Source organism: Colias philodice, chromosome 9 (assembly GCF_061535455.1).
Source record: "Colias philodice isolate Cphi_HAF_F1 chromosome 9, ilColPhil1 Martin Lab GWU primary, whole genome shotgun sequence".
Lineage (NCBI taxonomy): Eukaryota > Metazoa > Arthropoda > Insecta > Lepidoptera > Pieridae > Colias > Colias philodice.
This window is the reverse complement of record NC_143094.1, coordinates 12328786-12456807: the sequence shown is the minus strand read 5'-3', so window position 1 is coordinate 12456807 and position 128022 is coordinate 12328786. Positions and strand designations below refer to the sequence as shown.

Below are 128022 nucleotides of genomic sequence, written 5' to 3'. Positions count from 1 at the left end.
ATAGAGCAGCCAGTAAAAACGAAAAAGCTCCTGTCTCAAGCACTTTGCAATTTTGTCTCTACATCTCATAAACATTACCTATACATTATTGTATTAATTGATGATTATAAATGAAAACCTATGTTACCTTAATTTACTTTTGTACATATTATAAAGATAATTTATCAGACTTCGGATGTTAATAATTCGTTCGCCTCTAGGTGTATTTGTAAATTTCCTTCACCAGCACTACCTACTTTATTTTTCAGTGGTATTTGATATTTTTTATGAAGTTTCCTAATATAAATCAAGCCAAGAAGAGTTCGATAATGATTAACAAGGTGGGCTAGCTAAATTGTAATCTATTATTTAACAAGGGTTCGGATAATAAGTTATGCACCGCTTCTTCATGCGTCTGTAGAGGCTGCCTAAATTAAACCTTTTAAATGGTATTAATTAACAGAGCGAGTGTAAGTAATTTTTAACCCAATAGCGGACAGGCAAGAGGCCCTTCTTATTGTTATTTTTATTGCGTAGGAACCTTACTTCCGCCACTCGTCCACAGGATGTGGTATCTCACCAATATCTTAATAATATGGCATATTTCTTAATGCCATATAAATAAGACATTTTATCGCAAAGCAAAGTATAAAAAACTAATATCGTAAAGTTACTAAAGTTCATCATTTGAAAATAAGACTTAATTTATGGTAATAAGGTATTGATTGTATTACATTTTGCATTGTGGTTGCCGACTTGTCGCCAAGTGGTATATTGTTTCCGCTAAAGTAATTGGAGGATAAAACAATAGCGCCATATGCCTATATTTGATACAAATTAAATTCATAGGTATGTATTACAATTGTATGCTAAATTCATCGGGCTTAGGACAAGTTTCAAAGCAAAATAGCAGTTAAGAACATGTAACAAGACGAGATAGAGCAAATGTTTCTAATAAATTAAAAAAAAAAATGAAAACTTATTCTATCTTTAAATTTTAAGTAATAAAACTGTTTTCATCTGATATTTTAAAAACATTTATTCAATTTACTATTGTTGTTTTATACATAAGTCTTGCACACAGTGGCTTTGGACGGTAACTACTGGACAGTGAAAGAAGCGCGATTTCAATAAACACAATAAAACTACACCGAGCTTTCATATTCAAAAAGCTTATGCGTTACGAACGTTTCACTACTGGAGCATACGTACACATCAGGGAAAAACTATTTGCAGCATTTATTCTTTAGAAAACATACTACAACAATGGCAATTCAAAATTGTTATCCTCGAAAAGTTGCAGCGAACTTGCAAAAACGTAAAGCACTAATAAATCAACCGCATTACTGTATTTAATATATGGGGGCTCTTAACTTGTACAATCCTCCATAACACAGGCTAAATGACCGTTCAATCACTCAGAATCCTGACTCTTGAGGCCACCTGTCCCTACTTCACAGCATTTTTACGCCAGTCTAACTCGTCCCACTATTTATAGGCAAAAATTCATTAAAACTGCCCTTATGGGTATCGAGGAATGTCAATTGCATATTGTTGAAATGATTAAAATGCTTGCTACTTCTTATGCTTTGTGTCTCGTATTAATGAATCAACAAAAGATTTTTAATGAACAATTATTGCACAAGGTATCTCGTTTATGACGTTTTGGATAAATCCTTGTTGGGGTTAATGGCCCATTCCAAGTTAAATATATGTTTTAATTTATTTTTGTAAGTAGTAAGTGCTCTACTATAAAGTTATAAACACATCCAACACCAAAAAAGCAAAGAATAAAAATACTATAAATGAGGCTATCTTATTATTTACGAATCCCGCTTTCCGATACCTACTTCACTTTCAATGTAGAGCACATGGAATATTTCGTATTTTCATACCTGAATATATGAATTTCAATTGAAAACTTTTTACAATAACATCTAGCATGGTCTATTCTCATATCGATTACTAGTGGTTGCCCCGGTTTCGCCCGTGGTACCTACATGTTTAAACTATCCTAACTCTCAGATTGGATCGAACTGCACATGTTGTGCGAATTTTATTATAATCGGTTAAGTTGTTTATGAGTCCATTGAGGAGAAACATTGTGACACGAGATTTATATATACATACTAGCGGTCCGCCCCGGCTTCACCCGTGGTACATGTTTACGTTTTCTCTACATAAGAACCATCCTCGTACTTCAAGGAATATAATAAAAAAAGAATTATCGAAATCGGTTCAGCCGTTCTTGAGTTATGCGCTTACCAACACATTTTGCGATTCATTTTTATATATAAGAAGATTAAGATATATTATATAATTATATTATATTAAACTTGTTATCTTGTAAACTTATTTATCCATTTGGTCAACCAAAACCCTAATTAAAGAACATCAATAGGTAATCATTACCACCCAATCTGCAAAGGAAGTGATACAGCTAAAATTCGCTGTTCTATGTTTATTTTTTCCACCGCCCCGTTACTGGGTGATTGTCCTCTGTTTGTTATCGTTGGTACGCGGGTTCGATTCCTGTTTGCATTCCATTTACGCTCGTAAACTTGGAACAATGGCGCTGTTGAACTAAACGCAATCAAGTATTTCCTCAATTTTATGTACAAAATTCTATTGTCTTAATAAATAAATCTTACCGATTTTATTGCGGTTCAAGTGTCGGTTAATGTCTGAATAATTTTATTTACGACACGTCCAGTTCCTTGAAGTAATGGTTCGACTTGTAGTCTCTGGATATTTGATTGAACTGTATATGTTATGTCGTTCTGTTTTATTCTGTTAGTGCTTTTCCACTAATAATGTTCGAGGGAATTGTATCTCGTGAGGATGTCTACCTGTGATGTGAAAATGTGAGGGGATTTCCACCAGAGCTGGGCTGAGTGCGCCAAGGTAAATGAAGCGATACTATTGGTTCTTTAAAATACATTCCTCACTACACATCCTCGCACATCTCTGGTGGAAACGTAGCTTTAGTATTGCAAATAATTCAAAACTCAAAACATATTGATATTTGAAACCCGATAAAAAAGCTCTTATTTCATCTTCAAATACTAACTTCTAGAAAAGTCAAGAACCTTTCATAAAATGCATTTTACTACAAACACATTAACAATCTTATCACGATCTATATACCGTGTTAGCATAGTCTTTGACCTCCGTATGTGCAATGTAGGCATTTTTTCATACGGTTCGAAACACGGGCAAACAATGGCATAGTGCTATTTCTCACAATCTTGTCACAATGTTCATCACAGTTAGTAACGGTACGTATTAACAAGCGATGATGATAGTCAGGCAATTTTAACTGAGTATGTACTAGTGTTTGAAAGCCGATTTAGAAAAACTCATGGCCGAGCCAAATATACTTGGGGAAATAAAATCACGACGCCTGCGTTGGCTCGGTCATGTAGAGCGAATGGGTGAGGAGCGAGGTCTGAAGAGAGCATACTTGGGTCGTCCGTCGGGCCGACGGCCAGTTGGTCGACCCAAGTATCGCCGGCGCGATCAAGTGGAGAGGGACCTGAGTAAGCTCCAAGCCATTGACAATTGGCAAGAGGCCGCTCAGGACCGGGGAAGGTGGAGAGTTCTCGTCTCGGAGGCCAAGACCCACTTCGGGGTTTCAGCGCCACAGGAGTAAGTAAGTAAGTATGTACTAGTGTTTGATATACCCTTATGTGAAAATTACGTAGGTGTTAATTTTCAGTGTAATTAGCTAAATTAAGTTGGCACTAAAATTGCTTTTCGATATTAAGAACTGTTAATTCGTGTTTGTTTATGAAAATTGAAAAGGTAGCCCATGGGATGAGACATGAAAACACATACACAAACTGGAACAATATTTATTCAAAAATATTTAAAAAAAGTAACACTTTTTGGTCATTTTAATACACAACCAACAATCAGGCACAACCACCCGTACCGAAATCAGTTACATACTATGTATAAAGAAGAGCCGGCAAGAAACTTTATCCATCTTTTTTCTAGACCCCTTTGCTTGATAAAACTAATTAAACCACGAATTTTACGTGTCGTCAAGATTAATGAAATAAATCAGTCTGATCCCAGTTTTGACATTTAAATGTACAAAGATAAAAATCCACGGATCGTCCGAGCAAAGGAACCGCTCTTGATAACCGGATATCCGCTATGATTCCAGGTATCGTTTAGACAATTTATAACCATAATTATACACAATTAAACAGGACATTTTAATTGTAATGGCTACTGAGGAGAATAAATTGTATGGATTCCAAACCTGAAATTACATTTGGGTAATACATTTTGGAGATGATCGTGCTTTGATCAGCCAATTTTTTGTTTTAAATAAACAATATTGTGATAAATAGCATGTGTATGGTATCACTCGTATTACTAAGCATTTAAATAATGAATTATAAAGAACATATTCAACTAAAATTAACGCAAAAAGTTACTTACATTTTTGTAATCTTTCTAAAAAGTTCAAAATCTATAGCATTTCCGCTGCTATGTTCTCTCCATATTAAAACGTATAACGCAATAATTTGAACGTAAAGAAGGGCATTATAACTGCATAGCTTGGGAAAACTAACTACAGTATATGAAGCCTATGTTTTGTGTCGTCCGTCCATATTATAGGCTCATGTCATCTGCATATGTAGTTATTACATGAAGTAGTTTGTGCTAATATTTACCCTACAATTTGTTTGCTAACAGAGCGTAACTTTCACATGATATTTCTGGATATATTTTAGTTAATATTACTTCTAAAATACAGATTGGACTATTTAAAAAATATTATGAAAATGTTTAGTGTTCACAGATTTTGAGTTACTGACTTGGTTTTCAAGGACATTTTTACCCACGTTAGGTAAGTACGTTACATAATGTAATGTAACTTACATTTCTTTAACTTTGTCACAAGACAACCATTTTTGATAATAATGTCTTACTTAAGTTTGATTTTCATAAGTAGCTTGATTAGAAATTTTGTATGTTTTCTAAATTAAAACAAACGATGTTTGAAAGTGGAAATGCGGAAAATACCTAATTTTCACAGAAACTTTGAGATTATGTGTGGGTTATAATCTCCTATTAATAATTTTAAAAATAGTACGGAGCATAGAAAATTAAAACACCGTTTTCAGGAATGTTTTTAAACACCGACAAATTCGCATCTTTAACACCTGCCGCCGAGTTTTCATGCATCTTTTCGAAAATTCCTTTAACAATTCTTTACACAAAGAAACGTGAGAATTCATTACAATACAAAGAACGTCAGATAATACGCGGCTAAGTGCAAATTATGGAAAATTATAAGCGTGTCATGATAAATTACAATATTGTTAAGTGAATATATTTCTTTTAGTTTGAACGAAATATAGAGCCATTATGAATGTGCTTTTATTTAAAATTTAGAGCTTCGTGTAAAGAAAAGTTTATTCTTAATCTCATAAGTATTTCTCGGTTTTTTCTGTGACGAAAATATAATAAAATATCTATTTTTGGTGTATTTTGAATGAAGATTTCAGTCTTATAATAAGTGGTTGGAAAGATGAAATACAATTTTGCTTATTATATTTTTATTAACATCTCTGCTACTTATACTTTCATTAGAAATTAAAACCTTTTCCATTTGTTTGTGGCGTCACATTTCTTTTGCAAATATTCCCATACTTTTCACATTGTGTTATAATTTCACTTCGCTAATGTTGTCCCATTGATTTCTTCAACATCATTGATACATCGAGATTCTAGGTAATATTCAGAGTTAATTTATCTGTAGAACTCACCTCAGACGAAGCCCGCATGCAAGAAAATGTTCCCTTAATTTAAAAGTTTTAGTATTTTTGAAGAGAAACTTCTTTAGGCGCGTTTAGAGTAAAATTTCAAAGTCGCGTAATGGCAATACTGTCACGTCATGGGGTACCTAAGGCAATGATTTTGGTATCTTTGAATCTTGCAAAAGAAGTTTCACTTCTAACACGTGTGCTCGGAACGCACGCTCTTTTTTAATTTATTATGTGGTTCGTCTGTTAGTAATTGGTAAGCGACAGCCACTGCTCATCAACCTTTGAAATGACCTCCCAAATGGATTGCCAGCTTTATCCATACTAATATTATAAATGCGAAAGTAACTCTGTCTGTCTGTCTGTTACTCAATCACGCCTAAACTACTGAACCAATTTTCATGAAATTTGGTATGGAGATATTTTGATACCCGAGAAAGGACATAGGCTACCTTTTATTGCGAAATATGTACCACGGGCGAAGCCGGGGCGGACCTCTAGTAGGATATATAGGATACAGAAGGCAGTAGGATAATTGATAGGAGGAATAAAGAAATGAACATTATAATTTCCTTTAAAATATTTCCTACTCATATTCTCAGTCGTGAATAAAATATACTATCGATTTATACTGAATTTATGAATATAGCTGGTACTCAAAAGCTTAACACGACTCAAAACTTTAATGAACAAAACATAAAAAATTTGGCCCAAGAAAAGTTTCTAACCCAAAAGGTGTAAACCAACTAAAAAATGTAAACTCATTCTACATAATACAATGTATTAGAAACAGTATACACGTATTACCATAAAAGTCATGTGTATTTTGTTTGCTCGCGCATACCACAGAGCTAGCGAAGCGCGACACTTTGTCTACTTAATTACTTAAGATTATATCTTTCGAAGAAATATGTATAATAAATGAGCGGCCTTGTTTGAACTTGAATAATTTTATTTCAAAGACATATAATAATAGACATATACATAATATAATAATAGACATATAATATACATATAACGATAATTTTATCTTTAAATAAAAAAGTGGTTTTTGTGAATGTTGCAGTGGATAGTTATTTTATGAGTGTTATGTTTTAACTTTTAATACAGCACATATTTTAAAGTATGATTATTATGAAAAATACACAATATCTAGATTTATCTCTACCTAACTATAACGTGACATTATAGTTTTTAGGCATCTGCACCAAAACAGATTTCCAACTGTGCGAGAAAAATTAGTTTTTGAGTGTGTTGAAACTTGAAATTAATTATTTTTGCAATACAAGAGCTTTTTAAACTGCTTTTCAGTTTTAGCTATAGAGACTTAAGAGGTATACACAAAGACATTTACCCTGGATATCTACCGTTATCACAAATAATATATATTCCAATTTATGACAAATTTGTTTCCAAATGAGGCTATTTTTCATAAGGTAATCACTTCTTTTAAAATCCGTATAGCATTAAATGTTAGCCATATAAGCCTCGCTAGCACTTAAAATTTTCCCACAATTCGGCTTAACGCTAACAAAATTGCGTTCTCATTATAAAAAAGCTGTCATAAATTAAAACAAACGAACAAAGACATTAAATATGCGATACAGGTTACTTTAAAAGGGCAGCTGAGACCGTTGTGCCGAAGTGTAGGCGCGTCTTTTGGTCGGACGATCAAATTGAATCGATTTAATGAAATATTTGTATATATTGTATGCCAATTAACATATATACGAGTCGATATTAATCCTAAGTTGTTAATGTGAAACTTTTGTGTAAGTTCAACAACCTTATTGGTTTTTAATGCTGGATTCATAAAAGTAATTAAGGCAAAGAACGGTACGTTTACTTTTGTGCATTTGGTACAAACACATAAAATTTTATTAATGTTTATTATCAAATAGGCACAATCGACTCTATACGCACAATTACTAAGTTTCAAGATTTTCGTGTACCTATAAATAATTTATACCTGCAATCTACATACAGAATAGGAATGCACCTATAAAGCTGGCTAAAACTAGTAGAGGTATTTATTATTTACATATAATTAGTTATAATAAACAGTGTTTGACCACGACTCTACTTTGTCTAAAAAGAGCAACTATATAGAGTTTCTTGCCGGTTCTCTAGTAGGTAGTCTATACTGCTTTCCGAATCGGTGGTAAATGTTAAAAATAATATTATGTAATGACGATTCAAAAGTGCTTCTAGAAGAAGTCTAATTGAAAAAATAAATGTTTGAGTTTGAGTCTGTCATAATCAATCTTATCTATATTAGAGTTAGTTAATTTAAAACTATTATTAAAAAAATTGTAACAAACAACAATTACTGTTGAAAGATCATATATTCCTATAGAATCCATAATGTAATTAGCGAGCTATTTTTTAAGTAACAATACAATTAGATGCAATAAATACAGTAGCGTATCGCGTGAAATAAATGATTGGAAAATTCGTTGTAACATTTCTCATTACTCTATAGTTGGACCAATGATGAACGCTTACAATGTATTGGTTGTGCATCAATTCTTCTACGACGATATGCACTTATTTTTTTTCAAATCCACAGATTAAATTTTACCGCGCTCTTGCGTGTTTCTGAAAATTTTGCATACCGACGAACATGATCGTGAGCGTTGGTTTCGTTTCCGTGATGTTTTCTGCGTCAATTAGATTGGTGAAGAAGCGTCTGGAAAATTACAGATTTTACAAGTTTAATTTTTTTTTAATTTTCTTGTAATACAAGAGAGAGGGAGATAAAGTATTTCTTCTTATATGAAATAGGTACTTTATTAAAATGTAGGTATCTAATGTTATTTGTCAAGTAATTTTATGGGAATTCATACTCTATGAAAAAAAAGTTACTTATTAAAATTACATATTATATATGGTAATATATTCCGAACACATTCAAGATGTTTTTTAATCCTGAAGTAACAAATCCTTGGAGAGCACATGATGCTGTGCGCCTGAATTCTCTCCGGCCAAATCCGATTCTTTGTCCCATATTGAATTTGGTAGTGTTTTAGAAGCAACATTTAATAAACAAAAATACAGTTAAAAATCTGTATGCAAGACGTGAATCATCCAATTTAATAACGTATTTTGATTAATATCCCTTTGTTCTGTCAACAAGTGAGATGTTTTATTTTGTTTTTTAAATATTTTTATTATTATGGTCACTTTTGGGTTTATTTACGAATGAAACTGCATTTTGCTACAAAATATATGACCCAGTATAGTATTACAGAAATATATTGTTATAATAACTATGTATTATGAAAGTCACAGATTTGAAAGTATCGTTATTTATGTACCTATTCAATACAAAACAGTTGAATCGATAAAGATATAATGATAATAATTGGTCATATTTATCGACCATTTAGTCGTTAGTAACAAGAGGTAATAGGTACAAATACCTAATAAAAGCGTTTCGAGCAAGGAGTCATAATTATTATTATTGTGCACTTGAAAATGTTTAAGAGGAACTAGTTTATGTTCATTAGTCATATCCTGTACTTGCACGCAAATCCTGGTGAACCGGTTTAGCTATTTTATGGAATTAGTATTTAACTAGCTAAGTACCTACAGGGAAGTCAGGAAAACCCGAGTATGAAATTATATCACGGGAATATAAATGTTTGATGGTTGCTGTTCATATAAGGTATATATTTGGTGTATATGAATTATTTGCTTTCCATGTATGACTTACAATTTATTGTTTTTTTTTGCAGCAGCACTCAGCAGCAACAACAGCAGCAGCTGTTCCCAAGATTTCTTTTGCAAGAATTAAATTACATTCTTTAAACTAGGTATATCTAGTTGAATAAATAAATGTTAAATGAGTTTGAAGGAATAATTTTTATTGAATGAAATTTGTACTACTGAAACACACACATACAATTTGTACCAAATTACATTTGTTACAATAACTAGCGACCCGCCCCGGCTTCGCACGGGTGCAATGCTGATACCTACTAAATACACTACAGAAAAACTGTGAACGTTGTATATAAAAACATAGCGGCCCGCTCCGGCTTCGCACGGGTATAAAATATATAGCCGGGCGGCCGGCCGGTACCGCCGCAAACGCTACGTCCCGCAATTTTTAAATCTGTAGGTAATATCTTCGAAAATATTCACTTAAATCTAAACGGTGTAAAGGGCCATATAGATCTTTATTAAATGAAAAATGTATTCGAGGTATTTAATATTAATTGTATGGTTGTATTGGTTAAAATCGCATCGAAAATTAGCCATTATATTTTGTCGTAAAAAGTAAATGAACAAAAAAAAAAGGTTATTGTGGGTTATCCATAATGAAGAATAAGAGAAAGACATGTGCCACCGCGGACTTTTCTGTAGACCTTTTCAATGTGTATGTGTACACATGTGTGTACTGTATAATACTTAGTACCTACATTATTTTGATAAAACTCGTAGGGTTCAGCCTGCGTTTGCAATGTAAGCGGAAAAAATGTAATTTTTTACGACATCACATTAGAAACCTCAAAAATAACAGTACTTCTCCACTATTTAATGGATGTTATTATACATATAAACCTTCCTCTTGAATCACTCTATCTATTAAAAAAAACCGCATCAAAATCCGTTGCGTAGTTTCAAAGATTTAAGCGTACAAAGGGACATAGGGATATAGGGACATAGGGACAGAGAAAGCGACTTTGTTTTATACTATGTAGTGATATAGGGCATTCCTCGTTGGGATCGTCAACCCACCGTCGCGTCGGCCATGATTGAAATGTTCAACGTATTTATGTTATTGGTGATGACAGTGACGTGTGGGTCCCTCATTGCCAAGAAGCTTATATCTAATACACTGGAGATTTCAGTATGAACATTTTCTTGTTACAAGTTAATGTTCATACTGAAATCTTCAGTGTATTAGATATAAGCTTCTTGCTCATTGCTAATGCTGTGAATATATAGGTGCTAAATATATTTTCTATATTACAGAATAGCACATGAAATGGTGAATAATCAAAAGAGGCTGTAAGAGCAGTGTGTTTTGGGCGGTTAATGTAAATTTTGGTAAATATTTTCGACTTAGGTTTTCGATAGGTATGTATTTTTAGACGGCATTCTGAAAAAGTTTCTTATTCTTAATACGTACCACATTTTTGACGTGATTCTTTTTGTGTTTGATAGGTAATTATTTGCCTCGTCAGTACTGTGGTCAGTACGGACTTCCAGTTGTTGTAGTAAAGATTAATAATTTTCATTTAAATGCCTTGATTATTCATCAACATTAGAGCTCCCAGTTCCCTCTAATAATTTTTGCTATATATATTTTTATAACACGAAAACATTACAAGCAATTCTATAACTTAATTTCTCTACCACACGCTCTACAACCCTAAAACAAAATGACGTCACAAGTCACAACCAATCACCCAGTTGTTCCTGTCAACATCACTATCGATATCTCGTGACAACATCCAGACACTCATTTATGTAAAGATGTATGTTGTTTTGAATGTTTTGAATGTTTCTCTACTTATAGCCTACTACAAATATACTGAAGTTAGGATATTTTAAATCTAAATTAAATGTAAAAATATGGTATGAGAAAGTTGTTTTGAAAATTAGTGGGTATTATTACTAACTAGCTTTGCCCCGCGGTTTTACCCGCAGTGCTGCACTCCTGTTGGTCTTAGCGTGACGATACTATAACCTCGATAAAATATGGGCTATCTTACACCGAAAGAACTTTTCAAATCGGACCAGTACCTTATTCCTGAGATTAGCGCGTTCAAACAAACAAACTCTTCAGCTTTATAATATTAGTATAGATTGAGATCTTCTCACATCATTTTTTTCCTGCCAAACAGTATCTTACACCCAGTATGAAAAATATCAACAAAAAAACAACTCAATCTCATTACAAGGCTCATCGCCTCTTCAGTAACGATCATGAAAATATTTTTACATAATTTCTAAATTAAATCTTAATTACTTCCCGGTAATGACTTGTTAATTTCACACTTCATTTGCTTAAAAACCACTAACTCATCAGCGTGGATAATGAAAATATCCCCTGGTTTCTAAATTGAAAGTTCCTAAATTACCTAAGTCGGTAGTGAAAGTGATAATTAAAATCAGTGTTTATGATTATTAACGCTATTTTAAGGGAACATTATATACTTTTTTTTTAATATTTAATATTTGAGCCTATCGCTTAGGCCTTTTTGTTTACTTCAGTCTGACTAAGAACGGGTTTGGTAGCAGGATTCTTTCGAAGACTTAAAAAAAAACATAATTCTATAGAGACATTCTAAAATCTAAAATCAATCGGATTTTGGTGTGTGTGTGTTTATGCATTTTATTCTAAAATGCATAAACACACACACGTTTGTCCAAAAACTTACGTTGAAATCTAAGAAAATTACCTTGAAATGAATTAATTTCTCATTGAACATTGTCTATAATTAATAAAATCATATCATACAATAATTACAACATGTTGAAACACAGCAATTATCACTTTTGTTTTCATCGTTTATATCAAGAAGCATTGCGTATAAATCAAACTATATTTTTTTCTCGATTACTCTGACAGTAATGATACATTCAACACTTATACATCAAGATATATTATCTGTAGACACGCGAAAAGACAAATTATTACACATTGCAGATTATATGAGATGTAATGGAGAGCAATATTGCACTAATTAGGGGAGATTGAGAGATTCATATTTTAATAGAGATCAAAGAATACAGAGAAAAGTTCATGTTGTTTAACTTTTACGAGTTTGAATATTGACAGAAATTTCCGTATTATAAAATCTAAAAACTAAAAAGGTAACGAAAACGAAAGAAGGCGAAACTTTTTCATTAAGTATTATAATTTGAATGTGATGAGATTAGGAAATAGTTTTGATCTTAGTTAATGTGTAAGACAAAATAAATAATAAATCACTATTTCTAAAGAAGAAAGGTATTTCCAAATTTACCACTACGTACAGACTGAAAGATGTTGCTAAAATAATAAGTTAGGTGCTTAAAATTTAATTTGAGTATATAAAATAAAAATTTGTATGTGAGAAGTATGTCGTCTGCTTCCAAAAAAGGGAAGCAATAGAGCTTCAATTGAATTCATGTTACATACATACAGATAATAAGCTCATAACTAGGGTTGTCAAAATATTTTATTAAGTCTAAAATATGTTATAACATCACCACTGCTCGAACGGTCAAGAAAAACATCGTGAGGAACCCATGTCGAAGGATCAAAAGTTCGTCGACATGTGACATCCGCCAACCCGCACTTGTCCGGAGGCCCGTGTCCCAGCAGTGGGAACATATACGGGCTGATGATGATGATAATGAAGTATTATTAAATTGATTTGATTATAGCTAAGAAAATACTAGATATCTTTAGAAACTGTTGTATTTTCAAAAGAGTAGCATTTCGAAGAATAGATCTTAGTTGTTATCTTCCATAACACGCTCAATAACATACAACAAATCCAGGCATTTCGAAAACATGTGAAATATTATCAATAAATTACTAAATATCTCAACTTTTTTATCATTTTGGAAGCAGTATCACATTCCAAAACAACCAACAAACAGTTCAATTTATACATGACCAAATACAGTTGTACAGGGTGTTCTAGGAATATAGTAAAACCGGTTATTGGCAGCCCTATCGGTAAGCACGTAGTGGCATTTTACTTCCTTACCGGGACACAGGAAGCGACGGAAAGCTCTGGCTGGTTTTAACAAACACTGGTATACAATATACAGTTATAGAATGTGTAACGTGATGGTATTTTGTGGCTTCCGAATCGTGTGCTTTGGGTTCTTTATTTTTGCAAAAGATGTAGGTACTTATAAATATATTAATATCATCTAAAATCCAAAAGAATTAAATGAGTGACGACGATAAGCTTGCATTAAACACCATTTATCTTCATAGTTCACAAATCACGGGCTACATCTATAGTTATTAGTTACCTATACAAAAGAATGTCATGTTAGTCTTACCACTTGTAACTCAAAAACAGCTGAACCACGCTGATGGGGCTCCATGATTTATGTTTTGAATTTTTCTCCGTTTGGATCAAGATAATAATTTTTGTCAATTTCCGAATTAATGTATAATTTGTAACTTATCGAAAAACTGTTTACTTTAAACTTTATCTGATATATGAATAAGCAATAATTGAAGCATAGGACAATTTTTATAAATTCTGCATTATACGGAAATCATTATATCAATGGTAGCCTCGCAGAACACATACAGAGCACAGATCCTACACGTCGTTAACAGATCTATAAAAATATCCCCAATACATAATTTTATGTGATTTTAACGACGCACACAGAGCGCTCCCTCACAAGCTGAGTCCGGAAGAACGCAACACATGTCGGGGGCAATTATTAGTGTAATTATACGGTTTTATGCCCGTTTTACAGTTTTCATGATACTCCGCACGATACGATTTATGGAATTTTAAAATGAACGTAAAATCTTGCGCAGTTCGCGCCCGTGTAATCTTAAATCTTTTTTAATTTTCCGTGTCATTTGGTGGTTAAATTTTGTCGTGTGCTGTTTTTAAATCATAATTTTTAATTTATGAAAAATATATGACATGTTTTGATTTCAAGCTGATACGTACATAAAAAAATAGTGATATGTTTATGTTGACGTCTTAAAAAAATGCTTACAAATACTCACAAATGCTATCAAATATTTTTATTCAACACACGTACAGAATTGTTTCATATTCATATTGTGAATACTATCAAGGAAATAAAACAAAGGGACTAAGAAAATTGTATTTGAAATAACTTAAATTTTTACTTAGTTACCTGCTCAATGACACGTAGATAGGTAGAGTCGCCATATCTGGAAATCTGAAATAAACATTAATTTCATATCAAATTGTAACATGTATAGGTATGTAGGTTTTATTTTCATGTAAATAAACCCAGAAATTAAAACACACGATTTAAATAATATTTAAGAAACAGTGATAAATAAGTAAGAGCGTCCAAACATACCTACAAAATTCATTTACTGCTTCTAATCTAAATGAAAAAAAATCCATATCTATCACGATTAGTTATGCGAGAGACAAATGACCAAAGTTTGAACTTAGACTTTGTACAGCAAAAGTACAGCCATCAGAAATACAATGACATTTTTCGATAACTGTAAAGTGATTATAATATTTTGTATATTTTCATTATCTATATATAACCCTGAGTTAATATAGTACCTACATGTATCTCAATGATATAACCAATGTAGGTATTTTTTTTAAACTGACTCGAAAAAATATTTTGAAGTAATTTTTATTCCGGAATTTATCATTAAATGATTTGAACATCATTTGTTATTATTATTTAAAACGATACATAAATTAGTGCAGTGGTAGACTTTCAACAAAAAAACAAAACACGAATTCCATACATAGGTATTAGGTACCCTAGTTTAAAAAGATTGGAGAGTTTAAAATGTCACGACATTTAAAAGCACTCAAAAGACATTTATATAGGGTGCGAAAAGGGAGGGTCTGGGAGGATCAGTATTCTTCCCAAGGGGATACGAAATCAATTGAATCCCTAACAAATTGTTCGCTCTGTGCACCCTGTGTGACTCATATTTTAGCTTTGCACAAGGTCAATTACGATAATGGAAACGGTTCCAACCCCATGTTTATGTAGATTAAAAACAAACTTAGAAAACATTCCTAAAATGTTATGTATTCAGTCAAAAGTCTTCCTACAAAATATTTAAGTAGTTAACTATTAGTTCTATAAACTTAGTAGGTAATGGATCACAAGAAAGGTCATTAATTTCCATCTTAAAAAGTATCATAAATCAAACCTTATTTTATAAATGCATACATTGGATACGCGTGTTTACTTGATATTCTATTGTATTGTACAACAAAAAAGTAAGTAATTAACTTTCAGAAGCTGGAGGAAAATAACAGAATCTCCATTCATTTTTAATAATAATAAGTTAGTGACTTACTGTACGTTGTACAATATATTATGTTAAATTAAATTGGAAAATAACACGAAAGGAGCAGTAATATTTTAAACATAATTAATATTATAACTCACATTCAATTTCGATATCAAACGTCATTCACTACACTTCATTCATGAACCACAGTCCACAGTTCAAAAAAAAGTTAAATGTCAATTTTCCCGCGGTTTTTTGACATTGAAATGTCGAAGCGCGAAACATTGGTATTCGAATTACGTCACACGCGCGCGCGTCTCGTCTCCCATATCCCTGGACAAATGCGGCTGCGCTATGCGTCTATTTTTATGGAACTTTGCATGGGGTAATTTGGGGTAACAAGTGAATTATCCGATCCGCGCATGCGTGGTGGTCCCGCTTGTAAGTACGCAAATAAGCGGGTGTCTTGTCTTGAAATATCTGTATTGCGTGGGGTAGAGAAATTGAGAAAGTCGTGCATTGTTGCACTTTGTGTTATTTTAAACCAATACAATATACATGTTCGCTAAATATATGTAGTTACATAGCGTACGTGCTTTTTATACAAAAGCTCAGTTTTAATTATCTTTGATTATTTTCTCAATGCGTATTACACACTAGTAATGAATTTGGAAACAACAATATGAATTAATTAAGTTATCAAATACTATTTTAATTTAAAAACATTTATTGTCTTCCAGCTTCTTTTTACATAATAGATAAAGCACAATAAACTCCATAAACTATCATCAAAAACACAAACAATAAAAGAAATAAAAAGTATACAATATATGCCACCATTAATATTCAAACAACGCCAGGTGATGTCTTTAGGCAACACCAGCCGCTCACCAGGGCTGGTCGCGCTCCGCTAAGCATGTATCCTGTGGTCGGTGTTGGGATTTTTCGATAAAAACCTTTAAGGTTAATGCCACCGATAATGATAATGTATTTATCGTATTATATTGCTCTATTTCAAATTTTAAGTTTATAATTTCCATCTGTTTATTAAAAGCTTTCATGAAAATACACTTTTTTCTTGTAGAGCAATAAGTGAACGAAATGCCACGCATATTATCAAAATTTTAATCATAATTGAAATCATATTTTATAATACAGTGTGTAATTTTTTAAAGGAAACTTTTGACTATAATTTCACTCCAATGCTAAATTACTTGCTGCTTCTGATTTTATACTATATTTACACATGACTATTGACTGTAAGTATCGTTAGATAGTACCTACAATTCCAAAAAAAACAAACAAATCTACCTAATCGAAGAGCAAGGTAGAGTAAAGACATGTGACTAACCCATATTATGCATATTAAATGTACCCTTATAAATATAACTTGCACTCTACTACACACTTTTATTCTGAATCCATAGCCTATCGTTTTAAAAAAAGGTAAAATGTCATTTTTCCCGCGATTTCTAACTACTAAGTGTGATGGGTTGTCTCTGCATAGAGCAATATACTGCTTTACGAGGTCATTACCATCACAAGTCACTTTTTCTGAAGTCGCGTGTCGTTCCCCTTATTGCACAAAGCTCATACAAACATAAATGCATCAAATTATGGTCAAAGGTAAATACCATTGACCTGGCACGCGCCAAGAAAAAGCTTTAACTTAGAATCTGGATAGCTGATTTCCTACGGGAACGATCAGTGCGTGTCGTCGTCGATGGCTGCGCTTCTGATCAATTGGCAATTAATGCCGGAGTTCCCCAAGGATCTGTCCTGTCTGCAACGCTGTTTCTGCTGCACATAAATGATATGCTTAAGCATAACATTTTTGGGTATGCAGATGACAGCACCGTTGTAGAAAGGTACTTATCTGATGCTACTGCAACAAAGGACAAAATTAAAATGGAAAGAGAGGCCATGGTCGAACGCGTGAATAGGACACTCAGAGAGGTCTCCGATTGGGGTGACTCCAATCTTGTCCAATTCAATGCCAATAAAACTCAGGCCTGCCTTTTCACTGCCAAAAAGTGTAGTTTTGAGCTGACGCCTTCTTTTCAGAATGTAGCGATTACAGTAGCTGACCACCTTGAGCTACTAGGAGTAACTCTCTCATCTGATCTTAACTTCGGTGCTTTCATCGAATCCAAGGCTCGAATGGCTGCCAAAAAACTTGGCATATTATCGAAGGTCAGGCAGTACTTCACACCAAAACAGCTTCTAAATATATATCAAGCACAAATTCGTTCGTGTGTGGAGTACTGCAGCCATTTATGGGCTGGAGCTGCAAAAACACATCTAGGAGCATTGGATTCGATTGAGAGACGTGCTGTAAGGATTATAGATGACCTGAATCTGACCAAGAGAAGACTGCTTAGTCTTGAACATAGACGTAAAGTCGCATGCCTATCAGTTTTTTACCGCTTGCACTTCGGGGAATGTGCAACGGAGCTGCATAATCTCATTCCACCCTCCCCTTTCCACCACAGAACATCTCGACGCGCGCTTGGCTTCCATCCCTTTGTAGTTGATGTACCTTTTTTGCGCACAAAACGGTTTCAGAACTCTTTTATAAACCGAAACAGCGAGGGACTGGAACGCCTTGCCCGCGTCTGTCTTTCCAGAAACCTATAATCCGGATCTGTTCAGGGTAAAAGTGAATAGGCTCTTTCTAGGCAGGCATGCTCATTCTTAGACTGCATCACTACTTACCATCAGGTAGGATGCAGTCAAATGCCTGGCTATTGTTAATAAAAAAAAAAAAAAAAAAAAAGAATGGAATAAAAACGGAATAATAGGGCTATATTAATTTTTTGTTTCGTGTTGTTGTAACAATATGGTGTAGCTTTTTTGCTGTTGTGAATTACCGAGTCGATTACTTATATGTATGTATACTTATTCAATAATAAGTGTACTTGTTTCCTATTATGAAACATACTACATATTCCTATTTTTTGTACGTACAAATTTTAATTATTTATAACAAACCTTAAGTAAATAAGGATAATCTCAATTCTATGAATAAAACTCATAGATATTATACAAATAAATTTTTATTCAATTGAAATAAATACATATTACAAAACTCAACAAGAACAAGTCTATAAATTATTCCATATGACATGCGTTAGGATTGCCTCTTGTACAATCTTTATCTTCACAGTAGCAATCTTTCGGTGGATCTGAAATAATTGATATAATTATAAATTATTCATAATCTAATTAAATGGAACTAGATACTTATTATCGAAGTATGATACTATCAGGAAAAATCCGTAGAATAACCGTTTTATATCTGCAATGTAAAATGTTTTATCATTAGACTAATAGCATAGACAAATATTATTTGTCCATGCTTATAGTTATTAGCTGATAGTTGTCTTCATGTTCGTATAACAAAGGCATACTAAATATATTAATTTTCATACTAATGAAAATTGACCTTATTGCTATTTTTTTCAGTATATTCGGGTTCTCAGCTCTACGTTGTCTACTAATAACTAACTGGTATATGTTTGAATGATAAAAAATAAAATAAAATATGAATTTTGCACTACCTAATAAAGACTAAGAAATAATTACCATTTAAGGGGAGGCTCCCTAACATAATTTCTGGCACTGAGAGACCGGTTAGACCGCTACGCGGTACTAGACGCTAACTTAGCCGTAATAAAGTTGAATATCGCGTAAGTCTCAATTCTCTTATTTCGTTTATAACTAAAGTAATAATTGATCTAGAGAAAAAATATCTTGGGATTGGATAGTAAACTATATTTTCTTACTTTTAACATTTATTTTAGACAAAGTCCAAGTAAATCTTTAAAACAATGTAATAATCCTTTAAAAAGGCATAATTATTGAATTAAAAAATGAATCGAGCGCAAATGTTACAATTACATAACTGTCTTGTACATGGAAAGAAAAAGACCCAATAAATCATATACTTAAGTTCCATTTTGATTGTATGTGTGACTGTTTCAGAATATTAATGCAAATTCACATAAAATTTAGGGAGCCTCCTCTTAAACGTGTATTATCACAACCTCCGTCGTCAGTAACTACTACATTTAATAGAAACTACCATTGTACCATACCTTCAGTCAAATCATCATTATAGTACAACAACAAATCCGGTATATGCAGATTCTCCGGCAGCGCTAAATCATTGAAGACCTCCCTTTCATCAGGTACACCATTTTGCTCCAGGGTCTTTTCATAGTTCAGCGGTCTATTCATATACCGCCAAGTGTAGGAGAGCATGTGTGAATTGTGAGGAAGGTACCGCATCATGATCTGGTAGATTGTCTCTTCGGAGCATACTTCGAGAGTCACTGATGTACCTGAATGTCATGGAGGCTGTATTATGTTTACATGTCTCTAGTGTGAGCAGTCGCAGTGGTTCTCTGCTTGCTGTTTCGTCAGTCTTGAAATCAGACGTGTCTGTTATACATGAAGGTACGACGAAAATGACGAACGAATAAACAAATTATGATAAATCTTTCGCATTAATTTCCCCTTTTCAGGTTCATACTAAGTTAATGGAAATTTATAAATGATTTGAAGAACTTTATTTGTTAATAATTATTCTCCTATTTCTTCGAAAGATCTTTGTAATTGTAAAAAATAGGTCGTCATTAATCTGTGCTTATTAAGAAATAATATTCTTTATAACTACCAGTCAAAGTATTCGTAATCCTAATAGGCCGAGTCTTTGCGGTGACCTTCCCAACCACGTTGCCCTCGTTCAACCACCAGGGGCAGCACGGCGGCCGCCACCTGGTGGACGGCACCACCGGCTGTCTATACCCTGGGCCGTGCACATGGTACGGGGTGCTCACACCCACGATAGGGTGTGTGTAGTGTACCCAGTCATCGCCCTTGAACCAGTGGCTGACATCCTTACCCGCGTAGGCTAGAACTGTTGTTGCGAGCTGCAAGAATTAAAATAATTACAGGATTATAGCATATTATAATCACAGGATTACATTCTTAATTTATTGAAATTTTATTCAAATACTTGTAACAACCATTACATGTGAGGCACCTGCTGATATAACGATACATCGATGCCATCCTATCCTACTAATATTATAAATGCAAAATGTTTGTTACTCTTTCACATAAATACTACTGAACCGATTACGATGAAATTATAATTAGCACACATATAGAGGGTAACTTGGATTAACACATAGGATAGGTTTTATCCCGGAAATCCCACGGGAACGGGAACTATGCGGGTTTTTCGTTGAAAACGCGGGCGAAGTCGCGAGCGGAAAGTTAGTGCTTTGATAACTACGAAATAAATCGTTGTATTTATCACAGCTTATTCATAATTGTGAATATTGAATTAACACTAGATACATATTTTAGTTATCTCATAGAGAAATAACAAGCGTTGAAATACTTATAGATTTACCCGTTTCGCATCACAGTAGAAGAAGCCGCGCTTTAAACAAGAGCAGTACTCCACACACTCCTGCCCACAGTACCAATTCTTCACAGCACAGGAGCAGGTCTTCGGGCACTTGCAGAGTTTCACCTGCTGCTGCAACCACTGCGTCAGGTCCCGAACTTTGCCGTTCAAGGATACCCAGCAATCTGTTGCCTTGTTATGGACCGAAACTTCTGCCGGTGTATACCATTCCTGCTTCGTGTAAATCATCCTGAAGTGTTTGGAATATGTCTACATAGTTTTAAAGGCTAATTGGTTATATTGTATTGAATTGTATAGGAATGAAAATAGCTACAGTTCACCGAATAGAAGCAACAAAAAAACTATATAATAATATTATGTTTCTATATATAATATCATTGTACACAGTATCCAAATATACGTTTGTCAATTTAGTGTCATATTGATGATTACATCGGAAAAATTTATGATTCAAAGCGGTTTTATTCACTTAACTATTTTGGTACTGCTCTCGTGGCTCTCTCTCTCTGTAATTGGATTTATTTTTCAAATGATGTTTAATTTGAATGGCAATGTTAATATGTATAACAATTATGGAATAAGTAGTTTTACCAACTTTTCCTGAAATTGTACACTACATACATACATTTCTATTTTTTTGGCGCCTACAAGAATATGTTGAGCATTATATGATGTATAGCGATTTGCGTCGTGATTGCATATACAATTAGTATTATTAATTATTATCTGTGGCTATAGCCTATATCATCAAATGTGATCAAATCGTGGAAATCCGAGGTCCTAATCATTAGAATTAGTTGGAATTAGTCATTAAAAAGACAGCGATAAATTTTTATTTGTTTAATGTAGTAATTATAATTTTAGTTATAATTATACAAATCACATCTCAAAACTATTCATCAAACATACCTAACTATTATGTCAAAGTACTACCATTGTCGCATACAAAATTAGATCCCGTAACACCGATACATTTATCGCTCGCAATGTACAAGACCATATGAGCAATTTCGTCAGGATCTGATATTCTGTTCAGAGCCGTTTTAAAATTGGCTAATTTGGGTAAAATTTCAACAGGAATATTTACATTTTCAATGATATCAGTATGCACTGGTCCAGGAGTAACTGTATTCACTCTCACGCCATGTGGAGCTAATTCAGCAGCAGTTGCCTTCGTAAACTGGTTTAAGCCAGCCTTCGAAACTGCATACGCAGAAAAATGGGGAACTTTTGGTGTTTCACTCCCAGCTACACTCGAAATCATAATAATATTTCCCTTTGTTTTGACGATGTGAGGCGCAGCAAGCGAAGTTACATTCATGATGCCTCGTAAATTTACATTTATTATTTCATCGTAGGACTTCATCAAATTTCCATCAAGAATGCATCCAAAACGTAATATGCCAGCGCTGTTGATGAGTATGTCTATTTTACCAAATTTCTTGATAGTTTCATCAACGGCAGTAGATGCTCCACTGTCTTGAGATATATCTGCTTTAATTATGAATGTAGATTTACCAAGTTTCTTGCATTCTTCATCGACATCATGTAATTTCTTTTCATTGCGAGCAACGATAGCAACATTGGCTCCTTCCTTAGAGAATTGTTTAGCTATTGCTGCTCCAATACCTGAGCTGCCACCGTTACTAACACCACTTTATTTGAGAAACTCATAACGTCTGCCTTGTTTGATATTCGATCAATAATAATGGATTGAAGCAAGTTGTTCATGTTCATATAGGGTATTTATTTATTATATGTAGATAGCATTGACTCATCGACCCTTCGTCAAGATAAATATTTAATTAGTAAGAATTGTTCAGTTATCATATCAGGGGCCTTAGACAAAGTAACAATTAAAAAACGATAACGAAGTTAGAAAAGGAAAAATGTATGGGATTGACATTAGATAGACCACGTGATCTAGCGCGGCGTATGTCAATCCCATACATTTTTGCCTTTTCTAACTTCGTTATCGTTTTTTAATTGTTACTTTGTCTAAGGCCCCAGGTAATTAATTGTTTAAGAAGATAAATTTGTTGTTGATGGACGATGTTCTACAAAATATTGAGATTTATATACCTTACTTTGTTCATCCTCATGACATCCTCATGATAGAAGCATAGGCTGTATCAATACATAAATATCAGTATTAATGTACAATACTAAGATTTATTGTTTTTATGACCCTAAATGGGAAACTGTAAAGTGACCCTCACACATTATTCTGCTTGGCCATTTACATCATTATCAACTATAAGGGTATGAAGAGGTAAATAGAAAGCATTGGAGTGTAGTTACAATACCATGAAGCATCAAGAATAAATTATTATGAATTGGAATTTGAATTTTAAGTAACTTGTATTCGCGAAGTTCATCCTCGTAATAACTTAACATTATAATACCTATCGTTTTTTATCCTATTATTAGATAACATTCGTACTTAGTTCATTGCTAGATTTTTTAAAGTGAAACTTTTATTACATCGTCTCAAACTTTTTGGTCTGTGTGGCGCATGTCGCGTGACGGTCGAACCGTACGATAATAATAATTATGAACTACGAATGTTATCTAATACTAGGATAACAAACGATAGGTATTATAATGTTAAGTTATTACGAGGATGAACTTCGCGAATACAAGTTACTTAAAATAAAAAAAAAATATATCAGTGAAGATAATTATTATCGTACAAATACGATAATTTTGTGCCTAAGTTTCACTTTTACCGTGGTTTCATAAAACCACACTTTTTTCTATATCCTTTATTTGTACGCGCCTAATTGCTAAAAGTTAATAATACTCTTTGAGCAGTGTGTAATATTTTTCACGTAGGAGCATATAAATTAAGTGCATGAGAAATAAAAAAAAAATTCGGTAAAAACTCTATTAAATATATTGATTGTAAAATGATTCACTATCCTTAAATTAAATCGTTTAGTTTGTCCACCGAGCGGCCCAATCGGGCCACGACACAATAGATTTTCTATTGTGTCTGTGATTCCGGGGGCTGAGGCATTAATGCCTAATACTTGTATAACAGTATACGTAGTATATTATTATTAGTCTGTGCTAATACATATATTTTTATCAGATTACATATTATGTAGATTAGATTATAACATGACTAACCTTATGCGGTAGGTATGCCTAACACAGACAGGGTTAAGATTTGTACCGTTTCTAAAATCTTATTGAAAGTAGCATATCGCATGATCGGGTATATCATTGCTATGTAATCCTAAAATAAAATAAAAACATCAATATACATTATTATCATTTTATTTTATTTCCTTGTTGCATTATTTCAGCTTGTTTTGTAACTAAAGACTACTAACAAACCAATAGTTAATGTAAATACATATAAATGCAACGTTTAAAACAATCTTTTTATAGTGGTACGGGAGCTGTTAACGTTAAAAAAAAAGTCATTTTAGTATAGTTGGTTTTTTGATATACTGTTCCTCTTGCTATTTCGGTTAGAGTCCGGGCTGTCTGGCTGGTCGCAGTGGTTGCGTTTTTTAGTGCGCATCTCATCTGCACAGGATAATTTCCTTAATTTAAAGTCATTTTTTAACGCGTAATTTTTAATATTTTGCCTTTAGATAGATCCATCAGACATATTTTTTTTATTGCAAGACGTTTTTTTCGTTGTTAAATAGGTGCCAGACGCAATTTTTTATTTCGTTTTTATAAAAAATTCAAATTATTTTAGAATGTCTGTAAATTTCATATTATGTTCTTCAAACATAATATAATCTAAAATTAATTAGCCAGACGCTAATTCGATTGTTAAGTATTAAATATGTACAAATAAAAACGTAGTGAAAGTAGGTAAGTATAACGATTTGATGTTTGTGTATATGGGAGATAGTTTAAAGTGCAAGAGAGATACAAAGGGTCGGCCGCGAAAATTAAATAACAATAAAAAATAACTTTTTTTTTCGAAAATATAAGATGCATAGAAATTGAATTGTTCCTACTCTAGGATTCCCTGTGTTGTGGGAACAAGTACCATTAGTACATTTTATTCTTTAGGCTAAAAAATAAACTATTAGGGTACATGAACAATCTTCTATACAAAACAATTTTTTTATTACTTAACTATTAAGTTATGGGTTTAAATGAAAACAACGATTACATAAACTTATTTATAATGTTTCCAATAGCACATTGCCTAATACCACACATTACACACCGCGTACAAGAAGAAAAAGAACCACAGACAAAATACAGTGTTGCCAATACAAGTTAAATTTTCTAATATTAACTAGTGACCCGCCCGGCCCTGGCTTCGCACGGGTGCAATGCTGATACTAAATACACTACAGAAAAACTGTGAACGTTGAATATAAAAACATAGCGGCCCGCTCCGGCTTCGCACGGGTATAAAATATTTAGCCGGGCGGCCGGCTGGCCGCAAACGCTACGTCCCGCAATTTTTAAATCTGTAATATCTTCGAAAATATTCACTTAAATCATACGGTGTAAAGGGCCATATAGATCTATATTAAATGAACAATGTATTCAAGGTCTTTAATTGGTTAAGGATTAATGCTGTATTGGTTAAAATCGCTTCGAAAATTAGCCATTATTTGTCGTAAAAAGTAAATGACAAAAAAATTTACTGTGGGTTATCCATAAGAGATAGACATATAATACCATCACGGACTTTTCTGTAGACCTTTTCAATGTGTACTATAGTAAGTACATTATTTTGATAAAACTCGTAGGGTGCCTGCGTTTGCACTGTAAGTGGAAAAAATGTAATTATTTACGAAATCACATTAGAAACCTCAAAAATAACAGTACTTCTCCACTATTTAATGGATGTTATTATACATATAAACCTCCCACTTGAATCACTTGAATCTATTTAAAAAAACCACATCAAAATCCGTTGCGTAGTTTCAAAGATTTAAAGAGACATAGGGACAGAGAAAGCGACTTTGTTTTATACTATGTAGTGATGATGATAACAATATCAATTCATTAATCTTAATTCTTAATATATATTATATATACATAAATCTCGTGTCATAATGTTTATCCTCAATGGACTCCTAAACCACTTAACCGATTATAATAAAATTCGCACACCATGTGCAGTTCGATCCAACTTGAGAGATAGGATAGTTTATACATGTAGGACCGCTAGTATACCTATATAAATTCATGCTATGTAATTGTTTAACCTTCATTGATATAGTTTTTATTCCATTCTTTTCAATGTATGGTAACTTTAATTTATTTTTCACTTTTATGTTTTTTTTTTTCATTTTAGCTTTTATTTATAAGAACAAGTGTAAATAATATTGTATTCTTGCAATTATTTCCTGTCGCATAGTTAAAATACACTAGCTGATGAGCTGCATGCTTCATTACTTTTTTTTATTTATACACATTATTTAATACTTAACAATCGAATTAGCGTCTGGCTAATTAATTTTAGATTATATTATGTTTGAAGAACATAATATGAAATTTACAGACATTCTAAAATAATTTGAATTTTTTATAAAAACGAAATAAAAAATTGCGTCTGGCACCTATTTAACAACGAAAAAAACGTCTTGCAATAAAAAAATTATGTCTGATGGATCTATCTAAAGGTAAAATATTAAAAATTACGCGTTAAAAAATGACTTAAAATTAAGGAAATTATCCTGTGCAGATGAGATGCGCACTAAAAAACGCAACCACTGCGACCAGCCAGACAGCCCGGACTCTAACCGAAATAGCAAGAGGAACAGTATATCAAAGAACCAACTATACTAAAATGCTCACTTGTCAACGTTGGTAGCTCCTATACGATAGACTCTTATCACTGGAGACATGTGTATCATGTAATGGGGCAAACCCAAAACCATCGTGATTCATATTTGTGTCACATTACGCAAGCTTGCGGTTTGACATTTCAGAATGATTACATTCCTAGCTTTGCGTTTTCATCGTGGATTCATTATCGCGTAGCAATATTTCATTTGATCAGCTTCGTTCCTTCATAATCAAATAAATCCATCACACTAAAAGTTTCCCATTGTCGATCACAAAGTTTGAACCAGTTGAACTTTTTGCCTTATCGCTTGCCACATGTAAGATTAATTTCGCGACTTCTTCTGGCTCGATCCATTTATCAACCATCGAATTAAATACAGAGTTATGCTGAAACATTTCCTTATCAGAGTTTTCTAATAAATCGGTTCTGAATATGCCCGGTGTAATTGTATTAACTCTGACACCGTGTGAACTTAATTCTAACGCTGTGGCCCTTGAAAAGTGGCTCAGTGCCGCTTTTGACATGCAGTAAGCATTGTAATCCGTACATATAATCTTTTCTGCACCGATAGACGACACAAAAATAATATTTCCTCGACTTCTAATTAGATAAGGAGTCGCAAACATTGTCAAATTGACAGCACCCCGTAGATTCGTGTTCATAACTTCGTCATACGTGTCTAATATACTCCCATCTACTAATGAACCGCATCGTAATATTGCAGCGTTATTAACCAATATATCAATATTGCCAAATTCTTCAATCGTTATATCTATAATTTCTTTGGTCTCTTCTTCATTAGACACGTCGGCCTTGATCGTGAACGCCGGCCAGCCTTCGGCGTCGCATTTCTGCTTGACAGTGTTTAATTTTTCTTCATTTCTCCCCACCATTACGACAGCTGCTCCTTTTCGGGAAAATTGCAGAGCTGTGGCCGCTCCAATACCAGAACTGGCACCAGTCACAATAACAACTTTATTACTAAAACTCATTTTTGTCGCACGAAATCAGCAGCGAGCCGATATAACCACTCCGTACAGCTGTTTCTTGTGAACTGATGACCGCTAGTCCGCTATGCATATACATATATGATATATACGTAACCGTTCACAAACAACAGGATAAAAATGTACAAAATATACCGACGGGTTTTACGTATGGTGCAAGTTACAATATCGAATTCGTCATCTTCTAATCTCTTTTTGGGTTGAAGTATTTACCTACTTACTTATATATCTTGATAAATAATTTACTAATTAAATACCTACCTTTTGATGAAAGTCGTTGGAGTACAAGTCCCACCTACTATATATTTTTTTATTAAATTATGAAACGATAGACAACTGTAAATTAAGTACATATAGTTACTTCATGAATAAATAATATTTATACATATATAAGTATAATGAATAAATACATTTATTTATTGGCGATATAGGTACAGTCTTTATGCAAAAATAAATATCGACATAGACATTATGTTCGTATTCAAATAAAATGAGAGTGCGTGTGAAAATAATATATATTATACCGAAATGCACAAAATTTATAATAATAATAATACTTTTATCACTTTAATTAAATCGAAAGTGTTTATATCAAACATTTTTAATGATACCTATATAGATAAACTAACTTTGGAGTATCTACTTGTAAATGTTTTCTATAAAATAAAATGAAATCGACCAATAGTTATTCATTTTTTCAGATTTGAAGGAATAATATAAAGATCAATTACCAGTCACCGAACGATACAAATAGCTAGAAAAAGGAAATTGTTCTGCCAAATACAGTATGAGAAAAAAAGGTAATAAACGGAGACACAATTTAAAAAATTATTAATTATTTACTGATCTTCAGAAGGTAACCATTATCAGCGACATATTCAGAGCCAGTAATGCCCACAGCTTTGTCACTGGCGAGGAACAAAATGATGTTTGCAATCTCGATAGGCTGCGACACTCTATTCAGTGGCATTTCTTCGGTCAAATCCTCAAATTTCATATGTGTAACTCCAACATTCTCCAGGAGATCTGTGACAACTGGCCCTGGACTCACTATATTAACTCTTACACCATGACTCGCCAACTCACGAGCTGTGCAGCGTGAAAAGAAGTTCAGAGCTGCTTTTGACGTATGATATGGAGTATAATTTGGTATAGCTGGTAATGCGGTAGCGGCTACACTCGAGATATTAATAATATTGCCCTTTGTTTTTATTAAATGTGGAGCAGCCAACATTGTAGCGTGAATATAGGCACGAACGTTTACATTCATCGTATAATCGTAGGCTTCTAAAATATTACCTTCTAGGACAGAAGCAAATTTCATAATAGCTGCATTATTAACAAGTACGTCCAGTTGTTTAAATTTATCAATCACAGTATCTATTACTCTTTTCATTTGATCATCAAATCCTATATCGGCTTTAATGATGAGAGGTTTAGACCCAACTTTTTGGCATTGCTCGCTTACTTTCTTCAGTTTATCTTCTTTTCTTCCAACGATTGCAACGTGAGCCCCTTCTTTAGCGAATTCAATTGCTGCAGTAGCTCCAATGCCTGAACTACCACCTGTTACTAACACAACTTTATTTTTGAAACTCATTTTAGATGAAGTATAATGTTGAAGTCTGAAATAATAATGCAATACTGAAAAGTAAGTTCTTAAATATATTTCAATTTTAATAGCACTCCAGTTGTTATTGATTGCAAGTACTAGAAAATCGATTAACAAGTGTGGTTCTTTCAGTACCCACTTGTAAATACTGATAATTAGTACTCGTATGGTTAATTAACATGCTTATTTAATATCTACTAATGTAACAATGATGATACGTAAAACAAGCGTAACAAATTAGTTTACAGGTGATAAAAACCAAATAGAAAAGAGCTAAGTGCGGAATGTCTTGTGAGTACAATGAAAAGTAAGCATCTTGGAATTCTATTTTCCTTCGTAACTTTGTCCGGTAAATGATCACATCTAATCAATTTAGTTAACAAAGATTGAACAAATAGAATTTTTTTTAAAGTTTGTAATCAATCATAATAACAATACCTATTGTTCATATTCGAATATCAGAAATGGCTGATGAGTATAAGTTGATAAATAGTCACATAAAAGAAAACACATTTATTTATTTATACTTTTTTATTTCCATTTAATTATTTTGTTCGTCGTGATTTGTTCCTATTTGTCATATTTATGCCATCACAAGAAAACCATTATCAACAACATAGTCTGAGCCTGTGACTCCTACTGCTTTATTGCTTGCTAAGAAAAGTATAACATCCGCAACTTCACTCGATTCTGAAACTCTCTGAAGAGGTGTTGAATCAGACATATCTTCTAGTTTTATATGCGTGACACCAGCGTTCACCAAGAAATCTGTCTTAACAGGTCCAGGACTCACACTATTCACTCGGACACCTCGCTTACTCAGCTCCAAAGCAGCGCATTTTGTAAAATGATGCATTGCGGCTTTGGAAACGTAATATGAAATCATCGATGCATGTTCTGGAATCGAATGCGCAGCTATACTCGAAACATTAACAATATTCCCCTTAGTTTTCACTAAATGTGGTGCTGCCAATGCTGTAACGTTTATATGAGCACGTACATTTACCTTCATAGTATCATCGTATGCATTTAAAAGGTTTCCTTCCAAGATACTGCCGAAGCAAGTCAGCCCTGCGTTGTTAACAAGTACATCCAGTTTGCCAAAGTTTTTAATAACGTCTTCAACCACGCGTTTCGCATCATCGTCAACGCTGATATCTGCCTTTATTATGAGAGCTTTCGGTCCAACATCTTCGCATTTTTCTGCAACTTCCTTTAGTTTGTCCTCCTTTCTACCTACTATTGCAACGCTAGCTCCTTCTTTAGCGAATGCGATAGCTGTAACCGCTCCAATTCCAGAACTTGCTCCCGTCACCAAAACTACTTTATTCAAAAAACTCATTCTATTGGTATATTTTGATGTGAACTGACTGGAATTCACTGACAATTTGATTAAAATCACGACGATTAAGAAAATTTTAACTTCGATTACGCTTTAAAATAACTTATCATGTTTTTTGGAGATATGCTATCTCTGTGGCACAATTATTCGAAAAGGAAAACTGTCACTATGCAATTTGACTACTCAGTACTCATTTACCTATTTAAAAAAATGTCTTTCCTATATTTTATATTCCCTATATAAGCTTTTTTTGGGAATCATCGCATGGAAAATATCCAAAATGATGCAAATATTATTAAAACTCGCATTTTATACTATTTTTTCAGATATTTAAGACATTTTTGTTTGTTTCGGGGACTTTTAATGTAATGGAAAGGAAATCGGGAACCTTTTAAGAACTTTTACAGTTGAATATATAGATACATATGTGTAACTAACTATGAGTTTACGTAAAGAAGAAAGATCTTTGAAAGTCTTTGAAGTAATTATCCATGTTTAATAATATAAATAATAGATAGATAATAATGAATTATTTTATTCACTTTAAAGTTGATTATTCAGTTGTGTAATATTATGTCCTTCACAATAATTATTGTTATCAAATTATTTAACACAATAACACATAATAAACAAGAGAAATACTTTAAAGATAAATTAAATGCCAGTAATTTTATTAAAAAACTAGCAGTCCGCCCCGGCTTCGCCCGTGGTACATATTTACGTTTTCTCTACGTAAAAACCATCCTCGTACTTCAAGGAATATACTAAAAAAAGAATTATCGAAATCGGTTCAGCCGTTCTCAAGTTATGCGCTTACCAACACATTTTGGGATTCATTTTTATATTATAAGACTAGCGGTCCGCCCCGGCTTCGCCCGTGGTACATATTTACGTTTTCTCTACATAAAAACCATCCTCGTACTTCAAGGAATATAATAAAAAAAGAATTATCGAAATCGGTTCAGCCGTTCTCGAGTTATGCGCTTACCAACACATTTTGCGATTCATTTTTATATATAAGATTAAAAACCTGTGAAAAATTATGAGATCCCTAATATGTATCTATAATATTGTACAAATACGATAAAAACAATTAGAATTCAAATACATATTACATCGGTAAATTAACATTTTAGTTTCGCTCCATTATCACAAACATAATTAGAACCCGTTATACTTTTCGCCTTGTCACTCGCCAAATACATAATAAGTTCAGCTATTTCTTCAGGTTCTGCTATTTTATTGAGCACCGTTAGAGGTTTGGCTTCGTCCCAAGAGGCTTGGATTCCAGAATTTTCCATCACATCTGTTCTAACTGGCCCTGGGCTGACTGCATTCACTCGCACACCAGATGGCGCTAGTTCCAAAGCCGCCGCTCGAGTAAAATGATCAACACCTGCCTTGGAAATTAAGTACGACAAAATACATGGTATCGCCGGTAAAGATGAACCACCTGAACTAGATACATTTATGATATTACCTCCACTTTTTATCAAATACGGTAAAGCAAGATGCGTCGTGAACACGTGTGCACGTAGATTTGTACGCATAACTTCGTCGTAGCATTTCATTAGGTTTTCATCTAAAATACTAGCGTATCGACATATTCCAGCGTTGTTCACTAGAACGTCTAGTTTGCCAAATTTATCTATAGTATCTTTTATCAGACCTCTTACTTCATTGTCGTTGGAAATATCGGCTTTTATAACCAAGGGTTTCGTTTTACACTGCTGTGCAACGTTCTGTAGTTTCTTTTCATTTCTACCAATCATGGCGACCTTTGCACCTTCTTTGGCGAAGAGAATTGAAGTAGCGGCTCCTATACCAGAACTGGCTCCAGTCACAAGAACAACTTTGTTAAGGAAACTCATGGTTACAAAGCTAGCGCTAAAATTGAACTGAGACAAAATATTTTTGCATATATTATTTTTTTATTTTCGTATTGACCCAAGTGTGTTCTTTGTTAAGTTCACATTTGGTAAACATTTATGAATAACTCTTAATTGCATTTCAGAAATTAAGAATTTTATAACTGCTCTATTGTATAATATAAGTTATTGGTATAAAAAAATAATGAGACATTTACAAACAATCAGTGAGAGGGCATAATTTATTTCATATTATGATTTTTATAGGTAAGAAAAACAGCAAGCAACAGTAAAATAAAACGTACATAATTGACTTCATCTTTATATTATAAACAAGTCTATGATATAAAATTTAAGCTATGAGTTGTAACAATATTTTCTTGAGAATTGCGTATTTGTACCATAAACATAAACATTCTAAATAAAAATGTTTTTGTGTATGTATCTAATAATAATTGCGGCAGCTATTTCACAGATAAATATTCCGTATAAAAATACTTATTTAAAATAAAGTATTTTATAATAGTGATGAATTAACAAATTTAAAAATATAAAGGAACTGTAGACATAAAAATTAACAAAGCATTTGAGAAGCGCTTCATAGTCTGTGGTGTTAAGAGATTAATTCATACATTATAATACATTTATTTAAAAAATACTAACTGAATACAACAGTTTACTTTTTTCAAATTTCCTTTAAATAATAAGCCAGCTACTATTTAAAATTTGAAGTTGGGACCTGAAATGCTAAGAAAATCTCTAATAGAAATTTCATATCATTTCACAGGTTATAATATGACTTTAAACATTATCCAGGAATAACTAGGAGTCAAAAAGCTATTTTTTTCATCAATCATAACAAAATGAATAAGGGCCGATTTTTCAATCCTTAGTTAAATCTTATTCATGGAATATCGTATTAAACAACCATATCAAAAAAGTGTTATTTGCTCGTTTTTTGACATTTTACAGGCATCTGTATATTATTGTGTACTTTATTGGAAGGATAAGATTAATAATTATGCAAGGATTGAAAAATCGGCCCTTAATGTACCAGTACCTCTAGTCGTCTAGGCTTTTATAAAAGATTCAGGACACATTTTACAGAGCATATTCTGTGCTACCAACAATAAAATAAAAATTATTATATTAAAAACACGACTAAACAACATACAGCACGATATTCAATTTCTATAATACATACTTCTAAACACGAAAATGTACAAAAAATTTATTCTGTAATAATAATTAATTGACATACAATAAACAACTGGACTCACCATCACGCTCAAAAATGTCCGAAGCAAAACTCTGCTTACGTGTGTATTAAAGGCAGAGTTTTTAATGAGTGATGCAATAGACTTTGAACATTACTACAACGAAATAAGGTATTAATTTCAATTATCATTTTATACAACACTCTCGACGATCTTGATGCAATAGACTTTGAATATTACCCCAACGAAATAAGGTGTTCATTTCAATGTTTTATGCAACACTCAAACATTATTTGATGACCTTTGCACGGCGATTGCGAGTCTAATTGTTTATAGTACATCAATTGCCCCAATTTGCCCCTTGCCCCTTATCCCATCTATTGTCAAGAGGGTTGAACATGTGGTGCTTGTGACAGATGTTTGACGATATCGACCCAATCCCACCCACGCGGTTTCTCCCCCCCACGTCCCATTTCTGCGCGATCCCACGCTCTTCGCTTTTGTGCTTTGCTTAACTGCTCTTTCTTTTCCGGTTTCTTTGTGTCCGCCTGTGGTTTGAGTAAATAATAAATTAAAATATTTAAATTGATTAAATTTAAATAGGTTTAGAAATGTGTTTAAATATATATATCATCACGCTAAGACCAACAGGAGACACGCGAGTAAAACCGCGAGGCACAGCTAGTAAAGAATAATATTGTACTCACTGGATCTGGATCGCTGATAGCAATCTTCTCAACTCTAGCAGTTATAACCTCATCTGTTTGTTCCGCCAATATTTCCGGAACCTTCTCCTTCAGGAACTCAAACATTGTGTATGTCATAGCGCAGCCAATCCATTGATCAGCCTCCACATTTAATAAGTTTAATATATTCTCTTTTACTGATGGCAGTCTGGAATTTTAAACAGGTAGTATTAAATATAAAACAACTTTAAATTATGTTTTCCAAACCAATTTACGTAAATTTTACTGAAACTAGCATTAGCTTATGTTAACATAAGACATGTGTTTACTTGATTTTCCAATTTATAAGAAAAAATAGTTAACCTTTTTTAATTAAAGATAAAATGTTTTAGTTACTGTCCAATTTTTTTGTGTAATTAACTCAACTAATCACTAACTTTAACTGTAACTAATCACCAATTCTTAATTAACTTAATTTCCTTTTTAATGTAAATGAAATTATTAACTTTCTATTTATGTATACACATAAGTATTTCATTAAATAAAAATTAAATTTACTCACAAGTGTTGATTATAGAATATTTCCAGATTAAAATTAGGTTTTTCTGTTGGATATGTGGGGCCCCAGGAGATCTCAACAATGAAGGATTTCTCACCATCTTTATACTAAAATAATAAATTAAAAAAATTTTTGAACTTACTTATTGCGCTTTATATATTGCAATATTTTTTAAGTTAAAATGTAAAAGAAATATTCACACCTTATATTGATAAGTTTTATCATTTAACTGCTTGAAATTATCATCTCCTTCATAAATAGATTTTAAAACTTCAATTTCTTCAGCCTGTTGCTCCGCGTCATCAGACATTATTACCAAAAAAAATCTGAAATTAAATATATAAATATATTTGTAACAAATTTTTTTCCTCACATTTAGATTAAGCATTTATAATACAATAAGAAAGACATTATAAAGCCCATGTGTATGCAATTGTTCTCATATATTTTACTTGTCTCACAAGCAATGAAATGCAATGCGTCTCGTATGTGAAAACAATTTTCATTTGTGTGTTTACAGGTATTTATGAGAATTTATATCCCATGGCCTGTACACACATTTTAAAATGTTATTTTTAAAATAAAAAAACGAAGATGAAAGTACAAATTATAGGTTGCTTATACTTACCAGTGATAAAAGGGTGACTGGTTTGTGTTTTATGTCCTAATAGTTAAATACAATATTTTATAATTGTAATTATGGCTAAACTGTACATTATAGGGCGTGGAGTTGAGAGTCGTAATTTTTTTTGTGGTTAGCTATTGTCCTATGGAACCTAAATCTGAAATTTCACAGCGCGAAAACTTTTTGTTTTTGAGTCACGAATTTTTGAAAATCGGAAAATTTTACTCCATTTTATCTTTGAAACGCGAACTTACTGTTATGACAGTGTCAAATTGACCTACAGCGATTGTCAAACGCGTTTCATTTCAGGTAAAACATTTCTATCTAACAAAAAAAATATTATAATTTAAATTTTATTTATGAAATTTGTATATTTTTTAACAACAACATTAAAAATAATTATTATTAAGTATAGTTTTTGTAAAATAGATTAAATAAAATAAAATTATTAATATTCGCAATTTATAATTTAACAAAAATATTAATCGAAGTGTCTAGTAGTCCGCTAAACGGATGAATAAAATAAATTAGTCGTCCGATTACCGGATGAATAAAATAATTTAATCGTCTGATTATTCGGATTACTAGATAACCTTTTAACACTAAAGCTAGTTGGGTTGGACTAAAGCAAAGGGGGCGCAGGACTTTTGATGGAGTTGGTTGTCATTTTAACACCTATTTATTATTGTTTTATCGTAAAGATAACGCTAATATAAGCATGTTTTATAGGAACAACTTTTCTCTAAAATCAAAAATGGCGGAGATATTCACCCTCAATTCGTTAGGTTAGGTTAGCCTTTAGGTTAGGTTAGGTTTCTTAAAAAAAAACTACACAGAAATAGGAGCCCCGCGAAGCGGGGCTCCGTCGACGCGCAAAAAAAAATCAAGTTAGGTTAGGTTAGCCGTTAGGTTAGGTTAGGTTAGGTTTCTTAAAAAAAAAACTACACAGAAATAGGAGCCCCGCGAAGCGGGGCTCCGTCGACGCGCAAAAAAAAAATCTAGTTTAGGTTAGGTTAGCCGTTAGGTTAGGTTAGGTTAGGTTTCTTTAAAAAAAAAACTACACAGAAATAGGAGCCCCGCGAAGCGGGGCTCCGTCGACGCGCAAAAAAAAATCAAATACCTACGTGTGCCCTCCTCCCCCCACAAAAAACCTATAATACGTGCGGCAGTTCTCTAAAGAAACCCCGATAACCTAACTATATAGATAAATAGATGTTATCGGACGATTAAATTATTTTATTCATCCGGTAATCGGACGACTAATTTATTTTATTCATCCGTTTAGCGGACGACTAGCGCTGTCCAATATTAATTGTACGCTCTGTACCGTGGAACAAAACAATAACGACGTCATTTTCAGTTACCGTTCGTTTGCCACCTTTCAGTCGAGATCGTTTCGTGCGTACTCCTGTTAAGCCCTAAAACTGTACAAAACTATTAAACTTTTACTTTTAGCATACAAATAGGTAGCGAGGAGCGAAGCGACGAGCGTGTTAGGTTAACATTTGAACTGCCGCACGAGCCGAGCGAGCGAAGCGAGCGTGCCGCGGCAGCGGCCGGCGAGTGCCAGAAGCGACTTTAGGGCGATTCCCACTCAAACAAAAAAAAAAACTACAGGTCATACCGATGCCTCCTAAGTATAATGAGTCAACTGACATTTTAGTAATTTTACAGGAGAGTGATTTGAAGGCAAATCGTTTATATTTTAATGAAATCAAATTAATTCGAAACAAAGTAAATGTTTTTTTAATAAAAATTGTAAGCCCTTCCTTTGGTATAAAATGATTTTGCTGATTTTTGTTTTTAAATGGCTTTTTTTGTAGATGGCTGGGTATACGCCGGCGGGACTCAATAGTGAAATGGTTTAACTACCAGTTATATTTATGTACGTTGTTCATCAAAATCTATCGTTAACACCAAAATCACATGAAATAATGATTGTCATTTTATTAATTTAATTTTACTTTTGTTTGTTTTCGGGTTTGTTTATCTCAATAAATAATAAAATGCTGAAATTATGTCACTTGACTCATTATACTAGGAAAGTAATTAGCAAAGTTAACATTTGAAACCTCAACGTATACTGGACCAATGTAATTTACTGAGGTTTATTTTTAGGAATCTTTTTTTGTAATACCTTTCGATGTGTGGGATTAATAAAAGCTAGGAAGAAGAACATGAATAAGAAACCAATAACAACTCATTTTGAAGAATCACAATGTATTTTTAGCCATAATTAAGTAGGAATATCTTTTTAACATAATAGCTTTACTAAACGCTACAACGTGAACAAATCGCTATTAAAAAATATCAATTGGTAACTTACGTTTAACAATAATGAAAATTATAGAAATTAATAACGTAGTAATCCAGACATTTCTAGTGCTTAACAAATTAAAAATCAGTCGTTAGATCCATTAGAATCTATTCTAAAAGCTACAAGTAAAAACAAATCAACATTTAACAAATTAACAATGTTCCATCATCAAAGAGAAATAAATTAATAACGTAACAGTCTAAGGCATTTCTAATACACAAAAATATAAATTTTAACAAATTATAGTCATATATCTATAATCATAAGTCAGAATCGCTGTCGTTAGCTGCATTAGAGTTCGTTGAAATCAAATTATTATAAAATAAATGATACTCTTTAGGAATTACCAGTGTCTTACAAAGATCCATCAAATCTTTGTGCTTATTTTGGTCAACAGGAATGGGTATCTGATAAGCTAAAGAAATATTATTATCTACGTCAATATTTAACTCTTTTCTATTTCGTGTAGCTTTTGATATCTTTACACAATCTATCTACTTGTAACAACATCTTGGTATCTCGTTTTACAAAACAGCCTATATGGATAATCCGCTTAAACTAGTTCTTCTGTTACTTTATTCCAAGGCATTTTTGATCCATCATTGGTAGTTGTCCAGTTGTTTATAAGTTATAGCTTTGATTTAAAGTGAGTGAGACACTTTAGTAACTTTGTATGGCTTTTCATCGGATTTGGCAAAACTAAAAGCTGTAGCTGTCTTTCGTCTGTCTTTCAATTATAGTGTGCATACTGTCGCCTTCATTTGGACCCACTAATAGAAAGCTATGACTAATATATAACAAACTTTGAACTAGCTATTTCAAAGTTTGTTATAGATATATTATACATATTATAATACATTAAGAATATAATTCTGTTTCTATTTTGGCCTCCACAGTTGTCTGACCTGAACCGGTAATCTTTGACACCATTACCCACCGTGTCTTCTATAAACTTGAAAACACAGCTGGAAATTTCATTAGCGCCTCTCTGTGCTGTCTGTTGTCATAAAAAACAATAACCATAATATCATTCATTCATGTCATCAATCATCATAATATCATCGATTCCTGTGTAAATTTTTAAAATTTTCGCGCCCTGTTTGACTGCATTCTGTTAATATTATTAATTTAACATGTTAAAGAACAATTATTATCTAAAATGGCGTGCTTACTTGCCGCCATTCATAGTCTACTGAGCCGATATAAACTTGTATATCGATACAAGTTTATTGTGTACCCCCTCACGCCCCGCGTACACTGGTACAATGTCATTTAGATCAGTTTACGATGTACGATTTTAACTGATGTTGAAATTGATTTAGTATACGTGAAATTATCTCGGTAATTATTGTACTTTTTTAATTTTTTTTAACACGAACGTTTAGATCACGATTTATCATGTTCGTTTTTATAAAAATATGAAAATACCTAAATTTGTTAGTTGACTCAGTATACTTAGGAGGCATCGATACTAATGTCTATTACATTAAATCTGTCATATTTCAAATCAAAGAGCTAATGCAATATTACTAGTATTGAAAACTATTATTGTAAAGTAATAATTAATATTAATTGCTTCAGCTCAATGTGAAACTGGAAAAAAATACCTAAAGCAAAGGGGGCGCAGGACTTAGAAAATTTTTGATGGAGTTGGTATCATTATAACACCTATTTATTATTGTTTTATCGTAAAGATTACGCTAATAAAAGCATGTTTTGTTGGGGCAACTTTTCTCTAAACTTGATAATTATACATGACGGATTGTAAAATGTAAATTTTTTCAATGATGGAATATTATGTATTCAATATTAAGCTGCGAAAGTCCGAATCTAGCTAAAAAACGTTACGCTAAAATAAGCATTGCATTATCATAAGACTTGCCACAGAACCGAAGCTGTCAACCCCGAATTCCACGTGGTCTTGTTTGCCCTACCCCTAGAGTGTATGTAAAAAGCCGGAGGCGCGGAGGGAGAGCAGCCCTCGCCCGCCGTGACAAAGCTCGGGAGCCGTGCGGAGCGGAGCGGCTGAGGCTGGTCGCCGAAGGCGACCAATAAGCTGAAGCTGCGAAGTGGAGTACGGGCGACCGTGCTTTGTCACGCAAGGGCGGAAGGGCTGCACTTCCCGTAGCGCCGGAGCTAAGGCAGTGTCTGAGACAATATAAAAAAGACATGAGGAGATAGGGAAAGGGTTAGGTTAGGTTTTATCATCAATCTTTGAGGGCGAATATCTCGGCCATTTTTTATTTTAGAGAAAAAGTTTTTTTTATAAAACATGCTTATTTTAGCGTTTTGAATAAAAATTATGTATTTTATGATTCCTATACAATTTTCACTTTAGATCAAAAATTTTCTAAGTCCTTACTTTGCGCCCCCTTTGCTTTAGGCGGACCAAAACTTAATTTGTAAATATCTCGAAAACTATTAATTTTCGCGCCCCCCCCTTTACAGGGGAAGTTCCTAGTACCCACCCCCCCTCTCTCCACCCCCCACTACCCCCAAATTCCACGCCCTATAATGTACAGTTTTACCGTAATTATAATTAACTGTGTTTTTCAGGAGATCAATTGTTTTATTTTATACATAAACGTAAACGATAAAATATTATATACCGTGAAAGAACAGCTGTACATTGACGTTTTATGTTTTGACGGCTCACCTGAATGTTTTTCTTGCGAATATAGCGTGGATATTGCTAATCTCAAAACTCCAAATGTTGCATATCTGGGTTTATGTTTAAATAATTTCCAAGTTTAACTATAATAACTTATATTAATGAATAGTTTGAAAAACGTTTATTATTTATTTTCATTGTAAAAAAATATGAATTCAATAATTTGTTGTATTTGTTTGGTTGACAAGGTTGACAAGTGGAATGCACTTTTCAAATTAAAATAATAATAAATTCATCAAAAAAGAAGAAGCAATTTAGAAATCAATAAGATAAAATTATCTTAAAACAATTTTTTAAATCTAAAGTTATTAATATAAACGTTCAACATTCATTCACACTAACTTAGAAATAAAAACTTTAAAAATAAAATTTTTATATGGTAACTTGTCGACTAAATACGTTGGACTTGTCATTTTATTCAAATCAAATCTAAAATCCGCGAACATTGTGTTCATGAGTGCCTAACTACTAAAATAGGATTAAAGTATAATAAATTATGAATATTCAAAAGAGCGAGTCCAAAGAAAATAGACCTCCAATTGGTGGACGATCTTTAGTGCCTTCTACGAGTACACCGATGATTCAAGCAACAACAGATGGTTTCAAAGTACCAACACTGCCTGTAAGTCGACCACTTGCTCACAACAACAAAACAACAGCAGCGGGAGAGCCAGTAAAACCTGAAGCAAAGAAAGAGGAGAAAAAGAAACAATGGACTATTTCGGATTTCGACTTAGGACGACCTCTGGGAAAAGGTAAATTTGGAAATGTTTATTTAGCGAGAGAGAAGGAATCGCACTACGTAGTTGCGCTTAAAGTATTATTCAAAAGTCAAATTCACGATTCGGAAATAGAGCATCAAGTGCGTCGCGAAGTCGAGATACAATGTCGCCTTCGACATCCCAACATACTGCGAATGTACGGTTACTTTCATGACGAAAAACGCATATACTTTATCCTGGAATACGCAAAACATGGAGCTTTGTACAAATTGTTGAAGGAACGCGGGCGTTTCGATGACAGAACTGCAGCTATTTATGTAAGAGATTTGACCAAAGCCCTAATTTATTGCCATACAAAAAAAGTTATACATAGAGACTTAAAACCTGAGAATTTATTAATTGGCCACAATTGGGAGTTGAAGATAGCTGATTTTGGTTGGTCAGTACATTCACCATCTTCTAGACGCATGACATTATGTGGTACTTTGGATTATTTATCTCCTGAGATGATAGATGGGAAGCCACACAGCTATGCCGTGGACATTTGGAGCTTAGGAGTATTATGCTATGAGTTATTAGTTGGTTTACCTCCCTTTGACGCAAAGGATTCTCATCAAACTTATAAAAAGATACGCTATGTTATAATCAAATACCCAGAATTTATCTCAGAGAAAGCCAAAGACTTGATGGGGAAATTATTAGTGATTAATCCGGAACAAAGGTTACCGTTGGCCAGTGTACTTCAGCATCCATGGATCTTAGAAAATGCCCCTGAAGGTGCAAAGGCACCGGCTTTCAATCCAGAACAAAAACAATTGTAGTATTAATTTTATAAAGTATACTCATTTCTCTTTGGATAATGTTCATATGACAGAAATGTTTGGACAAATTTATTTAAACTTTGAAATACTGCATTATTTAAATGTTGTGAAATGTTTAATGAGATTTGATGTTTATGTACTTTTAATGATATGTTAGTCTAATTTTTAATTATGTTCAGAATGATAAAAAGAAAAAAGTACATACTCAGTTAAATAGTATATTTTGAAATGACTAGTTAATACATTCCTCTTAAGTTCTATGGTGCCACTTAATTATGTTTGGAAAAGGACTTAAAAATGACTGACACAATATTTATTTCTAAACAATCATGTAAAATAATTTTAATAATAAATTAGTTATACAAATCAATGCTTTTTATTCTTGGCCTTGTAATATTCATCTAAATAGTATTTATCAAACTGAGGGTCTTTTTTTACAATGAAATTCCAATGAATGAATTCACCTATGAGGCATAAAAAGCTCACAGAATAGCCAATGGCTAAAGCAATGAAGGCACAGTACATTTTTTTCAAATTTATTAAAGCCTTGATTTCCTCCTCACTGGTGTCTAAAGATCTTATTTTGTACATGGCATCATTAAGCCATTTTTCTACCAGCCCCACTTCAACTATTCGACGTAAATATATATCGGCTAGAGGCTTCAAAGGTGAATTCTTATGGAACCCTATAGAGATAGGCGTGTTAACCACGCAATCGGACATTATATGAAGATTCCTTTCCATTCCCGTGGCATTCACCATTTCAGTGGCATTGATCGTCGAATTATCGTCTTGGATGTGCATGTTTGCATTTTTTCGTTTAACACTAAGGTATTTAAGGAAATTGGCGCTATCGTAGTATGCGAAAACGCCCTTTGCGATTCTCTCAGCGGCTTCCTCAGGATCGTTAATGCTTTCAAATTTCTCTCCGATTTTCTGCCCTTTCTCGTCTAAGGATTGTTGGAAGAAGTTCTTGGTTTCGCTGCCCCAGCCACCACATGTGAGCTTGCTATCAACTAGTTCTTTTAGCGTATCTATAGTGACCCTAGGTGCTGGGTTGGCTAGAATGGCCGTCATACTCGCTCTGTACGATACAACTAATAAAATACAATATAACCAGTACCATCCAGTCAAAAGCCGTATCGACCAGCCCGTTGGCAGCTTAGGCAGGGAAACGACAAGTAACATTCCATAGGTATATAGAATACTGTTTGTAATTTCGCCGAACAAGTATAAGCCGACTGGTTTTGCATCTGCAAACATCAGAGGTGACAGTTAGCGTTCAAATGAGTCAGGATTACCTGCAAGCCTGTTTTTAATGAGTAAATTTACATTCAATGTATTCCTATAGGTATGAGTTGAGAGGTTAATAACCTACTTTAAAAAGACTTTAAACTAGTATAAGTAACTATAGTCTGTCCACTATAAGAATTGCTTTTTGACAGCTCGACGCAGGGTCTTTTCAGCTAGAACATTTCACTCTCAGTACATTTATGTTGGTTCATTTTAGTTCGGACATAGCTTAACAGATGTCAGCCTTACAAATTCTTTTGACAGATGACAGTTGACAGTTGACACATGTTTGTTTTATGTTTATTGCCCCCGCCCCCTCACTCCCTCCCCTCACTCCGTTTACCGGCGTTTGCATGGCGTTTGCGCATTGGAATCGTTCATGGTGTTTTTTATGTTTATTCGGATTTATCCCCACGAATTGGCGTGTTTATGGACTTTTATGTATCTGTTGAAAATCGTGACCCCAGGCTTGACTCCGGACTTTGATTCTTCCGTTTTGGATTTGATCTCAACTTCATTTCTGATCACTATGGCTGCCGAGAAAAAGTGCTGTGTGCCGACCTGTGGTAAGTCTATAATCGTGTTATTTATTTGGATTTGCCAAAATAAGTAGCTCAAATAAATACATTGCTGTTTAGGCTTTGCTACTCACGGGCTGATAGTTAGGTTAGTTTGTGTTTGTCAAGATGTTCTACTTTTATCATCCTAGCCAAAAGTAATAGAACTTATACTTATAATCAGCGTAAAATCAAAGCATTTACCTTAAAAAGTGCTATTTGATGTACTTAATGTCTAGCACATTGTTATGCAATACATTATGACTAGACATCGGATTATATGCATTTGCATGCAAATGCATAAATCTCTCTAATTACGGCGTTAGTGCATATTTTAGCCTTTTTCACCAATCGTGCATATTTCGTTAAGTAGCGGGAGTTTTGATTGGTCGACTAACCTTTATTAGCCAATCAGAACGCTCAGCGAGTAAACAAACCCTATTTTGGCATGGTAAAATGGCAAAAAATTACAAAAATTACCTACATTGAAACATTTTCACTAATAACTTATATTTCTACTTTTATTTCTATTTTCCATATGTACATTTTATATGCCTTAACCCTCAGCCTTTGAAATGTTACTATTAATTTGGCAAATTGATAATACTCATGCTCAATCTCACACAAAACTAATTTAAATGATTACAGGTACCTACTTATCTATTTCAAAATTGAATGTGAATCTAGTGTTTTCGAGTTTAGTTCTTGAATCATTTGAAAAGTAATATAGGTATAAGAATAATTTGATGTTTTTTATTCAACTATAAAATTCATCATTTATAAAATCAGCACTTGTTAGTACTAAACTTTTCTCGGTTATTGCACAAAAATTACACTAAGTATGATAAATTAAATATTTATTAGGTATTATAATATATTATTGCCTTTACATTGCTACTAGTTCTAATAATAATGCATCAAATTATACTTTCAGGTTCGGATACACAAATACTTCACAAGTTTCCAAATCCAGATAAAGACATGGAACGTTTCCGGATATGGCTTTATAGAATTGGAGGCGAAATTTTGGCTTTGGATAATGCATATATTTATAAATATCGCAAAATTTGTCATCAACATTTTGAAATTCAGTATCACACCAGAAGCAAAATGCTTAGTCCTAATGCTGTCCCTTCATTGTATTTGCCAGGTGACTAAACATTTAGAAAAAGTTTTATAATTATTTTTGTTATTTTAAATAAACCACCCAATTATTGGCACTTTAAGCAGCTACTTCACAAAACCGGTGAAATTTGCATGTACAATTATGTTTTAATTAAGAAAAAAACATTTATACTGGTATTCTAATCTATGGAGAATATTATAAAGTACTTTTCAATTTTAAATTAAATCTCTTTATTTAATATAGTGAATCTTTAAAAGAAAAACCAAAAATACCAGTTGCTGGCATAGTCAAACCTTTTATTGGCAGTGATTGTTTCCAATTATTGTCACTATTCAAGACTGAAAAATATTTACTAGATCTTAAGTAGGGCTTTCAAAGTGTGACTATGACATCTTAAAGTTAATTTTTACCATTCATAAATTAACAGAAATTAATTTTGAAATAAACAAAATAAAAGACTTTGTTAAAAGAAGTGTCACATTTATTTGTAGAGGAACATACCATTTCAGTTGGAACGCTTATTTTTTAAATATGGTTTTAGACAACCAAAAAACCTACTTAAATAAAACATAGAACAATTTTAGCTTACGATTAAATCACAGTTCTGATTGAATGACATCATAAGTAATTTTTAAGTTTCAATTAACATTTTTGTGTGCCAATAAAATGGATAAACAGATTTTAAACAGTCCAATTGTTGGCATACCACAAATAACTAAAAGTTGGCTGTTAAATTTTAAAATAATGTTTAAAAAAGGCAGTTCATACATTCAATAATAAGACAAAATGAATATGCATAAGAAAAACATAACGGAATTGCAATTTCTTTTTAAGTTCATGATAGCTCTTACCTTAGTAAAAAACGAATATTTTGAATATTTTTGCCACACAAGTCCCGGCTTGTCAAACAGATGGTTGATACGCCGCAATGTTTTAAGAAATAAAAAACATTGTTAGCTAGTTGAGTAAAGAATGATACGCTACTTATTAATTTCAACTACAAAATTTATACTGGCTACAAAAAAATCTTAATTTTCTTAAAAAAACTGGAGCATGCCAATAAATTGGTAGAGTGCCAATAATAGGGTGGTTTACCTATATACTTTATTAATTAATTAATTCTTTTGTTATTTTATATTTTTGACGATCTTATTTTATTTTGACATGTAACTTATTTTATTATGAGCGAATCTTTTGCACAGAATAAATCTCTATAAAACTATTTATCGGCTAACTTTGACCAATAATGTCAGAGCCCCTGATTTTGAAGTAAAAGAGAAAAAATAATTATTGAGTTAACATAAGTAGGTAAGTAGGTACATAAATTTCCAAAAAAATATTGAATAATAGTCAGTTATAACATTTTGAACTTCTGTTGATGAATTTATTTTTTGCATCATTAGTACATAATATAACAGTTTATCATATTACTGCACTGTATTTCATCATATATAATATCTTACTTCATAATATATGTATGTACCTTATTAACTTATAACTTTTTTGCAGGTTTTAAAAAAAGCCTTCCATTGGCCGATGTTACAAATGTTGCAGCTGCTTATAGCTATACTGAAGGAATTTCATCAGCATTGCCTTCAACATCAGGTTAGTCAGCTGTTTTATTATTTATAATTTATTTTTAAAAATAATTAGGTACTCAATCCGCATCAAGTCCTGTTATATCATACTAAGCATATCTTGTGCCATGGAAAACAGAGAAAACAAACATGAAACAAGGTGCCTTAAAGTAGCCATAAACTTTGACCATTATAAACTCTCGGGGCCCCCAATTTTTAAGTAATATACAAAAATAGTTTTTGTACTACTTTGTACCTAAAACAATAAGTAGGTAGTAAATTACATCAATTTCCAAAACATATTGAGAAATTGTAAAAGTTTGAACTTCTTTTGATGAATTAATTTCTTGCTTCATTAATACATAATGGCTTATCTTGTAATTGCAATGTATTTTATCATTTATTTTTACTACGTCATAGGTAATATAGGTACTAAAATCTTTTACAGGTTTTACAAAAACAGTTCCATTGGCTGATGTTACAACTGCCAAAGATTCTCATTGCTGTACTGAAGAAATTTCAGCAGCATTGCCTTCATCATCAGGTATGTCAGCTGTTGTATTTTTATTACTAATCATAATTTATTTAAAATATTGAGTAAAGTAATAAAGTAATCAATCCTGAAAGTCTTGTGATCCGAGTAACAAAAAAAATATAGGTACCAGCTGAATTGAGAACCTCCTTCTCATTTTTTTGACGTTGGTTTAAAATAGACAACTAATACTTAAAATGGACTGATCTAGGTACACTTAAACTAAACAAATCTGAAGAATTACTTCTTATGAATTTTCAATGGACTGATCTAGGTACACTTAAACTAAACAAATCTGAAGAATTACTTCTTATGAATTTTCAATGGACTGATCTAGGTACACTTAAACTAAACAAATCTGAAGAATTACTTCTTATGAATTTTCAAAAAAAATGTTCTCATACAACATGCGATGTTATCTGTGAAATATGTCATATTATTGTTAACATTTTTTAACTATATTTGAAATGATAGATAATTGCTATGCATAGTTAATATTTATAAACTATCGTTAATTAATAATTATTTAATTATTGTAACATTTAATATCAATAAGTTGAAGGAATAACAATTTATTTTTGAGAATAAAATAAAGTTTAGTTTATATCCCACCATTTCTGTATGTTTTGAGGGAAACTTATCACAATATTACAAGTGTTAGATAGGTTATTTTCCTTTCCCTATTATTATGGAATGTAATTGTTTACCCTTAAGAACTCTTAAACCTTAGAAAGGTATTTATTCCGACCTTAGAAAAAAAATGTTGTGTGGTTTTATGAAACCACGGTAAAAGTGAAACTGTTCGAACGGTTCCGAACACTGCTTTGTGTAGCGCATGTCGCGTGCCGAGTAGGTATACCTACTCGGCAGCCGCGATACACGCGACATGCGCTACACAGACCAAAAAGTTTGAGACGATGTAATAAAAGTTTCACTTTAAAAATCACAATTTTTTAACTTTGTATGGAGAAATTTTCTCATACAACATGTGATATGGTATAACAATTTATTCCTGATAATAAAACAAAGTTTAATTTATAAACTAACCAACATTTCTTTAACTACAGGAAAACAGCAAACATCTCAAATTGAAGCCAGAACTAAATTGAACATCCAAACTCCGAAAAGTAAGTTTTCTTGGAATTTATTTACTTACATACATAATATCTATCCTAGATAAATGTATTTACGGCAGAAGTGGTGAAATCAGGTCACATTGACTTATGTTATAATATAACACTATTTCATATTTCATTCATTCATTCATTCATTCATATTTATGGTAACTTTAGTAAAGAGATTTTTTTTATTTAAGTAAAACAAACACTACTTTTTAAGGGAAACTTATCATAATTTTAGTGTTAGGTTATTTTCCATTCCCTATTAATATGAAATGTAATTTTCAAAGTTTAAGAACTTATGTAAAAACTTTTGTATGCGAATTTTTTTTCATAATTTTACTTTTATTTAGCTGTTTACTCAAATTATCATCCTTTAGCCAAAAAATCACAATTTATTAGAACTTTGTATTGAGATGTTGTATCAATACCATATTCCTCTTACTAGCGACCCGCCCCGGCTTCGCACGGGTGCAATGCTGATACTAAATACACTACAGAAAAACTGTGAACGTTGTATATAAAAACATAGCGGCCCGCTCTACGCACGGGTATAAAATATATAGCCGGGCGGCCGGCAGGTACCGCCGCAAACGCTACGTCCCGCAATTTTTAAATCCTTAATATCTTCGAAAATATTCACTTAAATCATACGGTGTAAAGGGCCATATAGATCTATATTAGATGAAAAATGTATTCAAGGTATTTAATTGGTTAAAGATTAATGCTGTATTGGTTAAAATCGCTTCCAAAATTAGCCATTATTTGTCGTAAAAAGTAAATGACAAAAAAAAGTTATTGTGGGTTATCCATAAGAGATAGACATATACCATCCCGGACTTTTCTGTAGACCTTTTCAATGTGTACAATACTTAGTACATTATTTTGATAAAACTCGTAAAGTTCAGCCTGCGTTTGCAATATAAGCGGAAAAAATGTTATTATTTACGACATCACATTAGAAACCTCAAAAATAACAGTACTTCCCACTATTTAATGGATATAAACCTTCCTCTTGAATCACTGTATCTATTAAAAAAAACCGCATCAAAATCCGTTGCGTAGTTTCAAAGATTTAAGCGTACAAAGGGACATAGGGACATAGGGACAGAGAAAGCGACTTTGTTTTATACTATGTAGTGATGATACAACTACATACATAGAAAGTGTTTGCTCATTAGCTGCTTATTAACATTACACCATGATGCTTCAACTTTAAAAAAAAAATTACTAAAGGCTTTTTTCTACACGTGTGTGGTGGTGGCCTCTGAACACTTTATCTTTGGCAAAAATCTTAAATCTCTCCTTTCTTCTCATATTAATTCAAAACTTTTTTTTCCAGGAAGCACTAAGAAACATACAACAAATGATGGGCCACGTTTGTACAAGGAGATACAGAAACTACAGAAAAAAAACAATTCATACAAGCAGAGACTTAAAAATGCTAACAATCTTTACAATAATACAGCATTTCAAAATGCACTCAGCAAATTCAAAAGATTGGCTGCTATTTTTACTATTATGCAGTTTCGTGAAATTAGCAAGCCTAAAATGGGGCGACGATTTACTAAAGAGGAGAAAATAATGGCGCTTTCTGTTTATAAGCGTGGACCAAAATGCTACAAATGGCTCAGCAAGATGTTTATTCTGCCTTCCCCAATGACTTTAAGTAGAATGATTTCAAGAGCTGCTTTGAGACCGGGCATTATGGTACGGGAGCTATTAACGTTGAAAAAGAAGTCATTTTAGTATAGCTGGTTTTTTGATATATTGTTCCTCTAGCTATTTCGGTTAGAGTCCGCGCAGTCTGGCTGGCCGGAGTGGTTGCGTTCAGTAGTGCGCATCTTATCTGCACAGGAAATTATCCTTAATTTAAAGTCATTTTTTAACGCGTAATTTTTAAACTTTTGCCTTTAGATAGATCCATCAATCATAATTTTTTTATTGCAAGACGTTTTTTTCGTTGTTAAATAGGTGCCAGACGCAATTTTTAATTTCGTTTTTATAAAAAATTCAAATTATTTTAGAATGTCTGTAAATTTCATATTATGTTCTTCAAACATAATATAATCTAAAATTAATTAGCCAGACGCTAATTCGATTGTTAAGTATTAAAAAATGAGTATAAATAAAAAAAAGTAATGAAGCATGCAGCTCATCAGCTAGTGTATTTTAATTATGCGACAGGAAATAATTGCAAGAATACAATATTATTTACACTTGTTCTTATAAATTAAAAAGTTAAAATGAAAAAAAAAACATAAAAGTGAAAAATAAATTAAAGTTACCATACATTAAAAAGAATGGAATAAAAACTATATCAATGAAGGTTAAACAATTACATTGTTAAATTTAAAAAGCCATCTCCATAATCATCATCATCATCATCTTCCCTCTCACTGTCAGAATTATTTATGTTATCGTCTAAGCCGAATCGTCTACTTTGTCTTTGACATTTTTTAAATTATTGTTCCTTATATAGTTTATAGTAGGTACTGATTGTTATACTTTAAAAACGACAGATTATTAACTATTTTATGTAAAAGATTTAGTTTTATAAAAATTTAAAACATTTTGTTGATTCGACTGATTATAATTGATGTTACGCATGTTAATTTTTAGTAGTTTAGGTGTTTATTATTTGTATTAGACCTTCTTGACTGATATGTTATTAAAATATTACTTATAAAGGTCGTTGATTACTTGAAATTATAAGTTTTAATTAAAACCTTTGAATTCAATCATCATTTTTATTTTGCAGCTCCTATTACTCCCCAGAATCATTATGTTTCAACTCTCCTCGACCTCTGTTTCATCTTACCTCGGTATGAGGGGAATTGAAACAAGTTGACTTGTTACGATTAAGTCAATTTTTCACCACCATTTTCAACGCTTACCGTTTATTTATGCTAACCATTCGCAAGTGTATAGAATAACCTATCGATTGATACCAGTACCATAAGATTTCTGATAATAGTATAAGTTATATTAAACAAAACGTGAAAATTGTTTCAACTCCCCTCGGTCTCCCCTAGTTAGCATGAATTTATATAGCTAGTATACTAGCGGTCCGCCCCGGCTTCACCCGTGGTACCTACATGTTTAAACTATCCTATCTCTCAAGTTGGATCGAACTGCACATGGTGTGCGAATTTTATATGGTTTAGGAGTCCATTGAGGACAAACATTGTGACACGAGATTTATATATATATATTTTAGTATCAGCATCGCATCTGTGCGAAGCCAGGGCGGGTCGCTAGTTGAGTAATAAAAAAAATTGTTTTGTATAGAAGATTGTTGATGTACCCTAATAGTTTATTTTTAACCTAAGGAATAAAATGTACCAATGGAAGGTACTTATTCCCACAACACAGGGAATCCTAGAGTAGGAACAATTCAATTTCTATGCATCTTATATTTTCGAAAAAAAAAAGTTATTGTTTATTGTTATTTAATTTTCGCGGCCGACCCTTTCTATCTGTCTTGCACTTTAAACTATCTCTCCATATACACAATCATCAAATTGTTATACTTACCTACTTTCACTACGTTTTTATTTGTACATATTTAATACTTAACAATCGAATTAGCGTCTGGCTAATTAATTTTAGATTATATTATGTTTGAAGAACATAATATGAAATTTACAGACATTCTAAAATAATTTGAATTTTTTATAAAAACGAAATTAAAAATTGCGTCTGGTACCTATTTAACAACGAAAAAAACGTCTTGCAATAAAAAAATTATGATTGATGGATCTATCTAAAGGCAAAAGTTTAAAAATTACGCGTTAAAAAATGACTTTAAATTAAGGATAATTTCCTGTGCAGATAAGATGCGCACTACTGAACGCAACCACTCCGGCCAGCCAGACTGCGCGGACTCTAACCGAAATAGCTAGAGGAACAATATATCAAAAAACCAACTATACTAAAATTCTCACTTGTCAACGTTGGTAGCTCCTATACGATTAATGAAAAAATATTTGATCAATTAAAAAAAAAAAGTGCAAAAAATGAAGGATAGTGAAAAATTATGCACCCTTATTTTTGATGAAATGGCTCTCACCCCACATTTTGATTACAACAGAAAAAAGGATAAAGTTACTGGCTTTGTAAACTACTTGGGGGAACCGAAGAAACAGATTGCTGACCATGTTCTAGTGTACATGATACGAGGAGTAGTCAGAAACTACAAGCAGCCAATTTATTATTCATTCTGCTCAAGTAGTACACCGAAACAGGTTTTAGCAGCGCAAATAGAACTTATAATAAAAAAGCTTCATTTTATTGGATTTGTCGTTGTTGCGACTGTTTGTGACCAAGGCACCTCAAACACTGCTGCAATTAATAGCCTTATAGAAGCAAATAGAGAAGAGCATTTGAGGAGAAATCAAGTTTTAAGAGAGAAAGTATTTACAGTTGATGGTCAAGTAGTTATCCCATTGTATGATGTCCCACACATGTTGAAAGGTTTACGAAACAACTTGATCACTAAAAATTTACAATATGTAATAAATGGAGAAAGTAAAGTTGCCAAGTGGGAACATATTGTGGAACTATACCACAATAATCCTACATATAAAGGTTTAAAAATTATAAAAAATTTGACAGAAAGCCATTGCTTGAAAGAAAAAATACCGAAAATGAAAGTTAAGTACGCTGCTCAACTCTTCAGTCAAACTGTTGGGAAAACAATGGGCTATTTAGCTGGTAAGTTTATAAACTAATTATTTTTTTGTTTATGCTAGCTTTCCGCCGTGAGGTTTAAATATTTTCTCATAGCAATAAGACGTTTTCTCGCTAAAAAGAGTAGCATGTGTATACAGGGTGTAACAAAATTCTAACTCCCTCTTTCCGCGGTGTGCCGATAGAACTAGCCGACAACTTAGAAATGCTTGGAGTTTCACTATCGCCAACCCTCAATTTTGGCCAGTTTATTACGTCCAAAGCTCAACTCGCAGCCAAAAAACTTGGCATACTAGCTAGGGTGCGGCAGTATTTCACATCTGAACAGCTTTTAACTCTTTATCAAGCTCAAGTTCGATCTTGTGTGGAATACTGCTGCCACCTCTGGGCAGGTACTGCCAAATGTCACCTCTATGTTCTGGAAGCTATGGAACGTCGCGCCAAGCGAATTATTGGAAACGACCAGCTATTCGAAAACCGGCTTCTGAGCCTTGGTCATCGCCGCAAAATCGCCAGTCTCTCAGTTTTCTATCGACTTCATTTCGGGGAATGTGCAACTGAATTACATGGCCTTATCCCAGCTTCCCCTTTTTTCCAAAGAACGTCCAGGCGCACGGCGGGATACCACCCTTATCTGGTAGAAATGCCGACTGCACGCACAGCACGCTTTGCGTCCTCCTTCTTAATGCGAGCTGCCAAAGAGTGGAATTCTCTGCCGGCGTCCGTCTTTCCAGAGAAGTACAACATGGGAATTTTCAAGAGACGAATTAACAGGCACTTTCTAGGCGGGCGTGACTTACCACCTTAGATCTCGTCACCACTTTCCATCAGGTGGGACTGGGGTCAAACGTCCACCTATCAACGTATAAAAAAAAAAAAAAAAAAAAAAAAAAAATTCTCAAGCAGTACTTAAGAAGAGTTGATGAGCCCATGAAACTGATCTACTTTTCTGATATGAAAAAAAAATTGGTGCTCCCATACAAAATTGGCCTTTGATCCGAAAAATCACTATGCCCTTGATGCTTAACTCATTTAATGAGACATATAAACACCCCTATAAATATGAACCACTAGGTACATACATATATTCATATGAAAAAGTAATTTAATTTCCCCCATGGTTTTATCATTAAGTTATTATATTATCATTAAGGCCGGTTGCAGAGCTTCACCGACCATCAGTGCGTACGTCAGTCGCGCTTGTCATATGTATGGAATATGCGTGCGTATGGGCGTATTCAGAAAGAAAGCTTGAAACTTATAAGCGCTTATCGGCGCTTATAAGCGCTGGTAACCCGCGCAGGAAAATATATGAACATGCGCTTATAAGCGCTGATAGGCGCCGACAAGTTCCAACAAGTTTCAACAAACTTGTCGGCGCCGATCAGCGCTTATAAGCGCCGATAAGCGCTTATAAGTTTCAAGCTTTCTTTCTGAATACGCCCTATGGTCGGTCTAGCTATGAACGGTTTTATGAATTTCCATACATATTATGACAAGCGCGACTGACGTACGCACTGATGGTCGGTGAAGCTCTGCAACCGGCCTAAGGATAAATACGAAAGTTAGTCTTTTCACTTTCACAATTACAGAGCAATTAGAGTAAATTAAATAGAAAAAAATTACCAATAGATAAGCAAGCTGGCTATCTGATTGGATTACAGAATTTTTGATGTACTTCATCATTAGTCAAAAATGTCATTTTAAACAAAACCTTATTTTTTGTTACAGAAATTGGGATACTGTCTGAAGAATCGAAAAATACTGCAGATTTTATTATTTTTATTGATAACTTATTTGACTCCATGAATGGAAGCAATAAAAATGCAAAAAATCGAAGTGGCAAAAACCTGCTGACCAGTGTGACACCAAATTCAGCCCACAAAGAACTGTGGACTGAAGCCAAAAGAATTTTAAAAACAATGAAATTTATAAGCGTAAATGGAAAAACTGGTACCGTTCCATCCATTAATAATTGGATACATACCTTAGAAAATATGGAACTACTGCGAGAAAAACTTTTCAGTGAATATAATGTCAAATCAATTTGGTGCAGACATTTCAATCAAGATCCCCTTGAAAATTTTTTTGGCAACATACGTAGTCATGGAATTCGAAGCAACTCGCCTACATGTGCTAACTTTGAAGTAGCTTTTGCCTCCTTATTAGTTAGTAGTTTGAGTAGCAATTATTCTCCGGGTTCGAATTGCGAAGATGATTTTTGTAATGTGTTCCAATCATTTGATGACATATTTTTTGCACCAAATAAAATTAGTAACGAAAGATGCGAAATTGATTATGAAGATCTAATGAATGAAAACATAATAATTGATTACGAAATTAAGCAAAGGGATCCCAGAATAAAGGCTCAGCTAGAGTACGTATCCGGATACTTATTAAGCAAAGCAAAAAAAATTTTCAAAAATTGTGAGTCGTGTGTAAAAGATTTTTTTGATAAGTCCGATTCTAATAAATATATAAGAAGGAGAGAATACAAGAAAAATAAACAATATTTAACTTATCCCAACGATAAATTAAAGAGATGTTTTTCTGAAATGCAGGATGTTACATTTTACATTCTATCAAAAAAAAGTGAAATTAACAACTTAAATGCTTACATTAAAACACTGATGTATGTATTAATTAATACAAGCTTTGCTCAGTGTACAAATCATAAAAAAGATGTGATAGAATTTATGTTCGACTTTTCAAGCCGATTTTTTACGTATAGGTGGTGTAAATGTACAAATAAAATCTTGGACGGTACCAGTCGGGAACTGAATAATAATGATCCTATTCAAAAACAAGCTTTTTTGTATTGTAATAGAAGAAATATAAATAAAAAATAATAATACTTATAATATTTTGTTTTATTCAGAAATCCTTATGAAACAGATAAAAATAGCGTTATATAATAAAACTACCTATAATAATAGTTATAGGCGGTATAGTTATACATTTATATGTAATAGTCCGGACATCGCTCGATAGATGGCGCCCATTCATTTTTAGCACTGTTTACTCTATACCCGTATATTCAATGTACTCTGTGGCTCGACGGGTGATACCAGAAGTGATGTTCAAAAGATTATCGATTGTGATACCATTTCAATTATAAATTCAAAATATTATCATAAATCGAATCAGGTACGTAAATAATAATTACAACGTAAACGTACTAATAAGATATGTAATAATAAGACCACATATCTATGCATTGTATGTTAAAACTAAACTAAACTAATATTTTATTATTTATTGGTTTCTATCTTACAATTTGGTTGTCTTTACGTTTAAATTATATAACATAATAGAAGAGTTTTTCTGTATCGGATATATTTTACAGAGTATTTCTATCGATTATTTTAATCTATCGACCCATCATTGAATAATTCTGTGTAGGCATCACTAAGTGGGCGGGACCTGTCCATGAAGTACGATAATTATTTGTATGACATTTTAACATAGACAATACAATTATACATAGGCGTGAAGCTGTCAAAAAGCAAATAATATAATGGACAGAGTATAAGTATATCGAAATAATAAAAAAAATTAAAAACATTTAAGTAGGTAACACTTAAACTAGTTATGTACAAAAAAAAAAAGAGTAATTGAAGGTGTAAAATAATGCGTTTGCCTTTATATTTTACTTTCTAAAACCGTAATCTCTGATATAGATAAGTTTTCTAGCTCTACCTGTAACTTCGTTTGCGCATATGTAGGTACCTACTGTGTAGATTCAAGTTCAAAATAAATTATAGCCTATGCCCTATTGCAATTGACTAATAAGCTTTATAAGATTAAAAAGCTTTGAAAGTTTTATCAATATCCTTCTAGTCGTTTTTATACATAACTAACTCTCATGCATTTACCACTAAGATTTTCTTTCTTGTCTGGATTTCTTGATTGTTCCTTGAAATCTAACAAGTCCAAGTAATAATAGGCTAAGCCGTAGAAAATCGATCCTGTCACCAATAGGACCAGGAGAACCGCGACCCACATGTACAATCTAGACAAAAAGTTCATACTTACATTAAAATTTAAAATAAAGACTAAGTACTCTGTTATAAAACCATTGAGATAAATGTTGTGCCGTGTGGAATGGACGATATTACCTTCATCTTTTATTTTTTTTTACACACAAGACAAAGGGTTAGAATTAAAATAAGGGGAATTTCGCTTACTTAAATGGCAAGATAAGCGTTTTCCACGAATTATCAGTCAGCGCTTCAGGCGTAAGGAAAGTCCAACATTGCGACGTGTATGGTATACTTAGATCCGTTAAATCCAAATGGTACGGTGTGTACTGCAGATTGCCCAGCGCTAAATCCGCTTTACCATTCACTATTTCACCGAGAAGACCAGAAAAAGAACCATTGGCCTGCTTTTCACCCCATTTATGCAGCTCTGCGTTGATCGCTTGATATAATTTTGGTTTGAAATTCATCTTTTGGGAGAGTGTGTTGAGGATCTGTAAGATTTATCTTCGTCATTTCTATATATCGCAGATATTCAAGCGAAGAGTGAACCGGTACCTACTAGGGAAGCGCGTACCGCATATCTTAGCTTTCCGTCAGGCGAGATTGTGGTCAAGCGCTTCCCTATCTAGAATAAAAAAAAAACTACTAGGTTTATGTTAGTTCTATAAATAACATAAGCATTAAAAAACAACTAAACTTACTTCTACCTCAACACCGCTGACTTTATTCGTTTCATTCGTTTTCATAACCGTCACAGAAGGGACGTGTTCCAAATACACCACCTTTAAAATCTCACCATTCAGATTGCTTGTTTTATCAACAAACAAGTCTCTTCCATAGTGAAACCTACCATTCCTCCAAATATCCACCCTTTGAGATATAAAAACTTCTTTTATTGGATTCGGGAATGGTATTGTAGATAGATCGAACCAAGCTTTGCTTTTGAGTTTTCCAATGACTTTCTTATGGTGCTTTATGAAAATAACGTTGACTATTCGCTTCCAAAGATAGTGGAAGTCGCTGTGAAATAGTCGTATGTCGTGGAGCATTATAAACATGGCTCTCGTGTCAAGCAGACGGTATCTATTAAGAAGAAATGAAAGGTTTTTGTTACAAAAGAACAAGAGACTTGCAATTTTGTTGGAGATAATGCAAACTTTATCATGTTATAGGTAACTACTATCTGACTTCGTCTGCTTTAAACGATTTATTCCCCACTTTTGCAATTTGATCATTGCTCTCTAGCTCTCCTTAATAAATGGACTATACAACACAAAATAATATAACCTACGAGGTACGCACGCACAAGCGTGATACCTCGTGGTGCTATCAAGCATGCGAGGTAGGTGCGTCGCAGTATAAAGACATCATGATTGATTGCACCTATAATCAAGTAGGTAACATAAGATGGTGTAAAAATCTTACCTATCCCCAAATGTTAGTAGTCTCGTAGCTTGTAAACCGTTGGCTAAAATAATTAAGTACACATTGCAGCCATCTTTCTTCGCTTGTCGTATAGACTCCAGCGTATAAAAGTTTGGTGATAGCAGATCTTCGCGTTCTTCTACGACAATCTTAAAATATTTTCCAAAGTATTTTTTATTATGGAATTAAAGTATGAAGACATTGTAGAATTGGTTAAGGGAATTGAGCGAATCTAAGTTTATATCATTTTTTTTATTATTTTATCACTAGCCGTAGCGCGCGTTTTCAATCGCAAGTCTAAAATATATATAGATGCTCAAAATCCCTTGTTGTTTTGCGTAAAAAAATAACAAATATAGTTCATACATAAGAATATTCTTTAAAACTTTGCAAAATTAGTAGTATTTATATCTCATAAATTTTGACTACCGTCACGAAAGACATTGGAAAAGTTTTCTTAAACAGCCCTCCTTCAAACACGTTCAAATAAACGGTGTCGGTTATTGCTGCAACACATGAAACGTCCTCCTTCCTTGCTATGCGATTCAATAGATCGATGATTACATACTGTAAATCTGTCTTTACTTTTAGCTCTTTTATAATAGGCCCAATATCTGCAGATACCCTGCAAAATAGAGTAATATACATGTGTATTAAATATCAAAATATGTAGCAATAAACGATAGAATTGAAATACCGTCACTTTGGGTAAGTAAATTATTATAGAAGTTTTTTTTAGTTTTTTCAGCATATAAAGTATAAATGTTTCAAGCTACTCTTGTTCATTGCTTATCGTTTAAATAAAGCATATAAATATATGCTAAAAAATATTTTAAAATTAATGTTAAATCTACAAAGTTAATGAAATATTTTACTCACAGGAAAACCCCACACAGTACGAACGTTGTTATTCGAAGCATGGTTTAAAATGGAATAGCTTCTAGCTTGTGGTGATTGACAGCTTTCGTTTATTATGTAAATTAAAGGTAACCTGACATTTAATCTAAATACATGTTTCTATCTTTACCTGTAACAGCTTTTTGGTTGAATGGAATTGACCAATACCTTGATGAATTGTTAATTTAACATATTAAGCACTAGTGATGCAACGAATACTACTTTTATGAATACGAATACGAATATCTCGCCTTGGTAATAAAAGACTTATTTATTGAATGAATGTTTAGTCTTCTTATAATAATTAATATTTACAATAGGAATAATTTTTATTTAAAAAACATACTTAAAATTTGTAGATTTTCTGGTTTTAGGCGATTTTTTTTTTCAGTCTGGATGTTTCCAGCCGTTGAAAAAAGTCTTTCCGAAGCGACTGTACATGGCTGACTGTTCGTTATTAAATATTCGTATATTCGCCGATTACGAATATTCGGTAGATGTCTACTATTCAGCGAATACGAATATTCGTATTCGTTACATCACTATTTAAGCACTATATCGTTGTTTTTATTTTCCATTTAACAATAATGTGTTTTAATATAAAAAGTTGTGCCATAGGAATCGTTACTGAGCACCTTTTCGATGCGCTTGTATTTATTATTTTAACGGACGTTATAAAAGTCTTAAATTCGTTATATTTAACAACTATTCAACGTTATTTTAATTCTGTCGGAAAGAAATGTGTTGTGAAAATGTATATTTATTTAAATTACAATAGATATTTATGTTTTTATTTTTAATGAATTATTTTGAATAGTAAAGTTTCCAGCGCAAATTAAAAAACAAAGTTGTATTTGTATAATTTATTACGTAAACCATTGTATACAATATAAAAGTATAAAAAAATCCCCAACAAATTTATATTACTTAATATTAACCATCCAACATACAAAATATAAATATCACATAAAAAAAGACTAAAAACTAAACTAAAAACTAGTCATTCATAAAAAATACAATATTATCATTCAAAAATATGATCTAAATATATTTCATAATTTTTATTCATTTTTCATTTGTACAGCATTCATTAGTTGCCTATTATTGCACCATACTTGCTTTATTCTTTTTTTAATATTTATTAATTATTAATTTAATATTTATTTAATGTTTTTCATGTGATGAAGAAAGAATTAATTAGTAAATACTACTATATATTTAAAGCATTAATAAAATTGCAAGAATCGGCACCTATATGTAGTAACCACATTTTAAAACCAGTCTTTTAAATTACCTATTTAACTTTTAAAAATCCCATGTAAAGTAGGGTTAAGTATTTATCTTCATAATATCTTGATTATATTTTACTACGTTTATCAATGATTTTATAAGTAAAAAGGTGTATATAGGTAACTAGCTATGTCGCGCGGTTTCACCCCCGTGGCTCCACCCCTGTTGGTCGTATTGTGACGATATATATATAGCCTTCCTCGATAAATGGGCTATCTAACACCGAAAGAATTTTTCAAATCGGACCACTAGTTCCCGAGATTAGCGCGTTCGAACAAACAAAATCTTCAGCTTTATAATATTAGTATAGATTTGCGCTCAGGGACACATCAAATGTGGCTAATTGGCCAAAATTTACATCAGGTTTCTCTTTCGTTCACGATAATTGAATCATGCTATCTTATTCACTTTAAATAAGTTTAATAACTGTGTGCAAATAAATTATTTATTATTATTTTTACGTCTAATAGTGTGTATAGTGCTCTTTCGGAGATCAAATGTTGTTGGTAACCTATCTACACCTATTACTTATATCATTTTAAGTTAGTTACTTATTATAACTTAGAAGTAACATAATTGTGCCAAAACACGACGTCCTTCCACCACTCCGGTCGCGTCATAGAACCGGGGAATGTCATCACTTTGTCTTGTATGTGTTTGTATGCCTGGAATAAAATATTATATTAGTTTTTGACGAATAACGGCCCTACATCTAATATATGGAAGCGTTGTTGAAATTTAAGAGATGCAGGCATTATAATTATAGGCATCTCAATCGTGTATCTCTTGTTTTAGTTATCAGTGAACGTATGTCAATAAAAACAACCAAACTTTGAAAACATACAATATGATATAAAATCCTATCAATAAAACATAATATATATAATTTATACAGCTTGCAAAAATTTACACTTCTCCAAACGCGAAAATAGTTGAGTTTTACTTACCATTAAAACTCGTATTATGTCCAGGAGCCTTATTCGAGGCCTTTAAACAATAATGAGAGAGAGACATCTTTGATTTCCGGCCGACATTACGTAGTTGTAGTTCCAATTATCTCCACAGAGGGCCTCGTTGTCGCGCTTCCGTGTTTACCAGAGTGACGTTTGTACAGCTAAGCTTTTAAATAACGGTTATCGCAGTAATTAGCTCATTGAGTCTCATTATTTTTAATAATTTAATTTTATTAATTATTTAATCAAACTACCAGGCAGGACTTAATGTAAGGCCTCGAATAAGGCTCCTGGACATAATACGAGTTTTAATGGTAAGTAAAACTCAACTATTATGTCCTTACGCCGTTATTCGAGGCCTTTAAACAATAATGAGACATTGTTTGGTTTCGCCTGGTAAACAAGACGCCAATGTGATTATTTACAAAAAATATATTAATATAATCATTTCAATTTATTATTGTGATAAGGGCTCAAACAGAGCACATAAAGAATTATTCTGATTATTAACCGGTCTCACTTCTTTTCTATAATATTTTTTGAAGGTATTTTGTGACCTCCAATTTCCCCTTGCAAGAATTTTATCTATAGATTCATTGTCTAACCAGCTCCTAGAGGCAACAGCTGATCGAACGCTACCAGGAGCAGCTTCAACACCCGCCTCTCTCAAAGCAGATTTCACCCAACCAGCTATTACAGTTCTAGAAGCGGCTTTCGCCTTGCCACAAACGGTTACAAATAAATTATCTACGTTAGCCGAGTTACGCCTATCCATGCCCAGATCTAATAACTTTCTAATCCAAAATACGGGGTCGATATTACAGTTACTTGCGTTTGACAATAATTTCCAACCCGATTGAACATATGAATCCGAGTCAGTCTTAGATCCATGTTTGGGCCAAAAAACTATAGAATTTTCTACGGTACTATCTACATAGAAGCCTTCTGCAACACTCAAAAGTGTCAAGTCATGTATTCTACGACCTGAACACAATAATAATATAATGGCACAACGGCGTGAAATTTCCCACAAGTTACTACTATTCTGCACATTATGATTAGTTAACCACGATATCAAAATGGAGGTATCCCAAATGTTACCCGCGCGCAATTTTGGGCTAGTATTTGCTATAGCTTTTAAAATCTGTTTTACTAAAATATACTTAGAATTGTCCTCCGTTTTACATAAAGTGGACACGACTGATTTATGAACTAAAATTGTCCTATATGCAAGTTTTTCGACTAAATGTAAATCAGCTAAATATTTGGCTAAATCAGATCCTGTTGGATTCTTAATGTCGACATTGTGTTTTAAACACCAATTAATCCACCGTTCCCAAGCAGGTTTATACGTTTTAAGAGTAGAGCCTCGCCATCCTGACCGCAACAGCGATTTTTGCTGGCTTGACCATGTTTCTAACGCTTGCGACCACCCCCACATTTCCAAATTTCGAGAACCATATTCTTTACCTTTGGTGGAGGGAGACCCGTGGTCAGATCTATTAGTTTGGTCTCCAGGTGGCGGACGGTGAAGGGTGGTGCTATCGCTCGCGACTTCAGATCTGCTCTCCAAAATGCCCGCGGCCACCTCGGTGTTACTATTAGGTACATACCTTTCGCTCGATTGAGATGCATCAAAACTCGGGGCAGGACACTCGGAGGAGGAAATACCCACGCTAACCTGAAGGTCCACTCCCAAGCAAACGCGTTGTGTTTCCATGCTTGTCGATCCCGTTGGTCTAGACTCACATATTTGGGTACCACATGAGCTCGTGTTGAAGCGAAAAGATCTACATCTGGCACTCCCCATTTCGCAAACACTAGATCTGTCGTTGATGGTAGTAAATGCCATTCCGCGGGGGACATGTTCCGCGATAGGCGATCTGCTTCCATATTGTAACTGCCTGGAATGTGGTGAGGAATCAAATGTATGTCGAAAATGTCTAACAGATGGTAGACTTCGTAAGTTAGTTTCATCAGTTCCGCCGACCGACAACCCCCTTCGTTTTTCAAGTAGGCTACAACGGCTTTGTTGTCGCACTGTAGAAGAACTGACGAATGAATCAGAGAGGGACCCACTTCCCTTAAACATTTGACAACAGTGAGCATTTCCTTTTGGTTCGAATGAAGTAAGCTTTCTGCGCCCACCCATTCTCCCTTCATATGAATACCATTTAGCTCGGCCCCCCAACCCGAATCCGCCGCGTCCGTTGTTAAGAAATGTGTGGTTGAGGGAGGATGAATTCGAGAGAACTTCTCGCAATTTACCAACCACCACTTGAGCTCCTTGACCACCTGTTGCGGCAGATGAAACGACGTTCGGCCTTGGTGTTTCAGCAGTCTGTTTGAAAGTGTTAAAAGACAACGGAAATTGAGCCGGCCCTGGGGTATAACGAGACGGGCAAAGTTTAGAAAGCCTACAGTACTCTGAGCCTCTTTCAAAGTTATGACCTGACTCTCCAATAGATGTGAAATATTTACCTTTATTTTCCGGATTTTGTTTTGTGGTAAACACTTCCTGTTCTGCCACGTGTCCCATACTATACCCAGGTATTCTAAAGAGGTCTGAGGTGAGAGTATCGATTTGTTGGTGTTTACCTTCCAGCCCAGCTCCTCTAGACTTTTTAGCACGAACTCCACTTGGTTGACGAGCTTGGCTCTGTCCTGGCATACAATTAAAAAATCGTCGAGGAAAACAATGATTCGAATACCTTTTTCGCGCAGAAATTCCGCTGTCCAGTTCGTCAGGGACGCAAAAACCTTGGGTGCTGTTGCGAGCCCAAATGGTAAACAGGTCATCTGTAACATCTGGCCCTTGTACATCAACCTCAGAAAGCAGCGATGACTCACGGCCACGGGCACGTGACAGTACGCTTGGGTGAGATCGATTTTTACCATGAAATCGTGCGGCTGTAGAAAATCTGGAACTCGATGTACCGAAATTAGTCGGAATTTCGTTACTTTGAGATATTGATTCAGTCTTTTTAAATTGAAAATTGGACGCATTGAACCGTCGCTTTTTGGTGTTAGAAAGAGGGTAGATAAAAAACTGGGCGTTTCGGGGGCATGCTGTAAAATATTTTCGGTTAGCATATTGTTTATTGCCAAATCCATCTCGACAGATGGGACAGTTTGATAGTGGACTTTGGTATGGCGCGGCATGACCAAGGGCGGTTTCGCTTGAAAAGGAATTTTGTAACCTGTTATTATTTTTAGCAGTGCTTCTGAAGCACCCCTCTCTTTCCAAATACTTACAAACTCCGTTAACCTGCCCCCCCGAAACGTCTGTAAATAGTCAAAATCTTTTATCACCTTTGCCTCTTGGACGCGAGGCACTAGTACTGTTAGATTGCGGTCGGTTAAAACGCATTTGCTTAAATTGTGATCTAAATTGAGGTCGAAATAAACGCTCATTAAAGTCATAATTAGGACGCACTCCTTTGGGAGGTGCATAATGTCTAAAACTATTATTATTATTATAATTGAACGCAAACGGTGCAAGGGAGCGACCGGTTTGGTTTTGAATAAACGTACTAGGTCCAGGTTGCGCAGCCTGGGACCCAGAAATAACTCGCTTTTCTTGCGCAGAAAAGGAGGATTTATTTTGCGAAAAAATTTTATTAATACCGCCATTTATTTTTAAAAATTCAGAAAATGCTTCCTTTTCAAAAATATATTCACAAGAAGGCGGAATCTTTTTTAAACTAACCCTCAAAAACTTATCTTTTACCAAATTTAAGAAAAAATCCCTTCTTTGTTCAACAATATCCGCTCGTCGACCGCATACTAATTGTAAGCAATCAAGAGAAATTTTTTGAAAACTGCCCGAAAATGTCTCTTTAATTTTAGAAAGCAAGGATTCTTTGTTTATTTCCTCACTGTCATTAGTCCATTGTAACAATTCCGATACGCCCTTTTTTAACGCATCGCTTTGCATAATTAACGCATGAGTAATAGCACTTAACGACTTTTCAGTTGCAATTAAATTATTAGATTTTTCGAATTGTTTTATTTCATCGTTTACTTCAAGATCAACAAATCCCGGACGAGCGTTATACAATTTTTGAATATCGGCATAACGTACGTTTGTCCAATTCTCCGAATTAAAATGTTGAAGAGAATTTAATAATTGCAAATGTTCAGTTGAAGTATTTGCTACGGTTGGCTCTTTTAAATTTGTAGTCAAATCGAAGTTAAAAGAAACGCTCGGCTCGACAGCCGGTTCGCTTACATGATCACAATTATCTAAATTAATTCCATCCGAACAATAACTATACCCCGGCGGGTAGTAGCCAAAACTAGAGGAGAAATTCGCAAGAAAATGCTGTATTTCACTGACCTGATTTGAAAGTAATGACAAACTTTCATTTTCCTTACGTGTTTTCTTGTTCTTACTAGGTTTGCTGCTTTTTCGTTTTCTTTTAACCGTCTTTTTAGGTGAACGTACGACCTCCTCTTCATCCGACGATAACGACGACGAACAATCGCTGGATACCAAATTATCATTTGGCATCTTCTCACTACCTCCGTCACTCATTTTAAATACACTTTACACGACAACTTCTATTTAAATTTTAAACTGTTACTAATTTTAATATTTAAAATTTTAATATCAAAACGTAATATAATAGCAAACTACAACTTTTATTCCAAAGGATAATAAACGAACGCTAACAGCGTTATCCCAAGATATACTGTCGGTACGAAAATTAAGACGCCAATGAGCTAATTACTGCGATAACCGTTATTTAAAAGCTTAGCTGTACAAACGTCACTCTGGTAAACACGGAAGCGCGACAACGAGGCCCTCTGTGGAGATAATTGGAACTACAACTACGTAATGTCGGCCGGAAATCAAAGATGTCTCTCTCTCATTATTGTTTAAAGGCCTCGAATAACGGCGTAAGGACATAATTTGTTGTTTGGATCTATGTTTGTAACTCTTTCACGCAAAAACAACGCCTATTTTGATGATACTCGGCAGTGATGAACAATAATAACTAACAAATAACAGTAAAAATACTTGCTTTAGTAGATAATACAAAAACATACCTGTCCATCAGCCATGCCCAGTATGGAGTTAAGACACCAGTCAGGCGGAGCCAGGGTATCTGCTAGGCTCACAGCTTGTGTGCTTAATTTCCCACATAGTTGTAGTACACCCTCACGGATTTGCAGCCCTTGGTCGTGGGCGAAGTAGCCGCCCTAAGGGTTGGAAAATAGTTGGAATTAATTATTTTTAACGGATTTTAAAACGCGTTTTATATATTATATTATTTCATCAGACGTTTTGATCACGTTATAGCGAGTGTGGTCACGGATAGTCGTAAGGTAGACGTTGCCCCGGTATGGCAAAAACGCGGGTTCGAATCCCGTCACATGATCGATTTTTATTTTTTTTTATTTTCATTTGCAAAGCATTTGAATGATATTTAAATGCTGTAAAATCGTAACAAGTTTATAAAATTTACAAAATATACCCAAAAGCTAAGTAATCATAAATACTAAGAATCATTGATTAAAAAGAAATAGCCAAATGTAACATTACTCACAATATACAAAGTCGCCAGATGCTTTTCCAATAAGAAAGCTCCATACAAGGAGACCAGATCGAGTAGAACTGTCCTGCACGCCTCATCGGGGAACTCTTTCGCCGTCTTGTAGAAGTGGTTTATTATGAAGTTCTGCAAAAATATATGGTAATGTTAGACGTAACTTTTGATTTAATATTTTAGTGGATGAATAGTATAAAATAATCAATGTAGTAGTCATTATTTTATGTCTGAACATGCTTAGCTGTCGAATACTATAAATTGCCGCTTTCCTTTGAATCGTGGCGCATTCGTACGAATCGTGCCTAGGGGCTCGGACGTTGTTTATACGACGTTCGACCCAACTACCCTCACTTTATTAATAGTCGTTGACTTGCTGCGTTTTGTTATCAACTACCTACATCAATTAGGTAGCTGTGTAGAATCGCAGTACATTCTTATTATATTCAAACTAATATTTAACCCGGCCTCGCGTGTAGTTTCTTATAGTAAGTTAATTTTCTAAGTCTATGATTTCGACGTTAAAGGATTGTCGTTATAAGGATGGATGTAAAGGAACCGGTCCTAAAATTTATGTATTTTTTACAACAACAATTTAAACACGGGATGCAATTCAATTCTATAATATAATATTCTTAAATGCAGTTCCATTAAGAACTAACAATACAAAAAAGAAGTTATTAATCAAGTGTCTTCATAGGGAACTAGTTTGTCTTGGGCCCTGGCCACTCCAGAATAAAAACCACAGGAGTTCAAAATAATTCTGAATCGGTAGAAAATACTTAAACATAAAGCTGTCATTATTTAGTACGTGTTATAATTAACTAGCTGTTCCCCGCGGTTTCACCCGCATTGCTCCGCTCCTGTTGGTCTTAGCGTGATGATATATAGCCTATATCCTTCCTCGATAAATGGGCTATCTAACACCGAAGGAATTTTTCAAATCGGACCAGTAGTTCCCGAGATTAGCGCGTTCAAACAAACTCTTCAGTTTTATAATATTAGTATACAGGGTGACTCGTAAGACGTCAGACGCATTTTGACAGGAGCTTCGTCTCATGAAACTAAACAACTTTTGTTCTACAACTTTGCTGAATTCGTAGAAAAAATTTTGGACTTTGTATGGAAATCGGTCAGCTGATTAGCGAAGTTTCCTTAGTAGAAGCTCCTGTCTTAATCCGTCTAACGTCTTACCTTTCACCTGGTAGATATGAATAAAAAATTGTTTAACTTTACCTCTCCATAAACACACGACAAAGCTACAGCATTGTACGACTGCGACTCGTTCTTAGCCTGCACGTTGTTTTTCCCCTCTTGTTTCAATTTCTGCACTTTGTCGTATGTCATCTTGAGAGTGTATGCAGTTAGCCATTTGTACATTTGCGTTATATCTGTAAAAATAGTGCAATGTATAAAATGAACATTTGTGCAGAGCATACGTGTCAAAAGTGAAACCAAATTCACAATTCTTTGGCCAAATTCACAGATACCAAAATTGTCGCCTTACTCCATGAAGTGACAGTATTGCCATGAAATTGTAATCTCAACGCTCCTTAAGAAGTTTCACTTAAAAAATACTCACATATATTTTGTAAATCTTAAACACTTGCTTTGCTAAAAATTATGAATGAAAAAATAACCTCAACATTTTCAGTAGTGGTGACCTCTATTATAAGACAATATAAAATCGAAATAAGAAATTTTAATAGACACTAGACAGTTAATTAACAGGAGTTTTGTTACAAAGATAATCATATGAAACTTTGGGGATAAATCCATACTAATATAGGGTGTCTCAGCGCCGATTTTAAACTTTGAAAATTTGTATAAAAAAAACAAATTGTATTCATAATATTTTTACTGTAGTAAATTAAAGTGTATTAGTGCGGATTTTATGTACAGAATATTACACCGTCAAGATGTCTTCCATCATGGTGAATGCACTCTTCAAATCGGACACGCAAATTTGCCGAGACGCGCCGAAGGATGTCCGCTGAAATGGCTCTCACTTCTGTCGTTATTTTAGTCTTCAACTGGTCCAAATTTGTAAGAGGGATATCAAAAACTTTTGCTTTGAGACAACCCCATAAAAAAAAGTCAACGGGGGTTAAATCGGGAGATCTGGGTGGACACAATATGTCTCCAGAGCGGCTTATGAATTTTCCCGGAAATGACGTATTTAGTGCGTCCCTAGCAGTGTTGGCTGTGGCCCCATCTTGCTGAAACCATACATCAGACTTGTCAATATCCTATTCTTGCAGCTGAGGTACAAAAAAGTTACCGATGGTGGCTTAAAGAGGCAGCATGATGTCTAAGTGAGCGTCTTGGATGTTCCGTGACCGCAGCGGCGACGCGGTCGATGTGTTCAATCGCTCGCACAGGTCTATTTCGTGGTCCAATTGAATGATTTAGTAAACATCCTGTCGCTCTAAACTTCTCTCCTCACGACTTAATTAATTGAGTACTCGGGGCATCACTCAAACGGTGGATTTCATAGCGACTACAAATTTACACCGTTTTTCACTCAACGAAAACGTATTGCATAAGTACGCTTCTACTGCGTACGCGCGGTGCGTACCAGACCACTGCGCCATGGCCACAAAAAAATCCGCACTCGTCACCTATCGAACGCTACCACTCCCCTCCAGCTAACCCCGCAGGTTGCCGAGAAATTCGTGTTTAAAGTTTAAAATCGGCGCTGAGACACCCTTTATTATAAATGCGAAAGTAACTCTGTCTGTCTGTCTGTTACTCAATCACGCCTAAACCAATTTTCATGAAATTTGGTATGAAGATATTTTGATACCCGAGAAAGGACATAGGCTACTTTTTATCCCGGGAAAATGACGCAATCACGGAAATCCCACGGGAACGGGAACTATGCGGGTTTTTCTTTGACTGCGCGGGCAAAGCCGCGGGTGGAAAGCTAGTAATTAATAATTCTCCGCAGTTCATTAAAACGTAGAATCATTTTAATACATTTCACTTACTATATGGATCCATGAGTTCCTCCACCTTCCACCAGGAACAGCTCTTAGCCAGTGCATCATCAGAACCAACCAGGAACTCCAAGGATCCAAGTGGACCATCAGCTCCAGTGAGCAACTTCCTCCGAGGATACACTCCGAGCAGCCAGTTGCTGGTCTGCTGCAGCAAAAGGCTGTTCTCACCCTCGTAAGTACAATTTGCGTCGTTGTCGTTGCGTATGTCGCCTATACCTGCCGCTGGGATTAAAAATAAATGTTAATAATATGAGTAAAATGGATTTTTTTCCGGTTGTCTGAAAAAGATCCCATTTCAAGACCACCTCATGTATAAGAATGATCATGTAAGATAATTAATCGGCAATTATGCGGATAAGCGCAAAATGGCTCGACCAATTCGTCAATTTTTAACGTTTTTGTTAAGGCGAAAGGAAGGTTTCTATGTAGAGAAACTACGAAAAAGGGACAATATGGTAGAACAACGTCTGCCAGAGCACTTAGTTATAACTAATTTCGTCGTCGTTCGTCGCGAGTTGCACGGATAAATCGCTGTGCGAATTATAATTATTATATAGTGTAAAAGTAGAATTATAAACCTTCAACCTTAAATCTTTTCTTTTACTATATTAATTATTTACCTTTCAAATACCCATGTCCCCCGCACGCCTCCCTACAGTTCTGTATGGCGTCTCTCGCCAACCAACCACACAGCGGCTTAACAGCTGACGACAATGCGTGCATCTCTATACCTTGGTTCGCTGCGTTTTCTAATTTACCTGTAATACATAAATATTTCAGGACAATTATCACACACGGAGCTGATCCCATACTAAGCTTTCGCTTGTGTTATGGAAACCAGATGGCTGATAAACATAAGTACATATATATAATTTTAAATAAATACTTTTATCGATAATCAACAGACGACACAGAGCAAACATATATGTTCATCACAAATATTTGCCCCGGGTGGGAATCGAACCCATGACCTCTGGCTTGGAAGGCAGGGCCACTACCAACCAAGCCAACCGGCCAGTCGATCGAAATGAAGAAAATTTTAAAGAATAGAAAAAAAAAACTTGTCACTAGGCGGGATTCGAACGTCTTTCATCTTATCGAATTTCACAGCTATCGATTACTTAGTTATACCAAAACAATTTAGATCGATAAATCTTTTCTTTAAATTTTCTCATTTATTATAGCATTGGAATGCTTAATATTAAATGATGTTTTTTTATGACTATCTATCGATTGGGTGAAGACTCAGAGTATTTTGTAGAATTTTATAGTATAGTATAGGAAGCATATCTAAAAAGTAAAGGTTAAATATTCGACATTGTATTCTCCTTGTCAATAATAATTTTTAAACAGATAATATGGCGATGATACAATGTGAATGTGATATCTTTAAGACTATTTACAATTACTCATAAACTTGATTGATAAACAAAAAAATTAAATCGAGAAAAAATAAAAGATGGTTATCCGATATAGCCGATCCGATATAGATATATGGTAACTAACACGGGAACGTTTACAGTTCTCAAACTAACATAATTTTCTTTTAGTTTATTTTAACAACAACAAAAAAAGAGCGTGTGTGCCGAGCCCACGTGTCAGAAGTGAAACTTTTTTTGAAAGATTCAGAGATACCAAAATCGTCACCTTGATGAATGACGTGACGGTATTGCCATGATGCGACCTTGAAATTTTGCTCTCAACGCGCCTAAAGAAGTTTCACTTCAAAAAATCCTACTTAATATTATAATATGGTTCTGTATTATCGATAATCATCCAAAAAAAAAACTTACCCATGAAGTTATCAATGGTAATATTGACGTGTGTGAGGCTAAACCAAGAACAGAAGACACGGAACGCGTAAGCTGCCGCAAGGTAAGGTAATAGACGGATTTGCTGAAACAATAGAGACAATGTTGTAATAGTTATTTATTAAGAGTATTTGAGATACACGTGGGTTCGACCTCGCGAGTTTACCCGGGAAAATATTGGCCAGGAAAAGTTCTATTTCTAAAGGTCAAAGATTATTTTCTTCGTCTCTCCAAGATCTTTAGAAATATTTCTTCACCAAAAGTCAAATTTCTTTTAAGACGATACACAAAAAAAATCCACTGCTTGGCGGGCGGAGTCTAATAGCTCGCTATCGCGAACGCGGGTGTGCGCGAAGTCATTCTTGCAAACTCGCCGCGCTGCCGCTGGCCGACTCGGGACAAACATGTATGGAGTCGTCATACAGTTATAATATTGTTATACATTTATTTAATTGTTGATTTATTGGTTTTATTTTCTTGCTTATAAACAAATAATCTTCTTTTTAACAACTACTTAGACATTATTAATAATTATTATTACATATTTCGTAATTAAACATTACGAAATTTTTAATTACTTTATTACAAAATAGTACAGGTTATAAATAATCTTTAAAATAACAAAAAATATTGTTACTCTGAAAAAATGAAATGGTACTCAATAACGCGGACTACTGAATTGATTTAGATAGAATTTGATGCTGACGTAGATATTACATCATGCCCAGAAATGAAAGGTACTATTTCTGAAAGAACTTATAAACCCTAATTCTTCTCAGTCAAAGTCAAGAGTGGAAGATATCACTAATACAGTAAAACTGATGCGAAACTTTGGATGTTAATTTGTATATTTTTTTTTAGTTGTTACTTAATCACGTCAAGACTACATTACCAATTTTGATAAAATATAGCTAATTGCCTGGATTTACACATAGGATACTTTTTATCCGAACTGAACACTTCTGTGGGATAAAACAGGATTCACGATATAACCTAATTCCACGCGGGCAAAGCCGCGGTCGGAATGATATTTTTTTAAATAAAAAAATTGTTTAAAAAAAACACAAAATATATTGACGCATGTATTTATTTTTTGCACTCTATTATAATTGTAATTATTCATTACAAATAATCAAAATAAAATAGCCAGAACAAAGTTAGGCCCTGGTAGGGTAGGTAGGCAGGTACAGCAATGTGAGACGAACACTGGCTTATTTATACCAATAATAATGTATCATAAACATTAAATTAAGTTTACTTTCTAAGAACAAAAATACATAATATTAGCTAATGTGAAAACGAATCAACCAATCATCCCACAACAATGAAATGTGCACACAAATATTCATCCAAATCGGTTCATGTGATTAGGAGGAGTGACTGCAGCGCCATCTTCCGGGCCCAATTGTGTTTCCAGATCACCCAGGAACTCAATTTAATATACTTACACAAAATTTTTCGAAATGAAAACTCACATTACTATGTAAATATGAATATAAACCTGTTTTAGTACTAAGCAATTTCCCGCACAGGTGTAGTAAGTATAAATGAAATAAATATCAACATCAAATTCTTTATACAACATACTTATCTACCACCTACTAAGAAATGTAATTCTTGAAATTTTTTCGTATTTTTTTTAAATATAATACTACTCCAATGAGCTCCTGTTCCATATTACATCCACCATACTTCCACTAAGTTCACCATGATTTTTTATTTCTTTGCACTTTGTTGATTTTTGCTAAAAATGGAATCATGCGATAAAAAAAAGTAGAGCGTTGATAACATACATTTTTGACTGAATAAAGGTACTTACGAAGGAGTGGGTTCACATTGTGAACAATCAGTGGGTTTATTTTCCTTCTGGATTCCGGATTTCTGAAAAGATTATCTATGCTATAAATTAAAAAATCTTACACATTCGTTATGTACTTAAAACAGGGGTACATATCAAACATCGACTATAATACAATTATCATCAAATTTAAAATAAAACCAACTTACTTCATTAATTTGTTCCAATTGTAAGCATTCTTTTTCCTCCAACCTTTATGTTTCTTCTTCTTATTTTCTTTATTGTCCCCATTTGTCTCATTTTGTCTTATCGTGTTGTCACCCTTTGTTACGATTGCGCGAGCGACACAAGTTCCCCGTGTGACGGCCGTAGCGGGAATGACTCGTGCAGCGATCGGGGTAGGAAGGTACAGGGCGGCTCTCGCTATATTGGCTGGTCGCGCGCTAATTTCAAGTATTTCTTGTTTATTTCAAAACCATCGCATATTTCAAAATTCTAAATCGGTAGACTTATAGGTTGTATATTTTATAGTTAATATCCAAAAAGTCGTAACTTTACGTTTGTTATTTTGAAGATGCCAGAGATTAAAAAAAAATAACAATGAGAACTTTGTATTTTTTTTCTATCGAGAAAATATCATGGAATCATGTTTCTAAAACGGTAGACGTATTGTGTTACTATTGAACTTTCTTGTCAAGAATTTTCATCACGACAACTTTAATAATATAAAAATTACGAAGGTTTAAAAAGGGCCGTAAATGTTAGAAAAAATAATTCATCACCTTAAAATGTATTTGTATAGATGTGGGGCCCTAATCGAGATTCTTTTTATCGAGTCTATCTCTATCTAATATATTATGTATATGTAAGTATTAAAATTGTTATTGTTCATAAGTTTACGTAAAATACATTACACACACAATAATAATATAATTTGTAGTCTTGAAAACATTGACGAAAAGTATAATTATGATATACCAACATAATATGTATAATGTATATGTTGCAAAATCCCAACTATTATGTTTGATTTTTGTGAGAATTTATACATTTAGAACAATGAACTTACGACTACATTTAATAATTATGACGTACGCTTGTATAATAAATAAGCCACTTTTTTATAATTCTGTAATAAAACATAATTTTTGTTTATTTTCACATTATTTTTCACAGTAAATACCTACTAAAATACATGTTTATTAGCACCTTATCCAACATCATTAATTCTTAACCTACACTGATGAATTAGTAGGTATGAAGAGGAATAATTAAGTGAATATTAATTTATAACCAATAAATTCAAAAACAATGATAACGATAAAAAATCCATTCCCAAGCGCTACATTATTACTTAATGACAAAGTAGAAACTAGAATATTATATTTTTGTATTTATCTCAGATAAACAGAGATGCCTTAGACTTAGAGCCATCATTTGTGCATTTCACTTATATAACATATTGATAAGATAAGATAAGACCGATTGTACAATAAAGACAAAATAAATAAATAAACAATAGTTCCTCATATACCTGCTGCTGATATTCCAACACAGGAGTTTCGTCCGCGCCATTTTCGGCGCCAAATTGTTTTCTCACCGCCGAGTATCTAATGGCGATCACTATGGCCTTCACGAGGTAATGTGTCGTTATAGAAGTAATGTGCACTCTACCGCCTGGAAATAAAGCTCATTTTTTATTGGCAGATCATGAAGTAGTAATTTGTAGTATTAACGGTTTTTAATGGAAAATTATTAATAGAATTATATATTCTGTTGTGACAAAATTTATGAATAATTCATAATCAATGAATATTTTTGTTCATTGTACCTATTTCATCGTTTAATTCCATGGTGATTAAATCAAAAAAAATATTCTTAACACAAAGTCAATCATTTTATAGCAGTATGTACGTCATAATAATTGGTTTGATTTAACCTTAAATAATTACAGTTCCCTTGCTACAAGACTACAACGATGTTTTTATTCAATGTTTAAGCCAATTACTATTATAATGTAAAACATTTTTTTATGTAGGTCTTAGGGCGATATCTTAATGATTTAATTCCTTATTATAATTGTTTTGATTTTGATCGATAAATAAAGCCTCCTACATCAAATCTCTTATACAAGTAAATAAATAAATAAATAATTACAAGTAAATAAATGAAATTTAAGCTATACACCAAGGTTAAGGTTTTTGTATGCGATCGTTAACCAAATTAATTTACAATTTAAAATCATAAAAAATGCTGGTTCAACTTCAAATTAATTTATTTTGAAGTTTTAATAAATGTAGGTGTATATATATATATATACTTATTATATAAAGTATCTGACATTTTTGCTTGAAAAAAAGGGAATTCCTATAAAACAATTAACCATAATATTCACATACCAGATAAAATTCCCAGGGCTGCTCCGAATCTCTTGTTAGGGTCTCTGAAAGGTGTCTGGTAAACTCCATTGTCATCTACTCCGCCAAGCTTGTCCAACGCTAGGTCTTTTGGAATCCGGTACTTGTTGAACATTACGAAACTGGAAAAGGAATTATTGAGGGTAGTTGAATAAAATATCTAATTTTATTAGAAACTAGATTTCCACCTGCGGCTTCGCCCGCTTTTTCAAAGGAAAACCCAGTTAGTTCCCATTCCCGTGGGATTTCCGGGATAAAACCTATCATATGTATTAATCCAAGTTTCCCTCTATATGTGTGCTAAATTTCATTGTAATCGGTTCAGTAGTTTATGCGTGAAAACCATACATACATACATACAAACCTTTCCTCTTTATAATATTAGTATAGATCTGTAAGAGAAACCATCTGCAGAGCCTATTGAAAATTTCCACTCTGTATAAATCTTCTATATAATAAAAATGAATCGCCGAATGTGTTGCTAAGCGCAAAACTCGACGGCTGAACCGATTTCGTTAATTCTTTTTTTATAATAAATATTCCTAGAAGTACGGTTCTTTATGGAGAGAAGACGTAAATTTGTGCACGAGCGAAGCCGGGACAGACTGCTAGTATTAGAATAAACAAGTAAACTTGGGAAATACTGTTGCAAGGATTTCTACTCCCTACTAGGATAATAAAGGTGCAAATTTGTAAGAATAGATGGATGTTTGTTACTCTTTCATGTCGATCCTTACTATCGGATAATTTAGTATTTTTACAAGGGTACTACGCGAACGAAGCCACGCGCTCAAGATAGTAAGCATACATATACAATCATAAAAAAAAATGTAAATCAACTTAAATATTTGCATTATACTATGTACTAACATATAAATGTTTGTAGTATTGCACTTGGACCTTCAGCCTTCGGCATTTGCTTGCAATACTAAAGATCGTAAATCACCTCTGTATAGGTACTTAGGTATGTATTTTGTTACTTGTTTATACATCAACTACAAGTCTGTCATTCTTAACACATATTATAAAGGATTTTTCGCTCGTTTTTAACTAATAAATCTCAGCTGATTTGGAATTCGCCAGCAACAAGCTACATAAAGATGTACAAAAGTATTGTCTACATCACTCAGAAAGCATATTTTTTGTTCGTGGGGTTTTAGTCGGTAAGAATCCAATATAAACCATGGCTCTTTCCCCGGGCATCAAGGGTACCTATCTATGCAAGATTTCCCCAGAAAAAACGGGAAGCTACTCAAATATAAATGTAAAAACAATATCAAAACCTTACCCATTATCCACCCCATTGAGGCCAATCTTTTCTCCAATATCGCCCACAGTGACTCCCGCGAAGGGCTTCAAAGTCTTAGGGTCCCGTAGCGGCACGATGAACGAGTGCAGGCCGTGGTTCGTGCCATTGGATATCAACATTGCGTACACGATCGCGTGAGTTGCGCATTTCCCTGTATTTAATTAACATTAATACATAAAAAAATTCATTTAAAAATACCTGTAATGATGTTCAATTAGTAAACTAATATTATGTAAGTATGCAAAAGTTTGTAAGACTGTGTGGAGTTTTCCTGTCAGAAAAATGAACTGATCGGAGATGTAGATAATATGTGGTTCAGAGATAGAAAATATTTTGGAAAATAGGTTTTTACCACGGGGGTGTAGCCATTCATTCAGATATATGATAAGCTGAAACACTTAACAGGTTTTTATAAGATAGACCCAGGGGCATATAATTCTAGTTTCAAGTTTCCTACTTAATTTTTATTAAATCGACGCCGAAATAGCAAATGCACACTTTAATTGGGAATAACGTTAATTTTGTGTTAAGCGTGTTAAAATTTTAAATTGGAAATCGATCTTAGCTAGGTATATCAAAAATTGTAGAAATATTATAGTGATAGTGATATATTATGGCATATTATTTAAAACTTTGGTATTTTCTTAATCTCTTTAAATAAGTTGAATTGATGATTTATTGCATATATTTAACGAATAGCTAGCCGTTACAGCACGAAAATGAAACACACAAAAATTAATAACGATAAGTATTAGATAAGATATTAGAAGGGACTTAAGCGACTTATTGTCGAGCCAATTTAATAGGCAACATTTGACGTCTATCAATTTTATCTTCATAGGGTGGTAACCTGCTTAAAAACATCGATTAAAGTGAATTAATCGATACGGACTTGAAACATTTGTCAATCGAACTTGAAACACATGTCAATAATTTATGTTCATTTTTTCGATTTTTATTCCCAAGTAATCAATGCATTCGATTCTAGATGTCAGATTTCGATTTTTAGAGTAACGTCTCTGGTATTTAAAAAGAAAAAAGGTTTATTGACACAAAATTGTAGCGACGTCAGTTCTTTAAATCATAAATTGTTTATTATGTTTAGAATGGTTTATCAGTAAAATCAAATCCTAAAATTACTTGTATCGGTCATTATTATTATAAATATGTAATCGTAATTGAAAAAAGTTAAGCAAATGTGCAGTTCTAACAAAACGAAATATCATGTTATTCAATGACGTCGTTACTAGGTTACGTTGTTGAATTTTGTTGAACTGTCAAATGTTGCCTATTAAAATGGCTCTACTTTAAACAAGTTTTTATACGAATAAAGCTATATAATTATTATTCACAAAAACATGCTTACAGAAATTAATAACCATTATTTATGATTTTAATATAAGACTTTGTTCACAACTTGGTATAAAGCACTCCTGACCTTTGTGGTGTGATTGTACACATAATGATGAATGTACATAAATTAAAATAATTCATGCAATTGTTTCCAATCGCCGCTCACAATAATATTACATAATTTTAAGGTATAAAAGTATTCTATTTTTTAATGAACAAGGTCAAGGAATATCCATCAACCGACTTCAAAAAAGGAGGTTATCTCTGTTATTGTTTTTATTAGGTTTTCAAAGAAATAATATTAAACATTTACACATATACAGGATGTATGTTCGCCTATTAATTTTTCTGTAACAATCGATTGGTGAGTAAGTATACATTTTTTATTAGTCGAAATTTAGTTTAATAAACGTGTAATTACGTAATTTTTGTTGCAAATTAATAAATATATCAACCATTAACAATAGTATTGTATTTGCATTATGACAAGGCATTATTTTTATTAACAATAATATATGTTAGTAGTTAGTACCAAGTACATATAAGTATGTAAATTAGTTAAACTATGTTGTAATATGTATTTATTTATTAAAACTGTTTACGAAAATCACCGCCTAAAGACCTGTCATTTCATCACAGTGAGTCAGAGCTGAGGAAAAAACCTTGAAGGTTGCTCACATATTTTATTAGTGAAATATATCTTTATGACATGAATCAATACTCAATAGTCAATATAATAAAGCAGAAATGCTTATTTGTTTAGTTGTACACACTATACTTAGGAACTCCGAACTACCTAACCAACTTTGAAATAAATTCCAGAACAAATCTCTAGCTTTTAAGCTAGGAGGTCCCATAAATCTGACGTTTGAAAAAATTGTGTGTATGAAAAAAAATATTTTTAAAGCTACATCATTCCAAATAGTACATTGTTTCTCAGCTTCTTCCTTGTACATTTGTGTTAGACTATAAAGAAAATATACTTTGTAAAATATTCACCACTCACCCATACATCCCACCCAGAACTTCGCAGCTTCAAAGTCAGGTGTATGCAGTATAAACTCTTTCGTTTCCGGACAATAAGTGGCAGTCGTTCTCATTCCCTTGGCATTAGAACCATGCGACACTTCTGTTAAGGCGAAGCATCCACCGATCCTTGCCTTTTCTATATCCTCTACAAAGCTATAGTGGTGTGGTCTCCCGCTCCCTTGTATTGTGTTCGAGAACATTCGAAACGTGAGAGAGACCTTTACAGCAAATGAACTGTCGAACATGAACATCGCTTCTGATTCTGCTTGGAATATTCTTGGATCTTCCACTATCTAGAAGTTTTAGTAAAATGACTTTATTCTGACCAAGGAAACACATATTATTTACTTACAGAAGAATTTATAATTATAATGTGCATTATTATGGCATTATAATTTTATTAAATTGTATAAAATAAAACACAGGTGTAGGAGTTTAATAAATAATTCTGGTAAAAATGGGGCATATTTGTAATTTTATTTGTGTAGCACAAACATATTATGTTTTATTTTTTAAGTATGTAGGCGTCAGGCTCTGAGATAAATTTTTTTCAATCATACATTTATACATAATAATTATTTTAGTTAATATTGTAGAAATATATTATGTATATCATTCAACAATATAAAATTATAGGAAGGATTTTTAAGCATAATAACAAGTAATAATTTAAGATTAATAATTGCAATATGAATCTACTATGTGAATGACTTTCAAGAGGACGGACAGCTGTCATTGAACTGTGGTCAATAACCTAGGTAATATCTACGTAAAAAAATACTCAAAAATACCTTCTCCAAAGTTGCAAATTGTTCATTGTAGTACGCATACATTCTCTTAACAGCCAAATGTCTCTGCTCATCCATGGAGAGAGGTGTATCGGAGTGTTGGAATAGGGGATGATTGCGCATAAAGTTCCAGATGTCATGCTAAAACAAATTTTAATGCTATGTAGTTAGAATCTAAATTTGAAGTACCACTTAACCAAATGATACTTTGAACATGAATTAAGGTTGATGATGAAATTTTAATTTTAATACAATTTTATCACAATGTTTTATATAATAAAAGGATTTTCCAATACCTCATTTAAATAAATAACTGTTATCTATACTAATATTATAAAGAGGAAAGGTTTGTATGTATGTATGTATGTATGGTTTTCACGCATAAACTACTGGACCGATTTTGATGAAATTTGGCACAGATAATCTTTAGACCCTGAGAAAGAACATAGGCTACCTTTTATTGCGAAATATGTACCACGAGCGAAGCCGGGGCCGACCGCTAGTGTTGTATATAAAGATTATTTATGGTGATTTTGACCTACATTTACAAGTTAATGTACAAACTACATATAAATATGTACATTGTACAAGTAATTAGTGTCCATGAACTTGTATAATTACTAAAAATCACTAAAGTATAAATATTCATTTGAAGATTTAGCTGAATAAAGATACATTCATAAAACTATGCATGTTATCAAGACAAAATAATAATTAAGACAGTATCTGCGCAGAAATAGATACAATATCTTCATAAACAAGTAACAAAGTGATAAACAGAATAGTTTATTATTAATCGATTCACATACAAAATTGTTTCAAAAGTTTGTTCATGTTCTGGAAAATCATGTGCAAATAAAAATTGTGGAAAATATAAACTTAGTTAAATAGCAAAACATCAACACCTAACATCATTAACAACTAAGATATTACACCTATTATAAAAATTGTAGATAATGGAATAAAAATATATTGTGTATATACTTATCTATGAGTTACAAAAATGTAATTATTTATAAAGTGAGTAATAACTGTAGCTAGAGAACTAAATGCTAACTTACTTTTATTTTAATGGTCGCTAAATTGTCGTAAACCAGTTTCATTCGGCGCCAATTGAACGATGCTTTTTTTCTATAGCTGTCTAAGGGCCCGCTGGGTAAATCCGGAAAATATTTAACTAATTCGTCATCATCAAGAAGCTTACTCGACCGCATCATAATTTCTTTTCGTAGCACTAATCACTTAAAATAACAGTATTCTCAATAAATTTCACAAAAGCTATTAAATAATAGGAGAAAGTAGTTATCGATTTATTATTTTAATCTTATCACTTGGAACACGGCCGCCTACAGCACTAACATGACGATTATAAAATATAAAGTTTATAGCGTATTGTAGATTTGTAGATACAATAAAAACAGCGTAAACTATTAAACACTTCACTTTTAGAATAATTAATTTTGTACTTTGTACAACATATTATCGACGCCCCCCGCGAATAATCCGGTAATCGTAAAAGTGTAAATGTTCAGGAAAAATAAAAAACCATTTTTCCTTAATAACTCCATTAAACAACAAGTATCAGAGACTTTTAATATCGCATATGGAAGCTAATTTTTTCAGCTATCTGGTTATTTCAACAAAATTTAAGTAGTCCCAAGGGCTTCGTTATAATTTAACTGGATTCATTTTACTATACTAGTGTAGGTCAAGCTCTGGTCAGTAATGTCACTTACGATATTGTTCGTGTAAATTTATATTTTCGACGGCAACAGTAAAATCTTGTTGCGCTAATATTCGTGTTATTTGTTTTGTATACTGAACATTTGTAATAATCTATTATTTGGTTATTCGATTGTTTAACAGTAACGTACATTTTATTGTTATAACTATTACTGTTTATTCGAATAGTTTACTTAAGTATTATTTGATGATTATTATAGTATGTTTTATGAAATACAGGACATTTTAGTAAATGAAACAACTTTGGATTGTTTCACAAAACACAATTATTATTATCATAGAAAATAGACACTGCACTGAAAACACGACTATTACACATGATTACACAGTCATGAAAATTATACTATGGTCCTTTTACAGTTAAAAATGTAATCAGAATCCCCATCAGAACCTCACAGAAGGCGAATCCGCCGTGACCAGTCAGTACTTGTGTGGTGTGGTGTGTGATGTCTTTTTCGCGACTACCTTGTATACAGCAGCAGCGCTTAGGAAAAAGGGCTTCGCGACTCCGGCCGTTCTTCCTACATCGTATCTCCTGTCCCATTCGCTGATCGTATCCTGTCCCAAAATACACTTGACGAATGAAACAGGACACAGATCGTAATCCGGTTTCCGGAAAGGGCGGCTCCGACTCGACGGCCGCAATCTTGCTGCCGTTCCTATAGACCCTGAAGACGTGGCTGTTCACCACGTCGGCATAGGCATCTATCAAGCCAAACCCCAGCTCTACTTGCTCTGCCATATGTGGGTCCGTATCGCGGGTGCCATTCGTTCCATCTCCCTGTCCCTCAACACCGCCGGGTGCGACACACCCCTCTTGATCTCATAAAGCGTCGAAGCTTCGAGTATCCTGAGGTCAAGAGGGAGAATCCCAGCCAACAGCATCGCAGAGTTCAGGGAGACAGTCCGATATGCTCTGCAGATCTTCTGGGCAAAACCCCGTTGTACGGTGTTAAGCCTCTTTTGGACCCCCATCTTTTCCGCTTTGGGTGCCCACGCTGCTGATGCATACAATATAGTCGGTTATATAACTGCGATATATATAGTCTTAACTACTTGGGGGTTAAGCCCCCTTACTTTAGCTGCTCTTGCTAATAGCTTATAAGGGGCGATTGCAAACGCTCCCGACATGGGCGTTGAATGTCAGGCCGCCATCAATAGTAAGGCCCAGTATCTTAATACTTTCGAAATATTGGATGTCCACACTCCCCATTACAAGTCGTGGCCTGTCAAATTTTAATTTTCGTGTCGAGAGCAGGGCACATGTCTTGTGTGGCGCGAATTTTAGTTTATTTCTGACACCCCATTCGTCAATTTTCCTCAATGTGCAGTTTGCCTTCGTCTCTACTTCTAAAGCAGTATCTCCATCAAACACTAGCACAATGTCGTCGGCAAAAGCCTGACAAAACACATCCATCTCCCACAAGAGGTCCCACAGGAGCGGCCCACCTATGGAACCCTGCACGCGCCCCTTGTTGGTCTCTCTACTCACTTCCACACCCGCATACCTAACTTTCACACCTCTTCCACTCAGGTATCTACTGATCATCCGCCTTACGTTCCCCGGACACCCAACTTCAGCCAACCGCACCTTTATGGCTGGCCACCAGGCGCTGTCGAAGGCTCCCTCTATGTCTAGAGATACCACAACAGAAATCTTCTTCTCCTCCCCCTTATTTCTGATGTGGCTACCTAGTCTATAGAGGGCGTCCTCGGTGCTCCTCTGTGGCATGAAGCCATACTGATGGGGGCTTATTTTGGGCAGCAGGTAGAACCTGAGTCGGACGACCAGCATCTAATAAAGATGAAGATGAAGGTTTCGATGTGGTCTATTCTGATGCCTGCCTCGTTTATCTATCAAACTTTCATCTCTTTTAATTTTTTCTAAGGCTGTGTAAATCATTTGCTCAGTAATAGAAAGAGTGTTTAAAAAAATAATGTAGAAAACTTTTTACCTGAATAATATCGTAACAATGTTTACTGTCAAATCATATTGATATTATTTTTCGTAAAGATCTAAAACCATATTATTCGTTTCAAATACATTTTAATGTTATTTTATGGAATAAACGCGTAGTTTTTTATATCTTCGTAAATAAAGATAGAAAAATTCTGAAAAAAATTTACATGGTGTATTTTAACTTCTAGATGCCGAAAAACGCATAACATGAAGAACCCCGTAATAGGTCATTAGTCATTACCGGATTATTCGCGGGGGGCGTCGTTATGTACTTTAATATGTCAATTGTCATATGTCACCATATGTCAAAATATCAGCTGTTTTGTCCTCAGAGCAGATTTTTTTTTTTTTTTTTAATATTTAATGGCCTGGTTACTAGACCTTTAAGCCAATTCTTATTTTTTTTTTTATCAATAATGTTCGAGATATTTTTCATTCCCTTTAGGCCAGTAGAAATCGACACTAAAAAACCCTAAATTTGCAAAGCACGATGTAGATTTGAATTTTTGGTATGTTGTTTGGATCAGTTAGGGTGATGTAAATCCCAATTTGCAACTTCGAAAAAGTTGTGCTCGCTGCGCACCACGTGATAAACTGCGAAAATTTTGGACTTTTTTCACTTTTTGCTCTAAAAGTCATAAACTATGCGTTTCCGACAAGTATGATTCAGTACATAAATTAAGGTTATTAAATTTGCAACAATTTAAGCCTAACCGCAGCTCTCTAAACCTTATAACGACTAAACTGTGGCCATTCGAAGATGGTTCATTTTTCCGGAAATATTGAAATTTTTAGTTTTGCTCCCGTTTGAAGCAAAATATTGGCAAAAACCGCTCGTTCTATGAGAAGTTCGTAAAATAAAGTTGTAGTGCATTTAATTTTCTTTCATAAGAGCATAGAACAAAGTCTGTGAGACAAATAGTTCACTCACAATATCTGAAAAACAAAAAGAAGGTAGAAATAGATTTTTAAAGAATTGAAACTGAGGGCATATAAAATCATAAAAAGGATAATACTTTTTCATTTGCAGGATAGGTAATTAACAAAATTACAAAGATAATTAAATTTGCAACAATTTAAGCCTAACCGCAAGTCTCTAAACCTTATAACAACTAAGCTGTGGCCTTTCAAAGATAGTCAGTTTTTCCCGAAATTTTCAAATTTTTAGTTTTGCTCCCGTTTGAACCAAAATATTGGCAAAACCGCTCGTTCTATGAGAAGGTCATAAAATAAGTTGTAGAAAATTTAATTTTGTTAATTACCTATCCTGCAAATGAAAAAGTATTATCCTTTTTATGATTTTATATGCCCTCAGTTTCAATTCTTTAAAAATCTATTTCTACCTTCTTTTTGTTTTTCAGATATTGTGAGTGAACTATTTGTCTCACAGACTTTGTTCTATGCTCTAATGAAAGAAAATTAAATGCACTACAACTTTATTATACGACTTTCTCATAGAACGAGCGGTTTTTGCCAATATTTTGGTTCAAACGGGAGCAAAACTAAAAATTTGAAATTTTCGGGAAAAACTGACTATCTTTGAAAGGCCACAGCTTAGTTGTTATAAGGTTTAGAGAGCTGCGGTTTGGCTTAAATTGTTGCAAATTTAATTAGCTTTGTAATTTTGTTAATTACCTATACTGCAAATGAAAAAGTATTATCCTTTTTATGATTTTATATGCCCTCAGTTTAAATTCTTTAAAAATCTATTTCTACCTTCTTTTTGTTTTTCAGATATTGTGAGTGAACTATTTGTCTCACAGACTTTGTTCTATGCTCTAATGAAAGAAAATTAAATGTACTACAACTTTATTATACGACCTTCTCATAGAACGAGCGGTTTTTGCCAATATTTTGCTTCAAACGGGAGCAAAACTAAAAATTTCAATATTTCGGGAAAAATGAACCATCTTCGAATGGCCACAGTTTAGTCGCTATAAGATTTAGAGAGCTTTAATTAGGCTTAAATTGTTGCAAATTTAATAACCTTAATTTATGTACTGAATGATACTTGTCGGAAACGCATAGTTTATGACTTTTAGAGCAAAAAGTGAAAAAAGTCCAAAATTTTCGCAGTTTATTATTTGCGTATAATCTTTTTTCCTACTTTCCCAAATTTTGTAATTTTGTTAATTACCTATCCTGCAAATGAAAAAGTATTATTCTTTTTATGATTTTATATGCTCTCAGTTTCAATTCTTTAAAAATCTATTTCTACCTTCTTTTTGTTTTTCAGATATTGTGTGTGAAATATTTGTCTCACAGACTTTGTTCTATGCTCTTATGAAAGAAAATTAAATGCACTACAACTTTATTATACGAACTTCTCATAGAACGAGCGGTTTTTGCCAATATTTTGCTTCAAACGGGAGCAAAACTAAAAATTTCAATATTTCCGGAAAAATGAACCATCTTCGAATGGCCACAGTTTAGTCGTTATAAGGTTTAGAGAGCTGCGGTTAGGCTTAAATTGTTGCAAATTTAATAACCTTAATTTATGTACTGAATCATACTTGTCGGAAACGCATAGTTTATGACTTTTAGAGCAAAAAGTGAAAAAAGTCCAAAATTTTCGCAGTTTATCACGTGGTGCGCAGCGAGCACAACTTTTTCGAAGTTGCAAATTGGGATTTACATCACCCTAACTGATCCAAACAACATACCAAAAATTCAAATCTACATCGTGCTTTGCGAATTTAATGTTAATTTCCACTGGCCTACTTGTTCGTAATCAAATCGCTCCGACAGTGCCTTTAATGTATCTGTACAACGCCCTATAACACTTCTTGTTTTTCAATAAATCACTCAACTGGCGGCGGGAGGAATCACATAAGTGCTCTACTATTTCACTTGCCAATATTAGTCTATGAAATATGAACATATGGTTTTGACAGTTGAAAAAAATATGGTTCATATCGGCGATCCTCTCATTACAAAAAGTGCATATATTGCTATTAATTATGTTCAGTCTTGCAAGGTGTGCGGGTGTTTTATTGTGGCCAAATCTTAATCTATTAATTGTGGTGATAAACTCACGACTAGCTATATCCAGCTCATCATACCAAGGTCTTCTCTGTAAATCCTCTTGAATATTTCCATACCATTTTCCTTTAAATTTCTGATCCTCCTTCCAGAATTCTAACCATATATTATTTATCGAAACATTTACATCATAATAATAATCAGTCATAGGAACGTGTACCACATTTCTGACGTCAATAGCATTGACCCCTACATAAGCAGTTTTGTCCGCTATTTCGTTGCCCAAAATACCTTTATGTGAGGGAACCCACATAAAGGCAACTGTAGCTCCTTTATTATGTAACCGCCATACAAAATCCTTAATAAAATAGATAATATAATTAGTTTTAAAATTAAGATTTACAAGTTTCAGACTATTTATAAGACTTAAAGAATCTGTTAAGATTAGAAAATATTTACAATTATTTACACAACTAATCAATCTTAAAGCTTCAAAAACTGCATATGCCTCTGCTGTATAAATAGAGCACTGTTGATGTAGAACAAAGCTTTGAGCAGTACCCCTTTGGGGATCATACACTGCACTTCTCACATAACCTGTACCTTTACTACCATCAGTGTAGACTGTATAATAGTTTTGGTTCTCTTCTAAGAATGCTAGAAAATCAGAATTGTTATCAATTGTCCTAGATAAAATTGACATTGGATGTATAATACTATTGAATGAATGAGTGTAACATGACCAGTGAGATTGTTTTTTGATACTTGAACATTGAGATTTTATTTCCAGGAAAATATGGCACAAAGTTGGACATATACCTTTTAGCAGATCATTTGGTGAAGTCAGTGGACCATCTATGCTTATTAAATGAGGTGAGGTGATTTTATTTATAATAAGGAGATTATTTGATGATAGTAGTTTTATACAATATCTTTTTGCAAGTTTGATTCGTCTCAATAACAGAGGCATAATATTTGTTTCAACTTCCATGGCCCTTATGGGAGTCGAACACATTGCCCCTGATATGATCCTCAAAGCTTTGTTCTGTATTATATCCAGTTTATGAGTATGAGTGCTATTTAAATATGCCAAGGAACTATAATCAAAATGACTTCTGACTATGGATTTATATAAAATTGAAAGTATTTTGGGATCAGCACCCCATGCTACACCTGCTAGACATCTCAAAATGTTAACACCATTTAATGCATTTCTAGATATATGTTTAATATGTTCTTCAAATGAAAGCTTGTGATCAATTACGATACCTAAGAATTTGTGGGACATTACTCTTGGAATAATTTCACCATTAAAAACAACATTGATTAGTGGTGAATCCTTACCAAATATCATTACACTACTTTTAGCAACATTTATTTTTAAATTTAATTTGTGGTGATAGTAGTTACTCAACTGCCTTAGAGCAATGTTAACATTACTAATGGCTACGGTTAAATTCACATCTGAACTGTACAATGCTAAATCATCTGCAAACTGAAGTATATTTACATTTTTAGTATTTACATATTTACATATCTCACAAGTATACAAATTATATAATAAGGGTGATAAAGTTGCACCCTGCATAGTACCCTTTGAGACAGTTTTGGGTCCATGTAAGATATTGTTATGCTTAACATATAATATTCTATTACTAAGAAAATCATAAATCCATTTACACAATTGTCCAGGTACACCTGCATTGCTTAAAACCTTGACCAGTATGCCAGGATCTACATTATCAAATGCACCTTGCACATCTAGAAATACACAAACTGTGTGTAATCTCTTGTCTTTTGCATTTTTCAGATCACTTATAAGAGAAACGAAACTGTCAGCACAACTTCGTCCTCTGCGGAATCCATATTGAACATAAGGGATAACACTGTTCGATTCTGCATACCAATCAAGGCGAGTTTTCACCATATTTTCAAATATCTTTCCAAGACATGACGACAGTGAAATTGGACGATAGGAACTAGCCTGTTCAGGTGGTTTATCTTTTTTAAGTATAGGTAGAACACATTGAGTTTTCCATGAACTTGGTATTAACTTTTTATGCCAAAGATTATTAAGAACATTCAAAAATAAATTTTGTATTGATTCAGGTAGATGTTTAATCAATAAATATGGAAAACCGTCTAAACCAGGACTAGTATTTCTCCTAGATTGTAAACTCATTAGGAATTCAGACCATGTAAAAGGATCCAATAAAAACCGTGATTGCGGATTTTCATTATTAATATTAAAATAATTGTCTAATTGAACCCGGTCAGTCAAATTGGTGCTATCTGATAGTCTATCCAGTAGTGGTTGCACAAATTCATCTTTATATGACTTATTACTAATTCTGATATTCTTAAATCTTTTAATCAGATTCCAGATTTGACTGATGGGAGTAGTTCTATTGAAACTGTTACAGAAACTATTCCAGCTAATTCTTTTTTGCTCCTTGATAGTCCTTTTTTTTTAAAGCATCTAATTTTTTATAGTTAATGTAATTATTAATGGTTGGATCATTTCTGTACAATTTCAATGCTTCATAAGATTTAATAACAGATTGTTCACAGATGCTGTTCCACCAGGGAGCTGGTGGCCTACTCCTGAAGTTGGTCCTGGTGAATCTAGGAATTACAATTTCTTTGAGTTTATCAAGCCGATTACAGAACTCCTCATAAGATTTCATCGGGTTCTCTGCACTGACTATCATGTCCTGGAAGACTGAATATGAGGTTTCTGCATAATGAGTCCAATCAGTTTTGTTATATAAAAATTTGTCAACATGTTTATTGATTGTGTATCTTTCAATGCACATTGTGATGGTTGGGTAATGATAACTACCCATAGGATCATCATACACAGACCACTCACAAAGTGGGGTCAATTCGGGGCTAATAAAACTGACATCTATTGCTGAAGGATTGCGTGTAGGATAATTTACAGTAGTGAAGCTACCATTATTCAAAATACATAAATCATATTCATCAATTATATCATACAAGTTTTGACCACGAGCTTTAGTAGATAGACATCCAAAAGCAATATGATGTGCATTGAAATCACCACTCACAAAAAGAGGTTTTGGTAAATCTCTTATAATATTGCGCAATCTATTCATTCTTATATGTCCGCTTGAGGGAGGGCAATACACACAAAGAATAGATAGTGTAGTATTTTCTGTATATAAACTTATTGCTATATTTTGTATATCTTCATAAAAAGAGGTATTTAAAACGTTGTATTTCAAATGTTCCTTAACTAATATTCCCACACCATTACGAGCATTTTTAGAATTTCTGTTGTAAAAATTGTAATTAGGAATATGAAATGATTGATGATCTTTCAACCATGTCTCATTTAATAAACATATATCAATATCTTTTTCATTTAAAAATTTTGTAAGAAGAGGTTTTTTGTGATTTGCACCTTGGACATTGAATTGCTCAATACGTAAAGAGGGAGTTCTATTAGTTTGTGTATCCATTATGTTGACAAATTTTTAATGAGGACATCTTTAATTAATGAAGAAGTAATTGGTTCGTTATCACTTTTATTGCCTATTTGGACCAGTGTGTGTACCAGGGCCATAAGTACATCACTGTTTCCAATGATTTGTGATTTTATATCGTGAATATTTACATTCTTTAATACAGGTTTAATATTTACAGACTTATTTACAGGTTTTTGTACAATATTTACATTTTTATTTACAGGGATGCCATGTGATGGCAGAGAAGGGAAGTCAGTACTTTCTTTTGTCTTAGCAACACTAGCATAGGTAATTTTATTTTTCTTCTCTAATATTTTATTCATTTTAATGGGACATACTTTAGAAATAGCTAAATGAGGTCCACTGCAATTCACACAGCAAATCTCATCTGGTCTATTGCATTCTTTATATGAGTGATCACCTGAACAGATTGAACACCGCTGTTTACCATTACATATATTAGCAGAATGATTAAATTTAAAACATTTGTAACATTGTTGAAGAGGAGGAATATAATCAAAAACTCTATATGAGAATAAATCATATTGTACGTTCTCCGGTAAGGAATTTGTCAGAAATGTGATACTGACAGTTTGTGTTCCTACTAACTCATGTCCTACTTTTTTCATAAATCGCCTAACTGCAATTATTTCATATACTGAGGTTAACTTTGTAAACAATTCTTTATTTGATAGATTAGTTGGTACAAATCTGATTATACCAGTCTTTTCTATTTGTGCTGCTGGAATGTATGCTTTTATGTTGTATTTTTCCAGGAAGTTGCCGTGGTTGAGAAAATTATTAGCTGTATTGTGCTGGTTGAAGATCACAACTATTTTATTCGCGCTAATACGCCTCAGTGCCGTCACACCTTTAATATTACTAAATATATGATTTAAATAGACTGGACTTTTATTTCCTATTCTTTCTTCTTTGTTTTTACTTTCCACAAATACTTTGAATTGCATGTTTATGTTACTGTCCGGATAGAGTCTTTTATAATTTGGTTTACGGAAAGGTAGAAAAGAGGAGTCACTCTCACCACCGCCGCCAGTACCCGAAACATCTCGATCTTCTGGATGTCGTGGTCTCTTCTTAGATTTGGGCGGGTTATCGCCGCCCCCCTCATTTCCATCCATTTTTTATGAATACGTTATATTAATGTTCTAATTTTTAACTTATTTACACTTATTTATTTAGAAATTGTATTTAATTTAATTTTAATTTCAAAACTATGAACCGCGCTTTTTCAAATTCCCGCCAGAATCCCCTCAGAGCAGAGGTTTTGTCTGTGTTGCCACATGTGTACTTGCGTTGCACGCAAAGACAAGACTTTTTATGGTGGGTTCAGACGCTTTCTGCCAAAGTGACATTCAACGAGAACAACTTGAGCACAAGCACGGGCACAAGCATGTGGGCTGCTTATCAGGCTACTTGCCGGGTTGCTTGCCAAGCTGCTTTCCACGCGTCTGAACGTACCATTATTAACTATTAACTAGACCACATAGGAACCAATCAGAACATTAGTTTATTATGTATTATGCAGCTTCTAGTAAGACAAAAATAATGCATTACAACATGTCACGCCGCCGTGTTGACCGCCTCCTTGGTACAGTGGTTGACGCGTGAGCGTAGAACCGAGAGGTCCTGGGTTCGATTCCCGGTGGAGACGAAGAAAAAAAATGTCTCGGTCTGGCAGGACACAGAAGGCTGATCACCTACTTGTCCCTAAAATCGATCAGTGAAACAGATGTATGAATAATGCATCTGCCCCTTACCAAGCCCTTACCCCACTACGGGGACACGGGACTTCACAACATGTCAAATTATTTGTGGTAGTATAACTTAGTTTTATGATGTTAAAAATTAAAAATATTGTTTATGGTTAAACTGCAAAGTGCAAATGTCAAAACTTATTGAAGGTTGTCTGTCTTGTGTTTTCAAAAGTTCGAAAACTTTTTGAGCTTTTTGTTTTTTTTTTAAATATTTATTTTATTAAGTACGATTAAGGATTCAATGAGAAGAATAAACCATCTACTATCTAGTTAATAACGAATTATTGTACAATGCACATTCATAACATTATGAAGAGAAGTAGTAAGTAACCATTTTAAAAGCTTTACTGCATCCCTTAGCATTTCTAGAATAATTTTGAGCTGTATCTGTATGAATATTTGTTTGAAAAATAAATTTCACTCAAGTCTTATTTGTATTATTTCGCTCGAATGCAGAATACCGTGCATAACAACTTTTAAAACACAAAAACCACACAACGAATTAAAAAATATTTAAAAGTTTCATTTCATGAAATATCTAATCAAACGCAAGGCATTTTTATCATGAAATAGGTAACTACTTATAATTAAATTTTATTACATTTTAATTACCATTTCCGTAATTTATATATGCAAGAATATTCAAAACTGACTAAAAGATTAAGATTAATATAAACTTCTAGTATCATGCTAAGTTACCATTTCTATAAGTTTATTTAGTTTTATTTACCAGGTCTCAATAGTTTTTTCCATGGATTTATTGTGTTTTTTTTATATTTGTACCATATAGGCTTAGTAGCAAAACTACTTTACCAAAAATGTTGAAATTCTTTTTCAGTACAAAGAATTACATGTTCGGTACTGAATTAATTCTTTTTCGGTTGTTATGTTTGGCATTTAGACAGGAACGGGACTAGAATAATATAATAATCCCTAATAGAAGCAAGTTTCATAAAGACTCTTATTAACAGATAGTCGCACAATATTGTGTTTTGTGAAAGTTGGGTAGGATATAATAAAAATTGGCACGCAACAGATTTTTATGGCATTCATTGAATATTGAGAGTTATTATATTAAAATTGTTTGTCCATAGTGACTCCAATTGGAAAATTCTTTACCGAACAGTACTTAGGTACACACACACTTTTGGACAGGTATCAATGAATTATATAGAACAATATGCGGATAACAATAATTAGTATCTGTCTCAAATGAATACAACTGGTGGTCAACTCTGTGAACACATATTGAACAAATCCAATAGTAAAAGAATTTTGAAATCGGTCAGTGGAATTTACACTTTACTGACCGATTGACATTGTGCATATTATAGAGGTTCATAAAATTATTTGCCTTCTTTTCTAAGATACAAGCTTTTCTGAAACCACTTCACAATCACAATCACTTTACTTATATAAATTTTTATTTTGCTTTTCAAATAAGTTTTTTTTCCGCCAATATTCAGCTAATAATATTTAAAATTTTCTAAATTAAATATACGCAAAAACATTTGTCTTTTATAAAAGCGCAAATCGTGCCAAGAAATAGATTGGTAATTTCAAACAAAACTGCGATCTCTTCAAACAGTCAATTTCCGAGCTGCTTTCATGTTTCATCTAAAAATTTGCACGAAATCTTCGTATTTCCTCAACTGAAACGAACCTTTGGCTGTGTGAGTTAACCTTTCAGTTGAGTTTTGTGTTTATCTGTGGCACGGCAGTATCGGTCGAGTCATAGAGGGGTTCGCGCGCTTGCCGCGTAATTTCCCGCCAATATGATCGCGAGAGGTAAATTTTCTTAAATTAAAATAGAAAGTCAAGATATTTGTTTCTTGATATACACATATTATCAATATGGGCTAAAAGTTAAATACATCGAATTGTAAACGTATTCTACGTTAAAAAGTTATTCAAATATTATCAAATATAAAAATGATAAATTATTTATTTGTTACAGTTTTAATTCTGTTCATCTTGGCTCACGTGGCGAAAAGTTTCGGTAAGTCTACTTGATTCTATTTTATTTATTTTAGTTTTATTTATTGAATGTATCGTAGGTATTCGTATGCGATCTGTTATGACAAAACAGCTATTGTAGATATTGAGAAAAATGTTTCATGATTAGGTACTTAATTAATAAATAGATTATTATTCTTTAATAGATTATTATTATTTATAACTAGCGGTCCGCCCCGGCTTCGCCCGTGGTACATTTTTACGTTTTCTCTACATAAGAACCATCCTCGTAGTTCAAGGAATAGGTATAATAAAAAAAGAATTATCGAAATCGGTTCAGCCGTTCTCGAGTTATGCGCTTACCAACACATTTTGCGATTCATTTTTATATATAAGATTACGATTAAACTTAAATTTAATAAACAAAGAAATTACATTGAACCAGGTAACTTACTACTCACTAGGTTTTGGATATTACAAATAAATATAGACGCAAGTAACGTTACAAGTTTGAAGTAGGTATAACTTAGTAATGGCACCGAATTCCGACCACTGATTGATACGGCTAAATGAATCCTTTAAAAGATAAATTAAATACTCTAGAGGTCATAAGAAAAAATGATATTATGAAAGATTACGAACTTATATTTTAAAATATGCACATAATTGTATTTCATAATGGCTTTTTATTACTTAAATTTGGATTTTAACTGTCACGACTGGAAATTAACTGAAAGCACCATTTTCCGACCGACTGAGTACAAATACACGTGTTTCCGACCACTGAGTAGCTAGATTCCGACCAGCCAAATATTTTCTACTAAAATCAACTTTATGACAATAGAAATACAATGGAAATTCGTAAAAACCCGTTTCGTCTTTTCACTGCATCACGCGTGGACCGATTTCGATAATTCTTTTTTTATTATATTACTTGAAGTACGAGGATGGTTCTTATGGAGAGATATTTTAAATATGTACCACGGGCGAAGCCGGGGCGGACCGCTAGTTTTAATTAATATTTGAGCATTTATTATAATAACAAAAACTAACTCTATGTTAGACTGTAGTAGTTCACTGGTCATCCACACTAATTTAGAATGTCCCATTGACTACTTTGCCCAATTCTAAAATCCATTTCACCAAAAGTATTATTTCAGCTAATGAGAATTATACTTCAGCCTCTTTTTTATCACTCATGATGATGACCTGAAATAAACGCATGCAATTTCACTCAAGCACAGCGCAAGCAAAAGCAACCCAGTTGGACGGAAACAGGGAAATATATCGCACCTAGATTCCGACCAAACCTACATTTGCGTAATAAAGCCTCTAAACCGAAATTGATATTCATTTTTAGTTCATTTCTATTTCATATGTACACTTATAAAGATCTCACAATTTCGTAGTTATGCAATTATGTGTCATAAACGTAAAATATAGGGTTTTTAAACCAGACCGGTCTTTGTAAATGAATAACAAAAAAAATCAAAAAAGAGTGTCAGTTAAAACGAATATTACAAATAATCCATTAAAGTTAGCATTGGTCGCATACAGGTGTTGTATGTAAGCATAGCGTTTAGAATAAATAACTTAATACGAAACCTCCACAAAACAACATGCATAATAGAAAATTACCTTCTTTTAAAAAGTGCGAAATTCCTTTTACCGACCGATTCGGTCGGATTTCGGAATGTTGTTATTTTGACAAGCTCCTCATTCCGTCCATAATTATTTGCCCAAAAAAACCTATAAAAACACGCTATCTTGGCATGTATATTTTAAAATTAATAATTTAAAACACCAATAAAACGTTTAAAGTAAATTAACCACAAACTTACCAGAGTATTTAGCGTAAAAATCCAAATGTTTATTTTCACCGTTTTATGTTTTTTTCGCATTCAATCCAATACAAACTACACCCTCGCCTAGCTTTTCTTGGATTGACGAAATGTCGGTTAAAATTTGAAACCCAATTTTGGACAGATGACGTACGATAAGTGATTGGATCGAAAGCCTTCAGTTTCACGAATGTCGCGCGTATTTTAAACGTTTTATCAAATAAAAATCAAAATGGTCGGATAGAGGAGGCTAGTCGGAAACCGGTGCCGTTACGTTAAGTTGTTAAAACTAAAATTAAAAACAGTCAAAAATAAATTTGCATTTTTAGAATAGCTAGCCTGTATTATTAATATTAAACCATGAAATAAACACTTCACATTGTCTATCACAGTTATTATACGCAGTTCTAAATACTAAACGTACCTAGTTTAAAAAATAATTATACTTTTTCACAAAAAATAGTTTTAATTTATTCTCTATTCTCTATACAAGTATCGTCAAATGGGCGTACCCGGCGTTACAAATATTAATTTTGGAGCTTCATAAAATGTATTCATTAGGCTAATTGCACTCCCCACTCGTATTATTAAACTTTGTTTCTACTGAAACGTTTATTTACCTGTTTTATTATTTACTTTTCATTCAAAAATAGTCTCCTATTCTGTCGTATGCTAGTTTCTAATTAAATAGACACTACAATAGAATAATTTTATAATTATTAGCCTGTGTTTTCTTTTAATTTCATTATTTTAAGGTAGTTAGGAAACAAAGTATGTAGTCGACTGACCGGTTGGCTTGGTTGGTAGTGGCCCTGCCTTCCAAGCCAGAGGTCGTGGGTTCGATTCCCACCCGGGGCAAATATTTGTGTGATGAACATACATGTTTGCTCTGTGTCTGGGTGTTAATTATCTGTATAAGTATTTATTTAAAAATTATGTATTTATGTTTATCAGCCATCTGGTTTCCATAACACAAGCGAAAGCTTAGAATGGGATCAGATTGATGGACAGTTGTGCCGTGTGTGAAAATTGTACTGAAATATTAAAAAAAAGAGTTGTTTAAGTTTAATATCAGATTAAAAAGTTTGTAAGTGGAAAGTATGATTAAAAGTTCCTGAATGTAATTCATTTATATAATTCATATATTTATTTTATAATACAAGGAAAATGCACGAGTAAGTTCCACTCTTCCAAAATAAATACATGACCCTGTAGATACTGTCCTGTCAGAACGTTCTCTTTACTACACTGTGTTCAGTGTTACTACCGAATGTTACCTACACAAAAAATAAATAACAAATCGATCAAAACGTTTCGCAGTAGCTTGATTACAAACCCTGTTACAAATTCAATTTTACATAAACCTACGTACCTACCTAAGTATAGCTAGTACCTAGTACCTACCTACATATAGATATGTATTATGTAGGTATATACCGACCAAATATAAAAGCCATGAAATAACAGACCATTCGACAATTCATCACTCAAATTAACTAATCCCTTCTTGATTATCAAAGCAACTAGGGGCAAAGTAAGCGTTTACCTTGCTTCCAATCAATCAGATTGATTCGTTTGTAAACCCGGTTGGTATAAAATTTATCGTGTTGCGAATACACACCGACCTTATTTATTGACTCCGACGATACAGTCCAAAGAGCAATTTTTGTGCCGTTTGTAGGATAGTATATTTTGCGTAGTTTTGTTGCTATTTCAATTAGAGAGCAAATACGGGATGATATGGGATGGATATCAAATTGATTAATTTATTGTTACTCTTTATAAAACTATCGAAAGTTTTTGTCTCGCGTTATATGTGGGCATTATTTGCGAGAATACTAATTTAAAAAGAACGGAATTACTTATGTATTGTAACTTTCACATATAAAAAAAAAACTAATAACGACACAAATAGGTACGTAAAAATACTAAAAGTCATATGATATTTTATAATGTAAAAAAAAATTACCTCACTAAAATAAAGCCAAGGATATTCAATATTTTGTCAATACAAAGTAAATAGCTAGCTTACAGTTAGTCATAAATATCGAGAGAACAGCGGTTAATTCAGCCTTCCGATTTAAAATCTGTTAGGTTATTTGTTACTCTATTACAATTTTTATTACTAATGGCTTTAGAGTCTCCCATATTTCCGTTTTTGTTAGATTTTTCTGTCTTTGTCGTTAGTAAATAACTGCTTACTTACGAAATATAGTAAGTATTCTATTTTCAATAAACCCGAAACATAGATTTCTTAATAGTCAATATACTACACAATATTCATGGCAGACCAGCAACAAACTTGTAAGTAATAAACGCGCTGAAATTTCATACACTGCTGTACCATACCTATCGGAAAGTTACTTCCTCCAATATTGTTAAGGAAGCTTTTATTAAGAATTTACGGTAAAGTTGTAAGCTCCGTGCAGCGTCTCCGCATAATTTAGCCGTTGTATACTTAGTCAAGTTGGTGCCCAGATTGTCTTTTAGTTGAGCTACTCTCGTGTTTTCGGTAAGAAGGTACTAATTAGTTTTACGAAGAGGTATTATTTCATACAAAGTTATTACAAAAACGACCATAATGTAGTGGTTAACAAAATGTTGAAAAATTATGCTGAAGGTAGATATTACGATAGTTTTCGGCACCCTTAAAGCTTTAAGGGTGCCGAAAACTATACTATACTTTACTTACTATACTTCTAGCTAGAAGTTGCATCAAAAGCGCCGCTTTCGTGCGGGCTCGACACAGTTCTACTTTAACTGGAACGTTTCGGAGTTTTGAGTAAACACTGCATTCTCATATTTCTTTTGAAACTCAAGACAACGATGAAATGCAAAAGCTATCCAAAACAACGTTCAAATGAAAAAAATTAAAGCCAAATTATGTTGGACACGAGACCTATTATTTTATACTGTCTTTTGTTATTTATACGATGATTAAAATATTACAGGCGATAATGTTACTTTTTTTTGAAGTGAAAACTTCTTTAGCGGCGTTGGGTATAAAATCTTATACTCGCGTCAGGACACGTGGCCTGATCGAAACAGCGTAAGACGGATTTTTTTTAACCCTTATATTCCATGCGTAAGACGGATGTATGGTATACCATTCCAAAATATCAAACATGCTGAACGTTAATAATCAAGTTTTCACTTCTGCCGGCACTCCCGGAGTGCAACCCGTCTTTTTTTTAATTATGTAGGTATCTCAAATAAAGTTCTTCAGATTTAACTCCAATATTTGGCTTGTTAAGAAACAAGTTAGGTAACAACATTATATCTCAGTTATTATGAAGGTAGAAGCATGAAGTAACTAAGTTTTAAGCCTCTGCCTACGTGTCTAGCATAACATTGCGAATTTTTCATATTTCAGTTTTTCAGGACTTTTTAGTCATTTATTAATCATTGTTAAGATTGTGTACGTGTATAAGGCTTTTCCTCGATTTTTTTATGTCATATCATATCATAGTTTATAATTACATGATGACTATTGCAAACTTTTAGGTAAGTACTTAACCGCGTTTTTTGATGGTATTGTTCCTTTAATATTTTTTTTATTATTCGGAAATTTATCCTATAAATGTATAGATTAACTAATTGCTCTATGATTGGGGTATACCTAAAAACTAAAAAGTGTACTCGATGTAATTAAATGAATTTTCTTACAATGTACCTAGCTGTATGATGTCGAGCCAATTCTAAAATTAGGTTTCGTGAACTATACGTGTTTTGGCTCAAATTGAAGTATTATTATGTAAATATGCACTGCTCAATATGACTAATAAATATTAGCAGAACGGAACGTTGAAAGGAAGCCATACAGAAAACTGTAATTTTACATTGAATCAATATGTACAAAAGATAGAAAAAGCACGAAAGTTTAAAACTGTATTCGTTTTGGAAAATATTTTATTCTGAAGTAATTTATATGTACAAACATTCTATTTCACCTGATTTGATTTGTATTTACTCATACCGGAAATTTAAATCGAGAGAACTTAACGTGGGCGTTTTTAAATGTCTTCAAACCGTTTCAAAGTACTAAAAAGGATCATGCGGTATCGTAAAATCAAATATTTAAAATGTCGTAAATATATTTCATAGAAATACTACCTACTAAAAGCATTTTAAATTAACAGGAAATATTTAACATTATGCATTCACGATCCTTTGAGCATTTCAGCTCTGTTAAGAAATACGCTGCAAATATGAAAGATAAGTAATTCAAGAAAGCAAATCCACTGCAGTGCTTTCTGAAGTAAAAATATCGGTCCAAAGTTAAATCTGATAAGGCGAGTAAATACTCTTTACTATTTGAATTTCTATTTCAAGTAAACTCTACGTTCTTAGTGATCTTATTACTTGCGAGATCACAAACATTTTCGTCACTAGACGCTAATACCTACTTGACCTAGAATTTTAATTTCTCGCGTAAGAAAGAACGGAATAAAATGTAAATTTCACTCAAGGAAAATGTTGTTACATTTCTTTTGGACACTTAAATTGAAAATGACGTGTTTTTATTTTATTTTGTTCTAAAATAATAAATGATGCTAAAATTCACATACTTCCCTATTCTCCAGTGAATTAAATAAATAATGAAGTTTCGCTAAAAGTGTGTTTTTACCTGAAAATGTCAGCATGGGTCAGGTTTCCCCACTAAAAAAAAAAAAGGTATTAATAGGATCATCTTATATGATATACTTCGTAAAGTATAATTGTATGTAATGTTATTATTAGATTGACCTATAATTAAAAATATAGATACGTAAGACAGAATTTCCAAGATTTACTATTGACCTAAGCAGCGTCCTCCAGTCGAGGATGCTTATAGTTTCGAGATAGAATCTTAAATGACACGCTGACTCATATAAAACCGCTATCTCATCGTAAGCATTGTTAATCCAGATTGTATCAAACTTAAGTACTATAACGATAGTGCCACAAAGGAGCCCGTGCCCCTGTGTGAGTTCAAAGTAACCAGGAATCCAAATAACATTCTTATTTTATTTGAGTACCTGGAACGAGGTATATGTAATTTTAAAAATCAACCTTGCATGCAAGCAAGCAAGGTCTACTGGAAGATTTTTTTATTCATAGTTGGAATATAGAAACTGAGCACATTTTTATCAGCAAAAGAATAAAAAATAGAAAAAAGACATGGTGAGCCAGAAAGAAAATCCGGACATTCCATCCACTTCGATATTTCTCAATCTGAGACTGCATTTAAACTCAACACTCAATGAAATAGCTAAATGAATTCGTAAGTCGGTAAAGGTGATCGAGTCGGTTCCCACCGGAGGCCTGGTGCACGAATTATTGATGGCCACTCGTCGAGGTGCCGCCGCTTTTAGGGGTTTTATTTCTATCTCTCCCTTTACTAGGCAACGCCGCAAAAATGCCGTCGTTAGCTAACGATTCAGATAGAATTCTCTTTTTTAAACAACTACCCACTTGGGAGGATTTTTGGAGAACGCTTTTCCTAATTGCATAACTGAAATGTAATGTTTTTGAGGATTGAAAATACAGAACACATGAAATTTCTTACACAAGATTTTTTTTATATATTTTTATACTCTACCTATTCTTATTCAATTGTCTAATCAAGACAATAACGATATTCATTTCTATTAAAAATAGAAAGGATAAAGCGTAAAATTTAATAAAAGTTATAAAAATTCACAACTCTGAGCGAAATTTTTAGACATGCTAATCCTAAAATATAATATGAACCACTTATCGCTACTTGGATTTGCAGAATCGTAAATGTGGTGATATTACAGTGTCAATATAGGATCTCGGATCTGAATTAGGGATAATCCCAATAGATTTGAATGGAATCCGTCCGTTCGTAGCAATGGTTGCGAATTATTTATCATGCCTGATGCTATTTGCACCTTATCGGGATACGTCGCAGAAAACTCGACGGCAATGGAGGTATAAATGATATATTTTGAGAAAATAAGATTTCTCTAAGTTGTGAATTGGATAAGTTTAATTATATTTTTCGAAATTTTGCTTTTAAATGCTCTTAATAGTTTCAATCTTGTGGTTGGGCAACTATAAAGGATAGTTCACGAATTATGAAGTTGACTAAGTTAGGCGGTAGTCCGGAGTTATCATAACATAAGCTGAAATTTTAAGTGAGCTTTCAGGTTCAAATCTGAAAGTATGATGAAGTATCGAAAAATACTTAAAGGAATAGCTTTTGTATTTTTATGCCACTGAATATATATTAGTAGTCTCTTAAAATATGTCCTTTTGATTCAACTACTGTTCAAGTTTCCAATGATAAGCTTATTGAACGATCGTACGAAATTTAAGCATATTCTCTTTAGGAAAGTTTTAAAATTCCCATCCTACTTTGACTACATAAATCATGAGCGCGATTCGCGCTCGACCAAGTGGAAGAATCTCACCTTTAAATCCCTTATCCATGACCCTATCTTCAGAAGGGAATGTTGGATAAATCCGCGAGCGGGCCAAGTTGCCGCCATGAATAATGTAGACGATCACCTGAGATGCGACACATTAAAACCTCGTTGGCTGTACTTTATGGCACTTAAGTCAGTTTGGATACTGCTCTATTAGATATGCTCGATGGCTAATTGCGTTGGAGGAGCGCAGATAAAGCGCGGTTTTGTTTTGCATACTGCATCTTATGATAATCTATAATAGAATGATAAGTCTTTTATTAATGGGATAGGTCTGTCCCTTTTTTATACATATGTATAAGATAATAAAATGTATAGGTATGAACTTGGAAAAAGACAGACTACTTTTATTACGGAAACAACAATCGTAGCGAAATAGGGGATGAGTAATTTTGCTAATATATAAGCGTTGTCAGCCGTATTTGAAATAGTTGCTTTCCAAAAATATGTAGTATTTTTTCCAGCGGCATTCTAATAACTTTTCAACTCGTTTTGATAATAATCAACATAGATTTTTTGCCATTCGTTATTCGTAGCTGTTCTATTCAACCGACGCTTTTAAGTAATTTACATACTATATTTTATTCATAGCGTTTATTTTAGGAGAAATTCTAATATTATTGACGCCAATAGCTGGCACGCATCCTCAACTTTACATACGATAAAATTCTCGAAAGTTTCAGACTGCATCCAGCTTCTGAGGTTATTATCTTCTGAATTATTCATCGACCTTTCTGATGTTTGTCATCTCTACATTTGTTGGATTTTAGACCATAAAGTTTTGTAGAACTGAACTGATAAGAGAATTTTCAGTTATTGAACAGACTCAGTATTGGATACATTTATGAATGTTGGTTATTTGTGTGTATTGATTCCATTTAATTGATTAATTGGCAGATTTAAACAAGATTGAGAAATAAGGCATATAAGGATCTATAAAATCTAGAATCTTTTGATAATGGAATTGTTTTGGGCTCACTTAAGCGGAGAAGGCATGTATCCCTAAAATTTAATATTACAATGGACCTGCTTTTGATAGGAAATTTCTCCTAACTGGAACAAAGCACAAGTAGAATTGGCCAGTATAATTCCATACATGCATGTGTCTTAACAGGTATCAAGTACCATTGCAACTAATGGCGAATTAAACACAATTCTACAATTTGCCGTCTTGGAGCATTGAGCCGTTGATACACTACTAAATAAATATGAGTTATGTGCCAACATGATTATACGGAAATGCCATCCAAGCCTACCCTGTTATCATATCAGATATCTGATTAATCTTCAGTTCGACACAATCCATACATGATGCCTCAATTGATTGATGTTCCCTCCGGCTCTGCATAGCTATTTGTCATAATTTGATGATGTCGTTACCGCAGGCTGTGTAGTGCTTTAATGGCATAGGTATGACAATGTGGTATCGATTGATGATAAATGTACCGTGAAGTGTTCAAACGCTTCGGTGGCGGCGTTATTTACGCGACGTATTAGTTCGATAATGATTTTTTAATCATGTCCGTAAGCACATTTAGTATACTCAATTAAGTAACTTTTGTACTAACTTTCTTTTTACATTTAATTTAATATCATATATGACTACTCCACCCGTTAAGGACGCTGTCACAAATCTGCGTTACTCAAATTTAGGTATCTAACGACGTAACTTTGTTCGCGGCAATATCACGCTCACGTAAACATAGCGCATTCCATTTTATAGACCATCTTCATACTTGATATTATTTTTAATTTTTGATATTATGTATTTTTATTGAAATTGATTCCAGAAGATTACTAGGAACTTTAATAATTCATTTTGTTACTTTTATTAGTAGGTACGATCCTAATAAGTATGTTAGTATATTCAAACAACTTAAAAAAGTGTGACTATTTTACATCATTATTTCATTGAATAACAATCTATGAATTGTATACAATATCAAAGCTTTTTAAGAAATGTAGAATTATTATCATACATATGATGTTACCGGCACTGTATTAAATCCGGCATTGTATACAATTCTTAGTAAATGTATGTTATTCCGAAAAATAGTCGGAATGAAATAAATTATAGGTATTCGTCACATAACACATTACCTAGGATACTCTTAAATCTGAACTTTTCCTACGTAGCAAACACATTTGCAAGTGTGGGTAGTTTTTGGGGTAGCTATTAACCAATATGAGGTCAAAACTAAAATCCAAGATGGCGCCGACGAAAATTTTACATCTTTTCGTCATGGGTGTCATTTTCAAGGTTTTGGAGTAGCTCTTAACAAATATGAGGTCAAAACTAAAATCCAAGATGGCGCCGACGAAAATTTGACTTTTTTCGTGATGGGTGTCATTTTCATGGTTTTTGGGGTAGCTATTAACGAATATGAGGTTAAAACCAAAATCCAAGATGGCGCCGACGAAAATTTGACTTTTTTCGTGATGGGTGTCATTTTCATGGTTTTTGGGGTAGCTATTAACGAATATGAGGTTAAAACCAAAATCCAAGATGGCGCCGACGAAAATTTGACATCTTTTCGTCATAGGTGTAATTTTCTTAATAATAAAGAAGTAAACTAAAATAAAATAACAGATTTTCGTCGGCGCCATCTTGGATTTTATTTTTGACCTCATATTGGTTAATAGCTACCCCAAAAACCATGAAAATGACACCCATGACGAAAAGATGTAAAATTTTCGTCGACGCCATCTTGGATTTTATTTTTGACCTCATATTGGTTAATAGCTACCCCAAAAACCATGAAAATGACACCCATGACGAAAAGATGTCAAATTTTCACCGGCGCCATCTTGGATTTTAGTTCTGACCTCATATTGCGTAATATCCACCCCAAAAATCATGAAAATGACACCCATCACGGAAAGATGTAAAATTTTCGTCGGCGCCATCTTGGATTTTATTTTTGACCTCATATTGGTTAATGGCTACCCCGAAAACCATGAAAATGACACCCATGACGAAAAGATGTAAAATTTTCGTCGGCGCCATCTTGGATTTTAGTTTTGACCTCATATTAGTTAATAGCTACCCCAAAAACCATGAAAATGACACCCATGACGAAAAGATGGCAAATTTTCGTCGGCGCCATTTTGGATTTAAGTTTTGTCAAATTGCTTTACCCCACCAATCCGTTCAACAACCCATAAAAAAAGAGGATCTCAGTCAACATAATTTTTAAAACATAATTTTAAATTACAAATAACTGGAATATGAAACTTATACAGTTTACTCTTATAAAGTATCAAATATTTCAAATCACGAAAACGACAGTATACGCACAATAATCTTTTTCTAATTCGTTTTTATTTTTGGGACGAGGAGCGATACACCCGTCCTTCCAAGAGCGCTTCTGAGCGCGGTCTGACGACCCGCGAGAGCAAAATGTATGAAGAAATCGACAAGTATTTTTAATTTAGCTTATAATTGAAATAAAATTTTGATTTAGATACAAAAAAATTATCACAATCTATAAAGGACTATATATCCCTCAATAATTTATAGGTAAGAAGATAGATTAGGCTTTTAATTTTCTTAAAAGTGTACCGGTTTAGACCCCATTTTTTTGCATTTTATGCGATCATTGTGCTGGGAAAATCGTATTTCAGTGACAATTTTGTATGACGTCGTACAATTTTTATAAGATCATCGTAGAACTGAATATATTATCTTTAAATTAAGATATTACTTTGTTCTCACGTGTAAGTGCTTTGAGTTAAAATTGTACCGTAAAATAGCGGTTTTTGTTAAAAAACTGTTATAGCACCCTTAACGTAATTTTACCATACATTTGGGAAATATTATTTTAACGAAAAGTTTATTTGCAGACTCTACAAATATTGTGTTCACAATAATAAGTCAATCGGAGCCTTATCATGCGAGCGTCGCAAGTCGGCTCAAAATGGATATTGAGAACCAAATATATGAGTTAGAAGGGGTAAGTTGAGCTTACTGTTATTTACGGCAAATGAACTACTACCATGTTAGAGATAATATGTGAAAATACACTATAAATCATATTTTATTATTATTAGAAAGTTTGTTAGTTTGTAACTTTATTGTCGGAACATATTTTTGCCAAAGCTTTGAACTAATTAACGGTATCTCATACATTTATATTAGCCATAACGCTCTCTTCTCTTACATAAAACTATAAAAAAATCTGCCACAAAGTTTCGTATTATTTTAATTATTATCTAGCGGGATGCAAAAGTGCACTTAACGCACGAAGACACTACCCAAACACTTCCTTTGCTTATGTAAAATGTTCTGTCCAAAATTTCTTGGCCTACTTTTCCAATTAGCTCCATTATTGTGTAGCGGGAAGCAAAAGTGCACATAACGCACGAAGACTTCGCAGTACCCGGAGCGTGGACGATTATACCTCTGCTCCGACCACTAGTCACTAAATATAAGGGGAGTGACGTACGATGGGTTGTGTTCGTGGAGCCGCATACCGCTGTAAGATGTGGGAAGCTGGTTGATGCGTTGGGTGTAGCGGATAAACAGAAGGTAGGAGTTAGAGAGATAGGTTACTAACACAACATTCGATCTTCAAAAACGGCACACTAACGCACTCAGGATTAGACGTCAAAGTGAGATAGAAAAATTTGCCATATTTCGACGTTTGGTATTTGGACGTTTCTAAATGGTAATATGAATATCATCTTTTTAAGTACCTATTCGATCGTATAAAATCTTAATTATTTGTGACAGGACACAATGTGGATAGGTTATCCTCTAAGTGATGATGAACCAACTATAATTCATCACTTCACTGTTTTCGAAGAGCTAGAAGAAGATGGTGGATTCGTGTATCCGAACTTTGCTAGTGGATTTGCAATGAGGACGGAATTAATTGAAAGGTTTGATTCGAAACTTCTTAATTCTGAAAAAAAATCGATAATTGATTTGTATTATAATGAATGCATTGAAATTAAATTATTGTAGTCTTTAAAAATGACGCTTTAAGTAGTATTTGCTTCTTTCATAAGTATACACACAGCAACTATTCGCATATCGTATTGTTTAAGACATGCTTTTCTAAATTCGACTCCCCTTTCTATATTTAAGTAGAGGCAGCGTTAACTCATACGGCCTTACTAATAAAAAGTTAAACAATGGATACATTTCAACCATTTTCTACCATAGCTGTGGCCTGCTCTTGCTCACATGAATCGTCAATCATAAGAACAAGACAGGTTATTGCAATAACTAATCCATTGCATAGCGAATGGGTAACATTTTATGAGTAAGACCCAAGGTAAGACCGTTAGTCTCTTTCCAGTCTCGTAAACAAAATCGAAAGTGGCGAAAGGCAACTAGAAGCAGATTTCTCGATAGACCCGGCATTTGAATTAGCTCGGCTTGTGTACGGGTCCAAAGACCAGCATGGTCCTCTACTGACTCCAGACCTTAGTTTCTGTGTCGTCTCCATGGATAATTGTGCTACGTATCCGAGACAGTTTGAAACTTGTGTGAGTATGGTTTTACTTCTGTAGAATTTTTCTATTAAAACAATGCCCAGTCGTTACAACGTTAAGTTTCCCGACATTTCTCATGGAAACCCTCCCAAAAACTCACAAAAAAAAGCGTGTGCACGGCATTTGTTTTTGGATTCTTTGATAAGATTCAAAGATATCAAAATCGTCGCTTTACTCTATGACGCAACCTTGAAATTTTACTCTCAACGTAGGTACCTAAAGAATTTTCACTTCCAAACTTGTGGAAATAACCCCCAAACCATCGGCAGGGCAGTGCGATATCTGAGAGCGCGGTATACTTCGCGGTGAAGACTTGGAGCGGCTTTCATGAATCACGAGCGAGGGTCGTTAAGAAGACCTGGGGCAAGCATGTCACTAATCTGCACTTTTTTAGCGATCTGGAAGGTGGGTTCTTAATGAAATGTTGAGATATAAAGTATGAAGTAATAAAAAAAAAGATAATGAAATGATATAAAAAAATTATGAATCGCCCATTACAAAACTTTGCCTAAAATATGCGTAGGCAGTTTTGCTTCGGTCTTTATTTTGGCGTAAATAGATTCACTATTTGTTATTGCACGCCTCATAAGCGAAGCGTTGAGGTGGGTACTACTGTCACTTCGCGCAAAACATCTGATTTTTCAAACTTAAAATGTCTTTATGTATCATACATTGCACTTGTAAGATAATACATACACACACATATTAAGAAAAAACACTATTTTTAACGTTCATGATATTTTTGATGTCATTTTTGTTATTTAAACTAGTTAAAAAACAGTTTAAAAAAGTTCTGTCTTGGACGTCCGTGTGTCTGTATGTGCGGATCCTTTTTCTTGTTAACACGATAGCGACCGAAATACTTTACTAATCGAGTCTTTTTTTTTCTCTTACGCTTGAGTATGCTCAGGAATAGAACCCTTTCATTTTTCAGGGTCTGATTCGATGTGGTTTAATTGTTATTAAATAAACAAAAATAATAATTAATTAATATTTATTAAAAAAAAATTATGAGGCGTGCACTTTTGGATTTTCCAAATTATTTTACATTTATGACAGAACCCTATAAGTATGAATTTAATTTATTATTATTTCAACAGATCCAACATTACCATCTACGAATCTCGGAATACCAAATACCAAAACGGGTCACTGTGCCAAAACGATCGCCATTTTGAAAGAAGTGCTGCGTAGAGTTGAGAAGATGCCGCAGATCAAGTGGATATTCCTAGCTGATGATGATACTATTTTGGGGTGGGTTTTAAAAAATATATAAACTATGCCTTCTTACTTGTGCCATTATTTTATTTACCTAATAAAACTATTTTTTGCAAACCATCTGTTCTTAACTTCCTATTAAGCCTCCTTCCATTCCATGGCACATAATAATATCTCAGTAAGATAATTATTTTTTACCGAATTTTATAAAAATGTAAAAGTTATGGAGTTAACGTACGTGCACGCATACACGTACACAAACACACACGCACACGCACACGCAAACACAAATACAAGTCACTTTTACAGTTCGCTGAGAGCCACGGTTCGCAACAAACGTGTTTGTCGAGTGTATTTACTGTTTAACTGGTGAATAAGACGTTTCGTTCCGCTCGAACGGTTCGTGCGTTATCAAATGGATGCATTCGATAATGCACCTTATTTACTATGGAGGAAGACATAATTGTCGAGAATATAGACCATACTAACATTTTAATTCAACAAAATGTGGAGAATTCCGAGAATTGTTTATTAGAAAATATGATTCAGCAAAACGATATGGACAATTCAAATGAAGTGGAAGAGGCTAGTTCACGGCCAAATAAAAGAGCTCGGGAAGTTGATGAAGAGGAGATGTGGGTTACCGTAGGTAGAAATGGAAAGAGGTTAGCCCAAAAAGTTGATCTGTACATAAATAGTACCGAAAAGCTGCCTAAGCAGTTTTCATTTGCTAAATTGTTAGAAGAGAACAACATCAGTAGTGTGAGCCGCATTAAGTATATTAACCCTTATAAAATATTTATTCAATTTGAAAAGTCTGAAAGTGCGGAAGAACTAATCAATTGTAAGTCTCTGCAGGAGCTTGACTGGAGGTTTCAAAAGCCGCTAGAGGTTGTAGTATCTTATGGTGTAATTAAGAATGTTGAAGCCGATTTGAGCGAGAAGGATATATTAGACATTATCTCGAGCAGCAGTGATATTATTTCAGTCAAACGATTAAAACGAAGAAATAATACTGGTAATGGATGGGAAGAGAGTGAATCGGTCCGCTTGGGATTTAAGGGTTCATCATTACCAGCATATGTATACATCTATGGGATGAAAATAAATGTGGATCCATACGTATTTCCAGTTACTCAATGTTCTAAGTGCTGGAGATTTGGGCACGTTCTACGTGCCTGTCCAAATAAGAAAATAGTGTGTCCCAAGTGCGGTAAGAACCATGGGAACTGTGAAACTACTGCATTTAGGTGTGTCAACTGTACGAGGAACCATATATCTATGGACAGATCGTGCGGGGTGTTCTTGAAGGAGAAACGACTGAGGGCTATAATGGCCGAGTTCAACTGTTCTTACAGAAAGGCGTTGCAAGTATATGTTCCTCCTGAACCTGCTCCACTAAATGATGAACAATTGATGCCCCCAATATCGGCATTACCCAATCAGATAGCTGCGTCCATATCTGAGGCCACACAATCTCAGGATACTAACTCAACTACTTACGCAAGCGTGGCACGCACTCCCAAACGATCCAGTGTCAATCAACATCAACGGAACGTACCTCAACCCGTGGAACAGACTCGTAAAAAAGAGAAGAGTAAGAGAAAGAAACTAAGCCAGGATGAAGTATTTAATTGGGATGTGTCTTCAGACTCAGAAGCAATAAATAATGATGAAGACGGTGAATCGGAAAACGAAGAGCAATCCAGAAAGGAAAAAAAAGAGAGAAGAGAGAGAATCAGATCTACGTTAAATTATAGACAATTACTGACAAAATTATATGCGTTAGTAACTAACTCGGAAGTAGATTTGAAAAACAAAATTATCCAAGGAGTGACAATATGTATTGAGTGGTTGACATCTGTAGTAGGACAGTATATACGTAGTTTGCCTTTTAAAAATATGTTTAGCTCATTATGGGTATAAACAAAATAAATATTATTCAATGGAATGCACAAAGTATAAGAGCTAAGCGTACAGAACTTGACCTGTTATTAAGTACGGAAAAAATTCACATAGCAGCTGTGTGTGAAACGTGGCTGAATAACGATATTATGTTTAAGATAAGTGGTTTTAATATATTCCGTCATGATCGAGAAGATTCGTATGGAGGTGTAGCCATTATAACTCACAATTCTATCAGAGCCCAATTACTGCCAGTACAACTGTCTAACTCAAACATTGAAGTAGTAGCTATCAAAATTTTCAATTGTAAATATATCGAGTACATAATCTCCGTTTATTGCTCTCCGTCAATACGAACTTCTCAACATGATTGGGATGAATTGTTTTCTATTTGTAGTCAAAAAACTATTATACTGGGTGATTTTAATGGTCACCATGTAAGTTGGTCATGTAAGACAGATCCGAGGGGTAACAATATTTTTGACTCTTTGATAGAAAGTAATTTTGTGTCGCTTAATGATGGACGACCTACGCGAATAAAATATGTTAACGGAAGGTTACAGGAATCTTCACCGGATATTTCAATTGTATCGTCAGATATAATAATGCATTTAGATTGGAATGTGACGAATGAATCACTAGGTAGCGATCACTTGATAGTCAAAATTAATATTTCATACACGAATACATCGCCGAGTTATATTAAAAAAAGAAATTATAAAAAAGCAGACTGGATAGAATACCGTAAATATATTGAACATAACATTTCAAATTTCCATATAATTGAAGATGAACCGCAAAAAAGTTATGACCTATTTCTTAGCATTATTGATGGAGCCGCTGATGCTCATATTCCTTTTTATAAAATTAGTCATGACCCCACAAAACGTTTTATTCCTAAGCCTTATTGGAGTCCTAATCTCTCAAAGGTAGTTGCAGAAAGACGTCTGGCTCTTACTTTATTTAGAAAAAATCCAATTCCTGCTAATTTGAATAAATTAAAGGAACGTATTAGTATTGCCCAAAGATTAATTAGACAGGCCAGAAATGAAGCATTTTCCAAGTTTTGTTCCTCACTTGACGAAACTACTTCTGTAAATGAGCTATGGCGTAAGATGAGGTGGTTGAAAGGCCATAAAATGTCCAAGTCTCATGTAGACGAAGGGTTAGCCAATGATCTTCTGCATAACTTGTCACCAGATTTTGTATGTTCAAAGAATCCAATTTTTTCCTCGAAGAATATAAAGATAGAATCATCCTTTTCACTTAATGAACTTAAAAGATGCATTAAAAATAAAGATACTGCACCCGGAGACGATCAGATATCACATTCAATGATTAAACACCTACCAGAAAATGCATTAATAATCTTACTAGAGTTATATAATTTATTTTTCACACTCAGTTTCGTTCCTTATCAATGGCGAGAAATTTATGTTATTCCCATTCCTAAAGTCGGTCGCGATCCCTCTTCAGTTTCAGCGCTAAGACCAATTTCTCTTATGTCCTGCTTTAGTAAGATTTTACATTCTATGTTGAGGAATAGGTTAGAATGGTTAGTTGAAGGTAAAAATCTATTTCATGAGGAGACAACGGGCTTTCGAAAAACTAAATCTTGTCTTGACAATCTCACTAATCTAGTGAGTAGAATTCAGCTAGGATTTTCCAAAAATTTATTAACAGGTGGATGTTTTATTGACATTCAAAATGCTTATAACAACGTTGACATTAAAGCACTTCTTTTAATTTTGGATCAGCTCGGTGCTGGCTCTAAACTTTGTAAATATTTATGGACTTTTTTGAAGGAGAGAAATATTAATATAAAGATCGGCAATACTACATTATCCCGAAGTACAGGACGAGGTTTGGCTCAGGGAGACCCATTGTCCCCTCTATTATTTAATATTGCAACTCTCCAGGTTAGCAAACAGATTTCTAATGTTATGATTTCTCAGTATGCTGATGACTATGTTTTGTATATTTCGGGAAAAAATGTTGAGTATGTATCTAGGGAATTGCAAATAGCTTTAAACAAAATAAACAATATACTAGGTGAGTTAGGTTTAGATATTTCTCCAACTAAAACCAAGCTTTGTATTTTCAAAAGAGGTGTCAATAGACAACAAATGTCTCTTAATATAAATAATACTACAATCGAAGTAGTTAATGCTGTTAAATACTTGGGAATGTGGTTAGATCAGTCTTTAAAGTGGAATATACATATTCAAAACTTGGTCTATAAAATATCTAGATACTTAAATATTATCAAAATTCTGGCTGGGGCATCATGGGGTGTTCATCCCAGACAGCTTAGAAGATTGTACATTGCTATAATAAGGAGTAGACTAGACTATGGATGTTTTTTATATGATAATAGCTACCAGAAGTATACAAGTAAATTAGATAAAATACAAAATCAAGCAATGAGGGTAATAGGTGGTTTTATAAGAACTACTCCAATACATGCCATGGAGAGTGAACTTAGCCTCTCTCCATTGCATGTACGGAGGGCGTATTTAGGTGGTAAATTTTTACTAAAAGCCAAAGCTCGATCAAATAATGTAACTATTCATATATTAGAAGAATTATATACACTAAAAGATAACAATTATTGGCGTAATAAAAAGAAGCCATTACTTGTGATTCTGTATGAAAAATTATCTAACATTAATATTTATAATACTCGGCAATTGGAGATGTTTTCAATGGATACCTGGGTCACTAATATCAATTTAGATAATATAGTTTATGTTAGTATTCCTAGTATAATTAGTCCCAAACGAAATTATAGCTCATTAGATTTAAACTTAGCATGTATGGATTTAATTAATAAGCATTATTTTAATTATTATAAAATATTCACTGACGGCTCCAAGGATGGGGAGGGGGTCGGCTCTGCATTCTACGACATCCAATGCGATATAAATTTAAAACTAAAAATTAATAACAATTACTGTTGTATAATGGAAGCAGAACTAATATCAATTTGTGAGGCTCTGTTCTACGCAACTTCGTTAGTCCAAAATAATATTGTGATATTTAGTGACTCCAAAAGCGCGTTGCAGCATTTAATCCGCTGTACTTCGGGCCTACCAGGTACCCCTATAGCTTACACGATTTTAAGTCATATTTTAAATTTAACTGGTAATTCCAAAACAATTAAACTACAGTGGATTCCATCACATTGTGGACTGGAACATAACGAGCGAGTAGATATGTTGGCTAAACAGGCTATTTCAGATGGAGTGGACTATTATATGTTACCTTATTACTCGAATTGCATTTGTTTAATTAAAAACTACTGCTATAACCTATGGAAGGAATATTTTGATGCGCGTTCAAAAGAAAAAGGCATATGGTATAAAACCGTCCAGCCACAGCCGCTGAGGATTCCATGGTTTGAGCATCACAGCCTTTGTAGAAAGGACATAGTTTTGATTATGAGGCTGCGTACCGGGCATGTCCCATCAAATAAGTTTGCGTTTCTGATGAAAAAGGTTTTGTCACCGAATTGTGAACAATGCGGTGTTCCAGAGGACATAACGCATGTATTGATGGAATGTTCCCGTAATGCAGCCTACCGTCTATCGAATTGTAGCGACATATTGAAAACGTTTGCGGACATCAACATTATTTTGTCTAACCCCCATTCGGAAGAAATAAAACGTATTATCAGACTATATAATATGGGTTGCGCCTCGGATCAGTCTCATTAAATTATTTTTAGTTAGATATATAATTATTAAATTACTGAATTTATATACCTGTGTACGTATGTGTATGTGTGTACCTGAGCGACATAATCATTTTGTGATTAAGCTCATTAAATAAAGATTTGAAAAAAAAAAGAAAAAAAAAGTCACTTTTACTTTTTGACTCTAAAACAGCTTCTTTCTAATCAGAATATTATATCTAATAATATTTATTTCCTTTTTCATTAGTGTGCGAAGACTATGCGAAGTGCTGAGCTGTTACCGCGGGGGTGGTGACGTCACCATACTGGGCGAGAGATATGGATACGGCTATGGAAAAACTGAGACGGCTAGTAAAGGTAATTTAATTATTTTATTTACATGAAATCGAAATTTTCTTTTGAATAAACTTTTTCAGGACTGTTTTTCATTTAAGGTATGCACTCACTCATTAATATTATAAATGTACGGTTTAAAATCTACCTTAAATACATTCAAATTATAAATATAATTTTTCACGTTCTTACTCTGTTCAACAATGGAATTATTATTTATGTTGCTGGAATAAACCGGCAAATACTATCAAATAAAATATGTATTATCTGGAGTTTACATCCGCATTGAAATTGACATTGAATTAGTGATGTTTATCTCAATAATAATAGTGATGTTTTTCTCAATATTCATATCGCCGTCATCTGGTTGAATTTGTTATTTGATTGAGTGACTAGCGCGTTCATTAAATGACGACTTTCAGTTTAATGACTAGGCTGAACGTTGATTTAAATTCAATTGTAGACTTGAATTGTAAAATGAGTGCGTTGTAGATAAATATAATTATGAAAGCTCTCATAATAATTTATATGTAAAATTACAATTTAAAAGTAACTCAATCGATGAACTTAATTATTTATTCTCATAATCAATTACAATATAGTATTGATAATCATTCAATTATCAAATTATAATTAAATTTCATGTCATATTCAAAATAACGATAAAAACAATACAAATAACACGTGCGCTCACTCACAAGAAACAATACAAACGAAACCCTAGCACGTAAGAGATAAGGTTACATTACAATAAAAGCTGTATTGTTCTGCTATGTATGAAAATTTTAACTTACGGCGTTTACATTTTGTTTACAAAACTTATTAAAATGATTACATAATTAATTAACCTAGGTAAAGTAAAAAAATATTCTTATCCGCGTGCCGCGAAGTATCTCGTCGAATATAGTTAGTAGTAGATATACCTAACGTCTTTGTTTAAATTACATCACCCTTTATTTATAAACAATTGCAACATAAAAACAATAATTGTCCCCTTCACCCTCATAAGCTAGTCTGCGCGCGAGTGAGACAGACAGACTTTTCATGATGCGTAAGCACTATGACGTCACGCCGCACGCGTCTTCACAGACACTACACATTTACAATGTTTAAATGTGTTGACGTTCCAGCTCTTCTTAATCGGCCAATAAGTATCTACGCTGGCGGCGGCATCGCGCGACATCAAAGACGTTTCCTTACTGTAGGAAATAATATTGTAATACTGTGCTTCTACCATCTCTTTTTGAAGCGGGTGGCGTGAGCGGGAAACGTGTTATGTCGCTTCGACGCACTATGCGTTAATTTAGGGCCGGTGCAGATATAGCGAGGCACAGCGCAGCGTATTTTTCATCGTCAAACTATTATTGACATAGTCCTCATTAAAATAATATTCAAAAAAATTAAAATTATTAAAAGTAATCTAATCAATAACATGTCCCAATCCATCATTTTATTCGCGATTGTACACGTGTATCTCTCGAAAAATTGAAAAACGAATCACGATGAGTGCGTCAAGTAAGCGAACGAAGACTCGAGTGTCCGTGCTCGGCGCTCGCTGGCGCTGGTATTCGCGGGCATGCGCTTCGCTATATCTGCGCCAGCCCTGAGATTAGCTGTAAAAATATTTATTGAAGTGAAAACGCGTTGAGCACTTTTTCTGTAATGGGTATAAAATCTTAAACTCGCGTCAGGACACGTGACCTGATCGAAGAAGCGTAAGACGGATACCATTCCAAAATATCAAACATGCTCAACGTTAATAATCAAGTTTTCACTTCTGCCGGCACTCCCCCAGTGCAACCCGTCTTTTTTTTTCATAGGCTACGACTACATAACCGGCGGCGGCGGCACCGCGCTGAGCGTGGGCGCGGCGCGGCTGCTGGCGCGCTGCAGCTGCGCGGCGACACACGCGCCGGACGACATGTCGCTGGGCGCGTGCGCGCTGCGCGTGCGCGTGCCCGTCACGCACTCGCCGCTGTTCCACCAGGTGCGGCACTATACACACCGCTCCTGTATACAGTGTGTACACTACTGCGCGGCGACACACGCGCCGGACGACATGTCGCTGGGCGCGTGCGCGCTGCGCGTGCGCGTGCCCGTCACGCACTCGCCGCTGTTCCACCAGGTGCGGCACTATACACACCGCTCCTGTATACAGTGTGTACACTACTGCGCGGCGACACACGCGCCGGACGACATGTCGCTGGGCGCGTGCGCGCTGCGCGTGCGCGTGCCCGTCACGCACTCGCCGCTGTTCCACCAGGTGCGGCACTATACACACCGCTCCTGTATACAGTGTGTACACTACTGCGCGGCGACACACGCGCCGGACGACATGTCGCTGGGCGCGTGCGCGCTGCGCGTGCGCGTGCCCGTCACGCACTCGCCGCTGTTCCACCAGGTGCGGCACTATACACACCGCTCCTGTATACAGTGTGTACACTACTGCGCGGCGACACACGCGCCGGACGACATGTCGCTGGGCGCGTGCGCGCTGCGCGTGCGCGTGCCCGTCACGCACTCGCCGCTGTTCCACCAGGTGCGGCACTATACACACCGCTCCTGTATACAGTGTGTACACTGTACACGCGGCGACACACAACTAACAAATAACAAAAAAACTAGCTTCACACACTTACAAGTCAATAAACATCAAAAACTAATCACACCCAATTTTGAAACTTCTCTCCACCATAACATCCTAAATGCCATAACAGAACCTAAATAAGCAGGGACGATAACATCCCCAACTTAATTTAAAAAAAATCTCCTACAGGCCCGACCACAAGACTACCCGCGCGAAGTGCTAGCTCGAGACAGGCCGGTATCCTTCCACCGCCTCCCGCGTGAACCTGTTAAAGTCTACGCGGCTTGGTTCCAACACGATGATCTAGCTCTTAGTAGTTTTAGGGACGAACTGTGAAATTAATTAGATTGTATGTAAAAGAAGAAAAATACATTGTTTTATGTGACACTTTCTCCGTTTTATTGTAAAAACTTAAATTGTCCTGATTGAAATCCAGACTTAAAAGTGGTAATTTGGTATAAACATGTCTTTGTATATTTTAGACCCTGTTTTTTAGTCTGTGTTTTGTAATGAGACGGAAAATGTATGATTGTAATGATATTATGTGTTACCGGGTGTAGATACCAACACAATAAGCGATATTCAAAAAAGGCACACTAAAGCACAAAGTAAGTTAGCATGATTTCGCTATCGTAAGTGAAAAACGGATTACTGAAGTAAATTCGACGTGCTACTTCCGAAGCGCTAATAACATATCTACCTTTTACTTATAATATCATTGTATGATTGTATGTTTTATATTAAATAAAGACATTTTAAATAAAAAAATGTTGTATTTTAATACGCTTCGAATTATTCTGATGTAAGGTATCCACTTGCCCGATTCACTCTACCGAAAAATGTTTAGAAAATTTTTGTTTATAATATTTTATAATAAGTGGTTCATATTTTATGTAAGTACTTAACTCGAATAAAAAGCTTTCTGATTTTATTTAGATTGAAACTAATTTTTGACAATGTTAGTTATTAGGTTTTAAAAATACGATTTTATTGAAACATTCCAATAAAAAATATTAATTAGGTACTAATCAAGTGATGCTTTATATATTATTTTGTTATTTTAGCAACATTAAGTTCTTATATAAATATACAACGAGTTTATGTAATGTTGATGTGCTTGTGATAACACGTTTGTACTTATATTAATTAAATATAATATAATAGTTATAAATAAATATGTATTATGTGCCAGTATTTGTGTAGATAAAGTACATATCAGTTGTGTTTTAAATAAATTTAATATTTTTATACTTTGGTGTTTTATTTATCAAATACCTAATTAAGAGACACAGGTTTCTACTTCAAATATAAAAAAATACCTAGTTATTGTTTATACAGTAGATTATTTTTCCGACCCAAATATCGACCAATAGAATTGCACCATTCGACGTCACGTGGTACAACCTACATGGTATTATACTGATAATTTTTTGAAAATTTTCTCTGGTCGTTGACGTCAAACTGACAGGTTCAATTCAATTGTGAAATTATTGGCCGACATTTGGGACGGAAAAATAATCTCCCGAATACCACACGAGCTTCAAAATTATCTGGCATTTCCCTCAAGGTTCCCTGCAAACAAATAAAGTCGTCAAGTTTTTCAGGAAAAATCACTCGCGCTTCGCGCTCGTCATTTTTTAACCTTGACTAAAAACTTGACTCCTTCATTTGTTTGCAACGAACCTATCGGAAAATACCCGATAATTTTGAAGCTCTTGTGGTATTATAAGTGATAATTTTTTAAAAATTTTCTCTGGTCGTTGACGTCAAACTGACAGGTTCAATTTAATTGTGAAATTATTGGCCGACATTTGGGACGGAAAAATAATCTCCCGAATACCACACGAGCTTCAAAATTATCTGGCATTTCCCTCAAGGTTCCCTGCAAACAAATAAAGTCGTCAAGTTTTTCAGGAAAAATCACTCGCGCTTCGCGCTCGTGATTTTTTAACCTTGACTAAATACTTGACTCCTTCATTTGTTTGCAACGAACCTATCGGAAAATACCCGATAATTTTGAAGCTCTTGTGGTATTATAAGTGAAAAATTATAGTTTTAAAAAGCTTAGTAGAATGAAAGAAAGGATTTTTGAAGTTAAATAAAAAGTAAATTGAAATTTCAATTGTGGTATAAACGGAACTTTCATTTCAAATCAAATCAAATTTAGACCCCCTCCTTGGTACAGTGGTTGACGCGTGAGCGAAGAACCGAGGGGTTCTGGGTTCGATTCCCGGTGGAGACGAAGAAAAAACAATGTCTCGGTCTGGCAGGACACAGAAGGCTGATCACCTTCTTGTCTTTCATCTGCCCCTTACCCCACTAGGGGACACGGGACTTCACTTTTTTTTTATAAACGGAACTACTCAGATAATGTATTTTCTGTATATCGTAAATAAAATGTCCATACAGTATTTCTACATCGACACATTTAGCACTACTTTTTGCTTAAATAATTCTGCTCTACTAAAATATAACTGATAATTGTAAGTTTTTACGTATTCACAGATCCAAATTCCGACTTTTTAAATAAGTATAAACAGAAAATATGGCCATAGGCTTTTTTAACCAATTATATATTATCTAGTATTATTATCCCAAGTACACTAAGAAACGTACTTCACCACCATTAGTCATCTCGTAAGCCTTGTTTTACTAATGGATGTATTGAATTCAATGAAAAGCTCAAAGTGGCGAGTCATCGTCTTTTATTGTAAAGTGAGACGAGCTTTGTCTTAACTCGCAGCAACTTGTTTGCTGAAATTCAAGTTAAATTGAATTTTGAGACCAATTTTAGGTAAGTAATGTTATTTCTAATAAGATTTACACTTTTTTATCATTGCTATTTGTTCTTTATCACTGCTGTTTATTATAAGAAAAATATGGATTCAAAGATAGTCTTAAAGTAAAAAATTAAGAATATTGATCATTTAGGAACTGATAACGAATCTAATAAATAAAATACGTTTTTACGTATTTCAGTTAATAGATTCGTTATCAGTTTATATTATCTAAAAGTTATATCGGAAAACTAAATAAAAATTGATGTAACACATAATATCTTGTAAGTAATGAATTACCATCAGTTTAGACTTTAGACAATATCTTCTACAGAAAATAATTTCCTACCAAGAAGACCTGTGTTATATTGCTATTCAAATTTAAAAAGGCCTCTGTGATTTATGCAGCAATTCCAAACAAATATATATTAGACTGGACTGGACAGACCCAGAACGATAGATTGATGAAGCAATATAGTTAAAAAGAAAAACCTTACGCTTGTAGCGGGGACATAATAAACATCCATGACAAGAACAAATAACAATTGAACCGAGAACAAACTAACACGTTTACACATAAATATTTGGACCAGAGTCCAGAATTCAATTTACTGTGATTAAATTTATTAGGGGACGCTTGTTTTAAAATATAAAATGTAACTAAGTGTTCAGAATTTTAATATATCACAACATGGTCACAACATAGATAGGTAACTATACATAGGTACCTACTTCTGCCTAACTGCTCATGTTACACATGTTACATATACTAATAAAAGCTGAAGAGTTTGTTTGTTTGAACGCGCTAATCTCAAGAACTACTGGTCCGATTTGAAAAATTCTTTCGCGGTTGGATAGCCCATTTATCGAGGAGGGCTATAGGCTATAATATATCACCACGCTAAGACCAACAGAAGCGGAGCCGTGCGGGTGAAACCGCGGAGCGCAGCTAGTTGTAACATAAATTATGAAAGTTTGTATAAACTGTATATACCTACTTAAATATGATTAAAATAGAGCATTCCAAATATGGATCGAGTCATTAGGATGAAATACGAATAATAAAGTACTATAACTTTTAAGGGTGCTCTTTACGAAGGAGGCCGACTGATTTAATAATTAAGTCTGTAGTTACCTTATATAATAATATTTAAGGTCAGGTGGGGTAAGAGGAACATATTTCATTTCCAGTAAAATATTTTGACTGCTAGGAACAACAGTTATAGCTTTTTAAGATCTTTGAAACACACAGAACTTACCTTTATGTATTAGCTGCCCGTAGGCTAAATGTCATTACTCTAATAACAGTTCTTACGAAGATATTGACGTTAATGTCAAGATTGAGTAATCGTTCCTCTTCCCCTTTGCATGGGGTAAGAGGGACAGTCATTGTATTTCCTAAGGTTGGAGTTTAAATTAAAATATTCGTTGCTAAATGTTCGTTAATTTATAGGTAGAATGTCTTTGGTCAATATTAGATCTTAATTTCGATGAAATAAGGTATGATTTGGAATAAAAAAGAAGAATACATCAATTCGGGGTAAGAGGGACATACAGGTTCGATCAGGGGTGGCAAACTAAAAAGAAGTCGACTAGTTATAATTATATTTTTATTTCATCATACATAGTAATGGTAAACAGTCTGTCCCTAACTAGTTTTCCTAGTTAGTTACTCTTTAAAAATAACAAGGGCACTATGTGATGAGATCAATATTGCGAATCAGTATTTTAATTCATCTATTAAGAACCTTCTCCTTTTTAAGAAGTCAGTTAAAAATATAAATGATCTTCTTGATCCAAAAGAAATTCTTTGGAATTTCTGGAATTTTGAAACAGGCGAACTTAGCGAAACTTGGCGAATAGTGGTGCTTGCATCACTGTGTTCCGGTTTGGTGGTGAGATGAGGCCCTGAAGTAATTACTGGCACAGGAGGCATAATACCGTAGTCCTTTAGGCCGGCAACGCACTTGTGACTCCTCTGGAGTTGCGAATGTCCATGGGCGGCGGAAATCGCTTAACATCAGGTGATCCGTATGCTCGTTTGCCCGCCTATTAAATAAAAAAAAAATATAAAAAAACACATGAGCGAGAAATTTTTAGTTATAATTTAAAATTGTAATAGGTACAGAACAGTCAGTCACTTCTTTTCATTTTATCCACATATAATTATAAATTAATCAAAATGTTGATCACCCCTCACACGGGGGAAGAGAAACATATGTTCCTCTTTCACCGTCAATAGTGAGCCTCTTACCCCAGCTATTGTTTTTGAAGTCTAGGATTTTCAAGCGAAAGAAACTCACAATATTTAGTTGTTTCTTAACTAAGATGATTAATAAAAGAAATACTTACAGTTTTCTCCGTGTATCAGTATATTTAAAATATTTCTAGCACACTTTTATCACTAAAATATGGGTTCGCAAAAAAACGAGCCAACTTGGTGTTAGTCGAATTCGCAACTGTCAAATTTGTTTACATTTTTTGTGATGTCTGTGCCACGTAGCGACATCTACTCAAAACCGCTCAAACTAATTCGCCTTCACTTTTTTATCGATGGAAAGTACATAGTCATAAACGCTTCGGTTTACTAGTTATGGTCTCTAGGCCCTCTTCCCCCAGTGACCCTCTTACCCCACCTGACCTTAGCTGCATACTCTTATTTTTTTCTCTACTTTAACTAATAAAAGCAATCTGAAAAAGCTTTTCAATACGCAATCATTGGGTAAGTGCTTAAGAAATCTCGTTCAAAATATCTTATTTCTACCACTAACAAAGCAAGCGGGAACCTATTTAGAATGGATAATGAAAGTCGTCAAGGAAAGCAAAAGGAAAAAAGCAAATAAAGTAATTCAAAGCCAATTATTGTCTTGCCGCAATCGCAGAAAAGTCAAATGCTTTGTGCGAGATTTTCCAAAAAGTTTTAACTAAAAAGCTTTGAGAGACTCTATTGAGTATATGGCTTTAGAAACTTAATATAATAAATGCTTCGATACTAGATTATATTTAATCTTAGGATAACTTTTTATTTGTGTGTTACAGAATTAGTAATGCAGTGGAATAAATATTGTTAATCTAAAAAAGTAGAAAAATACGATTCTATTTACACTTTGAAAGCATTCTATGTGTGTTATAATAATATAAGCTTTTTTATGTAATCTGCGCTTTATCAATTTATATAATACAGTTAAATAAAGTAAACAGTTAAATTATACAATAGATTAAATGTGGGCTTATAAAACGTGGGATATTTGTAGATATTATATACCTACTTTCAAACATTAATGAATCATTCATGTTTAGATGCAAAACATTATAATTAAACTCCAATCGATTTGTATAGCAAATTTTTCACAAATCCCAACAAATACTTCCACTAAATTGGCAACAGGATAACACGAAAATGATCTTAAAAGCCATTAACAGCATCCGACCGGTAATTGAAAATCCACTCTCCGATCTGTAAGGCCGGACGTGAAACCAATTTTAACGCAAGAAACTCCTTTACACGGTTGCGAGATCTATTGTGATTCAATATTGGACTTAAACTAAAACTCAAACTCAAACATTTATTCACTCAATTAGACTTCTAGAAGCATTCTTTAAGTTTAAGTCATAACATAGTTTGACCTTTTAGCAGGGCTTTTTACTTACAGTTGAAATGCTTTGTTTATTTTGTAAATTATAAGTGCGTAACTAGCTTTCTATCCGCGGCCTCGCCCGCTTTGTCTAAAGACTTATAAATTATATTATTCTAAAACCTTCCTCTTGAATCACTTTCATCATCATCATCATCATCAGCCCACATACTTTCCCACTGCTGGGACACGGGCCTCCTAAATCACTATCTATCAAAAAATACCGCATTAAAATCCGTTGCGTAGTTTTAAAAATTTAAACATTCATACCTATAGGGACAGAAAGTGACTTTGTTTTATACTATGTAGTGATAAACACTAAAAACTTTTTGTTTTTGTGTTAATTCGTATTATCATTTAACTTTACGTTTTGTATAAAATAAATTCATTTCTATTTTATTACGGCAACAGCAGTTTTTTTAAAACAAAAGCACAAAATTAAAACACACAACAGTCCCTTTAACATAATTTGTTGAGTCATGAATTACTAATATTATATTTTTCAAGTATCGGAAGAGTTTTGTATTAGAGTTGAGTATCAGAAAGAACACGAAAAACAAATAAACTAAAAATGTAATAACAAGTTTGTAGTCTGAAATCTCAATATGTTTACAGCAGCCTTTTTCTTTACCTCGTAAGCAACCGCAATATTCAAATTCAACCTTAACTCAATAGGTAGAAGGGGCAAATTGGTTTGTCGTTTAAAAAATCTGTAATAAGTAAGCGAACCATTTGGCCAATACTGAAGTGATATCATACAGAGGTATTATTAAGAGCTCGTTTGGGATTCCTCTTGTGTTGCGCGAACTGGCTGTATGTTTCCATTTATTCACGTCACGTTATTAAGAAAGGGTTGTGTAGTAAAAATTTATCAAAATCACTTTTGAATCGTTAAAATAAAACAAAAAAAGTCGTCGATTATTATTGACTGCGAAACTAATTGTTAGAATATGCTATGTAAGTTTTAAATTTGCCTATCTAAAGCTTGATTTATGAGTTTTATTAATTAATCAGTGTGTCGTATGATTCTGAAAAACATTTTTATTTCTTAACGTATGAAATGAATTGAAAGATGTAAGAGTTCCTACCTAATCCTTATGAAAAAATAAGAACTAGAAAAAAAATAAAAATAAGAACATACAACGAGAATAAAATATATAAAAAGTAGAATGGAAACACAACATCGGCTGCATATAATATTCAGGTCTGGTCCGCGGCGCGGGTGCGACTCGGTTATTGTGTCAATATTCTTTATTGTCTGCTGGACCCCGGAGATTATCCCGGCTTATTAACTCTACACTACTCCAACTTATAAATATGTTTGCTTTTCTCATTCCGTCGCGTCCGTGCGACGCTGAGCTGTCTTTTTGAAGTGGAATTCGATTTTCAGTTTTCAGTTGCTAGTGTAGTGATGAACTTGCTATTTTGTGTTTGCAGTTTCTTTAACTTAATTTTAAGAACATTTTTTTTTTAATTTTGTTCAAAATATTTTTACAAAGAAAAGCTAAGCGAATTCGTTTAACAAATTAAAGTTCGTAGCGCGCGTAGATCTTACGTGTAGCACTATGTGTAGCACTTTCTAAACTATTTTGTTTGACTGCAAGTTTAACAGCATACCTACATTTATTTATAGCCTTAATAATCTACATTTTTTTAAAGTAAAACTGAAAAATAAATTGTTCAATCGAAAATGCAAACCATATAATCGAGTAGCAATATCACTAAAACTGCACTTTGTACAGCGCAGCGAGCTGAAAATATTACCAATTTAAAGCTTCATGTAAAATTTCATCAGAGTGTTATCATGAATATTAATCGTTTATTTAAAATTAACCATAAATAGATGATCGTGTAGGTAGTTTGGCATAGCACGATATTGGCATGGCACGTTACGGTTATGGCACGTTACTCGTACATTAACCAAATTGGCACATACGATGATCAAATGTTATGCATCACAATATGTTTGAGGGGATTTCGATGCAAATTTGCAACTGTTTTTGTGTTGACGATTACATGTTATCAGTTATGAGCGTGTTAATGGTGGATGAAACGGTTTTTTGTTTCAGCGGAATTAAGTATAGAGCTGTTTTTTTCTGTTTAAATAAGTATTATATTCAGCAAAACATAATCGGTTTATTCATTTGATTTGAAAATAAGCTTCAATAAATATAAATTACATACTGTATTTTTTAATCTCGTGTTCTTTAGGGGAAAAAAATGTTACGATGTTCTTTCTAGTACCTATCAAAGTTTTGCTAAATCGATTTAGAAGTTTTAAAGAAGCGAGCATTCTATAGACATACATGTAAAAAATCTAAGTATTCCTAATATAATACAAAAATATAAGCTTATTTCATTTTAATTAATGAATTTTAAAATAATACATACACTAGTATATACTATCGATAGGTAACAGCAATGAACGGTAAATCAAATTCCGACATTGAGTATTTCCCGCCAAAGTTTGATGCTCTCAATTAATAAACAGGCGAGTTCCCTGGGCTGCACCTGATGTATTGTGCAAGTTACCAACTTTACGTCATATACACATACCTATATTAGCTCAAGTTGAATATTGTGAAGTATTAATTATAGCGAATGTTGTAGTTATATCTATATTGTTAAGGTAAGGTGATTTCCAAGAGTTTTATTTGTCAGTAGAACAACTTAGTTGGCATTGAATTTGGAAAATACGACAGTTTTGTTAAAATTAAACAAGAGAAATAACTTTTGTCAAGTTAACTTTGCTACGCACTCACTTGAAATTCGTAATTAAATAATGAATGGAGCATGAAATAAATCATGTAGAGTTTTGAATTATTTTTCGAAATTAAATTAATTTTATCTCACCAAATATTATCACTATGCTAGTAGTATTATTAATTTATACCGTATGGTATTCATAATTAACATTTCTAAACAAGTGTGAACCCATGTTCTCACTTGTTTATAAGTGAAATAATTTTTCAAATTGTTCGCAACGATTCATTAATTGGACCAATAAAAAGGAAAGCGTTTTCCTTCACCCGCTACATTCATTATACCTACATGTGCCGGAAAAAATATAAAACGATGCTTCGTTAACTTACACGTGTTGTTTGATAAATTCATCAGATTGCGGTTTATTCGGTTCAAGGAATGTTAAATTATTATCAATTACCTATGATTATAATTTATAAAAAATACTTTGACGTTTTTTGCATGGTGAGGAACATAATATATTTTTTGAACAGTTATTATGTTTCAAAATTACAGTACACATTAATTTTAACTTACAGTCATGAATTGTATTTCAGTTTATGTCATATTT

General features: G+C 33.6%; 9 protein-coding genes and 1 long non-coding RNA gene across 17 annotated transcripts; 4 read left to right on the top strand and 6 right to left on the bottom strand.

Annotated features, from left to right (window-relative positions):
• Positions 1 to 18803: 18803 nt before the first annotated feature.
• LOC149486203 (cytochrome b5 domain-containing protein 1) lies at positions 18804 to 28225 on the bottom strand. The gene is made up of 5 exons (XM_089699566.1): positions 28199 to 28225; positions 21134 to 21380; positions 20390 to 20645; positions 19809 to 20054; positions 18804 to 18896 (listed from the first exon to the last, which is right to left on the bottom strand). The coding sequence occupies exons 2-5, from the start codon at positions 21377 to 21379 to the stop codon at positions 18823 to 18825; spliced, it is 822 nt and encodes a 273-aa protein (XP_089555692.1). The 5' UTR covers position 21380; positions 28199 to 28225; the 3' UTR covers positions 18804 to 18822.
• A 5786-nt stretch (positions 28226 to 34011) lies between these two features.
• On the bottom strand, positions 34012 to 40808 carry LOC149486202 (RWD domain-containing protein 4). 2 transcript variants are annotated; one of them, XM_089699534.1, is made up of 6 exons: positions 40708 to 40808; positions 35850 to 35929; positions 35424 to 35547; positions 35225 to 35328; positions 34684 to 34870; positions 34012 to 34524 (listed from the first exon to the last, which is right to left on the bottom strand). In XM_089699534.1, exons 3-6 carry the CDS (start codon positions 35529 to 35531, stop codon positions 34360 to 34362), a joined length of 564 nt encoding a protein of 187 aa, XP_089555660.1. In that variant the 5' UTR covers positions 35532 to 35547; positions 35850 to 35929; positions 40708 to 40808; the 3' UTR covers positions 34012 to 34359. The 2 variants fall into 2 exon arrangements, with proteins under 2 accessions (XP_089555660.1, XP_089555661.1); XM_089699535.1 differs by having other exon boundaries at positions 35850 to 35922; positions 40701 to 40775.
• Positions 40809 to 41217: 409 nt separating this feature from the next.
• Positions 41218 to 42584, top strand: aurA (aurora kinase A). The gene has a single exon (XM_089699532.1). It carries the CDS (start codon positions 41331 to 41333, stop codon positions 42375 to 42377), a length of 1047 nt encoding a protein of 348 aa, XP_089555658.1. The 5' UTR covers positions 41218 to 41330; the 3' UTR covers positions 42378 to 42584.
• Ir68a (Ionotropic receptor 68a) lies at positions 42569 to 59287 on the bottom strand. The gene is made up of 6 exons (XM_089699533.1): positions 59110 to 59287; positions 58681 to 58829; positions 57957 to 58338; positions 57460 to 57746; positions 57148 to 57284; positions 42569 to 43630 (listed from the first exon to the last, which is right to left on the bottom strand). The coding sequence occupies exons 1-6, from the start codon at positions 59122 to 59124 to the stop codon at positions 42744 to 42746; spliced, it is 1857 nt and encodes a 618-aa protein (XP_089555659.1). The 5' UTR covers positions 59125 to 59287; the 3' UTR covers positions 42569 to 42743.
• LOC149486200 (uncharacterized) lies at positions 44019 to 51421 on the top strand. The gene is made up of 7 exons (XM_089698555.1): positions 44019 to 44236; positions 45162 to 45377; positions 46863 to 46958; positions 47379 to 47474; positions 48530 to 48589; positions 49923 to 50290; positions 51359 to 51421. Exons 1-7 carry the CDS (start codon positions 44050 to 44052, stop codon positions 51419 to 51421), a joined length of 1086 nt encoding a protein of 361 aa, XP_089554681.1. The 5' UTR covers positions 44019 to 44049.
• A 1138-nt stretch (positions 59288 to 60425) lies between the features above and the next one.
• Positions 60426 to 82343, bottom strand: LOC149486197 (peroxisomal acyl-coenzyme A oxidase 3-like). Its single transcript, XM_089699548.1, has 13 exons — positions 81941 to 82343; positions 80883 to 81020; positions 80069 to 80384; positions 77689 to 77860; positions 76383 to 76522; positions 75518 to 75660; positions 72168 to 72270; positions 70995 to 71132; positions 70363 to 70596; positions 68609 to 68763; positions 67373 to 67504; positions 66873 to 67025; positions 60426 to 61532 (listed from the first exon to the last, which is right to left on the bottom strand). The coding sequence occupies exons 1-13, from the start codon at positions 82094 to 82096 to the stop codon at positions 61422 to 61424; spliced, it is 2091 nt and encodes a 696-aa protein (XP_089555674.1). The 5' UTR covers positions 82097 to 82343; the 3' UTR covers positions 60426 to 61421.
• Positions 73257 to 74466, bottom strand: LOC149486198 (uncharacterized). 2 transcript variants are annotated; one of them, XR_016316108.1, is made up of 3 exons: positions 74193 to 74466; positions 74005 to 74066; positions 73257 to 73929 (listed from the first exon to the last, which is right to left on the bottom strand). It is a non-coding gene; the product is annotated as an uncharacterized LOC149486198 (long non-coding RNA). The 2 variants fall into 2 exon arrangements; XR_016316107.1 differs by having other exon boundaries at positions 73257 to 74066.
• Positions 82344 to 87308: 4965 nt separating the features above from the next.
• LOC149486196 (uncharacterized) lies at positions 87309 to 91959 on the top strand. 5 transcript variants are annotated; one of them, XM_089699569.1, is made up of 6 exons: positions 87309 to 87648; positions 88355 to 88437; positions 89375 to 89476; positions 90125 to 90297; positions 91279 to 91343; positions 91832 to 91959. In XM_089699569.1, exons 1-4 carry the CDS (start codon positions 87543 to 87545, stop codon positions 90170 to 90172), a joined length of 339 nt encoding a protein of 112 aa, XP_089555695.1. In that variant the 5' UTR covers positions 87309 to 87542; the 3' UTR covers positions 90173 to 90297; positions 91279 to 91343; positions 91832 to 91959. The 5 variants fall into 5 exon arrangements, with proteins under 5 accessions (XP_089555695.1, XP_089555697.1, XP_089555696.1 ...); XM_089699571.1 differs by having other exon boundaries at positions 89375 to 89556; XM_089699570.1 differs by having other exon boundaries at positions 87311 to 87648; positions 89375 to 89556; positions 90136 to 90297.
• Positions 91036 to 92293, bottom strand: LOC149486195 (uncharacterized). The gene has a single exon (XM_089699559.1). It carries the CDS (start codon positions 92192 to 92194, stop codon positions 91049 to 91051), a length of 1146 nt encoding a protein of 381 aa, XP_089555685.1. The 5' UTR covers positions 92195 to 92293; the 3' UTR covers positions 91036 to 91048.
• A 659-nt stretch (positions 92294 to 92952) lies between these two features.
• On the top strand, positions 92953 to 118922 carry LOC149486194 (beta-1,3-glucosyltransferase). 2 transcript variants are annotated; one of them, XM_089699549.1, is made up of 11 exons: positions 92953 to 93152; positions 94788 to 94829; positions 106905 to 107014; positions 107398 to 107589; positions 107794 to 107942; positions 108365 to 108554; positions 108830 to 108965; positions 109661 to 109814; positions 115625 to 115734; positions 117531 to 118249; positions 118487 to 118922. In XM_089699549.1, the coding sequence occupies exons 1-11, from the start codon at positions 93122 to 93124 to the stop codon at positions 118631 to 118633; spliced, it is 1980 nt and encodes a 659-aa protein (XP_089555675.1). In that variant the 5' UTR covers positions 92953 to 93121; the 3' UTR covers positions 118634 to 118922. The 2 variants fall into 2 exon arrangements, with proteins under 2 accessions (XP_089555675.1, XP_089555676.1); XM_089699550.1 differs by lacking the exon at positions 92953 to 93152 and adding an exon at positions 94133 to 94618.
• Positions 118923 to 128022: the final 9100 nt, after the last annotated feature.

Bases quoted from the DNA above. Each gene is read 5' to 3' on its own strand.
- LOC149486203 (XM_089699566.1), bottom strand. From the start codon at position 21,379: ATGATTTACACGAAGCAGGAATGGTATACACCGGCAGAAGTTTCGGTC. The intron at 20,646-21,133 runs GTAAATCTATAA...TAATTCTTGCAG, and splicing joins TCTACTGTGATGCGAAACGG to CTCGCAACAACAGTTCTAGC. The intron at 18,897-19,808 runs GTATGGTACAAT...CAATTATTTCAG, and splicing joins TAATGATGATTTGACTGAAG to ATCCACCGAAAGATTGCTAC.
- LOC149486202 (XM_089699534.1), bottom strand. From the start codon at position 35,531: ATGTCTGATGACGCGGAGCAACAGGCTGAAGAAATTGAAGTTTTAAAA. The intron at 35,329-35,423 runs GTGTGAATATTT...TTATTATTTTAG, and splicing joins ATAAAACTTATCAATATAAG to TATAAAGATGGTGAGAAATC. The intron at 34,871-35,224 runs GTGAGTAAATTT...TTAAAATTCCAG, and splicing joins ATATTCTATAATCAACACTT to ACTGCCATCAGTAAAAGAGA.
- aurA (XM_089699532.1), top strand. From the start codon at position 41,331: ATGAATATTCAAAAGAGCGAGTCCAAAGAAAATAGACCTCCAATTGGT.
- LOC149486200 (XM_089698555.1), top strand. From the start codon at position 44,050: ATGGTGTTTTTTATGTTTATTCGGATTTATCCCCACGAATTGGCGTGT. The intron at 44,237-45,161 runs GTAAGTCTATAA...TTATACTTTCAG, and splicing joins GTGCTGTGTGCCGACCTGTG to GTTCGGATACACAAATACTT. The intron at 46,959-47,378 runs GTTAGTCAGCTG...AATCTTTTACAG, and splicing joins AGCATTGCCTTCAACATCAG to GTTTTACAAAAACAGTTCCA.
- Ir68a (XM_089699533.1), bottom strand. The intron at 57,285-57,459 runs GTAAGCGAAATT...CTTTTTGTCTAG, and splicing joins ACGCTTATCTTGCCATTTAA to ATTGTACATGTGGGTCGCGG. The intron at 43,631-57,147 runs GTAAATGCATGA...TGATGTTTGCAG, and splicing joins CAAGAAAGAAAATCTTAGTG to ATGCAAAACCAGTCGGCTTA.
- LOC149486197 (XM_089699548.1), bottom strand. From the start codon at position 82,096: ATGATGCGGTCGAGTAAGCTTCTTGATGATGACGAATTAGTTAAATAT. The intron at 68,764-70,362 runs GTAAGTGAAATG...CTATTTTTACAG, and splicing joins GGAACTCATGGATCCATATA to ATATAACGCAAATGTACAAA. The intron at 67,505-68,608 runs GTAAAGTTAAAC...ATATTTTTGCAG, and splicing joins TGTCGTGTGTTTATGGAGAG to AACTTCATAATAAACCACTT.
- LOC149486196 (XM_089699567.1), top strand. From the start codon at position 87,543: ATGTTCAGTCTTGCAAGGTGTGCGGGTGTTTTATTGTGGCCAAATCTT. The intron at 87,649-88,354 runs GTCTTCTCTGTA...TTTTATTTCCAG, and splicing joins ATCCAGCTCATCATACCAAG to GAAAATATGGCACAAAGTTG. The intron at 88,438-89,374 runs GTGAGGTGATTT...TGCATTTTTCAG, and splicing joins ATCTATGCTTATTAAATGAG to ATCACTTATAAGAGAAACGA.
- LOC149486195 (XM_089699559.1), bottom strand. From the start codon at position 92,194: ATGGATGGAAATGAGGGGGGCGGCGATAACCCGCCCAAATCTAAGAAG.
- LOC149486194 (XM_089699549.1), top strand. From the start codon at position 93,122: ATGCACATTCATAACATTATGAAGAGAAGTA. The intron at 108,555-108,829 runs GTGAGTATGGTT...AACCATCGGCAG, and splicing joins CGAGACAGTTTGAAACTTGT to GGCAGTGCGATATCTGAGAG. The intron at 115,735-117,530 runs GTAATTTAATTA...TTTTTTTCATAG, and splicing joins AACTGAGACGGCTAGTAAAG to GCTACGACTACATAACCGGC.